This window comes from Macrotis lagotis, chromosome 5 (assembly GCF_037893015.1).
Source record: "Macrotis lagotis isolate mMagLag1 chromosome 5, bilby.v1.9.chrom.fasta, whole genome shotgun sequence".
Classification (NCBI taxonomy): Eukaryota; Metazoa; Chordata; class Mammalia; order Peramelemorphia; family Peramelidae; genus Macrotis; species Macrotis lagotis.
The window spans coordinates 232336744-232444602 of record NC_133662.1 but is presented as its reverse complement, the minus strand read 5'-3'; the positions used below and the strand labels follow the sequence as shown (position 1 = coordinate 232444602).

General features: G+C 39.1%; 4 protein-coding genes, 1 long non-coding RNA gene and 1 pseudogene across 11 annotated transcripts; 3 read left to right on the top strand and 3 right to left on the bottom strand.

The window, feature by feature from the left end:
• The first annotated feature begins 513 nt into the window (after nucleotides 1-513).
• TAF15 (TATA-box binding protein associated factor 15) lies at nucleotides 514-23683 on the top strand. Its single transcript, XM_074188904.1, has 16 exons — nucleotides 514-663; nucleotides 4041-4077; nucleotides 5825-5873; nucleotides 5960-6044; nucleotides 6128-6230; nucleotides 8251-8444; nucleotides 9937-10057; nucleotides 15531-15565; nucleotides 16154-16186; nucleotides 18323-18432; nucleotides 18929-19058; nucleotides 20548-20640; nucleotides 21813-21897; nucleotides 21978-22066; nucleotides 22186-22618; nucleotides 23550-23683. The coding sequence occupies exons 1-16, from the start codon at nucleotides 657-659 to the stop codon at nucleotides 23587-23589; spliced, it is 1644 nt and encodes a 547-aa protein (XP_074045005.1). The 5' UTR covers nucleotides 514-656; the 3' UTR covers nucleotides 23590-23683.
• Nucleotides 23684-34892: 11209 nt separating this feature from the next.
• HEATR9 (HEAT repeat containing 9) lies at nucleotides 34893-57599 on the bottom strand. 7 transcript variants are annotated; one of them, XM_074188898.1, is made up of 17 exons: nucleotides 57373-57599; nucleotides 56290-56368; nucleotides 47064-47218; nucleotides 46642-46694; nucleotides 44667-44815; nucleotides 44098-44182; nucleotides 43900-43956; nucleotides 43595-43651; nucleotides 43235-43292; nucleotides 41625-41755; nucleotides 40547-40735; nucleotides 39490-39582; nucleotides 39162-39281; nucleotides 38991-39064; nucleotides 37458-37509; nucleotides 36818-36904; nucleotides 34893-35400 (listed from the first exon to the last, which is right to left on the bottom strand). In XM_074188898.1, the coding sequence occupies exons 3-17, from the start codon at nucleotides 47140-47142 to the stop codon at nucleotides 35011-35013; spliced, it is 1674 nt and encodes a 557-aa protein (XP_074044999.1). In that variant the 5' UTR covers nucleotides 47143-47218; nucleotides 56290-56368; nucleotides 57373-57599; the 3' UTR covers nucleotides 34893-35010. The 7 variants fall into 7 exon arrangements, with proteins under 7 accessions (XP_074044999.1, XP_074044998.1, XP_074045000.1 ...); XM_074188897.1 differs by lacking the exon at nucleotides 56290-56368; XM_074188899.1 differs by lacking the exons at nucleotides 56290-56368; nucleotides 57373-57599 and adding an exon at nucleotides 56501-56666.
• Nucleotides 57600-57689: 90 nt separating this feature from the next.
• On the top strand, nucleotides 57690-75223 carry LOC141488654 (uncharacterized). Its single transcript, XR_012468746.1, has 3 exons — nucleotides 57690-57738; nucleotides 72777-72831; nucleotides 75092-75223. It is a non-coding gene; the product is annotated as an uncharacterized LOC141488654 (long non-coding RNA).
• LOC141487952 (mitochondrial import inner membrane translocase subunit TIM14 pseudogene) lies at nucleotides 60691-63397 on the bottom strand (annotated as a pseudogene).
• LOC141490127 (C-C motif chemokine 5-like) lies at nucleotides 67229-71033 on the bottom strand. Its single transcript, XM_074190386.1, has 3 exons — nucleotides 70964-71033; nucleotides 69483-69594; nucleotides 67229-67602 (listed from the first exon to the last, which is right to left on the bottom strand). The coding sequence occupies exons 1-3, from the start codon at nucleotides 71031-71033 to the stop codon at nucleotides 67491-67493; spliced, it is 294 nt and encodes a 97-aa protein (XP_074046487.1). The 3' UTR covers nucleotides 67229-67490.
• An 11439-nt stretch (nucleotides 75224-86662) lies between the features above and the next one.
• Nucleotides 86663-100533, top strand: LOC141490126 (C-C motif chemokine 18-like). Its single transcript, XM_074190385.1, has 4 exons — nucleotides 86663-86878; nucleotides 97169-97314; nucleotides 97391-97496; nucleotides 100278-100533. Exons 2-4 carry the CDS (start codon nucleotides 97233-97235, stop codon nucleotides 100357-100359), a joined length of 270 nt encoding a protein of 89 aa, XP_074046486.1. The 5' UTR covers nucleotides 86663-86878; nucleotides 97169-97232; the 3' UTR covers nucleotides 100360-100533.
• The last annotated feature ends 7326 nt before the right edge of the window (nucleotides 100534-107859 follow it).

The window sequence follows — 107859 nt, the reverse complement described above, 5'->3', positions numbered from 1 at the left end:
TCTTTTAGGGGCGGCCCACCGGGGGGGGGGCGGCCCATGCTGGGGCGGCCGCGGGGGTCCCCGGGGCGCGGAGGGCTCGGCCCCCCTCCCCCTCCTCCTCGCCGCGTGAGAGCGCCCCCTTGCGGCTCGGGCGCCGCGGTCCACTTAGCGCTTGCCGCGCGAGGGAGAGCGGGGAGGAGACCGTACCATGTCGATGCGAGGTGGGGGAGCGTGTCCCGGGGACTGGCCGGGGAGGGCCTCGCTAGGCCGCTCCGGACGCCGCGGCCCTCCGAGGCGTTGGATCCGGGAGGGAGCGGCGGCGCCCGCGGGGGAGGGGGGCCGGCGGGCTCTCCCCCGCTCTCCCCTCGGGGAGGCAGAGTTGGTACGGCCCGCCTCGCAGCTCCCTCGCCGCCGTGGTACGGTCCGGGGCGGGGAGGGCCGGCCCCGCCGCTTCCGCGCTCCGGCTCCCGGAGGCGGGCTCGGTCAGCGCGTGCCCCCTCTGACCGGGCCGGAGTGGTACGCGCCGGCGCGCCCTGATTGGCCGCCGGAGCCCCGCAGTCGGGCTCGGCCCGCCGCGCCGCCCTCAGTCTGGCTCTGGCCGCCGCGCCGCCCGGCTCTCTTCCTCTTTCTGCTCGTCCTCGGCGGGCTGTGGGGGCTCCGCGCCGCGGCCGTTAGTCATGTCGGGTAGGTGCGCCGGGGGGCGAGCGGCGGCCGCGGCGGCGGCGTGCGGGGCCGCCCTGGGTCGGCCGGCGGAGGCGGAGGCTGAGGCGGCGGGGGGGGGGGAGGGACCGGCCGCCGCCATGTTGCGCCGAGGGGGCCGGACGGCGCCCAACGCTCCGGGCCTCGGGCCCCGGGCCGCGCCGAGGAGCCGAGCGGCGGCGTCCCGTCCCCTCCCCCGCCGCGGCCCTCGGCGCCCCGCCGGCTCCCCGCCTCCCCGGGGCTCGGCCCCCCGCCCCGCCCGCGGCTCTCGTGTGATGGCCGGCCGAGGAGGGGGAGGAGCGGAGCACCCCGAGCCGGGCCGCGGCGCCCGCCCGGAACAAACGGAAGGAGCCCCGCGGGGGGCGGGCGCTCGGGGAAGCACAAAGGCGAAAGCGCAGGAAAAGCCCCCAAAAAGCCCGTCCGGGAAGCGCGGAGAAGCCGCGTCGAGCCCCGGGGGGGGCCTCGGGAAAGAAACAAAGGCCGCCGGGGTCGGCCGGGGACCCCCGATGGCATCCGCCGCCACCCTCCCCTCCGAAAAAGGGGGCTGGGGGCGCTGCCTCCCCTGCCCCTGCCGAGCTGAGGAGGCACGGTGTTGCAGGGAAACGGAGCCATGTGGAGGGCAATCCTGCCCGCGGGCCAAAGTCTGCTCTTCCCCCCCAAAGGGCGGGACCTGTTAGTAATGAAAAGCTTGGGAGGGAAAAAAGGTGCCGAGCTCTGGGTGCTGCGGGCAGAAGGGATGAGTGAATGAATGAATGAGTGAAAGCAACAAATAAAAATGGGGAAGGGCCACACACGTGCACTGCCCTGAGCAGATGAATGAACTTTTTGCTCCCGTTTCCCGAGTCTTAGATGGCCGAGGTCCCTTCCTTTGGCCCCGGGGTGGGGGTGGGGAACGTCGTGAAATTTTTGACTGTTCAACAACGGAATTTGGAAATGTTACGACCGAATTGCGTCTAGCAAGAAAGTGGTCCCTCCGGTAGTTTGTTTGGTGATCAATACAAGCTGTGTGTGGCGGGCTCAAGTCATTGAATCTCAGCCTCCCTCAGTGTTCTCCTCTGTCAAATGGGAATCATAGCCCTTCCCGAGCTTTTGAGAATCGAGTGAAATATTTGTAGCGTTTAGCAGATCCTGAAAACACTACGGATGTCTAAAATTGGGATTTCTCCAAGTGAGTAAAATCTGGCACGGTTCAAGGGAGGAGATACATAGGGTTTACAATCTGAAAGTGCTCTTTCAGTGTCTCAGACTCAATTAGAGTAACCATAAATGATTTATTGCAGTGCAAAGTTTCAATTCAAATGGGTGATTGAACCCGCACAAGAATCAGGGGCTTTACCACTTAGGAGGTTCCCGGGTTTTTTTAGTAGATAATAACCAGAAAGTCTGGTTTGTCCCATGGTATTTGTCTTTAAATATCCAAATCACTAAATGTTTGGCAGCTAATTGTATGATAAGTAATACTTTGATATTTTTTGCACCTTGAACTTATTGAGGAATAGGGATGCATGTTTGGACTGGCAATAACATTACACTTGAGTTCTGGTTTTGCCAATAAAATATTGCTGGTGACATTGGAAAAAAGCACTTTCAGTTAACCTCTTCTTGACTTAGTTTTATCATCTGTAAAATAGTTGCTATCGTAAGTTTGTATGACTTTTAAGGTTTATAATGCTTAGGTGGGGGCTGCTATTGTCCTTTTCAGGGGAAACTGAGTCTGAGACAAGCTAAACGATTTCACCAGGCTTATGTGATGACTCAATGTCCAAAATGAGATTGGGCCTCAGGCCTTCAGACTGGCATTCTCGCAGGCCATTTAGCTACCTCAAGTATAAGGTAGTAATGTCTTCAAGCAGTTATAACATAGATATTATTGAAAATGGTAATAATATGTGTTAGAAGTAACCATGGGTGCCCAGTATGCTTCCTGGGCCAGTATGTATAACATTCAGAAATGACAACCGTTTTATAAAATTCTGATCAACAAATTGCTTTTAAAATAGTAGTAATTATGATTTGTTTGATTGTCTCCTCTGTGTTTTATAAAGAAGAAGCATGTTACTGCTTCTCATTCAGTATTCCCTCCTACCCCCCCCATGATTATCTTGTCTTGAATGTGATGATACTGTATACACTATATCTTCTATAGTTAGCAAACTGGAAAATGGCAGGCATTCTTCTGACAAGTTAATTCCATTTTTCTATTGGGGTTATTTTTCTATTTTTTTTTTCCAGTTTATGTTAAGTGACTGGCTGGAGGTCACACAGCTAGTGTGTCATAAGGCCAAATCAAATGTCTTTAGGCCAAATTTGAACTCAGGTTCTCCTGACTCCAGGGCCAGTGTACTTGAACACTTCATCCGAGGTTGTTTTAAATGAATTGAACTGAAGACAAAGAAAGTTGTTGAATTAAGTTGATCGTTGGGGATAAATGACAACTAATATGACCAGAATTAAATGTTTTGTAATTTAAATATGGAATTGAAACATGTTGATAATATATCATAACAGAAGTCTGTCACATGACAATTGAACATTGAGAGTTTATGCTACTTCATATGGCCTTGGATTATAGAAACAGTAAAGATTCAGGTGGTAGTGAATTGGAAAACAGTGTCACTGCTCAAAGTCAGTCATATAAAGACTATGAATTCAGATGCAGAGGTATTTTTTTTACTACTCTTACAAGATGTGTGGAAATTTGTATGTATGTGTGGGGCGAGGTGGTAAATCATTCCTTTATTCACAAGGTAAACCCAGAGTAGGACATGTTACCCCTGACTCTACTTCAAGAACACTTAAGTTGTCAGCAATGTTTTATTTTCCCTCAACTTTTATTTCAACTAAGTCCTTAGAGAGACTTCTGCTTTTGCTGACAATCACAATGATCCATGAGAGAAAAATTACATGCTGCTTTGGATTGCTTGAGAGGTTGAGGTGTGTAGCCCATCAGGAAGATGTGAGGTAAAATAAACAAATCAGTATTTTGGAATTAGACATGGACATTGTGTGTTGACTAAGGGAAATAATACTTTTGTGTAGTAGATTGTCTTGTTATAGTAGGCTACTGCTTTCCCCTTTTTATGATTATTCTTTATCAGGGGAACAAATTTTCTAATGGTGATGGTTTTGTGCTGATGTATTCACATATTTTCACTTAACCCACTTTATGAGCAGTAGCACATGTGGGTTAAGATGACTTAAGTTTAAATGATTAGGAAAAAAAGCAACTTATATAGATCTCTGTAGTTTCTTTTAACTCTTGGTTTGTAACTTCTGTCTGCTCTTGTATAGGGACTAAAGTTTGTTTTTGAATGAATCATGTTTTTTCTATAAGCTTTTAACATTATTTCTTTGTGTTTTAGATTCTGGAAGTTATGGTCAGTCTGGGGGCGATCAAAGGTAAAGTATACATTTAATATATTGAGTGCAACTGAGATAGGCAAATTCAGGTGGAATTTACCACTCGAAAGTTGTTTTCTGATTGTCTTAGGGGAATTGAAAATTAGTACTCATAAGGAGGAGATTAGCCTTTGTAAACAAGAGATCTAGCAGAGTAAGTAAATGGATTGAAGTTGATAGGAATACATAGAATTCCCTTAGATGGAGATACTAGAAAGTATCTCAAGTAGTATGTTTGAACCATGTGCTTTAGGTAATTGCTTCAAAGCATGCAACTTAGCTCTGATTTTGGAGTGTTTAAATCCCTGATTTAACCTAGGCTTTTGGCCAAGTGTTTTCTTGTATGATGTCCAATCATAACTGTAAGATGCTGAGATCTCTCTGGAGTAATATACCTAGGGAGTAGTGTCTTTTCTTAAAGGAGCAGCTGTTGGTGCTCTGGGAAAGTTCTTGTAGTGCCGGAATATGAAGAGCGTCATAGTGTTCTTTTGTGAAGGAACATGTAGAATCTGCTTTTCTTGTTTACCAACTCACTGCATAAAGATATGTGGAATAGCAATTCCAAGTGTTTAAGGAACCCCATGACCAGAATATCTATTTGAAATATAACAGATACATATGTATTATATATAGTATCTAATAGGTGTATTATATGATTAGTACATATTATTATAGTATATGTTATATGGCATATATAATATGTATATATGTATGTATATAATATAGAAGAATAACATTAATGTGTTTTTTTTTACTTTGGATTTCCAATATTTGTGTGTGTGTGTGTGTGTGTGTGTGTGTGTGTGTGTGTACACACACACACATTCATATGAGAGATTTGAGCAATAGTGTTGCATAGTGTTAGTAGAAAATTGTTCAAATTACGGTGTTGTACATTCATATGTTTTATATTTATATATATATATATACATATATATATGTATATATATGTAGATAGATAGATAGATAGATAGTTAAGTGCTCTTTTAAAGTTGTACCTTTGCCTGTTCTGAGAATTTTAAGTTACTTTGCATGGCTGTGTCAAAATGTCAGGAAGAAAGGAACTTGTCAAGTATGATAGAGAACTAAATAACATTATTAATTGAAGAATTAGCCTTATGCTGCTTAAACCTGATGGCATCATTGTCAGTCTTGTACAGACACGTACCTTTTTCTGGGCATCATATTTTCTGGTGTTGTTGATACTACTTTTGACTCATGAAAGATTTTACAAAGCAAACCCAACAAATTTACCGGGGGGGAGCAGAAAAATAAATGAGACTTGAGGAGGAACCCTTGCTAGTTTTGGACTTATCACTAACTCACCATCGTGTCTTAGGCGAGTCACATTTCCTTCTCTGCAGAATGAGGAGTTTAAAGAAGATGACTTTGAAAATCTTTTTTGAATTTTCACGTTCTGGTAATGTCTAGTAACTTATCTTTGGGTCATGCTCTTTACCCAACTTCACTCCTGAGAATGTTGCAAACTTCCTCAGAGATGAGGAAAATTAGTACTCAGAAGTTCAGTGACTTGCCCACCTGATGTAGGATTTGAGCCTAGGCCTCCTCTAGCAATGATTTTACTATATTATGTTATAGGATTCTGATTTAACTTTTTAAGAGATGACATAAAAATTAAGTTTCCTTAGGAAGTTGAGAAATTCAAGGTTCTTTATATAATGGTAGATAATGTAAGACTTTGACTTGCCTACTTTTGTTTAAAAAAAAATCCAAATTTTTTTTTCAGCTATTCCTATGGCAATCAAAGTAACCAAAATTATGGACAAGCACCACAAGTAGGTTAAAGTCCAAACTATGATCCATTTAAACAGTTACTTTTGTTTTCAGAAGGCAATGAATTGAGCATTTACCTAAATTTCAGGGTTATTCTGGCTATGGGCAATCGACTGATTCATCTTATGGACAGAACTATGGCGGCTACTCAAGTTATGGACAGAGTCAATCAGGTTGGACTGGTTTGTTAAATTTGCTGTTTTAGACATTTTAAAATCAAAATGTTTACTAAATGGTATACCTATCCAATCTCTAGGTTATTCACAATCCTACGGTGGTTATGAAAATCAAAAACAGAGCTCATATGGCCAGCAATCTTATAATAACCAGGGACAGCAAAACACGGACTCATCGGGAGGGTAAGGAAATAAAGTGTGAAAGCACTGGGCCAGTGTTGGACATTTGGAGATGTTTAATACTGTAGGTATTAAAACTTGAATATCAAAGTGAAACTCCTGAAACCTCAGGTAGACATGTCTTCCAGTTGATAGGTACTAGATTAATGTTTTGTGCAGTTTTATGGTATTGTTCCTGTCATGTAAGAGTTGACTCCTGGGTTGCATTGGTAAGTAAGGTATGAGTTTGATTTCTTGTGTCTTTATTCCCATTTTCAAGAAGTAAGCTCATGCTTCTCTGACATTAAAGCTCAGTTGAAAAATTTGAAAGAAAATGAAATGGACTTTAGATCAGTGCATGAAGCCTCCTATAGGTTTAAGTGAAACTTTCCCATAATTGTAGGGTACCTTTAAAAATGTTTTATATTCTTACTATGGGTGGGTAGAATTTTATGGACAAGTTTAAAGACTTCTCAAAAACTTTCTACATTTTCAAGGACTTATAATGATTATAAATAAAGAAAAAAAATGTATAAATTGCCACAAATTAGAAAGGCAATTAAATAAAAATACATGTAAGATAGTATAGTTAGAGGTCCTAATTGTGAATCCTATGAATGTTTTCCATGTTATCACAGGAAAACTTGTACAAATGTAAGGCATTGTTGTTAGCTATAGGGGAGAATCACAGGACACTTCAAGAGTTAGTTGACAGGTTCAGGAAAGCAGATTATGAAGCATGTGGAGAATTTTTGTATGAATGTACTATCTGAAGTATTACAGGTAGTGAATATTAAAAGAGAGAAAGTACTTGAAAGCTCTTGGGAGGTCTTAAGTTCTGACCCTTTTATTCTTTTGTACTGAAGAGAAAGCAATGGTTTAGTTGGTGGGAGAAGTATGGTAGCGTTTCTGCAGTGGGTTGTTTGAGCAGAATTTGCTTCAAAGAGTCATTAGCTCATTACATTGAAAATTGGTCCATGTATCTATCACCTTTGACCAAGTGCCACCATTTGTCAATAGTATTCACATTCTTTGGTACTGAATAATTTGTGACCTCCCCAAATGAGAATTAAAACTTATACAGAGACACATCATACATCCCTTACCTCTCCACCCCCTAAGAATCTAGGTATCCAAGTGAATATTATCCATCCTAGTCATTTTGAGAGGTTATGTACACCTAAGCTAATGATAGTTGATTACTCAAAATATTTTGGGAGCTTCTCTTTTAGGATTTTTTCAGAATCAATTTAGAACCCTCATGAGAAAAGCACCAGTGTCATAGCTTTCTAGGTACACCATATTTTTTGACCCGAAGTGACGGTTTGGCTTTTAATTATCTACTTTATTCACTAGACTTGATAACAGATGGCTCTTAACTAGTTCCAAAAACCAAATCCTCACTGAAAGAATGAAGATTTTTTATTTTTTTTTTTTGCCATTGAAGATGTCTAAAACTGTGCTTCACACTCTGAAGGCATTTGCAAGAGAAGTTCCAAAAATACTTGAGCAGTGGCAGCTTTGTTGGAGTAATTGTATAGCCTTTCTTGAACGTAACCACTTTGAAAAGGCAGCACTCACTCTGATGTATTTATTCTAGTCTGCTTGTTTTACAATTAACTTATTCAAGAAGGTAATAACCAGAAGCCATTTTTGACTTCTTAAGTGTTTCAAGGTGAGATACTTTCCATGATTTGAAATTTCTTCACAATTTGGCATTTCTTTAACTTTCCAAGTACATTGGTGCAAAATTTCCTTGTAAATTAAAGGTTTGAATTTTAGGAAGAACAGGAGTGGAAAGCACATCCAGATAAGAGTTAGAGTGTAAGCTCCTAGTGAGTAAGGGTTGTATCATTTATTGCATCTGTGTCCCCATCACCCAGCACAGAACTTGGCACAGAAGAGATATTGAATGAATACTTGTTAATTGATGAATTGATACAGTTGAGATCTAGCCATTTAGCCCTTCTTTTTCAGAATAGACCATCTCTCTGTTTAAATTAATCCTCCTGAGAACTCTCCTAAGTTCTTGATTCCTGTTTAGCCAAGGTGGAAGAGCGCCTTCATATGACCAGTCAGACTATGGTCAGCAAGATTCATATGACCAACAGTCAGGCTATGACCAACACCAAGGTTCATATGACGAGCAGTCAAATTATGATCAACAGCAAGACTCATATAATCAAAATCAGCAGTCCTATCATTCACAAAGGGAAAGTTACAGCCACCATACACAAGGTAAGCTACACTGGTTATAGAGTTCTAGTTTGTTTTTGCGGCATCTTTTTTTTTTTTAATAGCTACAGAATGACTATTGGCTTATAGTAGTGGGTTTGTTTAAATGAATCATTCAAGATTCCTGTTCTTTATAAATAGAGTGGTCTTGAAACATCTTAATCTCTTCTTTAGTAGACTACTTTGCCTTTTAAACCAATTTCTTCTTGAATATATACCTCTGAGTAACTAGGAATCCTGAATTATCAGCTAAATGACCTTTGATTATCTTGGTATCCATGTTTTAATTGTGACTGTGTCCTTCTAAGGCAGGGCTGCTTAAGTCTTTCTGTGGGTGACATGGATCTTTTTGATAGTCTGGTGAAGCTTATGGACTCCTTCTCATTATAATGTTTTTAAATAACAGGAAATGTTAAATTTCAACTAAGTTTAAAAAAAAGGTGTATTTTTCTTTCTCCATCCAAGCTCACGGACCCCCAAAATCTATTTACAGACTCCTTCTTTGTTTGTGGGCTCCCTGTTCTAAGGGTTTGATTTAGGGATGCAATGATCTCAAAAGCATTTTCTTAAAAATTTATAGGTCTTCCTTAATTAATATTTGATCTGTCATTCTCACACGATTACTTTTTTTTTTTTGAGTGAAAAATTCTATTCCCTCAGCAAATTTGTGTAGACTGGTTCTTGAGGAAATGTATAGGATGTCAGTGCTTTTTATTTTGTCTTTTCTTTAGATTGAATGAGGGGAAAATAAATAGAAACTTTAGAGAGAAGAAATTTTTACTTAATATATCATAATCATTGGATTAATGGGAATCCTGTACCATAAATAGTCCTAAATCTTGGAGGATAGACTCAAAGAAAAATCTGTTTGAGTTTAGTGAATTGCCGAGACAGTATGGTTTGCTTGGGGGAAAAAAAAATCAAAAGACCTGTATTTGAGTACTGGAGTTGCCTCCACCATTGCTGATAAATTATGTGCAGATTATTTAACCCTTTGACTCTTCTTATTGTTGGTTTGAAGGGATGTCTCTAAAATTCTTCTTTTTCCTCATAATAATTATCAATGTTTTACAACTTACAAAGTACTTCCTTTTAAACCTGCTGTTATCGCTACCCATTTTATAGAATGGGGAAATTGAGACTTGGGTGTAGTGTGATTTGCCCTAAGCCACATGACCTGTACATTTTAGAGGTCAATTCCATTGAATTTTTAAAAATTCATTGCTCTTTCTATTGAATCATCTTGCTACTGAGTGTAATAGTAATCAGAGAATTGTAAGGAAGATACTTCATAGCCCTAAATCACTATGGAAATGTCAGCTATTTATTATTGTTTTTATAAAGCTTGACTGTGACACATACAGTAATATCAGTGTCTTTTAAGAAGACTTGTATTGACTTTTGCAGAAAAGAACCTCAAAAGACCTTAGAAAAATCACTTAAGAGTATGAGAGCATTTATCAGAAATGTGATTTTTTTTTGTGCTTCTTTGCAGATGACCGTCGTGACATGAGTAGGTATGGAGAAGATAATAGAGGATATGGCGGGTCACAGGGAGGAGGTAGAGGGCGTGGGGGATATGACAAGGATGGAAGAGGTCCTATGACAGGATCAAGGTAAGTGTTTGCATCCAAATTCTATAATTCTTTTTTGATTGTTACTTAGATGATTTGATTTTTAGGATCTAACCAAGTGTTGTAACTTTGAAGAGTTATAAGATTTGGAATTATGTAACTAAAAGGGGGTGGAAGATGATGCAAAGGCTCTTATATTAAAATGCTTTTCAACCCCATGATGCCAGATAAATTACTTAGGTTAGACCCTGTTAACTGTATGTCAAACAGAGATGAACAAAGCCCCATCATAATGGTTGTCACATATTTCATTTTTCTGGCCAGAGCTAGACTCTAAGTCTTCCCATAAAATAACTGGCAAATGCAAATATTTTGCATATAAAAGGGAAAAAAAGGTAAGTTAATTCAAAGTTAGAGGGTAGAGTACCCTTGGGAAGGGAATATGTATACAGTTTAAAAAAGGACAAATTAGAGCTTAGCTTGGGGGGCAGTATTTGACTTGTATTAGGAAAAAAGTTAATTTCAGTAGTTTAACATAGTAGATTATATAATTTTATTCCTTTTGAATAATTGAATTAATTAGTGCAACTTGATAAAACTATTAGCAAATCTGTCTCCTGTCTAGACCTTTGAAGTCTGAAATCTTCCTTATCTACTTAAGAAAGCTGTCACTTTCTGATGTAGCTTTTTTGGCCTTTGCTAGGATCCTCAAAATTTTTTTAAATGTTATTATAGTTGGCTTAATTTAAATATTTTTAAATGTGCATGTCCATTTGGCACTTTGTCCATTTAAGACCAAGATAAAAGGATAGTTGAAGTTTTTTTTCTCAGAAAAGGAGGTTTGTAAGTTGCAGTTTTTGTAGTTGTAAAATACGACTAAAGTGTAATCGGTGCTGGTCAAGAAGTGAAACTGGCTGTGGGCCACAAGCTGTCATTTAGTAAGAATTCAGTTCTGGTTCAGTCCTTTGCTGCTTTGGTCTTGCCTTTGGATCCCTAGAAATGAATTTGAAAACGAACCAGTTATACTTAATACTGTGCTCTTCAAGGTAAAAACTTGACCTTCTTGCTTTTGGATTTTTAAGCATGCTCCTTTCTGTTCATTGTATAATGCTTTTGATATTTTGGGCACAAACCAAATAAAACCTTATCATGACTTGATAGACTTTTGCAAACCTCAGACTTTGTGAGCATCTTGATTAAACCATAGTACAACCAGATTATCATATATTAGTTAGTGAGTTAGATGTATTGTGTTTTCTTTTATTATTGAAGAAGACACTGTTGTCATCATGCCATCAATAGGACATGAATAAAGGGTGATCAACACAGGGTGACTTAATACAACTTCCCTACCTGTCTTTAATAGTCCCAACAAAAGACAAAGCAAGTGCCCTGGGGAATGCTTCCATAACTGATTGCCTTGAAATAGTGTAATAATAGCAAATAACCTTCATTAACAGCTTTCCAGTTGTTGCATCATAGGATTAATTCTGCAGAAATTTGTTATACTCCCATAAGTTTTATGAGTGATGGAATTTACTGGGTATCTTTGGAGTAGGTTCGCTTGACCCTATTTAGCTTGAAGGCTAAAATCCTTAGGGTTTTTCCTAAGACCTACTAGTAAAGCAACCCAGAGATGAATATCAATCCTTCTAAAGACCTTTAAGATTCTGCAACCTCCTTTGGTTATTACGTGTAGATATAATTAGGTGACCTCTCAGGATCATTTCAAGTCCTGTCATTTGATGTTAAATGCCCCATAAAGGATTTCATTATAGTGAAGCCATCTTGGTTGTAGGCAGAAACTAACCATGAACAATCTTGACCCAAAGATTGTTCAGAGTTTTCATTTGTGTTAAAGCATTTGAATTAGAACTCCAGTTTTACAGAAATTTCTTAGGTTAATATGCTCTTAAGTAAGAAGAAAAATATGATCCCTCAAAATTGTCCCTTGGTCCACGATGACATTTCTGTATTTTGAATAATTTCACTTAAAAATAGTGGGGTTGGGGGCAGCTGGTGGTGCAGTGGATAGAGCACTGGCCTTGGAGTCAGGAGTACTTGAGTTCAAATCTCACCTCAGACACTTAATAATTACCTAGTTGTGTGACCTTGGGCAAGTTATTTAACTCCATTCCCTTGCAAAAAGAAATAGTAGGGTTGAAAATCTCATCTTTCTTGGCTGCTTGAAGAATGTGTAGCACTACTTGAATTTTCTATTGAAAGTTTAAAAGGAGAGAGGGAGAGAGCAGAAGAGATGACAATACTACCTTTATGACAAGGAAAAATTCAATCTAGAGAAACTTCAGATTTTGAAAAAGAGGTTGAAATATTCTAAGAATACTCTTTCATTTGAAAATTCTTCATCTGCAAATCACATTGTTTGCTACAAAAGTAATAATTCCTAAGGAAAATTAAATCAAAAGTTTTGATAGATAACTAGCATTATCCAACTGAAATAGAAAATTTATACTTTTTTTTAGTTTAGTATCAGAATAGTTTCTTAGACCTTTTCCTTATTGTCCTGAACTTTACTAATCTAGACAGATTGTCTTTGGTAATTTGTTTTGGATTGTCATAGATAGGTGATTTGTTGTTCATTGTCCAGACTTTGGTAGTGGAAATGTTATCAGTAACTATGGTTTTAGGATTTTATGAATCAAATCTAACACCTAAGGGTCTTCTTTCTCTTATACGAGTCTTTGTATAATAGCTCCCTTGAAAAAGATCAGGTGTTCCTGGCTCCCTGTCTTTTTAGATGTGGTTAGGAAGTGCTTCTGAATTAAGGAAGCTTTTGCCATACACATATGCAAAACTTTCACAGAAGAGAGAAAATAAATTTAACTAATGTTGAAAACTTTATTTAAATCAAGGAATCATTTATGTTTGGAATAGATAATTTTGCCCCCAACACCAATAAGTAGGTGAAATCCCTATTTTAGTAATTATTTTAATACCTATTTTCACCTAATATTAAACTTCCCCAGAACACCAAACAGACTCTTGAGCTATCTGTTTTGTTTCTCAGCAGGTTTGAGCCATAAAATAGTATGTATTTACAACTTCATAGAAAACTTAACCAAAGAGCCTTAGCTTTCTTGAATGACAGTAGGACTAATCTTTTAATACACGCATAAGCCCAATTTTATTCATTCCTTCTCTCCCACAGTGAAGAAAGGGAATAAGAGTATTGCTCTTCACCCAAATCTGTCAGGGGAAAGGAGACTTGCAGTATCTATGGTGAACTTGGAGGAAATCCTGCTGATACATTTGTTTTTAAATTTGATTCAGCAAAACAAATGCAGATTTGTTTCTTGTATATAGATGGATGCAGCTATAAAGTTGATGGAGGTTTTTTTTACTTTAATAACTACTCCATTCTTAATTTAGAATATCCCTTTGTTAGAATGTACTCGTTAGTCTAGTGTATTATAAATTGACATTTAACCTCATTGCAAAAGTTTAAAATAAATACACTAATCGAATGACCTTGTCATTTTTCAAGATGGGATGGGCTTTCTGTATGGAACTAGGAAAAAATGCTTCGCATCTTGTTGGTAGCCATTGTGTTGAAATTTTCAACTACTTTTGGTAACAGTTTTAAAACTACATTAAAAACTCACTTTAAAGTTAATGAGAAGTCACAAATTGACTTAGATATATATAACCATTCCCTTCTACAAACACATTTTTCTTAGGCTATCTCAATGTTAAATTACTGGATGCAATGGAAATGGAAACCAGCCATTATAGTAGCATTGTCCTATACCAAATTGTTTCTTTTTTCTTTAGTTGCATCAACTCTTTGGTGCTCTATTGATATAGATGGGAGTAGAGTAATTAATAGTGTACCTTTTTGCATATTTATAAGTGAGATAAAAGTTAATCATTAATTCACTCACGGAAAAATGATTCCCCTGCTCCTATTACTCCCCCTTCCCCCCAATACTCTTTCACTACTGAATAATTCTACCCTTTGCTTCTTTAGTAGAGTTATAGACTGGATGTACTAATTAGCTTTTTTTTTCTATTTGAAATTATGTTGGGCATATTAAAAAGAAACTTGTGCAAATGAAAATTCCATACCTGTGAGAGTAGTGTTATTTGAGATTCCCAGAGTTGCTATTGACAAGGTTTTCAGAGGTCTAGGCTCAACAAACCTCTTCGCTTCATGCTAATGTTTGGCCAACAGAATAAAGCAGAGGACTGGAAGGTGCCATAGTGAGGGATGGAGGAGGGTGGATGAATGTTTTCTTGAAACACAGAATTTATAGGAACCCATCATGAAGCTCTTGACTATTTAGAGGCTTGAATGCCTCCTAATTTCTAGGCTTGCAGAAACTAAATTCAGGAGATTTTGAAGTTGCTTAGGGGTGCAAGGAAGACCTTAACACAGTCATAAACTGGGAATAATTTAAAGGGAAACTATTCACAGTGGCTATTTTTTTCTAGAAAGGCCACATAAAGAAAATTCATTCATGTGAAAGCTTTTACTTAATAGAAAATTTTTAAATAGTTTCATCAACAACTTTGGGTATTGCCCACTTTTCAGTTTATAGGGAAGATCTTTACGTTTGTACTTCAGTGCAGTTGAAAATACTCTCATGCAATAGCAGGGGTTTTGAATGCATTTGAAGTACACTTCCTTTTAATTCTAGCAGGAAACTGTTGAATTCTTGCACATAACTACCAGAGAGGATATTTAAAGGTATTGGGTATTTACCAAATTAAGAAAAAAACTTACATGCCTGAAATTGTGAACTGCTATGATTTGTTGAGTGTTTCATTGCATTTGTGATATGCTCTAAAGATCAATGTGCAGAACATTTGACATAATGAGCTAGTTTATACTTAGTAGTAATTTATGTAAGGCATCTAATCGTGTTACACTGGGCATGGAGAAGCATAATTTAAATCCATTCTTATTCTTCATTCTCATTAATATATTCACTTGTATATTTTATACTAGATTTCAGAATGAATGAATGAATGAAATGTAACAGTCTTTCAATATTGAAGCTCACTATTCATATGCTTCTTCTTATCTTGTAATATCAACCATTTAATGTCACCTTTCCCATTATGATGCCAAAATTTCACACTTGAATTTGAGTAGTATTTTAGTCCCTTTATCCCTGTTAATTTTTTTTTCTGTTGAATAGCATATTTGCCCTAGTTAAGCTTTCTTTGCTGTTATGTCCCCCCATTTTAATTCTGGGGTTATGTAGCAACCATTTTGATCTTGGGTTGGGGAAAGTTTTCAGGTTAGAGTTAATATGCTGTGATATTTAGTTTCAGTTTAGTGATTCTCTTGAAAGTAGGCCCCTAGGAGATCATGTAATTGGAAACAACCCCTGGAAACCTATGCTATGAAATTTATTGAAAAGTTAGAGGGGCTACTATTCCCCTAGGCTGTAAGCTCTCTACTTTTGATCAGTTAAGTGTAGATTGAGCCCAGGGCTCAGCACATTAGAGACTTAAGGAAGAAATCATTTCTTCAATTTTTCCTCTGCAGTGGTGGTGACCGCGGTGGCTTCAAAAATTTTGGTGGTAAGTGCTGAGTATCCCAAAATGTTTCAGTGGAAATGCTGTATAAATCTAAAAGCCACCACTATCTATCCTTCAGACGCAGTCTGAGCCTGTTCATACTCGGTTGAGGCTGGTGTGTGTTGTGTGCTTTAAAAAAAAAAGCCAAAGTTGATCTCTTTAACAGTCCAATGGGTTTCTACTTCTCTGGATTTGCATGAAAGAGTCTGTGGTGACCAATGAGACCTTCACCAGGTTTTGACAAAAATGCTCTTTTATAAAGGTAGCTTGACACAGTGGTCTTAAATCAATAGGGCATTCCTGCTCCCTGATTTGACAACCAGTACTTAATATGAGCAATACTAGCATAATGCCAAAGTGGCAAATGCTGTCTATGACAAGTTTAAGGAGATGTTGATACTCAATTTTGATTTGTTACCAAACTTTAAAAAAATATTATTTAACCAATATATTTACTCTATAAATCTGTTATGGTTGACTTTGTAAGCTATAGAAATACAGTTGAGATTTTCTTGTTTTCATTTGTCTTAGAAACAAAACCTTTCAAATGGATTTTTTAAAATAGCTATTACTTCTTTTCTTTTCTCTTAGGCCACAGGGATTATGGACCGAAAACAGATGCTGGTAAGGCAAAGCAATTTTTAGCTAATAACTTTTAATATTAAGAATATATTTCTGAGTTTGCCTTCTTTGAAGGAAGTTGCGTTTTTGGAGTCCAGCCTGGCAGTTGATAGTAACTTTATTTATAATCATAAATTTATAAATTATATAAATTATAAAATTATAAATTTATGTTTATAAAGAAAGTAAACTATAATTTCTGAAAAAGGAATGGGGTAATGCAAAATGTTTAGTGGGTCAAGCCTCAGATTTTATTTTCTACCTGCACTATAACATTTGAATTCTTGTACCCTTACTGAGTAAATGGAGCAATATGAAATGGGAACATTGCTATATATATTATAGTAGATTAAGTAGTAAACTGTGAGAGATCAAAGGGAAACTGGTTTCACAAAGTCTCACCAGGTATTCATCATGCTTATTGGGAGACTATTGAAACGTAAAATGGTGTTGAATGATCATAAATGTAGAGCTGGAAAGTGACATTAGATTTCATCTTGTCTAGGCATCTTCACTTTTTTAGTGAAACATACTGTGGATCCTTCACAGAATGCTTTTGAGCCCCGCCCCCCCCCCCCCCCCCCCCCCCGCGCCCCCGCACTGGGGTTAAGTGACTTGCCCAAGTCACATGCTAGGTAATTATTAAATGTCTGAGACTGGATTTGAACTCAGGTCCTCCTGGCTCCAGGGCCATACTCTATTCACTGTGCCACCTAGCTACCTCCCCCCAGAATGCTTTTTTAAAAAAAAATTGTAGAAAATGCTAAATTTCAGTTAGATTGGTGAAAATAATGGATATGATTTCTTCCCATCTAAGTTTATAAACTCCTTGAAATCTATTAAGAAACCCCTGATTAAAAGTCTTCTCTTCACTTCCAAACATCTGCCTACCTTCCTTGTCGACTAATAGGTTTGGAAAGGGTATTGGGGCACTTAAATATCTTTCTTTAGGCAGTTTTTCTGAACTTTCCTAATCAGATTTTCTCAAAGACCTCTCATGTTCTTTTCCTGTTGAATAACCTGCATAGTTAGATATTTTTTAGAATGAATTTTATTATCCATTGCTGCACTCACTGTACTGGGTATTGGCTCCTTCTACACATTTGCTCTCTCCATATCTAAAGTTGGAATGACTTGAGGTGGCTAGATTTGAATGATTCAGTGGATTTGAGTTGCACTGACATTTTCCTTTACTTTTAGAAATTGAATATTAGAAAGTGTATATCTTGGCTCATTGTGGCTTATATATAGGGTGTCAGAGAATTTCAGAGTTGGAATGGATTTTGGTGACCATTTAGTCCAATTTATTTTTCCCCTTCTCCAAATCCCCTTTACAATCTATCTGACAGGTATTTATTTAGCTTTTAAACTGGGAGCCTGGGAGCATGTGGAGGATTGACCCTTCCGTCTCTCAAGGCAGTCCATTCTGTTTCTGGAGAGTTCTCATTGTTGGGCTTAGGGTCAGGAAAAACCTCCTGAATTGACCTCTTTGCATCTTCCAGCTGTTACTTTTGGTTCTTATCCCAGGAACCAAACAAAATAAGTCAGATCCTTCTTTCATATGGCAACCTTTCAGGTTCTTAATAACCTATATCCTGTTCCTCTGAATCTCATCCAGACAAAACATCCCTATTTTCTTTAACGCAGATCTTTATAGAGCATGAATTCAAGGCTCTTCACTCTCCTGGTTTCTTTTCTCTGGACAATTCCAAGTTATCAGTCCTTTTTCCTAAACATTCCAGATGTGGTCTGACCTGGGGGAGAGACTTGGTGACGGACTATCATCATCTTGTTTCTGGAAAGCCTGTCTTTTAACACAGCCCAAGATTGCTTTGTATATTTTGGGGGGGGTTGTTGCGATTGTTGCCCTGCTATGCTTGTAATTGTGATCTTTTGCAGACGAGCCTAACAATTTATAACTCAAGTTTTATCTTAATATGTTTAGTCAGAGGCACAAACCTATTGAGACTCAGACCCTGCCTCAGTCTGTCTGTCTATTTCTGTGTTGTTTTCACATTTGATAAATGTGCCCTGTATATCATATATCTTATGTCACTGACAGCTCAGGGCCAAGAATATTTTGTGTAATTATGCAAAGAAATAAATCATTTTAACCTTAGATCTTTTCCCTCTTCCTAGACTCAGAGTCTGATAATTCAGACAACAACACAATCTTTGTTCAAGGACTTGGAGAAGGGGTATCAACTGATCAAGTTGGGGACTTCTTTAAGCAAATAGGAATTATTAAGGTGAGCTCTCTGTGTAGAAAGTTGTTTCTGCTGTTTAAAATGTTTGGCCAGCTTCTCTATTCCCTGCCAACTCTGCTATGCCATACTCTTTCCTCTTATTACACATATTTTGTTCCCCGTCTGGAATTTCTTTGTATATTTGTATATTTCTTTGTATATTTAAACTATCTTATCCTTCAGGAATCAAATCTAAATGTATATATTTTTTCTTTAACTTCTTTTGATTAGATGACTATCCTTGTACTATAGATTACACAATACACTTTCTTGTTTTATTTTCATTCCTTAATTCATTTATATATGTCTTATCTTTGGACTGTATTTACTTGTTATTTTTTTGTTAGCACAATGTCATGAAGATAGTAGGCACTTGGTAAATACTTTTGAATCTTGGTGTGTTGATGTTGAGCTTCCTAAACTATATTGTCTTGATTAAGCATCTTACTGCTTAATTTAAACTTAATTTTAAGCTAAACCAACTTAATTTTTCTCTTAGACAAATAAGAAGACTGGCAAACCGATGATAAATCTTTACACAGACAAGGACACAGGCAAGCCAAAAGGAGAGGCAACAGTGTCATTTGATGATCCTCCTTCAGCTAAAGCTGCAATTGACTGGTTTGATGGTATGCCTATCTTGAACTTGTTTTCATATAGTTTCTCTTGTATTAGTTGTTGAAAGAGATATACTTTATAGTTGAAGATGAAAGTACTATATTGGCCTGTCTATTATATTTGCCTATCTTACCAATTTTCTGTTCATTCCAAGCCTTTTATTAAGCAGTTACACTGTGTTAGTTACTGAGAATACAAAACCAAACTGAGATTGTCCCTACCCTCAAAGAACTTAGCATTTTACTTGGGGTAGGAATGGGAATAAAACAGAGAGGAATTAAAAAGAAGCAATGGGGAAGGCATTAAGAGGAGAAAATGTTGAAAAGACTCTTGTAGGAGATGAGAAAAGTCTTGAATGGAGCTTGGGATTCCAGGAATGGAGACAGGGAGAAGTAAAAAGGAGTTTACAGAGGCAGGAGGTATGGTGTCATGTAGGGAAGAACATCAGAACTAGTTTGACTGGACAGTAGGGCATGGGAGGAGGGCTCAGCCTGTTAAGAAAACTAGGAATAAGATAATGAAAGAGTGAATACTGAAAACAAAGGTTTTTGTTTCATTTTATAAATAGTGGTAGCTATTGAAGCTTCTTGGGCATGAAAGTGATGCAGTCAAACCCAGGTCCAGATTTAGGAATATCATTTTGGAAACTGGGGAGAATGAATTGGGACAAGGTAGAAGCTGGATATAAGGAGACCAGTTAGAAGATTAATGCATTGTTACAGGTGAGAGAGGACATGAAAGTGTGAGTTAAGATGATTCTAGAGTTAGTGAAGGATGTGAGGGATATTATGAATATCAACTCTTAATGATTGAATATGGTGGCAAATGAGGGAATAGAGTTGAAGATAGCTCCTAGATGGCCATTCTTTGTGACTAGAAGAATGGACGTGCCCAAAACAGAAATTAGGAACTTGGTTACATCAGGAAAGTCCCTTAATGTCTTAGAATCTCACTTTTCTCTTCTGTAAAATGGTGTTAGTACAGGTGCTGTCAGATTCATGGAATTGTAAGGAAAGTATTCTCTTCAGTAAAGTGCTATACAGTATTTTGTATTCTTTGACCTAGCCTGTACTCAGATTCTATTGTAAACTTCCGTGTGTGTGTGTGTGTGTGTGTGTGTGTGTATGGAGGTGATAGCTTCCTGTACTGGCCCCCACAATTTGAACTGCTCAGCTTTTATTTTACTTATAAACATTGACTTCCAAGAGGCTTCCTGTATTAGGATCCATCATGCTTAGAAGCTGGGAACCCTGGATTCTTAAATACTTTGATGTCCCCATATTTCTGTAGTTATTAGATTGAATGGAATACTCGTTCATAGAAACCATGAGTGCCATGCTTTATAGAAAAGGACCTCTTCAAACCTTGAATCTTGTGAATTTTTGTGAGACCTCACTAATACTCCTTGTTCCTCTAAAACCAGTTTCATGGAAGGTGCTTACATATATCCTTATTCTTTGATTTCAACCATTGTTGGAAACCATACTTCTTCTTTCCTAGGAAAAGAATTTCATGGTAACATCATTAAAGTGTCTTTTGCCACTAGAAGACCTGAGTTCTTGAGAGGAGGTGGAAGTGGAGGTGGACGACGAGGTAAGACATTCATGACTTAACTTCCAGGTCTCTTCCCAATATATTTGACTTGGAATTTTGCCCTTGCCTCTTACCTTATTGCAGGAGCCTAGGTTAGCTTTCTTTCTGTAGGTTCCTTCCTTCTCTATTTAAATGATAGCATGGAGGGTATAGGATAGGTGAGGAAGGAGGTTGGAAGTTTGCTCACACAAGTGGGATTTTTTAGAATTGACTGTTAAGAATCAGAGAAAGTTGTTTTTAGCTAGTCTTCTATGTTGAACCCCTGAAACCTCCATCCCTGGAGTGTCAAAGAACCCTTGGGAAGATAAAATGTTTCAAAGTGTGAACAGTAATGATGTTTCCTAAATATGGCTGGCTAAAGGAATATCTGGGAAGTTGTCTGGAAAGACACAGACAGGTTTTTGCTCCCTTGGAAGTAAGGATGTAGCTGATAAAATAGCAAGGAGGAATAGTTAAGGAGCACATCTTATGAACCCACCTAGTGCTAATACTTTAATCTGGGAACAGTTCTTTCCAGTTGATCTATACACTTCCTCAGCCTTCACCTTTACAGATTTGGTATAATATCCATATTAGTCAAATGTAAATTGAGAATTGAAATTAAAATTGCCTATAGATTTTCAATTCTTAATTCTTAATTCTTATGCTTAAGGTTAAATTTTATTTTTATTTTTATGTTTCAGTTACATGGAAAGCTAATGCAACATTCTTCCTTTTGTGCTTTTGAGTTTTGCATTTGAATTTTAAAGTTGGAATACATTTTAGGATTTAATTAGGTTTAAACTTTAAATGATACTGAATCTACTTTTTTTTTAGATTTTTTTTTTTGCAAGGCAATGGGGTTAAGTGGCTTTCCCAAGGCCACACAGCTAGGTAATTATTAAGTATCTGAGACTGGATTTGAACTCCGGTACTCCTGACTCCAGGGCCAGTGCTCTATTCACTGCACCACCTACTGCCCCCTGAATCTACTTTCATTGGTGATCTGTTTTTTTGAGTGTTGCATATTTTATTTTATGGTTTATGCTAAAATCATCCTACATCCTAGGGTCAGTTTTGAGGTACACCATTAACTATATTTGTTAAATTCTGTCAACAGGGGTAGTATGGGAACTGATTTTTTTCTATGTCTGACTTTCATTGTCATATTCTTGTCTTGTTTTCTCTCTTAGGTTCACGTGGAGGATATAGAGGACGTGGAGGCTTTCAGGGTAGAGGTGGAGATCCTAAAAGTGGTGACTGGGTTTGTCCTAATCCGTAAGTATTTCTTGTTTGTGAGCAGGGACTCCAGTATCACTTGGAAACAGTCTAATAGCACATCTTTCCTTCTCTTTTAGGTCATGTGGAAACATGAACTTTGCCCGGAGGAATTCCTGTAATCAGTGTAATGAACCCAGACCAGAGGACTCTCGTCCTTCCGGAGGAGGTGGGCCACCTTTTTAACAGTATCAATACATAGCTTGCCCTTTGAGCCAAACCAAGGGTGCTTTGTGGCTTTCCCTTTGGTCCATAAGTTTTTTTTGTTTTGTTTTGTTTTGTTTTTAGATTTCCGGGGGAGAGGCTATGGTGGTGAGAGGGGCTACAGAGGCCGGGGAGGCAGAGGTGGAGACCGAGGAGGCGGTGGCTATGGAGGAGACCGAAGTGGCGGTGGTGGCTATGGAGGAGACCGAGGAGGCGGTGGCTATGGAGGAGACCGAAGTGGTGGCGGTGGCTACGGGAGTGACCGGAGTGGCGGTGGCGGCTATGGGGGTGACCGAAGTGGTGGCTATGGGGGTGACCGAAGTGGCGGCGGCGGTTATGGAGGTGATCGAAGTGGTGGTGGTGGTGGCTATGGAGGTGACCGAAGTGGTGGCTATGGAGGTGACCGAAGTGGTGGAGGCTATGGAGGTGACCGAAGTGGCGGCGGCTATGGGGGAGACCGAGGTGGCGGCTATGGCGGAGATCGAGGAGGTGGTTATGGTGGCAAAATGGGAGGCAGGTGAGTATATGTGTGTGTAGCTTGCAATCATGACACCTAGATTCTAGGGTTGTTAGGTCTTTTGTTTCCCATTTTCATGAAATTTCATTTGTTGCAGGGGACCTCCACATTTCTCTAAGCCAGTCTCTAACTAAAGTATGACAAGTATATCTAGCATCTTTAATATATGCAGTGATAATTTATATGGCAACACATTGTGTTTTGGGCTTACTTAGTCATTGAGAAGTTTTGGGCTTTTCCGAACTTTAATCTGCTCCTCAATTTCTACCTCTTGGTCCTGGTTCTTTCTAGGACCAAGCATTACAGATTCTTTCTCTTTTCTACATATCAATAATAATTCATATTTATATAATGCTTTAAGGCCTGCCAAATTATTGATCCCATTTGAGACTTGAGGTCAGAACTATATAGTTCTGTCTATATACATATACTGTAAGTACATTTATATTTACAGATGAGGAACCTGAGGCTTTGGAAGGTTCAGTGACTTATCTCTGGTCACATGTTATAACCAGTAAGTGGGGAAAGCTAGGTGGCACAGTGGATAGAACACCAGCCCTGGAGTCAGAAGGACTTGAGTTCAAATCAGGTCTCAGACACTTAATGATTGCCTAGCTGTGTGGCCTTGGGCAAGTCACTTAACCCCATAGCCTTAATTAAAAAAATTAGAATTAAAACAACCAGTAAGTGCCAGATTTTCCTGACTCCAAAGCTGGCACTCTCCCAGTAGGAACTGGGGGCTTGTATTTAAATACATGATTCCATTTGGAGTGCTAAATTTCTAAGAGGTTGAATTTTTCTTGAGTTTCAGGCATAGTTCTTCTATCCTCCTCAGTGGGAATTGATTTCTCTTATTAGTTCACCAATATGGATTGTTTTGATACTTAGAAAATCCAAAATTTAGTCTTGCTTTTTATTTTTCCATTCCTAGAAATGACTACAGAAATGATCAGCGTAATCGACCATACTAAAGACCGTCTTGATTGTTCCTTTGCCTCTGACATGTTCGATAGTGAAGTTGCCAGAGTTCTGCCTGCTGCTTTCCTTGTGGCCTCTTCTCCAGTAGTGGAATTAAGTGACATTTGGATTTTTATTTTGGTGGGAGGGATGGGGCAAGTTTTTCTTTTAGAAATGTCCATTGAAATTTCCCCTTTTAATTTCCAACCTTCTTCCCAGCCCTTGAACAGTCTGAGAAGCTGAATATGTTGTAAAATATTGCCAAAATGGAAAGTGTTTTGTAATACTGCAATAAAGGCTGCTTGTTTTTTTTTGTGGACTCCTGTACCTCAGCGCCATTTTCTTACACATCAGCATGAAAAGTGGTCCATAATAGGATCAACTTTGGTGAATTAGGAAATTAACTATATTCCAGTAACTTTTTTAACTCAAAAAATGAAATAACATATAAGCAGCAATTATTGAGTTATATATATGGGTTGTTGCAGAAGTCTTAGAGCTGTTTTAAGAGTAATCTTAAACAGTTTAATATTACTCTAAGACTTTTGAGACACCCTATATTGCATTCCAAGTACATTTACATGGGTTAGTGATATTAAGATGTCTGATAATGATCCTTTCCCTCTAGGAGCTTATGATTTATTTAGTTAGAATGGGTCCAGAAAAAAAATACTAAGTAGCTAAAGCATAAAGAAGAGGTAAAGATACCAAACTTCTAATATAGAAAAAAAAGGGTGGGAAGGGTATTATAGCATCACCTCATGAAAGTGGGGAGACCCTTGAATTATGCCTTCAAGGAAAGATAGGATTTAGAAGGTGAGGAAAGGCAATAGCACTAATAAGCCCATTTTGAGACATAGGCACAGGAACTATCAACTTGGAACAGCAGAAGGGAAAGAAATGGGAGAGAAAAATAGAATGGTAGATTTTGGTCAGATTGGAGATCTGGAATGCTATACTAAAGAATAAAGACTAATAGAGTAAACATTTTTTATAGGCAGCAAGGGAGTCTTTTAAAAATGTGTTGTGATTTAAAGTGTCACCAGTTCTATTTCCTTTAAAGGAAATTATCTCTGTTAATAATGAAATGTGGTTAAATTAAACCAACCAACACATTGTCTGGCAACAAATGCTCTCGACCTGGAACCCACAGGTTGCTAATTTACCTGCCCAAAGGAGGGGGGGAGCATGTGTTTTCATTGATGGTCTTTGGAAATTGCTCATTTGCATTGATTAAAGTTGTGATGTCTTTCAGTATTCCTTTCTATTTATGATTTTTGTAAATTGTTCTCAGTTCTGTTAATTTTTCTCCAGTTCATATATATTCCAAATTTCTCTGAAATCTTAATATTATTTCCATTGGCATTCCATTGTATTCATATTCCACAATTTGGTCCTTTTCCCCAATTCTTTATCCACTTCATAGTTTCTTGTTGCCACAAAAAGTGCTGAACATACTTTTTTTTTTTTTTGCATGTGGCACCTTTCCTTTTTTGACCTTATTGAACTATAGGTCTAGTAATGACATCTGGGCCAAAATGTAGTTAGTTGAGGGATGTTTTTATTGTTTTTTGGGGGGTTTTGCAAGGTAATGGGGTTAAGTGGCTTGCCCAAGGCCACACTAGGTAATTATTTAAGTGTCTGAGGCCAGATTTAAATTCAGGTACCAGTGATGGTGGGGGGGGTTTCTTTTTGGTGGGGGCAATGGTTGACTTGCCAATATCATACAGCTACCTATGTCTCAAGTGTTTGATACTAGATTTGAACTCAGGTCCTCCCAACTCCAGGGCTGGTTCTACCCACTGTGTAATCTATCTGTCTCTCAGTGATGGTGATGAATTGCAGGTGAATTGGAATTAAATGAGGCAGGATTGTGCAGTCTTCAGCCTCACTCAAATCATCGAAGACCAGTGGCTGGACAAAAGCCCTTGTGATAGACTGGGATGCATTGGAGATAACCTTGGTGTCTTCAATGCCTGACTAGACCTTAAGCTCTCAGTGCCTGTCTCAGTCACCTTACTGGCTGTTGGAACAAATTGTTCTCATCCACCCACTCAGCTCCTTAACTCACAGACAGGTTTGAAGACTTGGTTACCCTAAACCTAGTTTAACTTGACTGCTGAGATGGTTTTACTAGGGTGTGGCTGTTGCATATGCTACAGCTTCTTGGAGTCACAAGTTGTGAGTTGTCCCAGGATCATCTTGGCAAGCCCTCCTCGAATACCCTAGATACCCCTTAGGAGGACTGATTCACAACTCTGCCAGGAGGAACCCTGGAGGCCCTTACCTTCCCCAACTCTTCCAATATTTAGCAATTTACTTGTAGAGGTTTTAATTTGCATAATTAATGCAATCTAATGACCCTTTAAAATGATTCTGTGTATCTTTTGAAAATGAGCTTTTTGTCTTAATTCCTTTTATAGTTTGTATATCAGATCTTTTTCAAGAGCATTTCTTGTGAAGATTTTTTACTGTGGCTTCTCTTAAAGTTTGTATGATTTTTATATGTTGCAAATGTTTTTATATTTGACATAATTGAAATTGTTCATTTATATTTTGTCACTTTTAGTCTTTAAAATTTCTTAGTGATAGTTGTAAAGGGTATTCTGTCCATTTCCTGTGACTTGTTTTAATTTTATTTAAGGCAGTGGGGTTAAGTGTCTAGCCCAAGGTCACACAGCTAGGCTATTATTAAGTGTCTAAGTCTGGATTTGAACTCAGGTCCTCCTGTAGGTCAGGTATTCTTTTGGAGCTTAGTGTGCTATATAATGTAAAATCTAATTTCTGCCCAATTGCTTTCCATTAGAGAGCTTTCTGAGAGCTTTTTTTCCCCCCTTAATATGCTAGATGTTTGGCTGTAAAGCAATATCTTAGGAAAATCATTGATAGCAATATATTAGATTCATTGTACCCAGGAGAAATTTTAAGTAGAAGGGCCAGTTAAGTTGACAATAGAGGTAAGTCAGTGACATAGGTTAAAATATGGAGTAGACAAGGGCAGCAAGTGAGTAAAAGCAAAATTGATCATTGATCTCTTGGGACCTTTGTTACCCAAACCTCAAGTTCCCTTTTAGGTTTTTTACTGACTTCCTCTACATGTGTTAGTTGGCAGTAAAGTCCTTTTTTGAAATTTCCCTGAGCTAAAGTGACAAAAAATGAGATGCAATTGGAGATCAGCTCTGCTTTGTTTAGGAGCGTTTATAGCAGATCTAATGGAGCAGTGGCACTCTGAACAGTTATACTTACCCTCCTGGTAACTGTTCCAGCCTGCCTTGTAACTATTTACCTTAAAGCTTTTCAGGCTGATGGGTTCTAGTGAAAGAAGACAATATGGTGGAAGATTATATAGTGCAAAGTAATGCTTAAAATGATAGAGGCATTTAGAGGACCAGGGTGCTTGGTGAAGGAGAATTGGGGGAGAGGGGATAGGGTTCCTGATGTGATAGGGCCACTGGTGGTACCAGGCCCAGAATTGCAGAGTAACAAATCAACAAGTCAACACCTCTACAATTAGTTTCAGAGTTGCTCAGAATACAGTGTACAAATACCAACTTCCTATTTATGTGACTACCAAGTCAACTTTCTCCAATCAGGTTGCCAAATCATTGATATTTTAGTCTTAGTCTCTTCCTTTCAAACTTCTGCCTCAAATGAGGATGCTGGAGTAATCATTCCTCCATGCTCGTAAGTCCCAATAATTCTCTCTTAAGCCTTCTCTTGCACAAATGAACTCCCTTGATAGAATGTTCTTCCTCTCTGCCTCTTAGAAATCCCAAGCTATACAAGACCTAGGTCCTAGGATGCTTTTTGCACAAAGCCTATCCAAATGCTTCTGGTGTCTAGATCTTGTTGCCGCTTCTCTCTTTGTTATTGTATGTTTGGTGTGCAGTATAGTTTATTTTTATTTTATCTTTTTATTTCCAGGGTAAATACACACATTGGTTCTCAAGGGAAAAGACTTGCTCCCTTGTCTGATGCAAGGGATTCTACCTCCCCAAGCCTCCTACAGAATTTTCCCCATAGCATGCTGTCCTGGAACAAGGTCACAGTCTGCTTATGTTTTCTAAGATTGTACTACTTAGAGCATGACAGGAAGTTACAGGAACTACTCAGAACCAATGAACTTTAAGGATTTCATGACTGCTCTTAAGTGAAGGATTATTTGAAAAATTATATTTTGATTGTAAACTTGGATTTGGGGAGATAATTTCTATCTAAGGTTTTTTCTAGCTCTAAAAGAAATTAAACAGTAGTTTGTGGGAAAGGACTCATTACTGGTGACAAGCTCAAACAAAAATATCACTTTAGATTATCAAAGCTGATTCTAGGATGTGTACAGGTAATAGATAGATATAAGGAAATCAGTCCAAGGGTTAGAGAAGAGCCCTAAGAGAAGTCATTTAATGACTAGCATCAAGAATCAGTCCCAAGTACATCTAGCACCTAATTGTGGCTTCACTGCTCCTTTTATTTATCCAGTGTGTTTGATGTGCAAGATGAGATGAGAAGATGGTTTAGTTACATAAATTTCAAGTCTGGGAAGACTAAGAATCCAACTTTGAGAAAAGGCAAAATCTTGAGAACACAGGGAAAGTGGTAGAGTACACAGATGGACAAGGAGAATATAAAAATGTTCTTTGGTAACGAGAAGTCTGATGTGTCTGTTAGCTATCTTCTGGAAATGAATTGTGACCCGAAGGCATCACTTTGCAACAGGGAATACAAGATTTAAAATGGAGAAAAAGCTTGGATTCTGGAAAGCTCCTGGAGAGAATGTACATTTCATTCAGTAAAAATTAAATAATTAAGCATGTATGAAATGCTTTCTATTCAAGAAAGCAAATTCAACAGAGGTATCCTACAAAGCATATATTTTTAAAAATATTTTTTTTACCATCACTAGAATTTTCCCTGCCTGTTCCCCAAGACCAATCTCATAAAACAATTATAAAGAAATCAGCAAAACTGATAATACGATTCACACCTGTAGACCTCCCACCTCTTACAAGAGGCAGTTGGTGGTGTCCTCTTTGTTTTCACTAGGGCCATGCTTGTTCTTTGTAATTTATAGCATTCTTTTTTTTTTTTTAGACTTTTGCAAGGCAATGGGGTTAAGTGACTTACCCAAGGCCACACAGCTAGGTAATTAGTAAGTGTCTGAGGCCAGATTTGAACTTGGGTACTCCTGACTCCAGGGCTGGTGCTCTATTCACTGCGCCACCTACCCGCCCCATTATAGCATTCATTTTTGATTGTTTTATGATGGTTTTTTCCATTTACATTGTTGTCATGTGTATTATTTTCTTGGCTTGAATTTTCTGTATCAAATTGTGTAACTCCATGCTTTCTTGGTATGCATGACATTTATCATTTTTTATGGCACAATAATATTCCATTACATTCGTGTTTCATAGTTTGTTTAGCCATTCTGTAATCGAGGATGATCCATTTTGTTTCCAGTTCTTTGCTAGGACAGAAGGAATTGCTCTAAAATATTTTGCTGATATCTTTGAGCTTTGACTCAGGTAGTGGAATCCCCTGGGTTAAAAAAAAAAACAAATCAAAACAAGTAAAAACAAAAATATGCATTAAGTCCTTAGTATGTGCGAAGTATGTATTAAAATCTTGTATACAAATAGCAAAATCATCAATCCCATAAGAGGGATTTGGGCTGCAGAGTGTATGGAAAAGGCTAGGAATTCTAAGGTTTCAGTGGAAGGAAAGATGGCCTCAGGGTCCTTAGGTACATAAATAGTGTCGGTGACAATACTTTGGTCATCCTATTACCAGGAGGAAGAGAGTTACCGACTCCCCTGTCATCCAAACCATAAAGTCGGATGGCCTATCTTGGGGTGCAAATGTAAAACCTTCACATATAGGTTGAGTATCAGATCACACCAAGACACCCACCAATGAGCTCATCCATTGCTAGGTGTTTTTAAGTGTTGGGCACATACTCTAAAACTGCCCTTTTGCTTCTCTTCACTGGCATGTAAATTTTCTGTGGGAAGGAGGGAGGTGCTGATTCCTGTTGGGTTTGTTCATCATGGGTCCTTCAGGGCTGAGAAGAATGGGGAGATGTCTCTGTTGCCCCTGGTGGTCTCCAGTATACCTAATGTGCCTATGGCTTCCAAAAAGCCTCAGTAAGAGAAATGGGCTTATAAAAGCCCACTTCATTGGGAGGGAACTCAGAGTCCATCTAATTCAGCCCAAAAAGCACTTCTGAGTCACTATTATCTATTCTAGAGGGAATAATTATCCAGACATTTTTGAGCAACAAACTCAGTTTTTGTAAAACCTTCCTGGCCAATAGGAAAAGTAGAAATATACATAACACTTAAAAAAGCTCTGGTTATACATTGCCTTTAGGAAACATGAGTTATACATAACTTGTTCAAGAAATCCTCATATTAAGTATATTTCTACTATATTAAATCTCCATCTGTCCAAGATAAGTGTTCAGTTATCAGACCTTTTAGATAAAGATTATCCACATGGTCAAACAATGACTAGTCTTAGAGAAAGAAATCAGTCACTCATGTGACTAAAGGACAATCATTCAGAGGATTTGGGAGCAAGGCGTTCATTGAGCTTTCCTTTATCTTATAGAAAGGGAGAATTTTTTCTTCATCTCTCATTTTCCATAGGATCTTAAATTTAGAAGGGACTTTAGGAACCATCAGTTTCCTCAACTGTAAAATGGAGAGAATGGGGTCTATCTCCCAGAATTAATATGAAGATCAATTAAAATAACATTTATGAAATGCTTAGCACAGTGCTCTAGAAATGCCAGTTATATTGATGAGGATGATGTCCAAACCTTTTGTTTTATAGATGAGGAAACTGAGGCTAGCAAAAGTAACAAGATTTGACCAAGATCACATAGGTAGTAAGAGATTTGAACCCAGTTCCTCTTCCTTCAAAACTAATGTTCATTTCTCTGTAGTACCATGCTGCCACAATAGTATTTGTTAGTTCTCTGAGACTGGAGCCTGTCTTGTTCATTTTTGTAACTCCCATAATGCTTAGCACAGTATTACAAACATAGTAGGTGCTTTGTAAGGGTTAGTTGGATAGAACTTGATAAATGCAAACATATACAGACACACACACATATGTATTTGGAGGGGAAATTCATGTTAAATTTTTTTTCTGATTGTTGAGGGCCTCAAGACCTTAAACCTTACTCTTTCCCCTAATTTTTTCCCCCATTTTTGATTTGTTTTCCTATGCACTGGATTTATAGAGGAAGTCTGGCAGTTGAGAGAACATGGATTAGGAGTCAGGAGTAGCTATCAATTTAGTGGTCTATAGGAAAAGTAAGGAAAAATGTTTCATTTGCTTTCATCCCCCTTTTGGGAGGGACTCTTTCCAGAGCTTTTTTTTTTTTTTTTAGGTTTTTGCAAGGCAATGGGGTTAAGTGGCTTGCCCAAGGCCACACAGCTAGGTAATTATTATTAAGTGTCTGAGATCAGATTTGAACCCAGGTCCTCCTGACTCCAAGGCTGGTGCTCTATCCACTGAACCACCTAGCCGCCCCCAGAGCTTTCTCTTCTAATGACTTCTGGCAAGGGGTAGGAAGTATATTTCTCTAGAAATTAGGGCTACAGCCACATGGCAGTTGAAACAGTCACTTATCTAGGAAAGTTAGAGGTCTTGGCTGCCTTTGTGGCTCTTTTTCCTTCTCTGAACGCAGACCAGTGACTAGGGATTCTAAGGAGTGGATATTTCCAACTTGGATGGATGGTAAGCTCATTTGAGGAGAGTTAGATCATGAGTTAAGTATTGACTATCCAGTGAGAAGATGAACTATCTTCAGGCTCATTCTATAGCTGAAGGAACAAAGAGCCATAGCCTTGCTGTCTAGACATCTGGATCTTCTCAGCTGTTAGCATACTCAATAAGTCCAAATGAATCACTAATACTGGGGGTGGCAAGTCTGCATCTTGTTCTACTCTCCATCCTCCATATGTGGATTTAGTTGTTCAAGTCACATGGGTGACTCTTCCTTCTAAGGTTAGACATTGGTTCTGTGGATAATCCTCTTTATCTAAAAGGTCTGATACCTGAACTCTCCAACTTGATTTCTCTCACACATGATGCTCTCTATGAGGTAACCCTTCAAGGTTGGTGCTTCCTACTCTGACTGGAAGGCTAGAGTTTAGGATGATGCCTTCTAAGGGAAGTGAAATCTTCCCCCATCTCCTTTCTTCAGGCTCAGGAACATTACTTCTTTCTCTGACCGTGCATCAGTGTGCTTTTGGAGGAATACTATCATAACCTTTGCTGCTGTTACAATTTAGGAAAATCTATTGATTATTCTCTTGTCAGGTCAAGCACAAGCACAAGCACATGCCAATCCTTGGCGTGCTCTTGTACTCCAAAGCAGGCATTTCTACATCCTTTAAAATGAGACTGTTTAAAAGAAGAGGAGGAAGAAGAAGGAAGAGGAAGAAGAGGAAAAGGAAGAGGAAGGAGAAGAGGAAGAAGAAGAGGAGGGGGAGGAGGAGGAGGGGAGGAGGAGGAGGAAGAAGAAATTATTTAAGCACAAGCTTCTTTCCCCTCAGGACCAGACTTTCTCTGTTGCATGCTGATCTATTTGGTTTCTGAATAGAGAAAATCAAAACAGGGTTAAGAATGGCTATTTCTTTCCACAGGCCAATGTAAAAGGAAGACTCCTATAAAAAGAATCTTTCTTCCTGAGTCCCATAGAGCCAATCATCTTTGGAGGTAACCCCAGCCCCTAGGAAGCAACCGAGAGAATGTCAATGGGTGTGCTGATAATCTTCACAGGATATGTAACACTAAAATATTTATAATCACTTTTTTTTTGTAGTAGCAAAGAACTGGAAGCAAAAGAGATACTGATAGAGGTATTCATTGCTAAACAAATTGTGCAGTATGAAGGTAGTGCTGTAAGCACAAATATGAAAGAAAAAATAAAACCATAAATGAAATTATAAAATGTGATGAATACAGAGAAATATGTTATACTTACATGAACTGATGCAAAGTGAAGTAAAAAGAACCAGGAATATAGGAAGAACTCTAGGAAGAGGGAAAGGAATCCACATAAAGAAAAGAAAATAATGCATCTCTAAAGTGGCAATATACTTCTGAAATTTAGCCAAGAGGGAATAATTGGATAAAAAGGAAGTTTTTTTCTGGAAGGAGGAAGGGTGAGTCCAGTACTAGGTCATGCTACATCCTCCCAAGTCTGTTGTGGAAATACTTAGATTCTTCCATATAACAAGAAGGCTCCGCAGTGGGAAAGAAGGCCCAGTATAGAATACTCTACTCAGTAGAAAAAGTCAGAGGCTGATTCTTGAGGCTTTTGAACAGCAGACCAACAACATAACCAATGTTAGTACAAAAAGTTGCACTCACCCGTATTTTATCCTTGTAAAATATCTCTCATCTGTCACACCCACATAATCTTTCTTTTGTTGTCAGTTGAACTGAGAATTCTCCTTTAGTTTCAAACTTGAACCTGAGCTACCAGATCATCCTGGTCAACCCTACTGACCTACTTACTATACAACCCTATTAAATTTCACCTTTAACTTAATGTTCTAATCTGCTGAGATTTTGTTGGATCTCGATTGTGTATGCTGGAGATTGCCAGTTCCAATCTCCACCAGAGTTGCCTCCTTAATCTATGGTTATGGGGACCCAGTTGGAAGCAGGACTGGCCATCTATGGTAAGGGAGGAAAGGAGGGAGCAGCTATTCCAAAAATTATTGAACTGAGAGTTGTGAGCTATCTACTGAGACCTTAGGAGAGGTGATGGTAAAAGTGGTGCCTTATTGCTTCCTCTGAGGTGATCTGCCTTTCTGATGGGTGACATTTGTATAGTGACTGATATTGGTTGTGGTGAGATGCAATATCCCTTCTGACAAGGGTAGGCAATCTATGGGTCAGTGGCATGGCACTTCACCCAAAGTCCTTCACTAGCAGGCCTTTGAATTCTAAAGTGTGTCTTTCTTCCACTGTTATAAGAATCAAAGAGATTGTGATGGAATTCTATTATAATTCCATTTGAGATGTAGGAGATTGTACCATCTTGTATGGGTACAGAGCATGGATTTGGAATTAGAGGAATCCTATATCATATTTGTTCAATCTTCCCAACTGATCATTTGATTTTCAGTTCTTTGCTATGACAAAAAAATGCTGATACATTTTTGTATATGAATTCTTCTTTTTTGATTTCTTTGGGATATAAACCTAGAGATGTGTGTGTGTGTGTGTGTGTGTGTGTGTGTGTGTGTGTGTGTGTGTAAAACATATTGTTTGGAAAAAATGGTTATACTACTAAAATCCAACCCTTTGTGATTGGATTGTCTGTAAAGGTTGTCTGTGTCCAACCACCTGACCCGATAGCTCTAGGAATGCTGAAGATGGCCACAAGTTATTTTGAGTTCCCTCACAAATAATATTTTGAGTTTTCACATCCAAGACTTGTGATGATCCATCCACTCATGGATTTTGGTTAAGTTGCCCTCGGCAAAATTGTTTTTACTGTGTTCATGTGGGAATCATGTCCAACTCTTTGTGACCCCATAGATAATAGTGTGTCAGTATTGCCTATGGGGTTTTCTTGGCAAAGATACTAGAGTGGTTTGCTATTTCCTTCTCCAGTGAATTAAGACAGAGATTAAGGACTTGCCCAGAGTCACAACAGTGTCTAAGGAGGGATCTGAACTCAGAGCTTCCTGAATGCAGGCTGAGTGTTGTTTTTCTCATGGGTGATCTTGTATCTCCTCTGCTCTTTGGGAATAAACTTCTTGAAAAGACTATGTCTTCATTTACTCTTCTCTTTTTTCAACCCCTTATAATCTGACTCCTAACTTAATAATTCCAGTAAAACTGGTCTCTCCAAACTTACTAGTGATCTTACACTACACTAACAATCTGTTGACATTGCCTTACTGCTCCATGAACAAGACCCTCCATCTCTTGGTTCCACGTATTTTCTCTGATTGTTCATGTCTAGAATGCCTTCCCTCCTCCACTTCCACTATTTTCCTCCCTGATTCCTTTAAGTCCCAAGTAAAATTCCACCAGATTTTATAGGAAACCTTTCCTAACCTGTTCATTCTAGTGCCTTCCCTCTCTTATTTCCTATTATCTATATATAACTTGTTGGTATATATTCCTTTTATGTTGTCTTCCTCATTAGATTGTAAGCTCCTTGACTGTTTTTTGTCTTTTTTTATATCCCCCATGCATAGTACAATGGTACAATGTAGGCACCTAGTAAATAAGAATGATGTTTTGGAATAATAAATTAGTATTCATTATTTATTAACTCATTTATAAGACAAAGGCTCAGAAATCTGCTTCCAGAGAAAATAGAGGCAGAATGTCCAGAGGAGAAAAAATGGAGGTGGTGGGGAGAAGAGTGGCAGTTGTAAGGACAGACTTGGCTTGACTCAAAGAGAAGCAAGGTTCTTTAGGTGCTCCCTGATGGCTGGAGAATCCCAGGATCCCTTGGGGAGGGACTGCTCTTTTTTAGCAAAGGTTTTGATACAGGGTGGATAGTGGGAGGCTAAAGCGATGCCTTTGATAGGAACTCCAAAGATGGAGTTTTCTTTTTTAGCAATGACCTTTTTTCCCCTAGACATCTTTTCAGGAAAGATAGAACCCAGTTCTCCAAGCAGGCGAAAGTTCTCCTTCAAGTCCCTTCTCATTTTTTCACGATTCAAAGCCTCAGCTCTTTCCTTCTGCTGCCTGGCCTCTTCCTCCACAAGGAGTGTCCAGTCCTGAAGCTTCTCTCGGATCCATGGATCTTTCTTGGACAGGATAATGAATATTTCTTCCAGCTGTAAAAAATGATGATGAGACTCAGGGCTGGCTCATCCATGCATAGTCTCTTTATGGTCTGGAGAGGAGAGGAGATTAAACTCTGAGGACACTATGACCCATTCTCAGAAGGCCAAGTCAAGGAGTCCTTGTTCCTTCCTTCTATCCACTCCTCAAAGAATTGGGGGTTTGAGCAGGGAGAAAGAGGGCAGACAATTGAGGACCATGAAGTACAAAGAACACAAGCCCAGAATCAAGTTCAACTATGACATTAATGAGCAGGATGACCTTGGCCAAATCATCACACCTGTTTGGGCCCCAGTTTATATGTAAATATGGTTGAATTAGATCACTATCTAGTTTCATAATTTTCTCTCTGTTTTTGTTTGTTTTTTTTTTTTTGCAAGACAGTGGGGTTAAGTGGCTTTCCCAAGGTCACACAGCTAGGCAATTATTAAGTGTCTGAGGCTGGATTTGAACTCAGGTCCTCCTGATTCCAGGGCTACAGTGCTCTATCCATTGTGCTACCTAGCTGTCCTAGTTTAATAATTTTAATAATAATAATAATAACAGCAACAAAATATATTTTGCTCTAAAATTTTACACAGCACATTGTATTACTTCAGTTGAACCTCACACCTCTCTGAAAGTGCCATGACTACACCATTTTACAGATGAGGAAACTGAGTCTGAGAGGTCAAAAGGAGCACACAGATAGTCTCTTAAGAAATATTCAAACCCAAATTTTCTTGACTTCAAGTCAAGCACTCTTTACCATTCCACCCAGCCATCTCAATTCAATTCAACTATCTTATAATAATAAACTTTTGTGGCGAGCATTTTGCCCGATTTTATTGTAATACTGACCAAAAAAGAAATCACTTTCCATCCTCAAGAGATTTATGCTCTTCTAGTATATCAGTGTATCAATCATTCTTTGTAGAGCATTACATGTGACTTCACGGGAGAGACAAAACTGGACCAAATTGTGTCTGTAGACACATGACCCATATGTGGGAAACATGAAAGTAATAGTATAAAAATGATACCACCCAAGTGCCATTACAGAGGGTATACATCATTGAAGTTTGGAGGAAGAAGAGATCATTCCAGACTAGGTCATAAGGGGGAGGTGACATTTGAGCTAGAGCTTGAATAGGGTGGAAGTAGCAAGTGGGAATTATATGGCACATGAACCATGATTGAAGTTACCACAGTCTAAGTGGGAGGCTGGAAAGGAGATGATGTGGCTTAAATGAAAGAATTGTATGGGGGGGTGTTGTGGAAAGCTAAGATGGGACAGTAGATGGAGTCAGGCTATGGAATTAGAATGTCACTCAGCAGGTATGGGGAAGCATCAAAGGCTTTTGGAACATCAGGGTCTGGCAGCAGTAGGGAGGATGGAAGTAAGGTGAGGGCAAGGGGTCAGTCACTCACCTCTTTCCTCACCAATTCATCCGTCTCGTAGTCCAGCATGTCCATGAGGAAATAAAACATGCGTGAGCTGCTGATGCCCAGAACACCCTGGTAGAAGGCAAGGGTAAAAGATCTGGGGTATTCAACTCTGGGAAGTGGTACCGAGTATGGTACTTTGATGCCTCTCCTCTTGCCTCATCACCTTCCTTGGTCTCATGGAGGGGAGTAATTCAGAGGAAACCCACTGAAGTTCAAGGTGACAATGATGGACTTCTCTCATCAACACCTGCTAGGCTCACAGTCTACTGTTCTGGGATTGGGCAGGTGGTTCCTAGACCCAGTGAGTCAAGGCTTCTTGGTTTATGACCCTTTCTCACAGGCCACAGTCGGAATCCTCAAGAATGGGCTTTTTATTGCCATATATTTTCAGTAGAGTTGTGTACTTCACTTTCTTTCCTCTTCAGTTTATCTCAACCCACCACTCCTTCCCTACCTCTTTTCTCCCCCTTTTCTCTCATTGTCAAACCCATTGACCAATGATTAAAGTGTAAACTCTCCTAATTGAGGACTTATGGAGTGCCCAAAACATAGTAGATGACAAACACTGCTGACTGATTGATACTAGGAATGGAAGGCAGCAAATTAATTTAATTGGCCTTACAATGGATATGACAGCTTGGCGACGTTTTGAGGCACTGGCATCATTAAGCTCTCTGTGTAGAAGGGAATAGAGGGAGGGGTCATTGGAAGAGGAAAGGAAGGAAAAGGAGGAGGACCAGTCCTTTATTTACTAATTCTATCCTTGCCCAAATAGTGGTGCACTTTTTATTCCGAGTCTGAATTCCTACAGCTGATAGAGTAATCTCTTACTAGTTGGTTGTTGGTAGACTGACTTTACACCCTGTTACCTCCTAGGCCAAAGAGAAAGAGTTTGAAAAATGATTATGGAACTCCAGGCTGTCTTCCTAAATGTGGTGGGTAATAACTGAATAATCTGAGCTAGACTCTTAGCAAAATAGGCATAATAAATGGATCTTTGCATTGATTGGGGAGTCCATTGATTATGCCTAATTATGCTAATAGATTGTAAGATCTATCACATAAGAAAAGTGAAGGCAGTACCTGCGATTTGAGAAATCTTCCATCTGATCTACCAGCTTTCTACTTCCCTAACATTCTACCTCCATGTCTTGATTTCCTTCTGTCGTCTCATTCATATGAAATATTTTTTAAAAGTCCAACATAGAATAGGCCCACTATAAGTGCTCATTCCCTCCCCTCCTCCATCCAATTCTCATTCCACCTATCATCTCATTTCCCACATCATGTTCCATTCTCCCCATTCCAACTTCACTCATTCTTCAGACCTGCTCATATTTTCAACTTCATCTCTGTCTCATCTGATCTCTTCATCTCATTCCCCACCTTTCATCCTCACTTTTCTACCTCATTCCATTTCTCCCTACCCATCTATTCTCTTGCCTTTTATATCATCTCCTATGACACCAGCCCTTATCCCTGTCCTGCTCCCAACCTCTTGCCCCCCTTTCTTCATGCCATCCCACACTCATCTCATTGCCTCCTGATCTTATGAAGCCCTTTGAGTCTATCTCATTCTACCCCCTCTGCCATATATTTAAAAACTGAAAGGGATCTTTGAGATCATGGAGTCCAACCTCCTCATTTAAGGTGAGAAACTGAGACCTAAAGAAATAATAAGCAACTAGTAAATTAGTAAATGTGTGAGGAAGGTTTTGAACCAAGTCTTCTGGACATCTTGAGTCTCTTCCCTTCACCCTCTGCTTCCTCTGAGGAGACACTCTTGGATACCACACTTCCTTCTCCCTTTAGGTCATTCCCTTTTCAGTGCCCATCACTTCATTCCTCATCTTCCAGTCTCTCACTCTATTCCATCCTTGTTTTTTTTAATTTGGCCCTACCTTTAAACTCATTCAATGCCCTCAGCCCTTGTACCCCAGGATTTCCAGGTAGGAGAAAGGATATTTCGTTGAAATCAACCTCCCCACTCTTACTGGGGCAATGAAAGCAAGAGATTAATTTCTGGCTTTCCTAACAACATCCTTCACCATTCAGGAGCAGGCAGTACTCCTTTTTCCCCTAGAGTGGACCATACTTGCAGGTTTAGAGGACCTTTCTCCCCTCCTCCCCCACTCTTTGTTCCCAAGTTTCTCACGACTCCACGACATTCATCATCATAGGCTTCATTTTTAGCACCTCCACGATTTCTGCCACAGCTGTTTTCACTTCCTGGGGGTCAGGAGAGATGGGGGTAAAAAAGGAAAATGGCGGCATGAGAGGCAAAACTGACGAGGGGAAAGGAGAGGAAGAAAGGAAGAAAACGCACTTGGAAGGGATCCTCATGAAGCTTCAACTTGAGTAGCTCAAAAATGTCCTTCTCCATCCCCAAATTCTGAATCTTCACTAGCCCAATAGTCTTAAGTAGTTTGAGGGCTTCTAACCGGTGCTGAGGTCAGGAGAGAAATGGAGGGAAATATGGGGGTTGAGCATGCCTCATGGGTTTAATATTTATCAGAAGATCTTACTGGATAAGATGTTGGGAAAAGGGAAGAGTGAGATCCTAGCAGATTCTCTCTCCTCTCCCCCCCCCCACCTCTGCCCTTGCCCCACCTAGTCCCAAAGGGAGCAAAATGATTTTTAGTGTCAAGTCCCACCTTGACCACAAAGGAGCTCTGTAGTTGCTCCATGATAGCCTGAAGGATGGGCAGGCTGTGTAGTCTCATTAGCTTCACTAGCGCCATCAATGCCTATTGTGAAAGGATTAAGGGAGAGTGGGGAAAAGTGACGGTGGGAGTGGGGTGTACCCAAGAGACTTGGAGAAGTGAATTGGGAGAACTGAGGTAGAAGAAGATGGGAAGAAGATCCCGGGGAACCTTGGCCAAGACAGGTCAGTCAGAGATGGGACTTGGCAATGGCAAGACAAAACCAAGAAAGTTTAGGGAGACAAAAGGCAGACACAAGTAGGGAAGGGGAAGCCACCAATCATGGTATGATTCAGAAATGGAATGCACCTTAGGGATCCTCTTGCTCAACCTCCCTCCCCCAGCCCACTTTGCCACACCCACCCATACCAACTCCAAAACACATACAGTTTGTGAATAAGAAAACAGGCCTAGAGAGGTTTAATGATGACTTGCCCAAGGTTCCATAGGTAAGTAAATAGCAGAGCTGGGATTCAAAGCCAGGTTGTCTGACTCCAAATCCAACGCGCTCTTCCTAGTACTAAGGCTGCCCTCTCTGGAGGTAGAGCAAAACTGGATGGTGAATCAGGGTGAGGTGGGATGTTTGTTAAAGGAAGAAAGGGGACAGTGAACACTTCTCATTCTCAGGGGCTTCTCAGTGTGAACACACACACATGCACACACAATACTCACACATAAGGCATATATGTTCTCTGATGTTCCAACCAACTCCCTAAGAATGGGAAAACCTTGAGCTCACTTGGCTCCTTGCCCTGGTCTCTCAGGTCACTGCCCCATTCTCCTTGGCTGTTTTCCCCAGTAGACTGTCCATTCCTTGAGGACAGAGACTATCTTTTGTCTGACTTTGCATCCCCAGCACAGTATTCCCAATATAAAAGACTCTTAATGAATCTTTATTGACTGATTTCCTATTGGAGGACTCAGCCAGAAGGGGTCAGCAAATGTGTTGGTGGTCTTGGATAAAAGAAGGGCAACCTTGGCCATAACAGATTCCCCTGTAGTCCCATACCTTTATCTTTTTCTTCATTTCTCCTTGGGTCAGGCACTGGAGCAGAAACTCACGAGCTATGAGATTTTCAGGGTCAAGGAGGCTCAGACATAGAGCTGCTTCCAGGGCCACATTGTCCTGAGGGCTCTTACCCTTCACTAGCATCTTCAGGACCTTTTTAAGTGCATCCTTGGCTCCTATAGGCTCCCGCTGGGGAGGAATGTATGAATGTATATGAGAAAGAATATGTTGGGTTTCCCCCTTTACTCTGCTCTGAGCCTGGTCTCTTACTCTACTGGTATCTCAATCCATAAGAATCTTCTCCAGATTCCTTTGCATATTTATTTTGTGAACATCTTGGTAACATCCATATGGCATCTCACTCAAATACTGAGTTTTGAATCAGATTAAAAGCTATCTGAGAACAAGGATTGTGTCCTTTCACCTACCTGGGAATTTCAGTTTAACAAATGTTTATTAGATGCTCCTTGTATCTCCCTGGGACTTGGGAGTGTGGCAGGGAGATATAATGCTTAGAACCTTCAAGTGCCCTTCACGATTCCAAATATGATTTGAACGAGGTGATAAAGTTTTGAGAGGACTGGACTTAGATTTAGGAAGAACTAAGTTCAAATCCAATTTCAGACAATTACTAGATAAATCACTTAGCGTCTGTCTGCCTCAATTTCTTTAATTGTATAATGAAGAGAATAATAACACCTAATTTCCAGGGTTGTTGTGAGGATCCAATGAGATATTAGATATTAGAGTTAGTAGGGAAAAGAAAGCCCTTAATATAGGGGAGGTCACATTGTAGGAACTTGATGTTTTTTCCCTTTCTCCATCTTTCCCCTAGGACAAATGCCTACCTTCTTCTTTTTTTGATTCCCTTGAAGTAACTCTCAGGAAATGCTTAATTCTGTCTCTATAAATTAAGAAGCCAGATTCTGCCTGGATTTGATACTTTCTTTAACACCTATCTCATTCTCTCCTTCCCTTAGATTGCCTTTCCCTTATTCTCTTGTTCTTACCAATTGCTTTTCCCTTTCCCTACTTCCTGCCCCAGTGAATTTTGCTCACCCTCCCCTTCCACAATTACTTTGCTTTTGGGGAGCAGGATCCAGACATTGAGAGCTATATGAAGTCCAGACAGAGTGTCCATCCTCCGACTAATGGAACATTTCTTTAGTTGTTCAATGAGAGATAGGACCACATGTTTATGTAGGCAGCCTAGACAAGACAGGCCTTGGGTAAGAGATGGAATACAGGAGAATAGTGTCCTCCAAGGCACAGTACAGGGGATTCTTCAGATCCCTTCCCTCCACTGTATTTATCCCTTATTTAGGCATTATTGGAACCACAATGTCTCATATGAATCCCCTCACTCCCACTTCCCCAACTTTTGGTCAGAATCTCTAGGCTTAAGTGACAGAATCACACAATTAATCATACAATAGACCCTCCCTGATAATCCTCACCACCTGTGTTCGTTCCAACATACCTGTTAAGTGGTTCTCCAGCTGCTCCTTGAAGTGCTCTTAATCTGCACCCCACCCCCAGCCTTGCAGACCATTCCCTTTTGGGAACTCTCTTAGGGAAACTTTTAATGACATTACTTAAATTTGCCTCTTTCTAACATCCACCTCATTATTCTAGTTCTAAATCCCCAGAAAATTTAATCTCTCTTCTATTTGAACTACACTTTTGAGCTACAATACTTGAACTATCATGTCACCTTGAATTTTTTCCCAGCTAACCATTCCAACTTCTTTCAATCTATCCTCATACAGAATAGATTTGAGGGCCTTCATTATTCCTCATATGTTTGCCTATTTATCAATGTTCTTCTTGTGCTTAGTGTCGAACACAATACTCCAGATGTGGCCCAACTAGAGAAGAATAGTCTCTTTGTACATGAAATCTATGCTCAAACTCCATGGGCACAAATATTTACCAATATAAAATTTTTCTCTGTCCCCTACCTCTACCCCAATGCCTTCACTGTGCCATTTTGCCCCCCAGTCCATTCATTATTGCTTCCTCTATTTCCTTGTCCTTTTACACTAAACAGGAAAGACTTCTGCCTCTACTCCTCTATTCTCAGTTTTCTCTTTACCTTTCTCCTCATTCCTTTTCTTTTCTCTTTCCCCCTCCAAGAGATCCTGTCTTCCCAATGGAAAGTTCCAATTTTAGCTCAAAATAGTATTGATGACTATTCTCTTCTACTTAACATACCTTCCCTCTCTAATATTTTTGGAATCTCATCTTGTTAGAGTTGGAAGGAGCCTTAGAGGTGCTTTCCTTCAACTTTCTCATTTTTCAGATTAAAAACAACTTAGAGAGAGAGAGATAAGAGGCCTTGATCTAGGTCCCAGAGGTAGTACAGCCAATAATGATCAGATCTAGGACTTGAATTCAGATCTTTTGCCTCAAGTAAAATATCACCTAGGACAGAGGTAAATGACTTAATAAATGAGTGCTGGCCTTGGAATCAGGAAGATTCTAGGCAAGCAAGTTAACTTCAATTTGCCTTGGTTTCTTCATCTGCAAAATGGGAATCACACCACCTACCTTCCAGGGTTGTTGATTATATAAAGTGCTTTATGTAAATAATGCTCTGAAAGTGCCCTCAATTGCTCTGCCCAAATGTTAGCTATCCATTATCATGGCCTCTCCCCGCCTTCCCTTATGAAGAGAGGGTCTACTCACCTAGAAGAGCAAGGGTTCGGCAGGATTCATACCTTACTCTCTCAGGACCTACCTGGGCCTGTCAGGAGTTAGGGAGTTGGGAGTCAGCAAGCCCCCACATTCCCTTTTCCCCTGCGATTTCCATACTCAAATCTCTTCATCACCCAATACTGTGGGGTTCCTGAGGTGCTTGTGAGTCCCCCCTTCATTCTACTTGAGCTAAGAAGACTGAGCTCCTTTCTCTCCCTTGCTTCTCTCCACAGGGTGGCCCATGCGTGTGACCAGTTCCAAACCCGTCACTATCTTGGAAGGGTCTACATGTCTCCTTTCTCTATGAGGTTTTTTCTTACGGTCCAAAGCCGATCCTGTTCTTCGACTCACCGAGACCCAGAGTGCTTCTATGATAAACTTTGTGCTGATTCTCAGTTTACCCAAAGCCTGGAGGATTCAGAGCAAAGGATGGGCCTCAGCCCTTTTCAAGAAGGGGAGTGTTTCACCACAGTCCTTCATGCCCCATAGAAGGATGGTGGCTGGGGGTGGAGAGGAAAGACAAAAGAGTTATGTGCTTGGGGAGTTGGGAGTGGGTGGCTTAGGGAGATTGGTCCATGACTATTCTGGACACATTGTAATTTTCCCACTTCCAACTTGATAGACTTCTGTCACTACAGTGTTTATAATCCTCTCACCTGAGCTGCATAGACCTGTTCATCCTCCACAGGAGAACTCAGACTGAGGGTGAGGTCCTGACCACCCAAGGAGACAAAGAAATTCAGAGGGTGAAGAGCGACATGAGGTCAGAGAAGCATATTCCTTCTAGCCATTTTCCACAGAAAGAACTGGAAAACATTGCAGCCTCCCCTCTTCTTGTCAGACTTGCTACTCACCTTTAGCCTCTGCCTCTTCAAGAAATCCACGTGGTGGTCCACAAGTGGTTTCAATTTTACTCTATGCTGGCGAGTGTTAGCAGACCTGGCTGGACAAATGGGTTGGGTAGTCCTGCCTCCCTTTCTCCACTCCTCCCTCCCTGGCTATTCCTATATTCCAAAAATCATGGCCCCTTCTCACCCCACCCCACCCCCATCCCCTTTTCCCCAGTGGCCTTATTCCAGCTCTTATTCCAGCTCAGGGAAACCATCACAGTGGAAAAGACTCAAAGTGAATTCTGTTCTCTAAGAGTTAGACTTAACTGAACTTAGCTTCTCTCTTGACTGTATTATCCTGATGTTTATTTTTATAGTGACCATTTCCCCAATTAGCCTCTGCTACCCTTGTGATCTCCTCCCTCTTGTCTTGTTCTTCTTCCCAAGATTGTGTAGAAGGTGCGCCACTAAGACATCCGGAAGGTCAGAAGGCTCTGGGATTAAGCAACATAGTTGGTGCATTCCTTCACCCATTGTTTTGCCCAGACCCTTGATTAAAGATACTCTGCCTGCTTCATCAGTTGTTTTCTTACTTCCAGTCCTTATGTGGCATCTTCATTTCTGATATTGTGAAGATATCTGAGAAGGTCTTGACATGGCTGGATTTCTCAGGATCTCTGGGGGTTGACTTTCTCCATATGAAGGGGGATGGTGGGAATACTGTTGACACCAACTGATGGGCCTATGTATAATAATTACAACCCAGTAAGCTATCATTTGCATAACACTTTGAGGGGTACAATACACTTTACATTTATTAGCTCCTTTCAGTTCAAATGAATAAACATTTACAAAGAACCTACTATATGTAAGATCATACTCATGATAAACCTGGAGGTAGGTGTTACTTTTTTTTAGGTTTTTTTTTTTTTGCAAGGCAAACAGGGTTAAGTGGCTTGCCCAAGGCCACACAGCTAGGTCATTATTAAGTGTCTGAGACCGGATTTGAACCCAGGTACTCCTGACTCCAAGGCCGGTGCTTTATCCACTATGCCACCTAGCCGCCCCAGGTGTTACTTTTACCCTTGATTTTACAGATGAAGAACTGAGGTGGAGAAAGGGTGCCCAGGGTCACATGAGCAGTGTCTAAAGCAGGATTCAAACTCAGATCTTCCTGATTCCAAATCCAGCATTCTATCCATTGCACTACCTAGCACTTTCTTTAACTGAGAGGTCGGTAGTATAATATTAACCTGATTTTACTGATATATCTAAGTCATTTACCTTAGATCACACAACTAGGAACAGACAGAAACAGGACCCATATCCTATGATTCCCAGTGGATATCTGTCCCCTACATAAGGTTTCCTACTAGATAGCCAGTCTAGGGAGGAAATTAACCCTTTCTTAGACTGCATACCCAGGATCTAGGTAGGGAAGTAGCCTCAATTTTCTCAGGTGCCACATCTGAAAATGAAGTGTAACTTTCATATCTCCAACCATTCCCCATGAAAGGGTTTATGAGTTCATAGAATCCCAGAATTTCAGAGTGGAAAAGGTCCTTAGAAGTGATCAAGCTTCACTCCTACATGATCCAGAAACTGCTGTACAGTATCAAGAACTAGGCAGCTGGCTTTAGCCTGACTACCTCCAGGGTCTCTTCTACTTGGGACAACTTCAGTTGTTCAGAAGTCCTTTTTTTCATCAAACTTCACTTGGTTATTGCCCCAAACGCCCTTAACTCTGCCTTCTTGCCTCAACCACAAGTCAGCAATAATTTACTAAGCACTTTCAATATGCCAAGCCTAGCTAAGAACAAATTTATTTTTTCAATATTACAAATACTTGAAGTTAAGCTATCTTATCCCACTGAATCTCCTCTAAGACTTTTAAACATTCTCATTTTTTTTGGTTTTTGTTTTTTAGGTTTTTGGCAAGGCAAATGGGGTTAAGTGGCTTGCCCAAGGCCACACAGCTAAGTAATTATTAAGTGTCTGAGACTGGATTTGAACCCAGGTACTCCTGACTCCAAGCCGGTGCTTTATCCACTACGCCACCTAGCTGCCCCTAACATTCTTATTTTCTTCCAGTAGGATACAAACTTCCTCAGAGCAAGAAGCTGCATTTTTATTCATATATTTTCAGTACCTAGGACAGTGCACATGGTAGACAATGAGTACTCATTGAATTTTTGTCAATTGATCTTTATGAGACAGAATGGTGGAAGGGCAATTGGGAGAGAGAAAGAGAGAGAGAGAGAGAGAGAGAGAGAGAGAGAGAGAGAGAGAGAGAGAGAGAGAGAGAGAGACACTTAGGTGGAAGATGGGATTGGACAGACAAACCTAAAGTCCAGTTGAGTGACCCTTGGGCTTTCCCTCCCAGAGTCAATTGTAAAACTGAAACTGAAGCTTTGGGTTCTCTGGAACACAGAGAGAAATCTGAGACTGTCTTCAACTGGTATTGAGAAGAGATGGGTAGTTTGTGAATATTCCTGCCTCTTCAGAGCCAGGACTCTGGAGATGAGATACAGAGTCAGCCTCACAGAGTAATAGAACCTAGGTTCATACCTGGTAGCAGAAAGGGGTTCTCTTGCTGTATCTAGAAGTGCTGCATTTAGGAACTGTAAAGGAAAGAGCAGGAAAAGAGACATGATGGGAATGAAACTCAAGGGAGAGAAAGCTACTGTTCCAAGTAGTAGGAGAACTCCAGTGAAAATTGGAGAATAGAAGAGGCAAGCCTGGCCACACGATGGAGGATGGATCAGTGTATGGGGAAAGTAAGGAAGGAGGAGGGAGGAACCATCCTGGGGCCAGGTCTGGCAGTAGGGAGTGGCCTGGTGTTGAACTTATGCTGGGGCTTCAGATCCTTCCTTCTCCTTCTCCCATCTCCCTCCCCACCACCTCAGCTCATAAGTCTGGGCAGGGTTATTAGACTTTTGTCCCTCAAGTTTCATTTCCCAATTCTTGGACCTCACTAGTCCATGACTTACCTTTGCCATTTTCCACATCTTCCTGAGATTTTGGTGCGAGTTCAGGGATAGTGGTGGATGGCCTGAGGAACTGCTTCATGGGTATCTTTGAACAACACACTTCTGCCTTTGAAGTCCTGAGGAGGAACCCAGAAGTAGGATGGCACAAGTGTGTCCTAGGACAGAGATGGAAGAAGATGATGGAAGATGGCCGATGTCAGATGCCCTCTAGGGGGCTATAGAAAACTACTGACGGAAACCTTATACAAAGGGGTAGTGGGGAGGAGAATCCGTTGTTGAACCATTCTCTAGTAGCAATGGGAACATTAAAGTCACTACATTCTGGATGGAGAATCTTTAAGATGCTGAGCAACAGACCCCACCCTAGGTAAACAGAGGCTCTGGGGTTCTTTGTCCCAGCCTCAGTCCTTGACCCTCTATTATTTTATCCTTAGGAGATGAAATATAATAATAATGTTTATCCTTCATTTTTAAAGAAGACTACCAATATTAGGGAGGTGATGCCATGACAAGCACATTAACTGGATTGGAATGAGAGGGGCTGTGCTAAATCACCAGCCTCACTTTCTCCCCTGGAGCATCTGGATTCAGTGACCAGAGATGAGTAAGGATGACTGGAGATGGCCCTGGATGAGAGGTAATCAGAGTTAAATGACCAAGGTCAACTGCTAGTGAGTGTCAAGTGTCTGAAGGCACATTCGAACTCCTAACCTCCTGACTCCAAAAACAGTGCTTTATCCACTGTGCCACCTAGCTGCCCAGAGATGGAATGTATTTCATTTTCTAAAGGGGGTTCCTTTTAACTTGTTACACATCCAGAATAACATAGTTGAGGGGCAGGGGGAGCAAGTGTAGAGAGAAAAAGAATGAGAGAGAGGCCCACAGAGACAGACAGACAGCAAGAAAGAGAGAGAGTAGAGGTAGACAGAGAAACCCCCCCCCTCACACACACACACACACACACACACACACACACACACACACACACACACACAGAGAGAGAGAGAGAGAGAGAGAGAGAGAGAGAGAGAGAGAGAGAGAGAATAGAGATAGAGGCAGAAGAGGAGAGGAGAGAGACAAAAAGAGACACAAAGAGAGACAGACAAGAAAAACATTTCTAAACAATTCTCAAGCAAGAGATCTTGGACTTTGCAAACTCTAATAAACTACCCTAGAACAAAGGAATCAGGGTCTGAGAAAGTCAGATCCTATTATGAAAATCTCAGTATTGGTAGACTCCTGGAGAAGAGAACATTGCAATGAGAAAGCATTTCAAAACTTTGGGGATGTAGCCAAAATAGTCTTTAGGGGAAAGTTTTTATCTCTAAATCCTTTAATCAAAAAAAAAAGAACAAATAAATAAATTGTATATAAATTGTATAAGATAATTTTTAAAAAACAAAAAAAATATAAAAATCAGGGCAGTGAGGTGGTGCAGTGAATAGAACACTGGGCCTGGAGTCAGGAAGACTTATCTTCCAAAGTCAAATCTGGCCTTGGACACTTATAAGCTGTGTAACTTTTAGAAAAACATCTAATCTTGTTTGCTTCAGTTTCATCATCTGTTAAATGAACTGAAGAAAGAAATGGCAAACCACTTCAGTATCTTTGCCAAGAGAACCCCAAATAGAGTTCTGAAGAGTGGGACATGACTTATATGATTAAACAACAAAAGAAGAAATAGAAATTCTCAAAATCAAAGAAGACCTAGAATTGGAAACAGAAAACCTACTGAAGTGATAATAAAAACCAAGAGTCTGTCTTTGTAAAAACAAAACACCCACAACTTGTAGAATAGATAAATTGTTAGAAAATCTGTTAAAAAAGGAGAAAACCAAATTGTCAAAAATAAAAAAATAAAAGAATTCATAACATGAAAATAAAGGAAACTATTAGAAAATCTTTTGCTTGATTACTTGTCAGTAAGACTCATAAATGGAACAGATAGTTATAAAATATGAATATGAGATATTGAAAAAAGAAATGGATAACAACCCAATCTCAGAAAGAAGTAATTGAATTGTGGTCTTAAAGGAATGTCTTTAGGAAAAAAAAACAGACCTATATAATATTTTGAAGTGAATTCCATCAATCTTTCAAAGAACAATTAAATATCTTATATATTACATGTAAAAGTGAAAAAGGAATATAACAAACTCCTTCTATGAGACAACTATGATTCAAATACCTTAAATCAATAAAGAGAGATAGCAAGACAGCTAGATGGCTCAGTGGATAGAGTGATGGACCTCGGGTTAGGAAAACCTGAGTTCAAATCCAGACTCAGACATTGGTTGTGTGATTCCCTAGGCAAGTCACAATCTCTGTTTGCTTTAATCCACTGGAAAAGGAATTGGTAAATCTCATCAGTATCTTTACAAAGAAAATCTCATGGGCCACAGGATCACAAAGAGTTGGTCTTGATTCAATAGTAAAAATCTGATAAGGCAGAGAAAAAGTAGCAATTTTTTGAGTGACTGTTGATACAAAAATTAAAATGGTAACAAGAAGGCTACAATATCATATTTAAAATGTTATAAACCATGACCAAGCCATATTTATTTCAGGAATACAGGATTGGTTCAGTATTAATATTAAAAACTATAACCACCCACATTATTAAAAAAGTAAAAGTGATATATTAGATGAAGAGGTGGCTTTGACAAAATGTAATATTTCTTTATGTAAAAACAAGAAACTGGTTATTATAATCTAAATAGCATCTCTCTAAAACAAAGTTGGCATACTCTGTCATAAAGAACAATAGATATCTTTCCAGTAAGATCAGTGATAAATTAAGTATATCCACTGTCAAAATTATTATTGATATAACTCTGCTACCCTGGTCTCCACTGTCTAAAGGACAGGTATATTGCATTTCACTAAGCTCAGGGTTTTCAGACGTGTTTAAGGGGGGGAGCGAGTGGAGAGAGCCTTTCTATCTTTTGTCCCATTCCACCAGGATGTTCCCCCCACCTATAGGACATTTCCTCCAGTACCATTTAGCCACCTAATAATCAAATTAGCTTTTACTAAAGCATATGAACTTCTAAAAGTATAATCACAGATATTCAAAATCCTTCTCCTCTTATACTGCCTCATTTGGGGAAGGGAGGGGGATTAAGTTCAAAACTCCAAGTCCAAAATGTCTCCTTCCCCCATTGTCCTTGACTTCCATGCCTGACTGCATTATCCTGACTGGCAGCCTGCCTCTATGACTCGAATTCCTGGTTCTGGTGGGGTTCACTATTTGCACCTGACAAATGATATAGGACAGAAACATTCTAGACCCATTTCTTGGAACTAGGGCAAAGAGATGGATTGCAGAGAATATCCATTCCCCATCATTGTTGGATACAACAGTAAAAGCATGTAGGAAAGAAAGTATGAACCAGAAAGAGAAAGACTATTCCAGATTAGTAAATTTTAAAGATGTAGTCTTCCCGACTACGAAGACAATCAAAGGAGGCAGAGAATTCAGGGAGTCTTCAAGCTAAGTGATCTGAGTATGTTTAAAATTATTCTAGTAAATCACTCTCTCTAGTTAGCAATTCTAGCAATAATTCTAACAATTCTGAGTTATAGCAAAAAGACAAGGAAAAAATTGAGAGAATAGATATAGGCAAAGTAGAAAGACAATTATTGCTTTTTTTGCTAATGATATAAGGAGGTGATTTGGGGGAAGTGGGATGTGACTTCAGAGTGATAGTGATTAAGATTTGAGTTCCAGAGCAGCTAGGTGGTGTAGTGGATAAAGCACCGGCCTTGGAGTCAGGAGTACCTGGGTTCAAATCCAGTCTCAGACACCTAATAATCACCTAGCCGTGTGGCCTTGGGTAAGCCACAACCCCATTTGCCTTGCAAAAACCTAAAAAAAAAAAGATATGAGTTCCAGCCCTTGGTCAAGGGCTGATGGTGGTAGCAAAGAAGAAAGCAGGAAAGGAAGTGTGTCTGACTTCTAGAACTAGGGCCATCTCCAGTTGTCCTGATTCATAAATAACCACTGGATCATCATGGCTCTGGAGGAGCAAGTGAGGCTGGTGATTTAGCACAGCCTCCCCTCCCCCAATCCAATCCAATTCATGTGCTTGTCATGGCATCACTTCCCTGATGTTGTGGTCTTCTTTGAGAATGGAGGACAAGCATTATACCATTAGAGTTACTAAAAACTGGAATAGGGGGTGGCTAGGTGGCGTGGTGGATAAAGCACCGGCCTTGGAGTCAGGAGTACCTGAGTTCAAATCCAGCCTCAGACACTTAATAATCACCTAGCTGTGTGGCCTTGGGCAAGCCACTTAACCCCATTTGCCTTACAAAAACCTAAAAAAAAAACCAAAAGACAAAAAAAATGGAATAGATTGTCTTAGGAGGTAGTGAATTGCCCTTCTCTGGTGATGATTTTGAGGTCTGGCTGAATAATCATTTGTTGAGGACCTTAAACCAATAAATAAGAATTTATTATTCATTAGCCAAGTGCTTAGCCAATGTGCTAAATGCTGGAGTATAGGATAGGAATTAGACCTGAGAACTCCAGGTGAGGGAATGCCCTCTACCAACAAAGCTATACCTTCTCTAAGGGCACCGAGAAGTTAAATGAGGGATTCATACTATTTTAGAGGTGAAAACTGAACCCAGACCTTCCTGATCTCAAGATCAGTTCTCTCGAAACTGTGGCAAATCACTCTTTCTCTCTAATAAAAGATATCCTTGTTTAGATGCTTCTTAGTCTCCTGGGTTAATCCCTTCCAATCCATGATTCCATAATCCCATTTTATTTCCATATTGACAAGGGAAGTCATGATACCGTAACAGGCATCATTTTACCTGGCTAGGTAAGATAGAAGCAGTGATTGTCATCCCTACCACTAGGTGGCAGAAGCATCACATAAACGCTGGGAAGATGTAGCCGGCTGGATGAAGCCCTGAGTCTCACATATAACTCCTTCCTCTCCATCTTCCCCCTCCCCCACCCTCATATACAGAAATGAGCTGGAAGTGACATTGTGCGGTCTAACTCCCATGGCAGATGGATATTCAATAAAAAAAAAAGATGGACTAATACATCCCAAAATAAACTGGTCCTATGCAGATACAGAGATAGTCATTGATGAACCATGAATGGATCATGACTTTATAACCTTAAAGCTAACATACCATCAGGGGCTGCTAGGTGGGGCAGTGGATAAAGCACCGGCCCTGGAGTCAGGAGTACCTGGGTTCAAATCCGGTCTCAGACACTTAATAATGACCTAGCTGTGGGGCCTTGGGCAAACCACTTAATCCCATTTACCTTGGGGAAAAAAAAAACCCGAAAAAAAAAGCTAACATACCATTGTCCAACTCACTGACTTTATAGATAAGAAAATTGAAGTTCAGGGACTCAATCAGTTAATCAGAAGGGGAAGCTGGATTGGCACAGTGGATAGGACTGGAATCAGGAAGGCCTATGTTCAACTCTGTCTCATCAAGTATTGGATCAGTTTCCTTTTTTTTTTAATATTTATCCATGGATGTCTGAACTTCTTTCCTAGATCTTGGAGGCCCTGTTTCTTTCAGTTTTTGTATTTCCTGTTGATTTATCTGTATCTGTTCAAAATCTTTGAGTTTTCTTCTTCTTGAGTAATTTCTTAATTATTTTTTGTCATCTTATTTTCTCTTCCCCCACCTCCTCCCCAATTTTCCTTTTGCTTGCTTTCTGTCTCCCTCCCTTCTGACAGTGGTTTCCTTGGGGGTCTGGATGGCAAAGGTTCTCAGGTTCTTCCCATGGTGACTAGCCTAGGTTTCTGTCTCAAGTGACTTTTGGATGGTCAAAAACTGGTCCTATCTGGAAGCTGGTTTAGTAGTGTTTTATAGCCTTCTCTGAGCTAATGTCCTGTCCTGCTCCCTCTGTTCCTCAGTCAGTTCAGAGTTGCTACGCTGGTGCTGGGGGGTTGCCTGTCTGGCAAGCTTTTGTACTTCAAGGGCTATGACTGACTGTTATGCAAGGTCCTGCAATCTGGAGCTGGGATATGTCTCCATAGCATTGGAAAAAGGGGAGACTGAGGTGGGGTGAGTTTTTGGCTAACACCGTGCTGAATTCTTCAGTTTCCTAGCATGGGAACTAGGGTCAGTGATTCAGGTTCATAGGTTGTGATTTTTAAAAAAACCTTTTAGATTCTGGGTGTTCTAGATCATGGAGACCAATGAAATTGCTTTATTAATGACTCATAATTTATTATGGAGATATTTGAGAGGATTTGGAGATCAGAGGAGATATTGTTTTCCATTTTTTGCTCATTTGACCTAGAAAATGCCAATGAGAACTAAAACCACTACCAATCCTCCTAAAATGATTTCCTGTCCCTGAAGCTTCAGGTGGGAATACAAGTGGTAGAGAACAAGTCCCCAAAGCATTGTATGGTGTTTCCCAACCATCTGGTTTGATTTTTCTGGATTAAAATCCTTCCAGTGGACAAGATACTGAAGGTTTCCTTCTTGGTGTTTAGAGTCCCCTTATTCATGAGTTATTCCTTCCTTTCAAACTAGTCTGTAAGTGAAAGAGAGCTGGGGATTAGAGGTTTAGCATCTAGTTTTGTGTAACAGATTAGGCATTGGTGGAAAATACCATGGATCAGGGGTGGTATAGTGGATAGAGCAGTGGCCCTGGAGTCAGGAGGGCCTGAATTCAAATCTGACCTTAGATACTTTTTAGCTGGGTGATTCTGGTCAAGTCAATTCACCATGTTTGCCTTAGTTTCTTCATCTGCAAAATGAGTTGGAGAAGGAAATGGCAAAACATTCTAGTATCTTTTCCAAGAAATCCCCAAGATGAGGTCAAGAAGATTCAGACATGATTGAAATAATTGAACAATGAGAATTTAAGGGGCAAGACTATAGATTGCACAATCTAGGGTGACAGTGAAATTCTGATTCTAGCTTCTTAGAAGGATGATCAGAGCAAAGATTCCAGGTTAAGGGTCTTTTTCTGATTGATGAACTGCAGGTTCTCTAATGGTCTGATGCCAGTGGACTGCCTATTTGTTTTTGAATTTATCTTAATTGCTTGGTGGTCTTGAGTTTTACCTGGGTGGCCTAAAACCCTCTGAAGTTTTCATCCATTTTGGAAACTGAAGTTTTTGATTTGGAGACTGGGGAGATGTGAGGGGCAGAAATCATTTCACTTATTGAGAACTTTCTGACTGAATGAGAAAAATCGACCTAGAACCTCAAGGTTTATAGTTGAATAATTCTCTTCATTTTGATGGAATGAGAAGTAACTAAAACATTTGGTCTGAAGGCATTCATTCTGATGAGCTGGTGGAGCTCATTCTGGATAGGTGGATTGAACAAATAGTTCAATCTCAAAGTAAGAAATGACCCAGTAATGTATGAGAAACAGTGTCTGGCAGATTAAAGAATAGAAAGATAATGAGAGTATAGATTTAGAATTGGAAGGGACTTTGGAGGCTTTTAAATCTAATTCACCCCCCCCCCCCCCATTTTGCAAGTCAAGAAACTGAAGCCAAAAGAGGGAATTAGTTACTCAAGGTCACCCGGAAGGTTAAGCAGCAAATCTGAGAGTCATATTTGAATCTTCTCACTCCAAATCCGGTGTTTTTTTTGACTAAATCAAAACACCAGGAGATGAGGGCTGAAAGGTATTTTGAGAGCTCAGTCACTTCACTTTTAGGAGGTTTTAGGGTGATAAAGTCACTTGCTCAAGATTATAGAATTAAGATTCAGCAGGTCCAAGATTCAAACCTAGATCTTCTGACAGCAAGATTCCATCTTCTTTCCACTGGTTTTTATACTTTCTTAGTCCATCTCTGGGATGCATAAAGCAGGGTCTTAGAAGTATACCCACCATACTAGCAGATGTTCAACTCAGTAAGATTCCCTATAGAGGGTGAAGTCTTTCGGATGCGCCTGCCATGATTGATGCTGTGCTAGTTGTGTCAGGCCTTGAAGAACTGTACAACTTCCTAAATGAGGTCCATAATCATTCAAAATAGTTCGGCCTCAACATCCACATAGGGAAAACAAAATGGATTAAGGATGCTTATTGTTTAGGTTTTGCTATATAATTGGATGGATAACAGTATAACTGGTCCCTCAGTACATATGTCTTGGACAGACACTGGGCATGGTTGATGAAGTGGGTCCAGAATTGAAAAGGAGGAAGAGAATAGGTTAAATTGCCTTTGTATGGTGCTTTTAATGACTTCTCTCTGAAAAAATTTTATCTTTTTATTTAAATAGACAATCAAAATCTTCTGGAACTGCTTTATAGTTATTAGTTATGGAATACTATAGTAAATGAAGAATTAAAATCAAGGGTCTTACATGGTGGGCATTCATAGGTTGCATGTTACTAATAAAACATTATGTCATACTGACAGCATGATATATGCTATATATGATAGTAATCAGAAAAGAAGGTGGAGTGGTCATGAAAAAAGATTGAATGGAAGATGGAAGACCATCCATTGCTTTCCATTAAGTATCAAGGGGCATTCCCCAGTTGGTTGGGTGGGAGATTTATGGGATAACAGGAGCAATAATTTCACATGATGGAAGTCATGAATCAGCATGTCTAAGAGCTCTGGGAATGAGAACTCATCTTGGGCATTAATTGTATTGAACATTATGTCATCATGACTTGCTATTTTTTTTACCACTAATTATGCAATTTAAATGAGAAGGGAGGGACATAAATAACTAGGTTAATCCCTGAGGGCAAATGGTATTGAGGGAAGTCCTAGAGACAAATTTTCCTTTTTGGTTGATAATGCGACTTTGAAGGTCTCTAAAGCTAGATGGATTGTATGGTGGGGCAGTTGGTAGAATGAGGGAGGGCAGCTTTCAACCTTTGTGGCTCTGAATATATTCCCCCAAATTCTCATAATTGCCTTCCCTACTCTAAACACAAACTCTACCTACTCCCTAACAGTAATTTAGACTCTGCTTTTGGATTATCTAGATTCTGAAAACAGGTTTTGTTTTTTACTTTATCTTGCCAGAGTCCAAGTTTTCATATCATTTTCTGTTCTCTCCACTTTATGCTGCCATATATGTACTTTTTATTTTTAGGTTTTTGCAAGGCAAATGGGGTTAAGTGGCTTGCCCGAGGTCACACAGCCAGGGAATTATTGAGTGTCTGAGACTGGATTTGAACCCAGGTACTCCTGACTCCAGGGCTGGTGCTTTATCCATTGTGCCACCTAGCCGCCCCCATATATGTACTTACCTCTGTTAGTTTTAGTCTTCCCTCATTAGAATGTAAGTTTCTTGAGTTCAGAGCTTTGCTAGCTTTCTTGTATTTGTATCTATAATTATTAGCATAGTATGAATTTATTAGAATATGTTGTATGCTCTATCTATCATCTGTCAATCTAGCAATCTATCTTGTGTATATATAATATAATATATATGTCTATCTCTATATGTACAAGACTTACCTTGCTCAGGGAGGCTCAGAGGTCTACCTTAGAGGACTCTGTATGAATTCAGGGTTGTGGAAGATCAACCAGCATACCCCTAAGACTATAAAGAATGCGGGGATCTGGGTCATGTTCAATGTGAACAGTTCTTGAGCAGGCTCTCCAAAGGTTATGTTTTGTATGTTCTTGACTAACCTGGAGGCAACAAAGATTTTTCCCTAAAGCTTGCAGGTCAAACAAATGCTCAGTTCCCAAGATGTTGAAAGATGAGTAGGGTGGTATTGCTGGTGGCCTTCCTTCTGTAGAACCTAACCATTCCCCTGCTTCTGATTCCGCCTTCTTTCTTTTCATGTCCCAGCAGAATCCTTGGCCAGTTGGGTAGAGCATAGACACAAACAGCTGTGTCTGCTTTGCTGGGCTCAGCTAGGGTCAGGATTCTATAGCTAAAATGGATCTCCTCAAATAAAATCATCAGGTACAAGGAGCTGATACGGTTCTGATCATGAGTACAGGAGGAACCCTGATATCCTGAAGGGATAGCTCCAAATCTCTCCACGAAAGAGTTGCTTAAGACTGACTTGTTCCTGTCAAATCATGCCGAATTCTGGGATTGATACACTCTAGTAGTGAATCTAGTCCCTGTCTCTGTTGTCTAATTTTCCAACGGGCAGTTGCTTTTCTGAGGGGTGCTGTTGAAGGCTTATCAGCATGCCCTTGAAAGTTAAGAAGTTCTCAATAGGTCCTATTAGAGTCTGTATCAATATGGAGTGGTTTGATGAAGCCCTAGTTTTGGAGCCTATCTGCCTTAATAGTTTGGTAGGAACTCATGGCTAGTCAAATGTAGAGAAAGGAAGCCTGGAGGTGTGGACAGAGAGAGTGTTTCTACTCACCTGACAGACTGGTTTGACTATTGATAAAGAATTAGCAGTGATTAGTTAAAGTAGCCATTGAAGGCAGCGGGACAGGCAGAGTTTCCTTGGTCATTTGACAGTCACTCTTGTAGGGCGGCATTTGCTTGCAGGACCTTGTTGATAGTAAGGTATATGTGGATCTTTCCATTCTCTTGCATTTTGTTGGATGCAATGGAGTAGGAATGAGTCATAGCTCACCCTTGTTCTGTGATGGAAGGGAGCTAGAATTCTGGAAGCCAAAGACTGTTGAATGCTGTGAAGAATCCAGGGTTGCCATGGAGAACAATTGAGATGGGAGACTGTATGATTGGAACCCATGAGGACTTCAGAAGGAAATGGAGTGAGGTCAGTCACTCTAGGGCCCCAACACTGAAATCACTGAATGTCCATTGGAAGGGACTTTGGTGATTTAACCCATGCCTGACTAAGAATTTCAACCACCTTTGTATGAAGACCTCCATTGAAGGGAAAGCTACTCTATTCTGAAGGTTACTTAGCTCTCAGATATTTAACTACATACCATTTGATTCATATTGCTGAGATCTTTTTGGATTCTGACTCTGCCATCCAATGTGTTATCTCCCCCTTCCAGCTGGGTACCACCCATGAACTCCTTAAGAATGCAATCTATACCATTCTCCAAGTCAGTGACAAAGTATTAAAAAGTGAAGGACCAAAGACAGACCCCTGGCAACATTCACCTGAGATCTTCCAATGTGACATTGAGGCATTCATCATTATATTTTGGGTCCATTATTTAACTAGTCCTCTGTAGATCTGATTGTACTATAATCTAGATAGTACAAGGATTCTTAACCTGGGGTCTAGGAAACTGATTAAAAATTTTTTTTCAGTGAATAGAGTACTGGTCCTGCAGTCATGAGGCCCAAGTTCAAATGTGATCTCACTTACTAGCTGTGGGAAACTGGACAAATCACTTAATCCTGATTGTTTCCCCTCCACCAAAAAAAAATTCAAAAAATTTATTTTTTTTCATTTTTAAATGATTTCTACTTAATTTTATTTTTTCAATTACATGCAGAGGTAGTTTTCAATTTTCATCCATTTGCAAATTTATGAGTTCCACATTTTTTTAGCACCTTGCCTTCCCTCTCTCCTTCCCATGGCAGTTAAAAATCTGGTAAAAGGTGGACATATGCAATCATGTTTATTATATTTCTATATTAGTCATATTATGAAAGAAATTAGAACTAAAGAAAAATGGTCTTGAGAAAGAAAGAAAAAGCACAAAATAAATTTTTTAAAAGTGAACATAATATGCTTTGCTGCACTCAGACTCTATAGCTTTTCTTTTTGTTTTCTGGATGTGGGTGTCATTTTCCATAACAGGTTCCTTTGGGTTGTCTTTGATCATTGAACTGTTGAGAGGAACTATGTCCATCACAGTTGAGATCCATCTCACAAGGTTGCTGTTAATGTGTACAATATTTTCTTGGAAAAATATTTTGATGACTGTATTTCAATATAATTATTTCCTTTGTGAATAAAAACATTATTCTGAGAAATGGTCTATAGACTTCACTAGCCTATTACCAAAAGGGATTCAGTGGGCTAAAGATGTATCCAAATTTTCTGCATGAGGAATTATATTATTCTTAGGTTTGAATCTCTTGGATTTTGTCATCTGGTAAAGACTGTCAGCTCTCTATAGTGGGAAGGCCTGGGAGAGGTATTACATCCATATGGGGAGCTCCTTGGAGCCCCTGGGCTAGGGGTTTACAAGATTTATGGAGCTGGTAAGATTTATGGACATTTTTTCTCACCCCAAAGAAAATTGTCATTTTACATGAAATATATAAAAATTCAACTTTCTTTTTAGAACAGATTTGAACAAATTTTGCCAAACTTCAGTTTTATGAGATGTTCCCCTACAATGATGGAGGGAATAAGCATTTATAAAGCATCATACATTAGACACTGGTAGAAAAGATATATGTAATATATAAAACAAATTATCATCTCATTTGATCCTCACAACAATCTTATGATGTAGGTGTAATTATTGAATGCCTTGATTTTACAATTGAACAAACTGAGGCAAATAATTTAAGTGATTTGCCCAGGGTCACTCACTCACAAGTATCTAAGGCTGACTCAGGCCCAGGGCCCTAACTATGGTGCCCGTTGTTGATTGTAAATGAACCTGGGAGTCCCTATCTTCATAGTTAGAAGGAAGCATTCAGTGCTTTTAAACCTTTTCTCAAAAAGAGAACCCAGTACATACTATAGTATTTTCATTCCTGCCCTTTGGCAGGATGATATAGTGGAAAAAATTCAGCCCTCAGAGTCAGAAGCTTTGAGTTTGGTCCCCACCATTTATTGTCTTTTTGAGGATATTTCTACAGGCTCTTCTCAGATACCTGAAATTTTTCTTTCCTTCCTTTGCTTCATTCACTTTTCCTTGCAGTCTTAGAGCAGGAATGTGATTGAGTTGGTATGAGAAATGTGCCTGGATAATTCCTGATGAGAAATTTATCATTTACTTAATTTGATGTCTCAGTGGAATTTCTGAAATTCTGAAAATGTTGAAAAATGGCTCCCTCCTAGTTGAAGTAAAATGTGGGTGGGCCAAGTGCTGAATCACTAAGACCTGCTACCACCTCCCTCCTCCCATCCCCTCCCCAGGTCACTGGGGATGATGAAGAATGCTTATTATTTCTAGGAGGGTAGGGTGGGTCTATCTGGGAATGCACTCAGATTTGTACATGTGAAGGGTGTGTGTATTTAAATTGTCCCTTTGGCGCTTGTCCACTGCGATCAATGAGGTTATGACTATCTAGATAGGCTCATGAAGAAGGTGGGAATTTAGCCAATGGGTTTGGGTCATTTGTGGGAGGGGACAAGGGGCAAGGTGGAGGGTGGGATGTTGTTTGGTTGATATTAAGTGGAGTGGTAGGATGTGTTTGCGATACCTCCTGAGACTGGCTATCATGATAAGGCTAAGATATGATCAGCACTCTATCTCTTTGGATTGTTTCACAACCAACTTTGGATACTATTGCCTTATGAGGCAGCTGGGGCTTGGAATCAGGAAGATTTGAGTTCAAATCCTGCTTCAGACACTTCTGCTTCAGCTGTGAACCTTGGGCAAGTCAATCTAAGCCTCAGTTTGTTCACTGTTCATCTGCAAAATAGGAGGAATAACTTCAGGACTACCTCTCTGGAATGCTGTGCTGAATGGACTGTGATGTCCTCTGTCTTTCTGACTGTGTGTGTGTGTGTGTGTGTGTGTGTGTGTGTGTGTGTATTGTTCCTATGGGGACTGCCCACCTGCAGTCAGTGCTTGGGTAAAGGATATGGCTCTCCTAATGGATCTATGAAAAAGGTGGGAATTTAAGGTGGAGTTTGGGTCAGCTAAAGGAGGAGGCAAAGTTAGTATGGATGAATTTATTAGACCAATTCTCCCCTATCCTCTTTCTATGAAATCTTTCCCATTGCCTGGGTGTAAGTGAGGTAGCTCTAGAGGTGCGACTGAGGCCAGTCCACGAGTTACTGGGGATGGTCCAGCCTCCACTTAATCTGTGAAGCTGACTTTCAATGAGTCATGACCTTCATCCTTCCTTCAATTCCTTCCCAGAATGGGGAGGAACCTGTAGGGTGACAACCAGATTGAGAACAAGACCTATGACTCAGAAGAATGTAAATTCCTTTGAGTGAATGTAAACAGCAAAAGAAATTCCAACTATCCCATGGAAAATTTTGCATATGACTCTGGGGCCAGCCCTGGGGCTGCCATTTTTGTTCTGTTCCTATATAACATATGAATTGGCCTGGGGTTGGTGTGGGGATCTATTGCACAATTGTCCTCCTGTCACTATGAATTGGATTTTGTGAGTTCCCCAAACAACCCAATTAACCTAACCCTAATACATCGACATATATTTACCACCAAGCTGGCATGGACCCCTTTATCTTCAGTATCTTGGCTTATTCTCAAAGGATTTGAATCCCTACAATTGGCATATCAGGGCAGAATAGATCAGTCCCCTTGCATTGATCTTTTTTTTATGGTTTTTCTGAATTAGTTTATTCTTGGCAAATCTTAATTTCAAGTTTTGATATTATTACCAAATATCCAATTGCTTGTTCACAGAAACAAAATCTGTCTTTATTATCACTCTAGCCATGAAGGATAATTAGAAATTAGGGTTACTTTTTGGTTTGGTCCTATTCAGGCAATAACTGGTTTTAGGAGGGCATGTCTCCAAACAGATCAAATTGAACAAGTAAGGTAGAAAACCTGGAGGTTTTCTAATCCACACTCCATTTCCTAATCCTCAGTCATCATTACAATTTCATTAAAGTATTAAGAATTTTCAGATCACACACACACATATTCAAAGTTTGAAAAACAAAAATGGCTTTTTTTTTTCTGGATTTGCTTCAAGAATCCTATTGGAAGAATTCCTGATAACCTGTTTTAATAAACTCTATCCCCAAATTCAGTAGCTAATCATGTTAAAGCGTTAAAAAAATAAAAGGTAACTAATGTAAACCATGGAAAATGTTGCTATCCCAATTAGAATACCTGTTTTTGCACAAGTCCACTGGATCATCATCCTTTGCCACTTGCAAGAGAGGCATTGATTTCCAAAGGTTAGCAAGCTTATGGTGGATAAATAGTAAACTGACTGCCACTATTCTTCAAAACATCAATGAAACCTCTCACTCACAGCTGGTCCCCAAGGTTAGCAAGTAGACTGAGATAGCTCCTTGTGAAATGTCCCCGACACTTTTGACAGTCGGCCTCTGGGGGACGCTTTCTAACTCACCAAGCTGTTTTCACACATCACCAATGTCTGTTGAATGACATGTCAGGGCAGACCAGCATGGGCAGTCATGGATAGGTTAGGATTTTAATCACTGGAGGAAATGTTCACATCGATGAGAGCAGATGTGGTTGATCTCCCAAGTGCCAGCAGAAAGTACTGTCATCATTTGTGATTCCAATAGCTGGAACTCAACAAGTTTGTTTTCTCTTCCTCCCTAGTCAGGTTAAAGCTCTTATGAGTCCCTGGGAAGTCTGGACATTTTATACATGAATGAATTTTGTATGACTAAACAGTCATAGAAAATAGTCTAAAATAAAACTGAGTTTTTTTTTAAAAAAGGTCAAAGCATTTTACAGAAATTGTTTAAAAAATTCCAGAGAACAAAAGAATATAATATTATGGGACAATGTACTTAATGTAAAAAATGCCATGATAAACCACATCTTTCTCTTACATGACTTGCTATATTGATTATCTGTTTTATAAATCTGCAAAGTTATTTGAGCCTTGTGGAATCAATATGATAAATTAATATAAAATACTGCAGGCAAATGGGCACCAATTTGTTAGGTCATAAGAGGGATGATTTGTTTCTGCAGGATTCTAAATATAGTTAAGTTAACTAAGGAATCATGTTTCAGGTTTTACTCAATTCCCATTAGGAAACATTCATAACTTATAAGACCATAACATTTGTAATCTAATAATTATAGTGGTATCAAAATTAATGAAAAGAAAAAACAAATTATACTAATTCAACGAGTAAAGAAATATTACAGCTTTTATGAAATTATTGTAAAATATCAGGGCTCCTATACATAAATTGATGTATATATAAATTTAAAATTATCTGTGTACTATTCTTAGCTTGACTTTCCAATAAATCTTTAGTTTCATTGATTTTGGCCACTACATAAGGAGATCCTCCCTTGTCTGGGTGGTTTAAAAGCATGATTCATCTGTGAGCATCCCTAATTTCCCCTTTACTGGCTGTAGGACTTACTCCTACCTAATATTAGTGCTGCTTCTTGCTTTGTCATTTTGGGTTCAAATCAGCCTCTGTAATAGACACCACTGAAAGCACATTTTGGTAGACTTCGAATAGCTTGCTTTACTTGAGGCTCCACATGCTTTGTGGTTTGCAAAACATAGCGGCCTGTAAATCCTGGAGCGACAACTGTCAGTCCAACTGCTACCATTGTGCTGTCCATGGCTAGGCCGGCGCTGCCCACCCCCAGTGCAGGCTGCATCCCCGCCTCGGCTCCCGCAGTGCCCCATTGGTCTTTCAGTGGACATAACTGACAGAATAGTTTGTCTATCCCCCATCCCCAAATCTCTTGTCCTTATAATTAGTTTCACAAACAGTATGTTGAATAAATGCGCTTCAGGAGTGAGTTCTCTCCCAGGGGAAATCTTGGGACTTGTCACCCACAACCCTAGAGGGAGGGGTGGCTTCCATGCTAAATGCCTGACCAAGGACTTTGGGTAACACCCCCAAATTAACCACTTAGGTGTGAAGGGGTGGTGAGTTAGTTCCATTGGGTAGATGAGTTCAGCATCCCTAGACAAACAGTGATGGACTCGTGCTACTTGATGAAAGGATTGAGAATGCCTCATTGTCCTAGGAGGGTGGGCAGTGGGTTTCCCTGTGGGCTGGCCACTGCTATGGTCTTTGTAGAGGGCTGCTGAAGCCTAGTTAGAAGGTGGGAGGAAGATGAGGCAGTTGAGGGAGCAGCTCCAATGAGATTGAGGAAATCCCTTCTTATTGCTTTGATCTCCTGGAAGATAGCAAACTGACTATAGTCAGCTAGGGGTGGGCTGCAGAGGCTTGCCCAAGGCCACACAGCTAGGCCATTATCAAGTGTCTGAGGCCGGATTTGAACTCAGGTACTCCTGACTCCAGGGCTGGTGCTCTATCCACTGTGCCACCTAGCCGCCCCTTTTCATATCATTTTTACAATAGAAATATTTCTTACAATTTTCAAGGGAAACAAGTAAGAAAATGTTTTTGGCAACCTAGAGTTGGCCAAGTGTATTTACTCTGGTCTCTTATTCTGGTTTTTTTTTTAATTTTCATTACTGGTAGAGAAGGGTTTTGAGCTCATGCTTGTTCCATTGAAAGATGACTTCAGAGTATTTCCCAGGAAAGTTGAAGTCTTGGGCTACCAGAGGTCTAATGGTATTTGATCTAGTATAATCTTAAAAGGAGTGAAATGAGAGGAGGCAGTAAACATCATGGTTACCTTCAGCACAATGATAAAAAAATGTGTAGTGGAATATAAGACCTGTCTGCTTCTCTGCATGCTGAAACATGAAGAGAATTGTCCCACTGGAGTTACCTTCACAAGGCAGGGCATCATTAGCAATTTGCTAGTTTTCTGTCTCCAAGCCTCTCTTAGAATTGTCCCAGATTTTGGATTACCTTAACACCAGCACCTCGGATCCATCTGACAGCTCTTAACACCACGAAGGCATCTACTGCAGCTAGCACATGTGATTTCATCTATGATTCTCCAAGTTCTGGTAACTTCCTTCATTGCTATAGCCAAGAGTTGAGCAGGTGGGAAGCAGTAATAGCTCTGGCAAACTATGCCATACGGATAATAGCATACAATCTATTGATCTGCAGCCTCAGGATCATCTCAGACACTTGGTAGTAAGTGATATCACAAAAGAGGAATGTGGAGATCCAGGAGAGGTCTCCATAAGGACAGCGGAGGGTCCCCTGTGCAACCCCTGGGTCGACCTCCCCATTCCAATGGGGATGCTCCTCAGCTGCCACCCTTTAATTGGTTCGCCCCCTAGAGCACAGGGCACAATACTTAGTTTGACAAGTTGCAATCTCAATTGTTGCAAGACAAATTGAAAATTCTCTGCTTCTAAATGATGTTAGGAAGTTAGATTCAATGTTGCCACCTGAGATTACTTTGGGTTTCTTTTCTGCTTATGTTTGTAGTTTCTTTCACTAGTGTGCATTTTATGCACAAGAAATGTTTTTCTTTTACTCCTAGTTTCCTTCAACTAACATATTGAGGAGCAGAATAAGCCATATGGATCCCCCATGGGCACCCGCTAGACTTCCATTGAGAGAGTGAGACTGATGTCTTTGAGTAGCTCTGCCTCATTTAAATCTAATTCATGCCCCAGTGAAGACATCACTTATGACGTTGTTATTAGTAGCCCTCTTCTTCTTCTTCTTCTTTTTTTTTTTGCAAGGCAAACGGGGTTAAGTGGCTTGCCCAAGGCCACACAGCTAGGTAATTATTAAGTGTCTGAGACCAGATTTGAACCCAGGTACTCCTGACTCCAGGGCTGGTGCTTTATCCACTGCGCCACCTAGCCGCCCCATTAGTGGCCCTCTTCGAGAAGAAAGGATGAGCAACAAGACGAGGCAGGTTTGTGAGTGAGCTTGGTCATTCCAAGGAAATGAAGGAAAAAGGAGTTGGGGTTTACACCTTTGAATAGAATAGCACTTAACTTTTTTCTAACTCACCCCCCCCCCTAAAAGATTTCTGTGAATGGGAAACAACCATAAGGTAATTGAATTTGATTGAAACCTTTAGTTAGATACTTGGGAGTCTTACAAACTACAGTTAAATCCTGATAGATTAAAATTGGTGTCTTATCCTGAAATGAGAAATTTTGCTATAATTTATTTGAGACTCCTACCCTTTTTTGTAATGGATTCTGTTCGGTTTGAATTTTAAGAAGTTTTGTTTCCCTCCCATAAAAGAGAAATATTTAAGGTAGCAGGAGAAGTGGGAATGAAAGTGTTTTGAAAACTGTAAAATATTTTGGAAATGAGGGCTGAGCATCCCTACTCCAATTCTTGTGAGCCTCAGTTTCTGCCTCTGTGAAACACAGTTGTACTTATCATACTGTCTCCTTGGGTAGGGTCTTTGTGAGGCATATATGAAATATCAGATGTAATGTCCCCCCTGGATATTGTGAAGAACAGAATAGATGTGAGAAATTACTATTGCTCCTCAGTCTCACCAGTACTCAGATTAGTCAAAGGGATGGGGAGCATCAAAAGGGGAGACCAAATGCAAAGTCAATATTTCAACGGGAGGTCAGAATTTTAATATAAAAGCTAGCCTCTCAAATATCTCACTCACTTAGATCCCTCAGGATCAGTCTTACCTATGCCTACAGGTGTCCCAAGCTGTTGTATAGAGAGCATTTTGCAAATTGTAAAGTGCTACTCCCTGTCAGTAGTCAAGGGGAAAACATGGTTGCAAGAATCTGGGCTGGGGAGCCAGTCTCTCCTCACCTGCCTAAATTCACACACACATACACACATACACACACACACACACACAGACACACACACACACACAGACACACACACACATGCATATATATTTTCAATATTTGGAACTTCCAGTTAAGTTTTCTGTCAAGTAGAATTTCTTTGCTTTGCCTGGACATGAAGTTTAAGACCATTAAATCAAAAGAAAAGGTAGCCTTTTAAAGAAACTGAATCTTGTTGGAACTCCCTCCCTTCTCTAACTTTCAATGGGACCCTTTTTGGCATGGGCTACCCAGTGTCCATTTTACCTTCTGGGAAAGTGCTTAGAGGTGCATGGGAGGGATGTATAGGTACATATATATGCATATTTATTCATGTGAATATATGAGCACACACATATGTATGTATGTATATATAAAGTATATGTTTGTATGTAAAAAATGAAGTAGGTGAGAGGTGAGGTTAGAAAGAGAAAGACTGAAAGATGCAATAGGAGTCTCTCCTAATTAATTAATCAACAAATAATTATTAAATATCTAATACATACAAGGTACCGTGATAGGCAATGGAGATTCAGATATAAAAATATTTTCTCATCAATGAATTTACACATGACCTGGGGGGAGGGAGACTACAGACTAACAGATAAGGAAATATTGAGACAAATAGTAGTTTGAAAGGTGAGAGAAAGCACTAATGTAGATAGGGAGGAATCATGGAAGGCTTCATGAAGGAGGTTATTAGTCTAGAGGAGCCTTGAGGGAAGTTTAGCATTCTAAGAACTGTCAGCGAGCATAGAGAACATTCCAGGACAACCTGTGACAAGGAGTCCAGATGGGAGATGGCTTGTGTATAGGGACCAGTAGGTCAGAATGCCTAGAGTCTAGAATAGACATGGAGAGAGTCAGACATGTCCTTGTCCTAGAGCAATAGGTTATGGAGGGTTTTTCATACCCCAAAGAAAGTTGTATATTAATGTCGGAGGCAATAGAGAGCCATTCGAGGTTTTTGTGAACTCGGCGTGACATAGTCAAGTTTGGGCTTTAGGAGTATCAGCCTGGAAGCTTTGGGGAGGATACACTCCTCTTCAAGGAGTCGATATAAGTGAGTACCCATCGCTTCTTAGGGTTGGCGCAGAGCTGTCGTTTTTTCTTTGTGATGAAGCTGTGGGAAATAAGAGGGAGAAAATGAACTTGGGATGAGGGGCATCACTGCACTAATCCTGGCTAGAAAACCTTGCCTCTCCTGTCTTAGTTCTCGCCATGTCTTCTCCAACATACCATGTTGGGACCCACTTCAGTCTTGTCTGCTCTTTGTGATGCCATCTTAGGGCTTTCTTGGCAAAGATATTGGTGTGGTTTGCTAATTTTTTCTTGTTCATTTTACAGATGAAGAAACTGAGGGAACTAGGGTTAAATGACTTGCCCAGGGTCATACAGCTAGTAAATGTCCGAGGTCACATTTGAACTCAAGAAAGTGTTTTCCTTACTCCAGATCTGTCACTCTATTTACTATACTACTGAACTGCCGCCCCTTTTTGAGGCTCACATTTATGATCACAAAAGAGAGGTTTAGGATTCCTGGCCTGGGAATTCAGGGCTCTTGGATTCCCTCCTTTGTCCTATCATAAATTCATTAAATGATTTCAGTAAAGCTGTTTCTGCCCTCTAGGCCTCACTAACTCCATTGAGAATCTATTGGTCTAGCTGGGTCTTAGTTTCTTCCTCTGTAAAAGCAGGGGGAGGTGGTAAACTACACTCAAACTCAAACCCACTTCTAGATTCACCCTTCAGAGGGATCAAAAAAAGAAGTAAAGAACCCATATGTGTAGAAATATTCATAACACACACATATATATATAAATATATAACATATCTAAAAATATTTATAACAGCAAAGTTGGAAACTAAAGGCATGTCCACCAAGTGGGGACCTACCAACCAAATGGTGGATATGTTAACATCGATAAATATTTTTGTGCCCTAAGAAATGACTAACTGGATGGTTTCAGAGACACATGAGAAGACCTCTGTGAACTGATGCAGAGGGGATTGACTACTCAGGAAACAATTTATACAGTGACAACATCATATTGAAAAATACCCTGACAGATTTTAGAATTCTGAACAATGCAATGAGAAATGAGTCCATGAATCATGTCACTCATCTCCTGCTAGAGAGGTGGTAACCATTGAATACAGAGAGAATCATATATTTTCAGGCATGACTAATGTAGGAATTTGTTTTGTAAGATTAAGTTTGTGATGAAGGTTTTTAAAGAATAATTTTTTGTTGTTTTTGCAGGAGCAGTGGGATTTAATTTATTCTTTAAATACATTAAAGAAAAAAGGCAGCTAGGTTGTACAATTGATAGAATGCTGTTCAAATATAGCTGCAGATATATACTAGTTAGGTGACCCTGGACCAGTCACTTAACCCTGTTTGCCTCATTTTCCTCATCTGTCAAATGAAATGAAATGCTATATAGGGTTAAAAAAAGGAATAAGTTGGGTTTGTTGACCCTCGAAGTCCCTTCTATATCTAAAACTGTGATCCTATGACCTGAATTTTAGTTCCAAGTCTGGCATGACCTGGGTGACCTTGAGCAAATTAATACTCATCTTTTGAGTTGCAAGTTCCTGACCTATAGAATGATGGATTTGGGCAGACTGATTTTGTGTAAAGGTTTTTGCAAGGCAATGGGGTTAAGTGGCTTGCCCAAGGCCACACAGCTAGGTAATTAGTAAGTGTCTGAGGTCAGATTTGAACTCAGGTACTACTGACACCAGGGCTGGTGCTCTATCCACTACACCACCTAGCCACCCCTGACAAACTGATTTTTAAACATGCATTTGATATTTGGAATTTTATGCTTTTTATGAGGGAAAGCAATTATCATTTTGAGGATTATGGACCCGGGGAATTGAATAACTGAGCTTCTTTGAGATAGAATGTGGTTTCTGGAGAACTGGGCTTAATTGGTAAAAGTCCTTTCACTTAACTCCCCTACCCCAACCCAACATCACAGAGGACCCAAGACTTACATCACACCCACATTTGCACATCTGCTGCTGGTGTAGTAGTAGTCTAGGATATAAAACTGGGGAGGTAGTGGAGAGGTGAAAAAAAAACAGCAAGGTGTGGTGTCTGAGGCATCTGGAAGAATAGAGAAGGGGGGCAGTTAAGAGAACCAAGAAAGGAATTCTCTCTCTCTTTCCCCTCTCAAAAGAAAATAAAACTAACAGATTTTTAACTCCCCCTCACCTCTAAACTCAGTTGTGGGAAAGGCCTCCCTGCTTAGATTTAGAAGAACACTTAGAGATTATCTATCAGGGGTCCTTGGCAGTCTGGTAGACTCTGTGGATGCTTTCTCAGAATAATGGATGTAAACTCATAAAATAAAATACATAGGATTACAAGGGAAACCAGTTCTATGGAAATGCAATTGCCAAACTATTTGAAAACAAGTAAACAGACCAAGATTATAAATATCAGTTTAAGAATTCTTGGTAACTCTTATAGGATCCTCAGGTCATGAATTTGGACCTAGACCTCGGAGGCCATCAAGTTCAACCACATCTTTTTACAGATGAGGAAACTGAGGCCCTTAGATTATTTGTCAAGGGCACTTAGCTAATAGGTGAAAAAGATTTGAATTCAGTCTTCTTTGAGTCACTTAAGCTTCCTGAACCTCAGTTTATTCAAATGTAAAACAAAGGAGGTTGGACTAAATAAACTCTCAGATCCTATGTTTCTATAAGAGTTTCTGATGTGGTGTAGTATGGATCAGCATCCCCAACTCTTGCCATTGACTCTGGTCATGAGTCCTGGTCTTTGATGATATCTAGGGTTCAATAAAGTCATCTTTCTATATTTGTATTGTATTTTGTCTTTTGTCTTTTTTTTTTTTACCAGCCTCAATGCTAGGAAGAGCTGAATTAAAACCCTACCTCAGGCACATATTATCTGTGTGACCCTGAATAAGTTACTAAATCTCTTAATATCCCAGAATTTAGCTAAGGTAATGAGCTGGGAAAATTGAGGATTGTGGAGTAAATTTACTGACCCAGAGAAATCTGCTGCATTTACTGTTGCATTCAAGAAAAGACTGCAGTCTGCTTCGCTCCCAATCTAAAGATTTGCCCCTTGCTTTAAATTAAAAAGAAAAGATCAGACTTGCTATTTCTTCCTTGGAGAAAACTTCTTGGTGATGAAGTGCCTCTCCCTTACCTTCTCTGTGTAGGACACTAAGGAGTTAAGACTTACTGAGCCTGGGATCATAGGGTTTAGGACTGGATGGGACCTGAGGATCTAACTCCCTCACTTTCCAGATGATGAAACGAAGTCCCTCTGGTGCTAAGGAGCAGAGTAGGATTTGAATCCAAAGCATCTGACTCTAAATTTAGAGGTCTTTCCATAACTAAGTTGCCCAAAACAAATCATGATTGGAAATGTAAAAGACATCTGTGCTGGGCATTGGAGCTACAAAGACAAAATCAAAATGGCAGGGAGGATGAAAACTTACGTATGGAGGATGCTGGAGAGTAGAGGATGGCAAGGAGAAAGTGGATGGAGACCACAGCAAAAACTTTCATGGTGCTAGCCTCAAGTCTCTGGAGAAGAACTCAAGCTGAGGGACTTTCTCCCTTACTGTTTCCTGGGATCCATCCCCTCATTTATAAGGTTTTATTGGGGGGGGGAGCATAAGGGTCAAAAAGGAGGAGTTTCCAAGGCTTACAGGGATTGGTTAAAGTCATGAAGGAACCAACAGAAAACAAACAGAAAAAGGAAACTGAAATAGACCCAAGAAAAAGAGTCAGAGAAAAAGCTATAGCATGTGTGAGTCATCAGCAAACACCATTTCCAAATCAAACAGATAAAGAAATATTAGAGTAGGCTCTGAGACAAAACAGTTTAATTGTTATTTGGCTCTGTATGGCTATTTGTTCATTGTGAATTCCCACTTTTGTTTCCAGATTTAGCATCCTTTATCTGGAAAGGCTGATATAAATACATTTTGAAACTCAGAAATACAAAAGATAATGGTTTTCTATTGAGATGGTATAATAAAGATCTTTTAAAATGTCCTCATCTGGGAAAGATAAGAGTCCTAAAACCTTACTAGCCTTATTTATAGTTTAAAATATTGACAACTGAGTGAGTACCATCAAGATCTAGCTCCATGCTCAGGTTAAAGTACAGTGATTTGGAGCAACTTAGTGGTGCAGTGGATAGAGCTGTAGCCCTGGAGTCAGGAGGACCCAAATTCAAATTCGACCTCAGACACTTAATCCTTACTTAGCTGTGTGACCTTGAGGGGAAATGGGCAGCTAAACGTAAATGAATAGATTAAATACACTTTCCCTTTTGGTGAAAATTGTATTTAAAATAATAATAACAAAATCAAACAATTTTATATATTCAATAAAAGTTGGGTTCAGAATTTTCTGATTTTTCAGTTTGTATTTGAATTTCCTAAATATATCAACATATATCACAAAGCAAATAAAAAAAATTCCTTCCCTTTCTGGAATTTGAATTCAAGGCAAAGAATGAAATAGATGAGCACCAGAACCAGATGGTAAAGTTATGCCAGTTTAGAAGACATTTTAACCTTAGATTATAAAACCATATTGGCACACATCAAATTTATAACTAAAGGGTTCATTATACAAGAAGGTCCTCATAGATTCTCTTTTTTATTTTACAAGGCAATGGGGTTAAGTGGCTTGCCCAAGGCCACACAGCTAGGTCATTATTAAATGTCTGAGGCCAGATTTGAACTCAGGTACTCCTGATTCCAGGGCCAGTGCTCTAGCCACTGCACCACCTAGGCACCCCACCTCATAGATTCTTTTAGATTCTCCCTTCAGTCTTATGACAGCAGTGTCCAAAATGCAGTTTAGATAAGGATAGGGGATATGAAAAAGTATGGAAAAATGAATTTGATTTTTTTAATGTATTGATGTTCTTATTAGAGTGATAAAGTTTGAGCTGGCTCTCAATGTATGATCTGGCTATTGGCAAAGCAACTTGAACAGGATCTAGGCAAAAGAGATTTTCTTATTCTAATGCTCTTTAAAAAGATTTTTAATCTTTTGCAGAACTTGATGACCTATGTGCTCTCTCCAATTCTGTTATTCAAAGAACCAAATAAACTAAACCCAATGATTTTACCCCTATTTGTTTCAGTTTCTTTCTCAGATTAGTCACCTTTCTAGGAATACCATGAACTATGAAAAAAGCCTTTGCCTTCTAGGCATCTAAGAGAATTTAGAACAGCCCTTTTTATAAGAATTTACCCTTATCCTTTTTTCAGTTTCCCTTTCCTTTTTCAGTTTCATCATCCGTGGAGAAGAGGAAGGAAGTCCTGAGGATTCCTAATGTCTCTAAGTCTGTAATGACTCACACAGCTAAGTAATCATTAAGTATCTGAGGTCCCATTTGAACTCGGGCCCTCCTGACTCCAGGGTTGGTGCTCTATGTACTGCATCCCCTAGCTGCCTCTCTAAATCAATTCTTAACCCTCAACTCTAGATAAGAGGAGACAGGCAGAAGTGATGAGAGGCCTAAGGCCAACACACATACTTTTTCTACTTTTTCCAAATATGTGTAGAAGTAGAGGTTAGACAGGATCTAAGTATTGTGAATGTGTGAGCCTGAGTTTGTTAGTGTAGAAGAATCTATGTGAATGTTGGAGGCAAGAAGATATGGGGGAACGAACAATAAATTTGGAGTTGAAGAATCTGAGTTCAAATCTTGCTTTGCTGCCCCGAATTATGTTTGGGTGAGTCATTGACTTTCTCTCTCTCTCTCTCAGTTTTCACATCTGTAGAACTGAGATTTTTAGACTAGGTGGATTCTAAGGCCCTAAGGTCCCTTCTAGTTCTAACTATTTGTTCTAAGTTTAGGTTTTTAGAAAGAATGGGAAAAGACAAAAGGGAGATTTTTCATAGAGAAGAGAAGTCCAGTAAGGAGAGAGTTTAAAGAGGAAGGAGGGACGGAGAAAACTAAACTAACTAAACTAATTCCAGCTAAGGTGAAAATGGCTGATGTTAAATTCACTGTTGCTTTTCCCCCCGGGGGGGGGTAATGTTCTTTTTTAAAAAAATTTAAACATTTTATTCATTTAAGGCAATGGGATTAAGTGTCTTGCCCAAGGTCACACAGCTAGGCAATTATTAAGTGTCTGAGGTTGGATTTGAACTCAGGTCCTCCTCCAGGGCACAAACAGTAATGTTGTTAGGGATTTGCAATAAGGTGACAATAAGGGTGTGTTGGGATGGTGAGAAAGTTGATTTAATGAGTGAGGGCTCTTATTCAAATTCTAATTAGTATAAATCAATCTGATATGATTTGTTTTATTTGGTCCCAGGTGGAGGTGGTAAGATCACTTGTGCAATCATAGGAAGCTAGCTAGAGGCCCTCCACCCTTGCTTTTCCTTGTCTTGGTGACCAAACTACATATGGCCGAGGTGACCCATTCTGCATGTAAAGTCACAATTTATTTTTATACCTCCAGACCAAGCAAGTGCACATCTCATGATCACCTACTCAGTATGCATAGCCTGTGCTGTCTCCTCCTGCCCAACTTAAGAAATTGTCTATCCATCTTATGACTATCTATGACCACTTAGTGGAGCTGTCTCATGCATCACCAAATCTATGATCCCCTTATAAATATGTCATTCTTGTCATTTCCCCATGCCTCTTTTGCATATTTGGATATCAAACCCCATAAAAACAAGATCCCAGAAAAAGGGGGCATCTCAGATCATGAGGAAAATCTGAGATCTACTTCATTAGGGGGTATCACGGACCCTTTAATAAAGTGTCATTGGCTCAGCACTCTACCTCAGGCTCCTTAATTTTAATTTAAATTTAATTTAAAATTAAAAAATAATTTTAATCCCCACAATGATCAGGGATGACGTCACTGAGCAGGTGAGGTTTGAATGAAGCATTGAAGGATGAGTTTTTTGATAGGTGGAAAGGAAGAGGGGAAAGGAATTCTAGACCTCATGAGAATAAAATAATATAGGAAGAGCAGATAAAGGTGAGAAAACAGAGGAAAAGTAGAGAAGAAAGGGCTTTATCCCTCATAAGTGACCACCCACTTTGCTTATGTTTAAACCGATTGGGACAGTTGAAGCACACCCATACAGACAAAAAGGAATTTCAGGAAGGCATGTGATGAGATGATAATCTATCCATTTTTTTTTTAGATTTTTTTTTTTTTGCAAGGCAATGGGGTTAAGTGGCTTGCCCAAGGCCACAGAGCCAGGTAATTATTAAGTGTCTGAGGGCAGATTTGAACTCAGGTCCTCCTGACTCCAAGGCCCATGTTCTATCTACTGCGCCACCTAGCCTCCCCTAGTCTATCTATTCTTTTGAATAATTTGGGAGAAAAAGGAAAGAACAGAGGATGGGAAAAGGAGCAGGGGGAAGACTGGTGAAGGAATATTCTGGCAGAGCTCAAACCTACAAAGTAATGTTCGCCAGAACATGGGAATTTTATTCAAAATATTCAATAGAAGTAGCAAGGGTAGAATTAGAGACTATGAAGTTTAGGATTAGTCCAGAAGAAATTCTGCTGGTTGGTAAACCCTGTTTTATATGATTTATATGCCTGATAATTCCACTTTCTTTCAAGCGTTGAATGGAAGACAGTTTTCTCCCTGAGGGGACATGCTCCACTTTAGATGTCTGATCCTCCAAGCTCCCCCAAACTCTCAAAACCCAGATCAAGCTTTACTACTCCCCAGCTTCCTGCAACTTCATGGTGTACTATGTATGTTTACTATGTATGTTTATATTTGGTGGGGGGTGATGATGGGGGGTTCAGAGGTGGGTAAACAAAATTGCAGATCATGTGCTCCTGGGACTCTGAGTTCAAATGTCCCTCTCAAGGTTCCCTCTTCTCATGCGGTTAAAAGAGAGCAGAAGTCAGAAGGGATCACCATCTCACCAGCCCTTATCTCCTCCATCCTCAGGTCCTGAGATCTCATCTCCTCCAGCCCTTATCCCCTCCAATCCCCATCTCATCAGCTCCTGTCTCTTACAGTCTTCACCTCACTAATTCTCAACTCATCTTCCCACTGCTATCCCCTCCCCTTCCCACCCCATCAATCCCCATTGCCCAGCCCCATTTCCATTCTCACTTTATTAATCACCATGTAACAACTCCCACCTCAGCATTCCCATTCTCACTGGCCCACACTATTTATGGAACTCCACTGTTATGTTCGCTCTTTACTACACCATCTCTTTTTCCAAACTAGGAGCCAAATAGAGTGATGTTATGAAACCAATTCACACCCAGAGAAAGTGAAACTAGTTTTTATCCTGTCATCTAGACTGGGATCAGAATGGGGATTTTCTCAATAATGATGTAGTTTGGAAGTGTCTCTAGGAAAGTTCCCCCAGGGTCTGTGATTCCCATTTTTCCACATAGGGATGCTCCTTTCTTTCACCCTTGGCCTATATTTCTTTTAGCTAATAGCTACTATTTGGTAAAGGAGAGAAGCAGAGAAAGTTTCCCCATTCCCTTCCTGCAGGCAAAACTATGTCTGGGCTCAGTTTCTGACCTCACACTAGATTCTGTGAAAGATATTGCTGCATCTCCTCATCTGTCCTCAGTCTTCTAACCTGTGAAACAAGAAAGGCTTCCTGGCTTCTCATCCACTTCAAAGATTCTACAGGCTGGTGGACTATGAAGGGAGCAGTTCAGTTGGGTCCAGCTCTCCTTGACCCCATTAATCATGGTCCATGGGGTTTTCTTGGCAAAGATACTGGAGTAGCTTGCCATTTCCTTCTCCAGTGCATTAAGGCAAGCAAAGTTAAATGACTACCCAGGATCACAGAACTATTAGTTATCTGGGGCTAGATATGAACTCAGGTCTTCCAGACTCCAGATCCAGTGCTCTAAGTACTATACCACCCAGTCGCTGTGAAGACAAAAGATGTCATAATTACATTCTTCCTCTCTCTGCCATTCCTCTCTAGTCTTACTCCTCAGCATCATCACCATAAGGAATGCAATGTAGAGACTGAGGTTTAAGAGACTTGTTAAGAGGTATAACCAATTAGATGCCAGGTGTCTGGGTTCAGGGTTTTTTCCATGACATGATGGCTTCTACCCTTTTCTAACCTACTGTGTGTTTTTTTTTTTAATTCATTTCTTTTTCTTTATTTTGCTCTACCAAACATTTATTTGTTTTTCCAATTACAGGTAAAGGTGGTTTTTACCAGTCATTTTTTGGACAATGTTTTGAGTTTGACATTTTTCTCTGACAGGGAGCAATTTGATATAAGCTCTACATTTATGACCATGATAAACAATAGATTCATATTGCTCATGTTGTGAGAGAAGAATCAAATCCAAATAGAAGAAAGAAAATATTAAAGAGAAAGAAATGGCATAATATATAAGACAACATTTCAAAATTGAGGATAATAAACTTTGATCTTCATTTAAACTCCATAGTTTCTGGACATGAATGGTATTTTCTATCATGAGTCTTTTAAAATTGATCATTGTACTACAAAAATGAACAAGTCTATAATAGTCGGTGATCATTCCATGTGGTTTTGTGTTTTAATCTGAAATATTCATGTGCATTTCTCTGTTATTAATTTTGGTGGTAATGATAATTTGTTCCACCCTACATCTGAATAGGAAGAGGGTCAAACATCCTTCCACTTTCCTCTCTCTTTCTGGCTTTTCACCTTCACCATATGATGTAGATACTTGCTATCTGCAGCCAGAGATGATGGGTTGCTTGTTTGGTGACCAGATATGTTTGTGCATTTTGACTTAAATTCCCAATATGGTCCACCACAAGGGGTCTTGGGGGGAAGGGTGTGCAGTGATGCTTTGTATCACACAGATGGTTTTGGTTACAGACTCTTTATAGAAAACTGGACTCTTACTTCAAATTGGTTCCAAGTATAACCTTCTCACTTTCCTTTCTGAATACTCTTTCAACCTCCTGATGTTTCGCCACCCCATCCCACATTAGGAAGATTCAAGTATTGTTCAATTGCCTTCAAAATATTTTCTAGATCTCTAAAAAATCCTACTAGAGTCTTCCTTTCCCCCCAATCATGTCTATCTTTCCCTCAAGTATCCTACCTCTGAAATGATCTCTTTCTTTTATAACCTGTTTATTCCATGGCCTCTTTTGACTTTGTATTTACCTCTGGGCTAGGGGTGATAATATTCAAAGTGAACAAGTCTGGGATTGAGATTGTGAAACTGTCAGTGTGGGAGGAGGTTTGGGCAGGTAGTTGGAGGTAGAAACACTTGCCTTTTTTTTCCTTTCATTTTTTATATGTCCAACAAACAATGTGTGACCCCATTAAATTGATGGAGCTGTGTCCTGTGAATGTCCCAGAATTTCACCGGGCACCTTAATCCATGCTAGTTGATTCTTTCAGGAAATCTTCTCTGAGAGAGGAGACTTCAGATGTGGCTCTAGAATGATAGATTTTATTACTATAAGAATTGGTATTGTAGATTATCCCATAGTTAAATTCCAAACTTGGACAGCATGGTATCACTTACTAATGATCATCGGTTAATTATAGGAGTGACACATTGCTTTTCTGTAGACAAGGGAAGTAGCATATGGTTGGGATTCTCATACTTAACTGTCTTGTGAAAAATACACAAATTGTTCCATTCATTTCATAAGACTCTTCCCTATCCATCCTATGTTCCAGTTAAACCAACCTGCTAACTATTCTTATACAGGATATTCTGCCTCCTACCTACACACTCCAAGCTGTTCTCCCATGCCCTGAAGGCTCTTCTTCATCTTTACATTTAGAATGCCTGGTTTCATTGAATGAATAGCTTGGGTAATTGGAAATATATTTTAGATCGTGTCATGAGTTTTTAAAAAAGTCTATTATAAAGTGAACCATCTTGATGATAGCTTGGGTGTCATCTCATTCCCCAGACCCCTTCTGATCCCTCTGTCCCCCACTTGAATTGCTTTGTATAACATCGTATATATTTTTATTTATTAGTCTGTGCATCCCTTTATTAGATCTTGCACTTCTTAAAGGTGATTTTATGATTTTATTTTTGTCTTTATATCTATAGCACTGGACATGCAGTTAATATTGAATTCAATTTCTCTAGTCTCATTCTTTCAGTAAGATCTGTCTCACTGATGTGGTGGGAAGAAAACAATATGATTTTGAAGGTTGTTCTTATTTATATAGTGCTCAGAATAACTTACACATTAAGAGGCAACACAGTATATTGGATAGAGAGCCAAACACTACTCTTTTTACTATACCATTTTAGTAACTCCCTTTGCTAAGGACTAACTGTTTCTAATTGGTAATGGGAAATTTGCCATTGGGAGCTCATGAACTACAATTTTAGGAATTTTGGGGGGGCTTTTGCAAGTCAATGGGGTTAAGTGACTTGCCCAAGATCACACAGCTAGGTAATTATTAAGTGTCTGAGGCTGGATTTGAACTCAGGTCCTCCTGACTTAAGGACTGATGCTCTATCCACTGCATCACCTAGTTGCTCCCAATTTTAGGTTACCCTAGGACCTAAGGTATCTTCTGTTTTCTGGGGACCCAACTTTCAAATTGAACATATGTTCAGGGGAGTAATACAGAAGAGCTGCTGTATTTGGAAGCTCGGGCAAGTAAGGATTTGGGCAAGTAATTTCAACTCTTGAATCTTAGTTTCCTCATCAACAAAATAGAAACAATGACATATTCACTATTGATAGTGAACCTTTGGGCTTCCTCTCTTTCTATAGTATTCTCTCAAACCAGGTACCCTATTGAATGCCCTATAACTTGGGGACTATACTATCCTGTGCTGACCACCCTACTTTTCCCTGCAACCCTCTGCTGTGGGTTCTCGTTCTTTCCTTCCCCACAAAGGTATGGAAATTATTTTGATTGGGATCTCCTCCCCAGCCAGTTCTCTCTCCTTTCTCATATGTCAAGTTACAGGTCTGGTAAATCAGTTTCTCATATGGGGACAAAGGGAAACAAGGGGGTTCCCTTCCCAGCTCAATAGCACAAGGATCTAGAGTCCAGAATGGGGGAGACTTGGCTAGTTCACTCAAAAATGAACTCGGTGCTTTACCTAGTTCTGCAAGTTTGACATGAGTTAAGCGTGTGACAACAGTAGAAGAAATAGCTAAAACCATCCTGGGTTACATAAAGAGAGTAGGTTTTCCAATGTACTTGGCTATGCTCAGACGTTATCTAGAGTAGAGTATTATTTCTAGACAGCATATTTTAGGGAGAGTATTGCTAAACTAGTGGGTGTCCAGAGAAGGGCAGATCTTGCAAAAGGCTGGGGATTTCCCTGTAGGAATCAGCTAAAAAATAGGGATATTTATTCTGGAAAAGAGAGAACTTAGGGGAACTTGATACCTATGTTCGATTATTAGAAAGACTACTTTGAGTGACTCCATATATTAAATTTTTCCTGATTAGTCAGAGAGGGAAAATCCAGGAGCAACTCACTCAGCAAACGTTTATGAAAGAGGAACTGTGCAAGATGTTGGGTGAAAGTTGCAAAGAGTCAGATTTAGGTGCAAATTGTCAAATTTCTCTTGCATTTAATGGAGACCCAATGTCTATGAATCTGAAAATCATCTGGTCTATTTAATAACAAAAACTTGAGAGGAAAATCATGGCTCTAAAATGCCACTAAAAATAACTGAAATGTATATATATTTGGGAGTCTGCTTACAAAAACACATATGGGAATTACATGAATATAACTACAAAATATTCTTTACAGAAATAAAGGCATTTGAATTATTGGAGAGATTTTGACTGCTCAGTTTGGGGCTATGTTGGTAATATTGTAAATTCTATCTAAGATAATTTACATATTTAGTACAATATCAATCAAATTACCAAAGAGATATTTTATAGAAATAATAAATGATAACAAAATTTACCTGGAGGTAAAAAGAAAATAGAAAAAAAGATAAAGAAGAAAAAAAGTGAGAAGGAAGCGGTCATACTAGACCTCAGACTGTACTTCAAAGCAGTAATCAACAAAACTGTTTGATATGGTTAAAAAAATAGAAAAGTTGATAGGTGGACAAATTAAGAATATGAGATCCAAAACCAAATTATCATAATATTAGTGCAGTAATTGATTAACCCAAATACCCAACTCATATCCTGAGGTAAGGATTTTGACAAATATTATTTGACAAATACTAGTGATATTCTCAAAAGAAGAGATGCAAACTATCAATGGTCAATATGGGAATTTGTTTCACTGAACTATGAATATTTGTTATGAGAGTTTTTTGTTTTCCTTTTTTTTTTTTTTTTTGGCTTTTGCAAGGCACTGGGGTTAAGTGGCTTGTGCAAGGCCACACAGCTAGGTCATTATTAAGTGTCTGAGTCGGATTTGAACTCAGGTATCCTGACTTCAGGGCCAGTGCTCTATCCACTGTGCCACCTAGCCACCCCATTCTTTTTCCTTTTTAATGATTCAATGTGGGAAAAATAAATGTTTCTAAAAACAAATGAGTAAATGTTAAAAGAATAACCCCCCCCAAAACCCACTGTAATCATGTGAAAAATGTTTCAAATTCCAATAATAAAAGAAATTTAAAATCAAACAGCTTTGAGATTCTACCTTGTAACTATCAGATTTCAAAGATGATCAAAAAAGTAAATGATTATCTGATTGATGGAACCATGAAGCTGCCAACTATTCTGAAAGGCTAATTGGAGCTATGGGTGTTTTTGGTTTACTTGATTATACTTATTTGCTACAAGGAAGAACTTGGTCTAAATATATGAGACTCAAATGATAGTGATATTAAACAAAAGGAAAAAAAGCATGACAAAGAATCATTTAAAAATATAAGAAAAGAGCAACAGAAAATTTCTAAGTGTATAAAAACAAGAAGGGCAGCTTTGGAACCTTCTTATATAATTTGAAAATATCAAAATAATAACATATTAAACATAGAAAAGATTCTAGGTTTCCAATGGAATCCTCTCTCTGTCTTTCTGTCTATCTCTGTCACTGTGTTTCTGTCTCTGTGTCTGTCTGTCTGTCTCTTGGGGTTAGTTAAAAACTTTCTATTGACCTAGAACTTTGAGAAGAGATGGAGATAACAAAAGAAAGGTAAAAGCAGTCCCCACCCTCAAAAATTCCCATTCTGTTAGGGATGCAGACATGAAAATAAGGAGGAATATACCAGGTATATAAGGAGTAGTTGGGGAGGGGTATTAATATTGGTTCTTTGTTCAGGAAAAATGTTCATGCTAATTAAGGTCACAATATTGAAAAAGGAAAATTAAAAAATGAAAATAAAGTTAGAGGATTAGTTTAGTCATTCTATGAGATTTCTTTCATCTGCATGCACACTTACTTATAATTTCTAATAGTTTTTTCTTGAGTTGATCACACTTCCTCCAGTCTCCCCTTGGGATTTGCTTTCCTTTCATGGCTGGCTGAGTTGAGAACAGCCTGTGATGTTAGAACAGTAATTCTCCAGGGTCCAACACACTCATTCTATTTCTCAGCAGAGACAAGAAAGATCTGCCAATAAGCTAATTCTGATCTTGCCCTGGGCATCTGGCAGCTTCTCAAGTATGATAGATATAATTCTTGGTGGTGGTAGTAGTGGAGAATCTAGAAGACTTGGAATTATAAGACTTGTGGGAGGGACATAGACAATCACATACACTGTGGAGCCTTCAGAATTCACTTCATTTTGCTTTTGTGGAAAGTGTCAACTTCCAATCGTTGCTCAAACAAGGTCTGGTCAGTGTTTCCAACCATCTTGGGAAGTAAAAGATGGAGGTTTGGGGAATTTGTGGTGTGGGCAAAGGACTGTTGGTATATTTGCTTTACAAAAAATGGCTTTCTCCAGTTAGAGGGATCTCAGGGAGAAGCAGGAGCTCAAGAGTGGGAGAATGAAATGGGATTTTGGGAAGAAAAGGGAACTTTTCTTGGGAAGTAAAAGAAGAATAGAGAGTGGGACATAGTGGAAGAAAAATGAAGCTTGTAATCAAAGGAACTGGGTTCAAATACCAGTTCTACTCTTTGTCTGAAGGAGCTGGGGTAAGTCATTTCCTCCTCTGTAAAATTAGTGGGTTGAATTAGAATGGTCTCTTCCAGCTTTAAATGTTGGGTTGTTTTTTTTTTTTAATTTGACTATACCTGTCTTTGTTTTCATACTTTATAGTTAATAATCTTATATTGCATGTAACTTAAATTTTTAGTTACATGAACTACTTTATTTTTGAAAACTATTCCATTGGAATGCCTACAGAAGATAACTGGAGATTTTATGACAAATGAGTAATACATCTATTAGCCTTTGGTGGAAAGCTCTGGCTGAAATCCTTTAAGTCTCCAGGTCTTACTTATATCTTCAGGATCAGTCCCTCATTCCTGGTCAGTGTCCTCACAATGAACAGAAGGCTCCTTGTGTCTAAGATTAGTCACTGAAGTAATGAAAGGAAAAGTCCATAGCAAAAAGTGTGACCTCAGCTGCTATCACCACATCTAAGTTTTGCAGAATTCTCAATGCTATTGCAGTTTTAGCCAGATGCTTTGGTTGATTATCATATGTGTTGTGTGGTATCTCTTCCCTTTGCATCCATGACTTTATATACTGTGTTGGTTTCCTCTGCAATTTCTAAATCATCTACTCTTATGTGCTGATTCAACAATTCCTTAAAATATCCCTGTACTTCCCTAGTTGACTCATTTCTAAATTTATAATTACCCAGTATTATACTGGATCAAAGATTGGGGACAAATATTTGGTGTGGCAGAGCCCAGAATTCTTTTTAGAATTTTTTTTTTTGCATGGTGTTTCATTCATAAGACCTTCAAGTACTATTTCACAATGATCAGCCACTGTGTTCAATATGTCTCTCTTTAGTGCCTGCAAAACATCTTTATCCTTGAGTTTGCTAATGTGAATAGATCTCCATGTCACAGAACCCTTGAGGTTTACAGAACGACTGCAGACCTGGACTGTGATTTGAATTAAACAGCAAATGCTTTAGAACCCTGACATCAAAAGTCTTACTAGTAGTTTGAACATTTGCTCCAGAAGACTTTTTCTGTCTTTCTAGCAGTTCCCATTCTAACTTGTTCATCTGACCAAATACACACCATCTTTGGGCCATCTCTAGTATTCTGATCCATATTTGGTTATTGAATTCAGATTACTCTAGAAGAGAAAGTGAGGCTGGTGATTTTGCCCAATACTATCTCACTTAAATCCAATTCTCTTCCATCTCATGACAACACATCCCTGATGTCATGGTCCTCTTTTGAGAATGAAGGACAAACAATATCACCTTCAATTTGCTTGACCCAAAACTGGATTTTGACTGAAGGAGCTGTCCCTCCCTTTTGCAAAAGTGAGCTGACAAGGGCGGCTAGATGGCACAGTGGATAGAGCACCGGCCCTGGAGTCAGGAGTACCTGAGTTCAAATCCGGCCTCAGACACTTAATAATTACCTAGCTATGTGGCCTTGGGCAAGCCACTTAACCCCATTTGCCTTGCAAAAATCTAAAAAAGAAAAAAAGTGAGCTGACAAATCAGCAGTCTCTTTTTCAGACTTCCTTTTTGTCTTTCCCAGTTCAGAAAACATACTGCATGCAGTGAAGTGAGACTGATCCTAGTGAGAAATGTCTATGCCTTTTCCTTTTCTAGGAGACTATGGGACAGATGCACTTGAGAATTAGCCATGTGCTTGCTGGAGGCTTGAAAGAAGAGATCTGAGAGTTAACTTTCTTAGCTGCCAAAAGATTGACAGCAATTATTTGATTTACTTACAGAAGCACATGGCTGAGACCACAAATATGTGGCTACTTAGGTAGTTCATGTTGGTGGACCCCGAATTCCTATGTGAAGGAGGGGAGATTTTGAACTTCTTAGGCAGTGTGACCCCAGAATCTAGTCTTTTAATCAGAATATTTTCCAGGTAATAGCAATCTAGGAGGTTGACTCTGAGTTTCCAAGTTTAAAGTTTGGGAGTTATATTTCTAGAGAGCAAAGGAGTCTTCTTGATATAGTGAGGTTCTTGGAGGAAAAAAGAATCATCCAATTCTCAGTAAAGGTCCTGAACTGGACCTTATTGGGAAAATGAGCCACCATATTGGGGGGGGGGTGTTGCTAAGAAATCCACCCACTTGTTCCTTTCACATTATTACAGAAGGTTCAAATAGTACTTTTCAGATGGGAGGCGGAGTGCTTATTCATATCTTTAAAGTGTGTGTGTGTGTGTGTGTGTGTGCATGCATGGATATACAGGATATACATGGATATATCTTTTTACATACACATGCATAGGTGTGTGTGTGTGTGTGTGTGTGTGTGTGTGTGTGTATAAGGAATCCCAGTATCTAAGAGTGTGAGAGGGGCAGTATCAATCTCTGTTAAAGATTACAGTTACCAAAATGACTAAGGAGAGCTAATAGACTCAGAGAACACTTTCTTTCTTTGTATGAATCTTTTGAATGCCTTTGTTTCTCTACCTGTTTATGGATTTCTCCAAGTCTTTTGCATCCTTTGTATTGTTTTTCTTTGTTGAAATAATCTCTATTTAACAATCAAGATCCATATTCTGGCTTTGAATGGTCATGCAGGGAAATAGTTTATCTTCAAGCAAATTACAGAACTAAGTCATTGTCATTTGCTGCTAATAGAGATAATGAATAAAGAAAAATGGAGGATATTCAGGCAGAGAATAGTAACCTATCCCCTTTAGTTTTTCATTTGTCCTCGATCAAATTCATTTGCTTGTTAAGCCAGAGATGATCTTGGGAGTTTTGAACTCTAAGTTAGAGCATTATGTCAAAGATAACCAGGAATCAGACAGGAATCCAAAAAGATTAATCTTATCCTAGGGACACTCTGCAAGTCAGCTGAATAATTGATTAAGGAACTGTCCACCTGCCCTTTTCCAGAAGAGGTCCTAGCCACACTATCCTGGCAAACTGAAGCAGAGTTGGCATGAGGAACTCTGAAGAAGTAATTCCAACAAATAGTAGCAGAGAGCAATGCTTAGAAGAGATGAGAAGTCCAGAAAATGGCAAAACACACAATGTCTCATGGAGACAATAGGGACCAGCAAGGTAATGTGCCTAATGGAGACACTATATAAGACCAGAAGAGAAACACAAGTGGACACCATGTACCAGTCATCACCATACTATTCATGGAAACCAGAAGAACCCGATGGAGCCCAGAGGGAAGATAGGTCTAGCAAAAGCACTTATACCCAGTGGGAGCAAGACTAGGGGCAGCAACATGATGGGGTCTCCAGAAGACACTGGTGCTTGTACACAGCCCAAGAGGTATAAGTTGCCTCTGGACCAGCTATATGTGTTTTCCATATTGTATCCTCTTATACATGATCTTATTCATATTTGTTCTCTCCACTGAGGAGATATGGATTTATGGGTCAGTATGCATTGAGTTTATGGAAGAAATGTTCTATTAAGAAAGTTCTTACTGTCCCATTTCATTAAGTAGCTTTTCTTTGAATTGATGAGCCCTCTGGTTGATAGAAAAAAGTAAATGCATTGGTGTGAAGTCAAAAGCTGAGAATTTGAGTGAATCCAGTTCCACAAGGAACCCTAAATATGAGCTATTTTAGGTGATATGGGAGTAATCAAGGTATTACACTTGAACAAGAGCTGGGGATGTCTTTTATTCACTTTTGGGGGAACTGAGACACAGATTATATCCAAACTATCTTTGGAAGGTGAGAACAATAAGTCAAGGATAAAAACAAAAACAAGAAAAGCCAAAAATCCCTCAAAAACCTCTTTGGGGTACAGGATTAGGGAGACTTGGAGTCTGGTGTTTCACATATATTGGCATTTTAAATTTTTTAAAATTTGTATTGATACTTTGTTTTTACATCTTCATTTATAAATAAATCCCTTCCTTCATCTGTTTTTGTCTATGAAAGACCAGTATTCAAATTCAGCCTCAGATACTAGCTGGGTGTCCCAAGGCAGGTCACTTAACTTCTGACTGCCCCAGTTTCCTTAACTGCAAAATGGGGGTAATAATAAAATACTACTAATAATAGTACCTTTCTCTCACAAGGCTATGGATTCTTGTGCTAAACCACCTAACATTCTAACATTACTACAGAAAGTGCAACTATTCATGTTGTTATGGTCATGTTGTTAGAATGCCAGAAGTATGCTTGCCAAAAGGACTATTCTATGAGAACTCACACAGGGCAATTGCTCATAACAGGGTCAGGGGAAGTAATACCGAGACACCCTGAATGACTCTCTTAAGATCTTTGGAACTGATTGTACCACATGGGAGACACTAGCACAGGACTGTCCAGCATGGCATGCCCTCATCAGTGAGGGTGCTGCGCTCTGTGAGAAGGGCAGAATTGAAGCAGCTCAAAGGAAACAAGACAAAAGTAAGTTTAGAATACCTACTCCAGATGTTCACATGGACTACTTGAGCCCAGCTTGTGGCACTATGTCTTCTTTGGTCTTCTTTGATAATGAAGGACAAGAATCATTTGTGAAGGTGCTTAAAAAGTAATTTACTCCTTTCCCAGCTCCTCATATGAGTTTCATTTGTTTTGTTTTGTTTCTTTTAGGCAAATGGGGCTAAGTGGCTTGCCCAAGTTCACACAGCTAGGTAATTATGAAGTGTCTGAGGCCAGATTTGAACCCAGGTACTCCTGACTCCAGGGCCAGTACTTTATCCACTGCGCCATCTAGCCACACCCCTCATATGACTTTCAATATTATTTTTTTCTTTTCTGGAGAGCAAAACAATCTTTTGGTAATTTGGTTGACATACCAAGGCCTAAATGAATTAATATAGATCAGGTTCTTTTTATTACATTGGTTTAACCCACCTATGAGTAATTAATATTTCTCTAATAATTTGGGTATGAGTTAATTCTTTAAAGACTATTTTATTGTTGGATTCATATAATTCAAGTATGTATCTTGATTGATACATTGTTCAATATTTTGTACTTTCTGTGGTTATTTTGCATGGAATTTCTCTTTCTACCTCTTCCTGCTTGGTTTTGTTGGTAATAGAAAGAAATACTGATGTGGATTCAATTTATGTCCTGATATTTGATAATTTATTATTTTAACTAATTTTTGTTAACTCTTTAGAGTTTTCTAAGTAAACTATTAAACTGCTTGCAAAAGCAATAATTTTCTTTACTCCATTTTTCTTTATTGTCTTATTGCTTGTAGTTAATTAACATTTCTTGGACTATTTTGGATAGTGGTGGTGATATATCTTTAAATGAATAACATTATGTGGGCAATTCCATAATCAGTTCTAGCTGATTTATCACATAATTGAGGGGAGTTTTTTCCTCCTAATGACTATATAAAAAACCAATTGTCAGTATCTTTAAGAAGGTTTGACTGAGTCAACTGCTGTCTCTCTTTGGCTCTATTGCTACATTTGTGAGGATGTGAACTAATTCTTTCACCCATAGTATCTTCACTTATAATGAAAACTTGTAAGAAAAAAAAGATTTTGAGGTCTCTTCTCTTTTTTAAGGTTATATGACCTAGGGTCTTTTCCCTTTTTCTTTGTTTTTTTCCCTTTCTAGGTGCAGGGAATGGAACTCTAGACTTAAAAGTGATAAAGGCTGGGAGTGCAAACCATAGGAATTTGGGAGTCTAGTAATCTTTAGATATATGAGCTAGCCTAATTGATCATGTGAAATGATCTTTATTACTCAAGCCCAGCAAAATCCAACATGAATACCACCCATGGGTCTAAATTAGTGGGACCAACTCTATCCAGGACTGAGCTAAATTTTGAGCTTAATCTCTATCTGAGCCCTTAGAGATTGAGTGGATGAAGAGAGATTATGCCCCTGAAGTATCAGAGAAACTATTTGTAATTTATTCTGTCTATACCTTTGAAGTAAATATTTCTTTGTAAATGCTATCTCATGTTACATACTTAAATGGATATGGGGTATTTGTCACTGGCCTTCTAAAATTAGTAGGAATGCTAATGGTGTCTTGAGCCAATGGAAAAAAAAAAAGATGCCAAAACTCCACTCAAGTACCATAAGAATCCTGAGAGGGAAATGTAACAAACTTGACCCTGAGAGTAAACCATGTTGTAGAAATATTCATCCATGATTGATTTTTTTTTTTAGTATGAATTTTGGCAAAATAGTTTCTTCATTTGTTGTGAATGCTTGTTTTTATTTTTTTTTGAAACAAACGATTTGCTTTTCTTTTTTTAAATTAAAATTTCAGATTGGCTAGTTATCTATTTTATTAGTGTTTTTTAAAGCAACTCCTAGTTTTATTAGTTCATTATTTTTGACTTTCAATTTTATTCATCTCAATTAATTTTTAGAATTTTTACATGATTGCATAGTTGGGATTTTAAAATTTGTTGTGGTTCAAGGATTTTTAAGTTGTGTTCTTAAGTCATTGATCTGTTCTTCACCTCACTACTGAGAAAAAGGTTTAGTTATCAATTTACTTCTAATCAATACTTTAGTTTCATCTCACAAGTTTTAATATATTGTCTCAATTCTTTTATGACATTTCTAATTTGTTTTTTGTCTAGCAGGTCTTTAGGATTCTATTACTTAGTTTCTTAATTACATTAAGTCTTAAAACTACTTAAAGATTTTTTCCCTCAAGAGCAGCCCTATATAGATATAATTTTTATTATATTGTGATTGGCAAATGGTACATTTAGTATTTCTGCTTTTCTACATTTTTTTGATGAAATCTTTGTGTCTCAACATGTGGTCAGTTTTATAAAGTTGCCACTGTAGAAATGAGAAGTACATACATTTTTTTTTATTGTTACTCAGTAATCCCCAGAGATCTAACATTTCTAATTTTTAAAAATTATATTTAAATCTTTAACTTCTTTCTTATTTATCTCTTGGTTAGATTTCCTAAATTTTGAAAGGCTGTAAAATCCTCAGTGACCAACCATAGCAGATTAAACAAAAGATTTTTTGCCTAAGGAGATTAGCTAATAAGGCTTTCTTGACAATAGAAAACAGGAATCTCCCTTTTAAAAAATGTGCTATCTCATGTGATCTTCACAACGATCTTGAGAATTGGACACTCTTATTAATCCTATTTAAAAGGGAGGCAAGAGAACTTAAATGACAGCTATGTGCACACAGCTAATAAGTGTCTAAGTAGCATTTGAACTCAAGTCTTTTTGATTTCAAGTCAGTTCCTGTACCCACTGTGCCACCAAGCTTTTGCCTATATATTTCATATGTGTTTGAGGCTCCATTTATGTTCTCTATATATGTGTTATCTTTCTGCTGATTTTATGAATATGCATGGGAAAGGGTGTACCAGGTTTAGGGGGAAGTGTTTTATTGATGACTATGTTATTTCATCAATTGCCTTTGTTTTGACCTACTTTTTAGAATACCTCCCTTCCTTTAAAACTCATCCTATTACCTCTTCCATGAAGTCTTTCCAATTGTGTCTAAGGGCTAGTGCCATTCCCTTATGTTTGTTTTTGATACAGTTATTTCTGCACATGTGTTTTTCTCCTGCTAAAACATAAACTCCTTGAGGTGAGGACCTGTTTCACCTTGGTCTTTTTATTTTCCACCCTTAGCCCAGAGTCTGTATAAACTCTGTGCTTAATATATAAAAAATGATTTAGTGATCAAACCCAATTGAATGAAATTTTGGATACTCTGTCAGTCTTTGGCAATCAGGGAAAGTGGCTTTTGGACAGGCAAGTACTTCTTGCTACTCCTCAAATCATATAATTGATCATCCATCTACTCTGTCCATTAAGTTGGCCCTAGTCCAGGAACTGGAACACTGGATTTCTTTTCTTTTCTTTTTTTGCAAGACAATGAGGAGTTAAGTGACTTGCCCAAGGTCACACAGCTAGGTAATTATCTAGTTCCTGAGACTGGATTTGAACTCAGGTCCTCCTGACACCAGGGCTAGTGTCTATCCAATGCTCTACCTAACTGTCTCTACTAAATTGGAACACTGGATTTCTAAAGAAGATGGGCTTTCCATGTTCTTAATGAAACATTGCTCAGATGGGACTTCCATGGATATCATCATGGGCTTATGGTTTCTCATTAGTTAGTTCTGTAAGGAAAAAAGGAACTAATTCAATATAGGAACATTTCTTAAGTACCCATCTAGTGCCAGATGTTGGGGAAGTACAAGGAGTGGTGGGATACAAATAAATTTTTGCTGCACAGAGCATAGAGGGTCCAGATGAGAAACTGAATGAATTTCCCAATGATTGGAATCCAATTGAAAAGAAGCATATCTGCTTTACTTTCTCAGTTTTTTTTTTTTTTTTGGTGCATGAACAAGACACAACTGGAATAAATTTCCACATATCTTGAGGGCTGATTTTACTAGCTCTCATAAACTTTCTCATTTATTAAGGAAATGGATTTAACAGCAAAGCAATGAAAGAGGAAATGGTCTGTTTGAGAGGCAGCCTGGCAAGGTGGATAGATAGTTTGTCTCAAAGTCCCTGGAGACCTACCTCTGAAAGATGCTGGTAGCATGACCAAGGAAAGTCACTTAAACCTGAAATGCCCCCAAGCAATTTTATAAGATCAAAAGTCATAAAAGAGAATAAAAGAAGCTGCTGCTCTCCATTAGAAGAGGTATCAGGAGGGGCAGCTAGGTGGCTCAGTGGATAGATCACCAGCCCTGGAGTCAGGAGTACTTGAGTTCAAATCCGACCTCAGACACTGACACTTAATAATTACCTAGCTGTGTGGCCTTGGGCAAGTCACTTAACCCCATTGCCTTGCAAAAAATCTAAAAAAAAAGAAGAGATATTGGGGCAGCTAGGTGGAGAAATGAATAGAGCACTGGTCCTAGAGTCAGGAAGACCTGAGTTCAAATCCAGCCTTAGGCACTTAATAATTACCTAGCTGTGTGGCCTTGGGCAAGTCACTTAACCCCATTGCCTTGCCAACCCCCCCAAACCCCTAAAACCTAAAAAAAGAAGAGGGATCAATTAGAGTTGAGTAGCAGGGTTTGTTCATGGCTTGCTGGAAATTCATATCCCTAGGATGGGTAGAGTTTCAGGTGATGGGAGAATATTAATTCTCCAGAAATAGAAAAGGCTGATAAGAGGTTTGTTGAGGGTACTTGGTAAACCCAAAGTCCTTCTTCAAGGTCCAACTCCAGGGCAAGTGGTCACGCTGTATCCTGTGAGGCCCCAGGAGACTGACTGATTCATAGAAGGAAGGAGTAGGAGCTTTGGCATGAGTAATGTGGGAATTGTTCAGGTGCCAACAGGTAGTGCTGGTACCAGGATAACCTATCCCTCACTTGGAAACCAGGTTGTGGATAGTGATCCCTTAGGCATTTTCTGTCAATTCAGAAGAGTCTAGTTGTTCAGTAGCTTCAGTCCCCCGTGCTAGCACATGCTTTAAGGTAAGTTCTTGATCACTTTGCACAACTCTGCCTTATTTAGATCCAACTCCTGTGCAAGTCAAGACATCACGCCACTGACGGCATTGGTACTCTAGGAGAACAAAAGACAAATAACATCATCCACAATAATTCTTCACTTTCCTTCCCCACCCTTATTGCCAAATATCCTGGTCCTTTGCTAGTTTATCCCACTTCTTTTGCTCACCTCTTTGCTTTTTTTTTTCCTTCCCAGTTCCATATGTTTGCCTTTATAAATATTAGGAGGAGGGAAGAGCCAAGTTGGTGGAGTAGAGGCAGGAATTTCCACAAGCACTCCCCCAGACTACTGCCAATTACCTTTAAAATAATGACTCTAATCAAATTGTAGAGTGGAAGAACCCACAAAAATACTGAATGAAACAATTTTCCAGTCCAAGACAACTTGGAAGATCCATGGAAAGGAGATAGAAAGGGTCTGCAGCACAGCCTGGGTCCCACTGGAGCAAGCTGACTTCAGCCATCCAGAAACAGTTCACAGTAATAGGTTGCAGAAATGAACAAAAAAAGAAGAAAAAAAAATCCATCCATAGACAATTATTTTGGAACCATGGAGGATCAAATCACACACTCAGAAGATAATAAGGTCAAAGTTTCTGTATTCAAAACTGCCAAGAAAAATATTATTTTGTCTCAGATTATGGAAGAGTCCAAACAAATTTTGAAAATCAAGTAAGGGAGGTAGAGAAAAATTGGGGAGAGAAATGAGAGTGATGTGGGAAAATCATGAAAACCAAGTTAGAAACTTGGTGAAGGAATTATTAAAAATACTGAAGAAAATAACATCTTAAAAACCAGTTTAGGTCAAATGCAAAAAGCAGTCCAAAAGACCAATGAGGGGAAGAATGCCTTAAAAAGCAGAATTGGCCAGATGGAAAAGGAAATACAAAAACTCTGAAGAAAATAATCCTTTCAAATGTAAAATGGAACTAAGGGAAACTGATGACTGGGAGATAAAGGAGAGGTAGAATGGGCTAAGTTATTTCATATAAAAGAGGCAAGGAAAGTTTTTGCAATGCAGTCGAAGAGGGAGAAGATAAGGGAGAGGGAGTGAGCCTTCACTCTCATTGGAAATGGCTCAGAGAGGAAATAACATACACTCTCATTGAATATAGAAATCTATCTTACCCTAGAGGAAAATAAGAAAGGAAAGGGATGGAGAAAGGGGAGGGAGGAGGAAAGGGGGTTATAGGTGATAGAAGAGAAGAAAGATTGTGGTAGAGCTTAGTCAGACAACACAATTTTGAGGAGGGACAGGGTGAAAGGAAAGAGAGAATGGAGTAAATATGGGTGGGGAATAGGATAGAGGGAAATACAGCTAGCAACAGAACTGTGGGTAAAAATATTGAAGTAATTTCTATTTCTATGATGGATTTATGATTAAAGAGTGCAATCCATCCTTACATGTGTGTGTGTGTGTGTGTGTGTGTGTGTGTGTGTGTGTAAAATGTACAAATAAAAGTTAGAAGGAGAGATAATGTGGGTTCTTCATAGTCCAAGTTTAGTGTATTGGCTGTGTGGTGTAATAGGAGACCTGTTGATTTTGTAATCCCAGTTCTAATACCACTTACAATACTTTGGGTAACTCTCATTATTTCCATGGGCTTATCTTCCTTATATTAGGAGAGGGTTAAGCTATGTAACTATCTTTAAAATTTTTTTTTATTGATGGCTTATGTTTTTATACCACCCTCATAACTCAGTTGAAGAATTACAGAGAATAGACCAATTGGCATTGATAGAGTTTTCTTATATAAAAATCTACTTTTATAATTTAAATCTCACTCTAGTCCCTATTCCCTATCCATTACTATCCTATCTGTATAATGTCATTCCCTCATTCATCTGGGGAGTCTGTCCTGATGCAAAGAATTAAAAAGAAAGAATGAATAGGGTATTTATTAATCACTTACTGTATTTCAGGAATTGTGCTAAGCACTGGGGAGGCAAATAAAAGAAAACAATAGCTTCTTCTCTCAAAAAAGATACATTGAATGTATCTCAAAGAAGAGGTTGAGCCTTGGCCAAAGAGGTGAGGCAGATGAAGATGTGGGGTCATTGCCTCAGCTTCCTCTTTCAGTGAGCTGCTCCATCTTGGAAAACTTCTGCCCTTAAGAGCCCATAATTCTTTACTGAGAAACTTTATATAGCTCTACCTTTCCCCAGTGAGCTATACCTAGTCCTCATCCCAGGAAAGAAAATTGATAGACTAATTCATACTCAAGTGTGTATAGGTGATTGAGTACTCCTAAGTATTTAGCCTGCTAGGGTGTTTAGATTTTGCCTGTAAATGAGTGAAACCCTTTACCATCAATCTTGCCTTTCCAGCCTTATCATACACTCCTTCCCAAGCACTTTATGGTGTAGTCAAGCCCTTTGCATTGACTATCCCCTATCCCTCCTTCTCTTCCCCTGCCAAGAAGACATTCAGTGTCAATTCTGTCTTCTAGAATTCCTCCTTTCCTGCAAAACTCAGCATAAAACCTCCTTTGTGAGGTCTTCCTGTCGCTTCTAGCTGCAGGTGCCTTTCTCTTAGCAAACACTTATGTTTATTAATTTACTTATTTTTAAGGTTTTTGCAAGGCAAATGGGGTTAAGTGGCTTGCTCAAGCCCACACAGCTAGGTAATTATTAAGTGTCTGAGACCAGATTTGAACCCAGGTACTCCTGACTCCAGGGCCAGTGCTTTATCCACTGTGCCACCTAGCCGCCCCCATGTTTATTTTTGATACAATTATTTTGCGTAACTTTCTCCCCTGCTAGAACCCCAATTCCTTGTAGTGAGAAATGTCCCACTTTGGTCTTTTTATTCTCCATTCTTAGCCCAGTGTCTGTCAAGACTCTGTGCTTAAAAATGCCTATCAGTTGAGTGATCAAGCTCAATGGAAAGAATCTCTAAAGGTGAAATTTTAGATGACATTCTGCAGAAAAGAGGCTTTCGGACAGGGAGACACTTCCTGCCATTCTTCAAATCACATAATTGAAATCATCCATCTATTCTATCTATTAGTTTGGCCTTGGTTTTGGAAATGGAATTACTGATTTCTAAGGAAATGCTGCTCAAATGGAACTTCTGTGGAAACCTTGGGCTGATGATTTTTCATTGATTAGCTCTGTAAGGAAAAAAGTAACAAATTCAATTTAGGGACAATTCTTTTTTAAAAAATATTTTCAAAATTCATTTCCCAACTACAGCCATGATTGTTTCCAACAATCATTTTTTTGCAAGGTTTTGAGTTTCACATTTTTTTCTTCCCTTCTTTCCTTCCCCACTCTCCCCATAAAACCATATTAATCATATTGTGAAAGAAGATTCAAATTTGAAATGGAAAAAAAAGAGAAAAAAACCATACTACATAAGACAACTTTTAAAAATCGAAGATAGTAAGCTTTGGTCTACATTTAAACTCCATAGCCTTTTCTCTGGATATCAATGGTATTTTCCATCACTAGTCTTTTAGAATTGTCTTTGATTATTGTTTTGCTGAAATGAAGAGGTCCATCATTGTTGATCATCTCCCAATGTTACTGTTAGTGTGTAGAAAGTTCTGAATCTGCTCACTTCACTAAGCATCAGTTCACGCAAGTTTTTCCAGACTATACTGAAGTCCCTTCCCTCAATATTTCTTATAAAACAATAGTTTTCCATCACATTCAAATACCATAATTTGTTCAGCCATTCCCCAATTGATGGGCATCCTCTCAATTTCCAATTCTATGCCACTATGAAAAGAACTGCTATAAATATTTTTGTACATGTGAGTTTTTTACCCTTTTTTGTGATCTCTTCAAAATACAGATTTACAATCAGAATGAATTTCTATAAATCTTGATGACTGATTTTACTAGCTATCATAACTTTCTCTCTTTTTAGGAAATGGATTTAAGGGCAAAGCCTTAAAATAGGAAATAGTCTGTTTGAGAGGCAGCTTGGCATGGTAGATAGATAGTATGTCTCAAAACTTCTAGAGACCTACCTCTGACAATTTTCTAAGACTACAAGTTCCAGAGAAGATGTTGATCTCCATTGAAGAGGGATAAGCTGGGGTTGGGGAGCAGGGCTTGTTCTTGGGTAGCTGGAGGTTCCATATCCCTAGGATGGGTAGTTTAAGTTGATGGGAGTATGCTAATTCTCCAGTAATAGATAAGGCAGAGTAATGATAAGAGGTTTGTTGAGTGAACTGGGTGAATCCAAAGTCCTTCAAGGTCCAGCTCCTGGACAAGTGGTCATGCTGTATCTTGTGAGGCTCTGGTGGCTGACTTCATAGCCAATGGGAGTAGGAGTTCTGGCACAAGGTAAGAAGTTGATGTGGGTGCCAAGAGGGCCTATTTCTTGTGTGGAAGCCAGGTGGGGTGGCAACTTAGGTACCTCATGGCAAGCTCAGGAATGGGGGTGTTTGGGTGAGGTCTTGTCCTCACTCTTCTCTTCATCTGCTGCTTTTCCTGATTTCAACTTCATGGAAAAGGATAATCTTCCCAGGGCAAACTTATCATGTCTAAATTCTTTACCATGCTGCTGTCAGCCTTCTGTCCCCTCTCATTGAGGCCTGCAGGGAAGATTACCAAACTCTTCCTTCCTTTAGAGAGGACAGAAACCGCATAAAAGATCCTCATTCATCTTTGCACTTGCTATCCTGCCTGGTTTCAAGTCCTTGGAACAATTTCTCCTTTGATGTTTCACCTCCCTCCCCACCCCAGTCCCATCCTTCTATTTTTCTAGTTTTGTTTTGTGTGTTGTCTCCCATTTCAGGTTATAAGCTCCTCAAGGTCAGGGTTGGTCTTTCTTTGTATTTCCGTGCTTAGCACATAGTAATTATTTAATAAATGTTTATTTGATTGGGTTATTGGCTCGAACTGTTACAGTTGCCTGGGAGGTTCTATTCCCCAAAGCCTCTCTTTCTTCTTCTTCTTCTTCTTCTTCTTCTTCTTCTTCTTCTTCTTCTTCTTCTTCTTCCCCTTCTTCCTCCTCCTCCTCCTCCTCCTCCTCCTTCTTCTTTGTTTTTGCAAGGCAATGGGGTTAAGTGGCTTGCCCAAGGTCATACAGCTAGGTAATCATTAAGTGTCCAAGGTCAAATTTGAACTCAGGTTCTCCTGACTCCAGGGCCAGTGCTCTATCCACTGCACCACCTAGCTGCCCCTCTCTCTTTTTCTTTTAAGCCTCTATTGCCTTATTTTCATAACATGGTCACCTGCTCAAATAAGAAATTCAATTTCTAAGAATATTTTTTTTCTGTTCCCTTCTCTTGCTGTCCCTACAGAACAAGGTCAAAGTCAAGTTGAACATTTCTTCATTTTGAGTTGACTCCCAAGCTTCTACTCATCATGACCATGAGGGTCTTGGTGACTGCCTTCTTCTTTTTCCTCCTCTTCTCTGACTTCTACTTGGTGATGTCAGTTGAGAAAGGTAAGTTCACTCTCCTTATTTAGTTACTATGAGGTCCCTCTCATAAGTCCTCCTCATACAGCTCCTTCCTTTACAGCTGATGTCGTCCCCTGCTGCAGCAACTTTGTTGCCCATCGAATCCCAAAGTCTCTCGTGATCGCTTTTGTTAGGACCAGCCCCCAGTGCCCTAAACCTGGAGTTCTGTGAGTACCTCATCTGCTGATGTTCTCAGAAAAGGCAAGAGGAGATGGGTTGAAATGCAATGACTGAGAATCCCCAAGGAATCCAATGGGGAAGAAGCTTTAGAATTGTGTTTCATTGACCCCATCTTATAGGATTAGGAGCAATGGGTAAAAATTTCAGAAAGGAAGATTTAGGATCAATGTAAAATGTAAACCTTATGAATAAAGGGCTAAAATAAAATGGCAGAAAACATAGATTAGATCTGAAGTTTTGTTCTCTTGGATTACCATAAACCTATAGGTGGAGGCCAGCTGTCCAAATTGACTGCCCCAAACCAAGAACCAAGAAAGAGGGGAATATTTATCCAAAAAGAAAGGATAGGGGAAATCATTAACCTCCTTTGTGACATAACTATGAAGGTTGCACAGTATTAAGTTGCCCAATTGCTCCTCAAAGATTATCATCCTTATATAATACTATTTAATTAATTATTGTCTCTTCCTGGACTTTAAGAAACATGAGGAAATTGTCTTCCTGAGTTGGTATTTAACAAGGGGAGATATTCATAGATCTTGACTTCTCATCTACAGACACAGATAACTGTAAAGTGAAGACCTGAATACTTTCTAAAGAAATAAGACTTTTTTTTTTTACCAGGAATATAGTTTTGAGAAACATTATAATTTGACAAAGAGGAAAAAATACCCAAACCAACAACTCCCTTAGTATCATGACTACAGCTGGGAGGGACCCTAGAGGGCTATGAAGTTCAGCACCCTGATTTTAGAGATAAGAAAACTAGGGTTCAGAGAATTATAAACCTTATCAAGGTCACACAGGTGTTAAACATTAGAGGTGGGAGGTGAGCTCTGACCCTCCAACTCCTGTCCCAGCCATTGCTTTGACTTCTGTACCACAGCACCTCCTAGAAGCTAACTATTTGTGATGAGATGTTGTAGACAGGAACCTGGTTTTCATACAGGTTAGACTAGGAGATTTCTGAGATCCTCTCTGATGTTCTGAAACTCAGGAAGTTTCCAGCCTCCCCCCCCCCCCCCCCACTGTAAGGGAAGACTTGAATTTAGGAAAGCTATGTGGTAAACTGGAAATCATACTGAAGTTGTTATGGCTCAATCATTTTCCATTGTGTCCAATTCTTCATTATGCCATTTGGGGGTTTTCTTGGCAGTGATACTGGAATGGTTTGCCATTTTCTTCTCTAACTCATTTGGCAGATGAGGAAATAGCTTTAAGTGATTTGTAGTTAGTATCTGAGACTGGATTTGAATTCAGGTCTTCAGAGTTCCAGACCTGGTGATCTATCCATTGTGCCTATCTATCTATTTGCCTGGGAGTCAAACGACTTGGGTTCAAATCTTAGCTTGGCTATTTATTAGCTTCGTGACCTCTATGGACATCTCCTTTAACTTTTATGGGGCCTCTGAGATTTGATGGCTTTCTATGATCCCTTCCATTCATCTATAATACTAGAATAGGATGATCTCTGACCTCCCTTTATTTCCAAATTGATGATGGTATAATCATAAAATACAAATATTTATATATAGTGTTATAATTATAATGTGGTGATTTAATTACATTGTAATTATAAATACTATTTTATTTTAATGATTTATTATAGAATGCCTTGTAATTATACTTTAATAGTATTATAATTATAGATTACATAATATGGAATTATAATTATATATTATATAATACATTGTCATAATTATAAATATGTATAATTATGTATTATATAATAATATATATATTTATATTTATAGATATATATTATAAATATATTGTTATAATTATATACTATACAGTTATAATTTTAAATAATCATATTTATAATTACAACTGTACATTGTTCTAAATAATATAATATAATATAATATAATATAATAATATAATATAACATAACATGATATGATGTGATGTAATATGATATGATATAATATAATACAATAAATTAATATATGATATAATAATATAATATAATATAATATAATATAATATAATATAATATTATATAATATAATTAATATAATATGCAAAATATACACCAATTAGTCACATTATAGGTCACAAGTCACTTATCCATTAGTGATGAGTCATCTTTCATTTCTCAGATGCCTTGAGGGGACAGGATATTTGACACTGGAATGGAAGAATAATGGGGCTCCCCTAAAATTCTTTGCCATAAGAAGAAAACACATTCTCCAACCATTGGAGAATTTTTGTAAAATTCATGGAGTGGATGTATGAGAGCAATGGAAATAGAATTGAGAGACAGAGAGGACTTAGGAGAGCATCCAGGCTAATTACTTTATTTTATTGAGAAGGAAACTGAGGTCTGGAGTGCTGAGGAGGGTTTTCTATTCGGACACCAAGAGGAAGTAGCAAAGACAGTTATCTGGTTCTAGAGCTGGGGATCTTTGCAGGACACTGCAATGCCTCTGTGGCTAGTTGTGGTAGGAAAGATTGTGTGGTGTCAGAAACTAGCTTGGAGATGATGAAGAAGGTACTGAGACCTCACAGTAGGTTGAGATGAACTAATTGAGAATCTTCTTCCTGTACTAATCCTGTTGGGTTCTGGGTGGGCTCTCCTTCCATTGGAGACTGGCAAAAATACCCCAGGGAGGATCCCCAGGAGGTGCTGCAGGGGGAAGGGCTCATAGCCCTGGGAAAATGAGGTCAAAAAGTAAGCGTGAGATAGAGAGGGAGAAATGAGAAAAGAAGGGCATTTAATTTCAGCAACTTCTCTGAATAGACTCCATCTGCTTTTCAATCCTCAGGTTTGAAACCAAACAAGGACTGAAGGTCTGTGCCAATCCAGCTATCAAATGGGTCCAGAAGTACATAAAACACCTCAGCTAAGCTGGGGGGCTGTAATGGCAGGTGAATGAGGACAAGGCAAGTCAGCTGGAGCACTCCATCCTTTTGCTAGTGCCAATCTGGGCCTGACCATCAGAGTAAAAGGCAGCCTCAGACCTGTTCTTATCCCAGAGGGGATGGTTGGAAATAAGGCAAACTGGGGAGAATAAAAACCTTTGGAAGCAAATTTTCTATCGATTTTCCTGGGTCTGTGGGTTGAATGGATTTTACTTCTCTTTCCTACTTTTCTAGACCCATCTTTATCAGAAACTTTTCATGAATCACATAGCCATCCTGGAGACTAGACCAGGCAGAGGGCTCTAATTTATTATGGTTTATTATTCTGTTCCAAGCTTAGGATTCCTGCCTTCTCACTTTCTCTTCTCTAGACCTGTCTTTGTTTTTCAATGTCTAGTTCTCACCACTCCTCCCTCCCCCTTCTCTTCCCAGTCATCCACGTTCATAACCACAGTTTCATACTCAATAGAGAATAGAGAGAAATAGAGAGAATAGAGAGAAATATCTTATTTGAAATTGTTTTCAAATCTCTTTTCTATCTTCAAAATATCTCTCCTCTAGATCCCCCTTTCTCTACTGACATGGTTACCTCACTGTCATCCATCACCTCTTACTCGAACTATTCTCTAAGCTGATCTCTCTGCCTCAAGTTTTCCTCATGAATTCATCCTTCATTCAGCTGCCATAGTGATTTCCCTAAAGTTTATGTCTGACTCCATGTCACCTCCCTCTTATTTGGCTCCTTCCTGCCTTTCTCGCACTTTTTACTCCCATGTTTTTTAAGATCCAGAGACACTGGAATCCTTACTGCCCCTCCCTCTTGATGATTCCATCAGCTAGAGAGCTTTTCTGTTACTCCTCTCACTCTTCCACCAGCACCTTCCCTCTGGGTGGACCTCCCATTTACCCAATAGTTTAAGCATACACACTGGGGCTTCTCCATTAGAAGGGGAGCTCCTTGAACTCAGGGATCAAGTTTTAGTCTTTCTTCCTATCTCCAGTGTTTAGCACAGTGTGAAGTACATAATAGGTGCTTAGTAAATGCTTTTTGATTGAGCAAATATTGGTACCTCCAGTGCTTAGCATAATGTGTGGTATTTAATAGGTGCTTGATAAATGCATTTTGATGGATTGATTTTTTTATATTTCCAGTGCTTAGCAACTGTGCTGTGTGTGGCACACAGGAGATGCTTACTAAATGCTTTTTGATGGGTTGAATATTTGCACTTCCAGTGCTTAGCACAGTGTATGGTACATAGTGGGTGCTTAATAAATAGCTTTTGTTTTAATATGTTATTTTCCTCCAGTTTTATGTAAAAATATTTTTAAAAAATAATCCTTTAAAAAATTTTTTTGAGTTCAAAATACTCTTGCTCCTTCCCTTCTTCCCTTCCCTCTTTGAGAAGGCAAATAATTTGTTGTAGGTTATACACATGCAGTCATGCAAAATCCATTTCCATATTCATTATGTTATGAAGGAAAACACAGACCAAAAAAATACAAGAAAAATAAAGGAAAAGTATGCTTTGATCTGCCATTCAGACTCCATTGGTTCTTTCTCTGGAGGTGGATGATATTTTGCATCATAACCTCAATTTAATTTTTTAAGATATCCCATCACCTTCATTTCACAACCATACCATCTATGTATACTCCTAACTGTTCTAATAATGAGACAATTTTTAGAAGTTCCAAGTGTCATTTTCCCAAGTAAGAATATAAGCTTTTGAATCCTTTAGGTATGATTTCTCTTTTCAGTTTGTTGATTTCTGCTTCTCTTGAATATTTTTTTGAAAGTCAAAATTTCTCTCTGAAGGATTTTATTCAGTTTTGTTTAGGAGGTAATTCTTAGTTGTAATCTTTGTTCTTTTGGCTTCCAGACTGTCTTTTTCTAATCTTCTGATTTTTTAATGTAGAAATTGCCAAATCTTGTGTTAGCCTGTTAGTGGCTCCATGATAGTTGAATATTTTCCTTGATCTGGGAGCTCGAGAATTTGACTTTAATATACCTGGGAGCTATCATTTTGGGATCTCATTCAGGAGGCGATTGGTGGATGCTTTCAACTTCTACTTTACCCTCAACTTCTAGATTATCAGAATATTTTCCCTTAATGATTCTTGTTCTTCATTCTCTAAGAAGATCACAACATCAGGGAAGTGATGCCACATGAATTGGATTTGAGTGAGAGGGGGGCTATGCTAAATCACCAGCCTCATTTTCTCCTCCAGTGGCCAGATATGAATCAGAATGACTGGAGATGGTCCTGGATGAGAGGCAGTCATGGTTAAGTAACTTCTCCAAGGTCATATAGCTAGTAAATGTCAAGTTAGATCAGATTCAAGCCTGTCCTCCTGGCTCCAAGGTCGATACTCTATCCCACCGTGCCCCCAATTTCCTTAATAATTACTTGAAAGATGATGGATGAGATATTTCTTTTTTTTTTGAATATGGCTTTCAGGAAGTCCAATAATTCTTAAATTATCTCTTGTGGAACTATTCCCAGGTTATTTGTTTTTTCAATGAGATTTTCACATTTTCTTTTCTTTTTTCATTCTTTTGATTTCCTTTTATTGTTTCTTGATGATTCACAAAATTATTAGCTTCGACTTGTCCAATTAAAATTTTTAAGGAATTATTTTCTTCAGTGAACTTTTGTATTTCTCTTTTCCATTTGACCAATTTTTCTTTAAAAGACTCTTCTTCAGATAATTTTTGTATATCTTTTATATTTGGCCAATTCTACTGTTCAAGGCATATTTCTCTCTTTGCTGGATTTTGTGCCACTTTTACCATTTGGCTGATTCTGTTTTTGAGGTGTTGTTTTTTCAATATTTTTTGTACCTCCTTTACCAAACTATTGACATTTTTCATGATTTTCTTGCATTGTTCTCATTTTCATAATTTCATAATTTTTCTCTACCTCTCTCCTTTTTTGAGTCTTTCCATGATCTGAGACCCAATTCATATTTTTCTTTGAGGCTTAGAATGCAGCAGCTTTGATTTTATTGTCATCTTCTTAGTTTCTGTTTTGATCTTCCCTGAAACCACAGTAGCTTTATATAGTCAGGATCTTTTTCTGCTATTTGCTTATTTTCCCAGTCTATTTCCTGGCCTTTAACTCTGCTTCTATAGTGGAGGGGGCACTGTCACAAGCTTCGGGTTTCAATTGTTTTCAGAAGCAATTCTGGGAACCTATAAGTTTTCTGTATATATATATAAAATGTATAATCATGCTAAACACAGGTTCATATTAATCATGTTGTGAAAGAAGAATCAAAGCCAAATGAGGGAAAACCATTAGAGATAAAAAAAGAAACAATATGATAACCTTTAAAAATGGAAAATAATCAGCTTTGTTCTGCATTTAAACACCATGGTTCCTTCTCTGGATATGGATGGTATTCTCCACCATGTCTTTTAGAATTGTCTGGATGTTTAGATTTTCACAAGAGACTGCATGATGTGTGTTTGATTTTTAAAAACCTTTACAACCAATACCTGCCTTACCTTTTCAGTTTTGTCATACATTCCTCCCTTGCAAGAACTTTATGGTATAGTCCAGTTGATCTTTTTGTTCTTCTTAGCACACAACCCTTTTATCTTTGCACTGACTGCCCCCTCCACCCATGTCAAGAAGACATTTAGTCCTCAATTCTGCCTTCTAGAATCATTCTTTCCTGCAAAACTCAGCATATCACCTCCTCCACAAAATCTTTCCTATTTCTTCTAGCAGTTGGAGCCTTCTCATAGAAATCATTTTTGTATGTTTTTTATACAATTATTTCTGCACATTTTTCCCCTGCTAGAACCCAACCCCCTTGAGGTGAGAATCAGTCTCACTTTTGCATTTTATTCTCCACCCTTAATCCAGAATCTGTCTAGACTCTGTGTAATAAATGCCTATTGATTGAATGATCACATCCAATGGGATGAATCTCTGAGTGAAATTTTAGCTACTATTTTGCTAGGCTAGGAATGAGATTTCTGGATAGGGAGTGACTTCCTGCCAATCCTCATATCACATAACTGTCTATTAGGTTGGCCTTAGTACTGGAACTGGACCTATTGGATTTCTAAGGAAGATGGATTTTCCATTTATTTAATGAAATGTTACTCAGATGGGATTTCCATGGATCTATGGGCCAATAGCTTTTTTATTGATTAGTTCTGTAAGGAAATAAAGGTACAGTTTCATTTAGGGACATTTTTAAAGCACTCATGTAGTGCTAGATGTTGGGGGGGAGAGGAATGCGTAGTGGGAGACAAATAAGCTTCTGCCCCCATAGAGCATCCAAATGAGAAATGGAATGGATTCCTCGATGATAGGAATACAAGTTGAAAAGGAAATATATCTACTTTTTACTTTCTCAGTATTTTTTGGGGGGGTTCTTGCACAAGACATAACTGGAATGTATTTCTACAAATCCTGAGGACTGACTTTACTAGCTATTGTAACTTTATTTATTAGGAAATGAATTTAAGGGCAAAGCAGTAAAAGAGGAAATGGTCTGTTTGAGAGGCAGCCTGGCAAGGTAGATAGTTTATCTCAAAGTTTCTGGAAACTTATTTGTTAAAAGCAGTGTGACCAGGGAAAGTCATTTAAGCCCTAAATGCCCCTAAGCAATTTTATAAGACCAAAAGTCTTAGAAGAAAATAAGAGAAGATACTGCTCTCTATTGGAAGAAGGATCAGCTGGAGATGAGGAACAGGGCTTGTTCATGGATAACTGAGGGTTTAATATCCCTAGGATGGGTAGAGTTTATGGTAATGGAAGCATGCCAACTCTCCAGAAATAGCCCAATGAGTGATTTGTTGAGGGAACTAAGTGAGTCCAAAGTCATCCTTCAAGGTACAATTTCAGGGTAAATAGTCATTTTCTATGTTGTGAGGCCCCAGGTAGCTGACCTCATAGCAAACAAGTACCCAAAGAGTTTGGGGAGGGAATCTGGGAGCTGACTCAGGAGACAAGAAGTGGTATTGGTGCCAGAAGAACCTATCCCTCATGTGGAAGCCAAGTGGGAGGTGGTGGTTTCCTTAGGAATTTTCTGACAATTCTAGAAGTGTCTAGTTATTCAGTAGTTTCAGTCCTTTGTGTTTAGCACAGTGCTTTACAAATAGTTCTTAATATGTGAGTTTGATGACTTTGCATAGTCTTGCTTACTTAAATTCCACTCACAAGTCAAGACATTCTCCTCCTGATGTCATTAGTTCTCTTGGAGAACAAAGGACAAAAAGCAACATCAACACCAATGCCTTCCCTCTCCCAACCTTATTGCCAAATAATCCTTTCCTGCTCCTTTGCTAGTTTATCCCATTTCTCTTACCTCATTGCATTTCCCCTTTTTCTTTCCAGTCCTATGTTTGTCTTTCTAAATGATAGGAGATAATATGGATTGTTTATGATGAAGGGTTAGTGTGTTGACAGTGTGGGAGGCCTGTTGGCTTTGGAATCCCAGTTCTGACACACTTATTAGAATTTGAGCACTCTTATTATATTCTTAGGTTTCAGTTTCTTCCTCCATATATTATGAGATGGTTAAACTACAGAAATACTTTAAAGTTTTTTTCTAAATTGATACTGTATGTTTTTATACCACTTTTATATTTTCAGTTGAAGATTTGCAAAAAAGGTGTCAACCTTTTACTGCAAACTTCTACTTCTATCATGAAAACCTCAGCTCCAGTCCCTATCTCTGTTGTAGCCTGTCTCAAGATATTATTTCCTTCCTTAACCTGAGTCTGTCCTGATCCCAAAGGATGAAAAAGAATGACTAAGGAATTCTACAAGACTTGATGGATTATTAATCCCTTACTGGGTGTCAGACACTATGCTAAGTACTGAGAATGTTTATAAAAGGAAGTCATAACCCTTGTTCTGAAATTAAATTTTTTTTAAATTATGCTTATTTTTATATTCTAATATTTTGAATTCCGAATTCCTTCCTTCTCTCCAGTCCTTTTGTATCCATATGGAGACAAAATTCATTCTGAATGATCAAAAGAGTCTGAGGCAGATCTTTGAGCCAAAGCACTTTATTAAAGGGACCTGGCCCCCTCTAATGAAGCAAACCTCAGACTTTCCTCATGTTCTGATATGACCTCTCCTTACCTACTTTTACAGGAGTTGATACTTAGATCTACTTTTATAGGAGTCGATACTTAGACCCTCCAGAGTAGTTATCCAAAATAGAGAATAATTTCATCATTTGGCATATTATGCATACACTAAAACAGACAAAAACAATATGTCAGTGCAATCACAGATTGGGTGAAACAAAAAATATCTTCATTGTCTAGTTAGTCACAACATGATTCTTCCTTAATTTGAGCAAGAGAAGATAGTATGGGTTATACATCTGCTTCAAGAATGATTGGGGAGGGGCAGCTAGGTGGCACAGTGGATAGAGCATTGGCCCTGGAGTCAGGAGGATCTGAGTTCAAATTCAGCCTCAGACATTTAATTACCTAGCTGTGTGGCCTTGGGCAAGCCACTTAACCCCATTGCTTTGCAAAAAAAAAAAACTCCCGAAAAACATGATTGTTACCATACCACCATTCATGAATAGTTTGGTTATGGAATTTGAGCAATACAAGATGGAGATATCTGAGTCAGTGTCCTTGTGGTTATGAGCTGACCATTACAATAATGTTTGAAGGATCTTCCTCTTTGAATCTATATTCTTATTTAACTTATACAAAGTATGGCTTAATACTATAGCCCAAATATGTATTATTGAATGAGTATATGTTTCTGATGACTAAAATCACCATCACTTTTAAAATCATCATCAATTGACTAAAACTGATTAGAACTTGATCAGGGTCCTTGAATCACCTTTTTCACTCCCCCTTTGATCCACAGAAAGACCCCTAGTCTTCTTTGAATTGTTGCAATCGATGCAATCTATGGAGGGCAGTCCTCTATGTATGATACAAGATCTGTTGGGGGTGGTCCCCTCACTGAGGTGCAAAGAGGGAAGTAATAGAGAGAGAAATGGGCACAAAACTTATACTGATTATATTCCATTTGATTACACAATAACTCATATAAATATAATTATGAATGTCTAAGGGGATATTCCAAGAAACATACAGGCTGGATACCTCTCCATCAAGCATGTTCTACAAGATACGTAAATTGGGGGACCAGAGGACATTTCTTTAAGGGCGGCTGCAAGCACTTTTGCTTTGTACATAAGTCCTGGAAATTTTTTTCTTTTGTGAAAATGATTCAGAAAAATTTACAAACAGTTGCTCCATCATAGTAATTAAGCAACTTTCTCACAACCAACACATTCAGCCTTAGATATCTGGCAGCATTTGGAGCCGTCTAGTTTCCTTGAAATGGTCTTATAAAGTTCTTTCATAAGACAAAGCACCATAGCAATAGTCATAACAAATCCACCACAAATTGCATAAAGAAAAATAATTGTTATGAATCACATGGAAAGAATCAGATAAAGAATGAACATGAGATGAGTCAG

Bases quoted from the DNA above. Each gene is read 5' to 3' on its own strand.
- LOC141490126 (XM_074190385.1), top strand. From the start codon at position 97,233: ATGACCATGAGGGTCTTGGTGACTGCCTTCTTCTTTTTCCTCCTCTTC. The intron at 97,315-97,390 runs GTAAGTTCACTC...CTTCCTTTACAG, and splicing joins GGTGATGTCAGTTGAGAAAG to CTGATGTCGTCCCCTGCTGC. The intron at 97,497-100,277 runs GTGAGTACCTCA...TTCAATCCTCAG, and splicing joins TGCCCTAAACCTGGAGTTCT to GTTTGAAACCAAACAAGGAC.
- LOC141490127 (XM_074190386.1), bottom strand. From the start codon at position 71,033: ATGAAAGTTTTTGCTGTGGTCTCCATCCACTTTCTCCTTGCCATCCTC. The intron at 69,595-70,963 runs GTAAGTTTTCAT...CTATTCTTCCAG, and splicing joins CTCTCCAGCATCCTCCATAC to ATGCCTCAGACACCACACCT. The intron at 67,603-69,482 runs GTAAGTCTTGGG...TATTTCCCACAG, and splicing joins TGTGCAAATGTGGGTGTGAT to CTTCATCACAAAGAAAAAAC.
- HEATR9 (XM_074188898.1), bottom strand. From the start codon at position 47,142: ATGAAGCAGTTCCTCAGGCCATCCACCACTATCCCTGAACTCGCACCA. The intron at 39,583-40,546 runs GTATGGGACTAC...CTTTCACAATAG, and splicing joins AAATGAAGAAAAAGATAAAG to GCATTGATGGCGCTAGTGAA. The intron at 39,282-39,489 runs GTGGGACTTGAC...TCCTGACCTCAG, and splicing joins AGAGCTCCTTTGTGGTCAAG to CACCGGTTAGAAGCCCTCAA.
- TAF15 (XM_074188904.1), top strand. The intron at 6,045-6,127 runs GTTGGACTGGTT...TCCAATCTCTAG, and splicing joins TTATGGACAGAGTCAATCAG to GTTATTCACAATCCTACGGT. The intron at 15,566-16,153 runs GTAAGTGCTGAG...CTTTTCTCTTAG, and splicing joins TGGCTTCAAAAATTTTGGTG to GCCACAGGGATTATGGACCG.